The 144,179-nt window shown below is 39.3% G+C and overlaps 4 protein-coding genes across 7 annotated transcripts; 1 reads left to right on the top strand and 3 right to left on the bottom strand.

Annotated features, from left to right (window-relative positions):
* The first annotated feature begins 13,953 nt into the window (after positions 1 to 13,953).
* Positions 13,954 to 17,073, top strand: TMEM229A (transmembrane protein 229A). Its single transcript, XM_059171744.1, has one exon. It carries the CDS (start codon positions 14,064 to 14,066, stop codon positions 15,183 to 15,185), a length of 1,122 nt encoding a protein of 373 aa, XP_059027727.1. The 5' UTR covers positions 13,954 to 14,063; the 3' UTR covers positions 15,186 to 17,073.
* A 60,095-nt stretch (positions 17,074 to 77,168) lies between these two features.
* Positions 77,169 to 93,939, bottom strand: SPAM1 (sperm adhesion molecule 1). Of its 3 annotated transcripts, none has more exons than XM_059171736.1 (4): positions 93,700 to 93,939; positions 84,147 to 85,296; positions 83,387 to 83,476; positions 77,169 to 77,851 (listed from the first exon to the last, which is right to left on the bottom strand). In XM_059171736.1, exons 2-4 carry the CDS (start codon positions 85,176 to 85,178, stop codon positions 77,390 to 77,392), a joined length of 1,584 nt encoding a protein of 527 aa, XP_059027719.1. In that variant the 5' UTR covers positions 85,179 to 85,296; positions 93,700 to 93,939; the 3' UTR covers positions 77,169 to 77,389. The 3 variants fall into 3 exon arrangements, with proteins under 3 accessions (XP_059027719.1, XP_059027721.1, XP_059027720.1); XM_059171738.1 differs by having other exon boundaries at positions 93,706 to 93,939; XM_059171737.1 differs by having other exon boundaries at positions 93,832 to 93,939.
* A 13,793-nt stretch (positions 93,940 to 107,732) lies between these two features.
* LOC131829702 (hyaluronidase-4) lies at positions 107,733 to 118,369 on the bottom strand. Its single transcript, XM_059171743.1, has 3 exons — positions 117,416 to 118,369; positions 109,811 to 109,900; positions 107,733 to 108,197 (listed from the first exon to the last, which is right to left on the bottom strand). The coding sequence occupies exons 1-3, from the start codon at positions 118,367 to 118,369 to the stop codon at positions 107,796 to 107,798; spliced, it is 1,446 nt and encodes a 481-aa protein (XP_059027726.1). The 3' UTR covers positions 107,733 to 107,795.
* A 121-nt stretch (positions 118,370 to 118,490) lies between these two features.
* LOC131829701 (hyaluronidase-4-like) lies at positions 118,491 to 143,388 on the bottom strand. 2 transcript variants are annotated; one of them, XM_059171742.1, is made up of 6 exons: positions 143,181 to 143,388; positions 141,297 to 142,248; positions 137,680 to 137,769; positions 134,813 to 135,143; positions 129,655 to 129,724; positions 118,491 to 118,628 (listed from the first exon to the last, which is right to left on the bottom strand). In XM_059171742.1, exons 2-5 carry the CDS (start codon positions 142,215 to 142,217, stop codon positions 129,681 to 129,683), a joined length of 1,386 nt encoding a protein of 461 aa, XP_059027725.1. In that variant the 5' UTR covers positions 142,218 to 142,248; positions 143,181 to 143,388; the 3' UTR covers positions 118,491 to 118,628; positions 129,655 to 129,680. The 2 variants fall into 2 exon arrangements, with proteins under 2 accessions (XP_059027725.1, XP_059027724.1); XM_059171741.1 differs by lacking the exons at positions 118,491 to 118,628; positions 129,655 to 129,724 and having other exon boundaries at positions 134,604 to 135,143; positions 143,181 to 143,386.
* Positions 143,389 to 144,179: the final 791 nt, after the last annotated feature.

Raw genomic sequence — 144,179 nt, 5'->3', positions numbered from 1 at the left:
CCTTTATCTATACTAAGAGAACCCATGGTTTGTGGCTAGGTACATTGCTACTTGGAAAGAGACTATACATCCCAACCTTCCTTGGCCAGCTGTCATTATGCGACTAAATTCTGACCAATGCCCTGGAAATAGAAGTGTTCTCAAAAAAGCCCTTTCCCTATCCTTCTTGATGCGAGAATGCAGACAACTACATGGCTATGAGAGACAGATACTTAGCAAAGGAAGTCACCCATAGTACAGCAACCACATGAGCCAGTACCTGCATACCAGGAGCCTAGTGAGAACCAGCCCCAGGCACCTAGTGAGAATTATTCATGGACTACTAAGATTTGGATGTTTTGCCTTTTAAAACAAAACCAAATCATAACTAGGGCATGTACATTATCTCATATAATCCTCATATCAACACTATCATTATAACTAATTCAGAAGTGAGGAATGAGGTTAGGAGAAATGAGGAGAGAGGTTTGCCCAAGGTCATCCAAACAGGAAGAAGCAGAGCTGGGATTCAGTCCAGATAATCCAATGGCAGAGGCCATAATCATTATCAATAAGCGTTAGGAAACAATCTAGCTCTCTGACCATTCCAAAGGTACCCCACACAGATAAAAATCAGCTGTTTCTCTTTTGTAACTTCTTATTAAACTATAATATCTGTAGAGAAAAGAGCACATCCTTATTTTTTAAATGAGGAGCATATTCAGCCAAAGCATTATCTCGTTTCTAACCTAGATTCTTCCTCTTCATTCATGTGCTCATTTTCCTTCATCCCCAGATAAAGGCCACATAAGCATCATTCTTTCCGTGTTTATTTTATGACCCAGAAACACATTATTAAAGTACGCTAGAGACTTCTCTTTTGCAGGCTAAAAAGCCGTGGGTCCTTATGCCTTTCTTTATAGACTTAATTTCCTAACTACTTGAATTATTCCCACTGTAAATCTTTAAACATTCTTTAATTCCTCTCAATCTTTTACCTAAGTCCCACTCAGGGTAGCAAACCAAGCAGCATATAGGGCTTGAGAAGGAGTCTTTCCGGCACTTCCTTTGTGCCAGGCCCGCATTCACGCATTAGCCCACCCATCATATTGAGCAGATTTAAATACTTGGTGAGTTAAGAAGTACTTTCTGTTTTTCAGAGACAAAGAGAGCTTTGTGTTATTGCTGAAAAGCCACATAAATAACTTGAAAACAAAGAGTTTGTCAATTACAGTCTGTTCTTTATGTTTTCAGGATTTGTATTTGGCTAACCACAGTCCACTAAAATTCATCCGTGGACAGGAGGGCATGGGAAAAAGTGGTACAATAGTTTCTTTCCAGGACAGATCCAGTGGATAAGCGGACAGGGAGAGGTACACCATGATGGAGAGGTAGATTTATAAAGAGCAGGACAACTGCCATGGGTCAGGTGTGAAGAGAAATAGCTCAGGAAATACAACTTGCTATCACACACCCCCAGAAAAATCCAAGTGCCCAGATAGCTTAGATTCTGCAGAAAGATCTATGCCACTGTGAAATTCTAAAAATTAGAAGTTGTTTTCAGGTATTTGGGTAAAAAAAAAATTCAGAAAAGGGAAGTGGCTTTTGTTAAGAAGGAGTACTCAGAGGGAAGATTAAGATTTCAGAAAGTACCCTAAAGATGCTTCAGAAATAGGGAAAATTAGAGCACCTGGGTGGCTCAGTCATTAAGTGTCTGCCTTTGGCTCAGGTCATGATCCAAGGATCCTAGGATCCAGCCCCCTGACAGGCTCCCTGCACAGCAGGGAGTCTGCTTCTCTGTCTCTCACTCCCCCTGCTTGTGTTCTCTCTCTCACTGTCTCTCTCTCACTGTCAAATAAATAAGTAAAATCTTAAAAAAAAGGGGGGGGGGTAATACAGAAGATCAGAGGGAAGTTGAAATTCATTGACACTGTAAGGTAATTACAGAGATGAGATAGGAAAGAAACAATGGGAGTATCATTATATGCCCATAGATAAATAATCTGAAAGATTTGCAAGTTCTGAAATCACTATCATTAAAAATGATTTTTTATTTATTTGATATAATGGTAGGAACATGAAATTTAGATCCAAAGGTCTTATACATCACACAAAAAATGAATTTCCCTAATACATGAAAACTGTTGTTGATAAATAAAAAAAAGACCTATCACCTCAATGGAAAGGGATATGAAAAGATAGTTTATAGAAGGAGAAAGACAAATAGTTCATCTATGTTTGATATAATGCCCCACTGTACACAAAATATGACAATTAAAAATTAAAACTACCAATGAAATACTGAAGCATGAAAATATGTAACAAAATATTATTGGCAAGATTATGTGGGAATAGGCTCTTTCATAATCCTGGTGGGAATGCAAATTGATGCAATTTCTTAGGAGAACAATTTGGCAATATCTCTTAATTACAACGGTACACATCCTTTCACCTAATAGCCTTACTGCTATATCTTGAAGTCATTTATACTCCTACATTGTGAAATGACTTGTGTTTAAGGCTTTTCTATTGTAGCATTTTTTTTAAATTTGAGTATAGCTGTCACAGAGTGTCCCATTGGTTTCAGGTATACAACATAGTGATTAAAAAAAGTTTATACATTATGCTATGCTTGCCACAGATGCAATTACCATCTGTCACCATACAGTGCTATTACAGTATCATTGACTATATTCCTTATGCTGTGCCTTTTATTCCCATGACCTACTCAGTCCCTGACTGGAAGCCTGTATCTCCCATTCCCCTTGCCCCACTTTGCCCAGCCTCCCACCCCCTCCTCTCTGGCAACCATCAGTTTATTCTCTATATAGGCCTGATTTCTCCTTTTTATTTGTTTATTCCTTTGTTGTTGCTTTCTTTCAGATTCCACATATGAGTGAAAACATATTTGTCTTTCGCAGTCTGACTTACTTTACTCAGTGTAATACCCTGTAGGCCCATTCATTTTATCTGCAGAGGGGTACGATCTCATCCTCTTTATGGCTGACTAATATTCCTCTGTGTGTGGATGTGTGTGTAAGTCTCGCATCTTTCTTATTGATTTGTCTATCCCTGGACAATCAGGTTGCTTCCATATCTTGACTATTGTAAATAATGCTGTAGACATAGGGTTGCATATGTCTTTTCAAATTAGTGTTTTTCTTTTCATTTCTAGGGTAAATACCCAATACCCAATAGTGGAATTATTGGATTGTATAGTATTTCTATTTTAGTTTTTTGAGGAACCTCCATACTGCTTGCCACTGTGGCTGTACCAGTTTATATTCCCACCAACAATATACACGTGTTCTTTTTTATCCACATCCTTAGTGACAGTTGTTATTTCTTGTCTTTTTTATTTTAACCATTGTCTATTTTTATCTTAGCCATTCTGAGAGGTATAAGGTGATATCTCATTATGGTTTTGACTTACGTCTCCTTGATGATCAGTGATATTAAGCATCTTTTCAGGTGCCTATTGGTCATCTGTATGTTTGTATATATTGAAACATTTTTACCATGACAAAAGATTTAAAAACATTTAAATGCTCATCGGTAAGGGCCTGGTTAGACCCACAGTGATTCACTTGATCAATGCAATAATACTTCATTGTTTCAAATAAAAACTGAAGATGAGTTCTTTATGTATAGATCTGGAATGACTTCTGTGCAGAGTTACTAGGTGAAGAAAATAAGGTACAGAATAAAGTATACAGTTTATTAGCATTAGCATAAAAAATGGTAGAGAAAGCTTCTGTTCACTAGTATATACATAGAATATCTCTGCTTAGATAGCAAACTAACTAATACCAACCTAATAATATTGCCCCAAAAGGAAATGGGGACATATTTCAGAGGGAAATTTTCTCTGCATAACCTTTTGTACCTTATAAATACTGAAGATATGAAAGTATTGGATTTCTTAAATCAAAGTATAGTACATATAAAATGCTGTTTGTTTAAATTAAATAAAAGCTAAATTAAAAACACGTCTAGGCTTGGGTCTAGCCTCAGCCTCTCCAAGAGTTATTTTAACCCTTGATATACAACTTACTTATTTCGGAATTTCCCTAGCAGTAAATGGTACTTCTTGCCTCTCACACACTGTTTCAAGAAACCAATGAGAAAAGAAGTCTGAAAGCACTTTGTAGACTATAAAATACTCCACAAATACAAAAAAAAAAAAAAATCTGTCTATACATAACTGTACTGAATGAGCCTAGATCCCTGCCATAAAATAATATTCTAATAGTTTTGTTGAAACTCAATTTAAGAATGTTCTGCAAATTCTAACGCATTTATTTCTGAATTGTTGATTCTGGCTCCAAACAATGATTTTTTTAGCCTTAAACACAAAAAAGAACTCACCTCATGTCATGTAATATTAAAAAATAGTTGTGTGGAACTCAGAAAATAATATACTTAATGTACTAGCAAAGCTTGTGATCTCAAAAATTCTACTATGAGGATTTGCTTACCAGAGAGAGAACTTTTATAGAATAAACACTTATCCCAATCATGAGAGCATATGTGTATAAATGCAAATGACCATAAATCTAATTTACCCAAAAAGAGATAAATGCCCCATATACACTCTAGAATGGAAATGCCACATACAATTCATTTTTCTTAATTGATGATGTCTTCTTTTATCATTCCTTTGAATGTGATTCAAAGGCAAACTCTGGACTCAAACTGCTGCCATAATGATGTCTGCTGTGTACATGAGCTTAAGGAATGGTTGGATGGCCAGACACGATCATGCTTACTCTCTACATCTCTATATGTTTCTCCTTCCTTCTTCCTTTTGTCCTCCCCCACCATGATTTTCTACAAAAAGATTCCTAGGTAAGAGAATTCCATGATAGAAGGATTTATGCAGCCTGGTAGTGAGAAGGAAAGAGGTTCTCCTCTTCTTCCTTCTCTTCATCCTCTCCTTCTGCTAAGGATTTCTAGGAATAGAAATCCTTAGCAGAAGGAGAGGATGAAGAGAAGGAAGAAGACCTTGTTTGGAACTCAGTTAGATATTCTATGCTCTGGCTATTAAAATGTGGAAGGGTAGGAGAAATGTACATGACCTAGTTCATATCAATATTATTAGATTTTATCTACATATAATCTAATCAGAGAAGATTGAGAATGTCCAAACAGTAGCTCACTTAAATCAACATCAGAATCCACAGAAGTTGAATGACCTCTTCTCTGTGTAGATTTCTGTCCTAGGAGCTATAAGATGCTGACAGTGTTTGTGACTCAAATAAGTTTTCAATATAACAAAAAACAGATATGAGACATTCTGAAAAATTCAGAGTAACAATAAAAGCAGTACATGATGGGGACACCTGGGTCGGTTAAGCATCTAACTCTTGATTTCAGTTCAGATCATGATCTCAGGGTCGTGGAATCAAGACTTTTGTTGGGCTTCACACTGGGCACAGAGCCTGTTTGGGATTTGGGATTCTCTCTTTTCCTCTGCCCCTTCCTACACATGTTCCCTCTCCCTCTCTCTCTCAAAAAAATAAAAAAATTAAAAAAATAATAAAAGGCAGGACATAATAAAATTCATGATATATCAATTCATGATATATCATGATACCTCAGGCAGGTGAAGTCTGGCCCAGTTTTATGGAGGTATCGATATGAACAGACCTTGGCAAATGGATAGGATTTACTGAGGTAGGAGGGGGTCCGATGAAGATTATTAAAGATGAGTACAAGAGATAAGGCTGCAAAAGCTGATCATTACTTGGTCTTGATGAGCAAGAAAAAGAGCTTGCATTCTGGGCTATAAGTCAGAGAAACCTTTTGAAAGTATTTGATTAGGGTGATGAAATCTTCAAAGTCATGGTTGAGGGAGGTTACACTGATAGCAGTATCCAAGATAGACTGGAGGAAGATAAAGAAACTTGGGCTGGGTACATCAGCCTGTTATTGGAATAGTTCTGTCTGAGGTGACCGTGGTCTGAACAAGGGTGATAACATTGGAAATGGAAAGCAGACAATATATAAACTATATAAAATAAACTATAAAAATGTTTTAAAAGAGATTTTGGAGAGTAAAAGTACTATACAATAATTGCTAAATTATTATTTAGCAAAGTAGCAAATAAATAATTGCTAAATATGGGGGCTGAGAGATATTCAGGAGTCAAAGTTAGTATATTGGAAGGATAGAAAGATCCTATTTCTTATTTTTTTTTAAGATTTTATTTATTTATTTGTTTATTTGACACAGAGACAGCGAAAGAGGGAACACAAGCAGGGGGAGTGGGAGAGGGAGAAGCAGGTTTCCCGCTGAGCAGGGGGCCTGATAAGGTGCTTGAACTCAGGGCCCCAGGATCATGACCTGAGCCAAAGGCAGACATTTAATGACTGAGCCACCTAGGTGGCCTGGAAGATCCTATTCCTAATTAGAGTCTGGTCCCCTTTCCTGAGTGTGCAGACACACTCAGGCTTTTCTTCTGTCATACTTTGTATTATTTAGCTTTGTGGTCTATATTTATCCATCTCCCTCACTAGATGGTCAGATGCTTGAGCATAAATATCATGTTTTGGTTGTGGTATAACTGGCACAAAAAGGTGTGTATACAACCTGGACATAAAGGAGAGAGAATAGAAGAGAGGGCAGGAAGTACCTGTTAGAGGGAGAGATGAGCAATGGAATTTTATATGTGGAGAGATAGAAGTAACAGTATATTGTTCAAAATAATACACATATATAGATTTTTTCAAAGCTTACCTCTATTACCGTCCAATCAGTACCACACATCACATGGCACATCCCGAACGTATATTCTCAAGACTCTACCATAAGGCCAGCCTCCCACCAGCCATGACTTCCTAGTCCCATTCTACAGAACTTTTCAAAGGTGCCCGCAAGACTACTGGTGAGCTTTTTAGTAAAAGCCAAAGCCTTAAGATGTGCATAACTTTGATTCTCCATTTGAACTGTAAGGTATGTAGTCTACGTAAATAAACATGGCTACATGAAAAAAATAATTAAGGGAATGCTGTCACATAGACATTTATAACAGCAAAACTTTTTGAAAAAACCTAACTAGCCAAAAATTGGGGATTAGCTAAACAAATTATGGGCTGTCTCTACAAAGGAATCTTTTATCATCATAACCAATGATGTAGCAGATTACCCAATGGAAAGATGATCCCTAATTACCAATGTGACAACAGCAAATTACTAATTATAAAGAAATGCATAATATAATCTTCTTTGGTGATGCTGTAATATTGTTAAAAGACTACATACCAAAAGACTACATACCCACAGATAATAATAATATTATCTGTGGGTAATGGTATTATGGGGAATATGCACTTCTTTTACTTTCTACTTTTATATAGTTCCAATTTATTCAATAAACAAGTATATCTTTTATAGTAAGCTATACTTGAAACTTCAATATTCATTTTTTATGTACAAGGTATAACACAAAATATCGCACATACATGTTCCATAACTGTTCGTTGAATGAAGAAAAATATATGTAAATATACATTAAGTTCTTATAAATAAAATTTATATAGGATATAAATATAAGAAATACATATTCCCTAAAGCAAGAGTTGTAGCAGTCATCACCACAGAGGAAAGCAGTATGTCCCCAGCATGACTCACAGAAGAACACGGTCACACAGGTCAGGCCAAATAACTACAGTGAGAGGAAGAAAACCACCCAGTAGCCATCACCTGGCAGGAAACAGAACCAGCAGCTTAGCTAAGGAAGGCGAAGAGTACCCAGAATTTTAGGAATCGCATCCTCCCCACAGAGCCAAAGAAGGCCAGGCTGTTGGCCCGCGGGCCTGACTCAGGAATCCTTCACCTGTCTTCTGGAATTCAAGTGAAAATCACTCCTCTGTTCCGAGTGCTGATAGTGACCTTGTTTCGCACAGCCAGTGCGGCACTGAGAACCCTCCTGTGGGCAGGAGACATTTTGGAAGATGGGGAGTGTAGTCTGGAGGAAGGAGGTTTTGGAGTTTAGGTAAGAAACAACCCTGAGGTGCCTGGGTGCCTCATTCAGTTAAGCAGCTGCCTTCAGCTCAGGCCCTGATCCCTGGGTTGTGGGAGCGAGACCAGCATGGGGCTCTCTGCTCCTCAGGGAACCTGCTTCCCCATCTTTCTGCTCTTGCTCCCCGTTGCTTGTGCTCACTCGCTCTGTGTATGTGTGTGTGTGTGTGTGTGTGTGTGTGTCAAATAAATAAATTAGTAAATACCTGCCTTAGAATGAAAGAAAGAAAAGAAGAAAGAAAGAAACAACCTTGCCACTAACAGTGTGTGAGTTTTGGCAAGTTGCATTTTCTGGTTTTACGTGATGAAAATGAATTAGAAAAATACCTCTAGCTCTGTTGTCACAAGACAGGGCAAAATCAGATAATGACTGAAAAAAAAAATTAAGAAGTGCCATTGTTAAACTGTAAGATGCGTTACCTTTACTACTGGTTAGTTAAGTGATTTCATAACACTCTGACAGAAGAGGAAAGACCTTTCATGTGGTATTAGTGTAGTTGATCTGAAGCTGCCAACAAGTCGCACTTGCCCTACCAACCTTCCACCTACTTGCCTGCTTCTTGACTATGGAGATGGAAACAAGCGAGCAAGTGCTCTGTCCTTTATGTAGCAAGGAAGTGAGTAGTTAGGTTGTTGTTTGTAAGGATGGACCTGGCAGTCTAGCATACTGGCAGCTAATCAGATCTAGAACTTACCATCTTGCTCGTAATGATTATGAACAAACACCATAGCCTAAACTGTGATCTCAGTGAGGGGAAGTTCCATGTAGTGCTCAGCTTTACAGTGTCCGTTCATAGCTAAACACCTAGAATGCAGTAGACGCTCAATAAATAAGTGTGACAGAGTCTGAACATGAGTAAAACTTAATTTCTATTCCATAACCTGTTCTTTGACTGACGTATGTGCTCATTTAACTTTCATCTGCCTCTCATCACACCTCACTGCAAAATAAGCCTTTGAAAAACTGGATAGATTTTTCCTCCAAATCCCAGATTAGCAAACAATTGTGTTTGGCAACTTGTTTTTTTGTTTTGTTTTGTTTTTTCTATACTGAAGTACAGTATGCACTTAGGTGTTTGGATACCAGGTACAAATAGACTTTGTTAACTAGATGAACACATGCCAGTCTTTCAGTTAAATTTCTGTACTGAACCATACCTAGGTTTTTAGGTTATGGTAATCACAAATAGGGGCGTTAACTGGAACCACAGGACGTGACTTTGCTGAACTTCAGTATCTAGAGACACATCCTAGCAGGCCACAGGAATACATTTGCCTTCCAAACTTAACTTCCCTGTAATCTGACCTCTATCTTCTATTTCACAACAGACAGCAACCCCTTCTGTATAGCTCCATTTGTACAAATAAATAGCCACTTACTAATTTGTAAAGAAACCCAGAAGGTTGGGGGGCGGGGGATAAACAAGTAAAGCTACAGAACAAGTACAACAAAAATATGAGATGATTGTGTAGATTGATGATTAAAATAAAATGTATGATAGCCAAAGGTGTGGAGGAGCTGGGGGAGGGACTGGGGATTCTTAATGCCCACTATAAACTTAATGCCCACTATAAACTTAATGCCCACTATAAACAGAATGGATCTTTTTTTATTAAATCTGCAACTTCAACTCATTCAAGATGGCTTTAATATGAGAACGTAAGAAATAACAGTGTCTTGCAAATGAGCTTTGGTCTCAAGTGGAAATGACTTCATAGCTGGCTTTTGACTTATTAGCTAACACCTTGAACAAATAACTTTTCTGAGCTTCAGTTTCAGTATCTGTTAAAAATTAAGAGAACAGTTAGTTATATGAATTACTGATAAGCTCTGTGAAGTGCATAGCTGACAGGGAGACGCACATTAAGTAGTATCCATTACCGGTCATGACCTCTCTTACCAATAAAAGGGTTTACCAATGTACTCAAGTATTATTATTCAAAATAAGCTACTTCCTTTGAAAACATAATGGTATTAACTGGGGAGAGGGCAATCCTGGGCGTTCCAAGGTGAGGAGGCACTGGCAGGCTGGCAAAGGTTACACAAAGGGAGTTTGAATATTGCTCAAAGTCAAATTTTATTTTTTAAGCAAGATTTTCCAAAACAGCTTGTTACTGTTTTAGTTTTTCCTTAAGCTTTATAATTTAAAAGAATTTATTCAGTCTGTTCCTTAAGAGCCCCACTCAGTAAAATCTCAGGGATAATCCTTAACTGAGACAGTTTTCTGGTGAAAACTCAAGAGCTCCAAGACATTTCTGGAACAGAAAGAAAGGCTGAAATTTAAAATGACAATATAAAAGTACATAAAAAGCTACCAGGAGGAGTTACAAAAGGAAACTGTCCTGATATCATTGTGACTCCCCATTAATCAGATTATCAGAAAGAAGAGTAAAAGGAGTACACTTAAAAAGAAGGAGCTTTGTAAAGACATGCAGTAGAAACAGTAGGAAAGATTTTCAGGATGATCCCCTAACAATGTCATGTTCAAAAAAGTTTCCATGCTCCTATTTGATCTTTCTGCTTTTTTCAGTGAGCACTAATAATTTGCTTCCTAATGGTCCATTTGCTCTCACAGATGTTTAAGGAACATATAAAATAAATCTTTAATTTGGAACTTTAGCATATAACAAAAGAAAATTAAGAAAGAATAGTATAGGTAAAGCAAAACGATAGACACATGCTTACAAATATTTTACACAGCTGTGTTCTTGAACTATCTGTCAACCTCTCTCTCCCTTCCCCTGGGATGAGCATCATTTTAACTACACTCAATGTCAACCTTTCTTCTTTGTTACCTTTACCTGTCGTTACTCAAATTACTGTCCTCAGATTCCATGCTGGCCCTCACCCTTAGATTGTGTAAACCAAGATCATGCATCTACATCTCCAAAGCTTATTGTTTGTGCGGTCATGATGTTATTGTTTGGCTGTCTTCATTAACATGTACCGTCTTCATCAACACAACTTTCTTATTCTAGGAAGCTCTGGTCCAGTGAGATAAAAATTTATTAGTTATTCTCAACACCCTGAAACTCTCGCTTCAAAGCAGTGGTCTTGTGTCCACCAATCCTAAGCCATTATATCATAATCATTACCTAATTCTAATCAAGCCCTTGTATTGAAAGATCCATCTTAAACCAGAATCCAAAAGCCTCATAAATGGTACATTGTCCTTCCCACTACAAAATGCTATTAAAACTTTGTTGAGTAAGAAAGCTTCCTTAACCATGGTAAGCAAGAAACTCCGTTTTGCCTTAGCAACAAGTTATTTTGGTGGTATTTTTAGGGAGCCACCATTCAGCAGTTGCAAGCGTTCTTGGATGAATGTGCTCCTTCCTTAGTCTGATGATTATGACATATAAGAGGGGGGTGTGTGCACGTGTATGTAATTCAATCCATAATAAGAAAGGTTTTTATATCTACTGTTAATGTGGCTGCTGCCTTTTACTGTTTCTTCTGTCATTACATTCATTCCTTACTCTATTGAACTTCCCTTAAGCTTTCTCTTAAATGCTGTGCTTTCCAGTCACTGTCCTTTGTTTTCCTGGTCTGCAGTGGAAAGTCTCGGGCATTCCATATATCTAAAAGTCCTTTATTTTCCCAGGGTACTTAGCATCTTGTATATAGTAGGTGCTCATGAAAATGCTTGCAGTGTTTAAAAAAATAATACGGGGCGCAATAGGGAGTCACTTGCTCCAAGCCAGCAAACCAAGACTTACAGAAATGCAACTTAATTACCATCTGGAATTGTCTGATCAGCACTAGTGTATCTATGTGATAGACACCCATGCAAAGGAAGGTTACCTTGCCTAAAACAGTTCTTTCTTTTCTTTTACTAACAACTTTTGTGTCTTGCCTTGTCTCTGCCTATAAGTCTTCCTTTTTGTACAGCTCCTTGGAGCTTACTTCTCTTTATTAAATGGGATGCAGCCCAATTCATGAATCATTGATTAAAGCTGATTAGATCTTCAGAGTTACTCAGTTGAACTTAGTTTTTTAGCATTATTATTTCTCTTCATTGTACTTGCTCAGGCACTTGGGCAACTAACCGTCTCCTGTTTTGTGGCTGGTTTGACAAGCCTGTACCTGAGGCTTCTGTCCCTGGCATGATGTCCCTGGCAGTTTCCACCCACTGACTTTTGACAGTTGTCAAAGGAAGTCTGCAAATAAACCGCATGCTAACAAAGCTGAAAAAAAAATCATTATTTTGACCTTATACAAGTAATACTACTTTAACAATTTTTCTTCTCACCATACTTTTATTTCTCTCTTACCTAAATCACAGTTTAGCAACTGTAGACTAACATAAGGGTTTGAAATAAATAAGGAGAGAGAGCAGGGAAGAGAATGTTTTAAGAAATGAAGGTATGGGGCGCCTGGGTGGCTCAGTGGGTTAAAGCCTTTGCCTTGGGCTCAGGTCATGATCTCAGGTCCTGGGATCGGGCCCCACATCGGGCTCTCTGCTGAGCAGAGAGCCCGCTTCCCCCTCTCTCTCTGCCTGCCTCTCTGCCCACTTGTGATCTCTCTCTGTGTCAAATAAATAAATAAAATATTAAAAAAAAAAAAAAGAAATGAAGGTATGGCCTCAGAATATTTTTAGAAAATTAAAAATTAATTTTTAATTAATTAAAAAATCCCCAGAAAGCCTTCCATCCAAAAAAAAAAAAAAAAAAACCATCCCATCTCCTTACAGATCAGAACTGTTACCTAGTTTCTGCCTAGATATGATGGGGGCAGGGCGGGTATAAATCAGTATAATTTACCCCTAAGGTTCTTTTCAATCCTTTCATTTCTAAACCTGAGTTTTGGATTTAGAATCCAAAACTGGATTGGATTAAAAAGTGTAGCCCCCAACATACCAGAGTTCTACATTCCCCACCCTCTCTTCAAAATAAGTAAGTAAGTAAGTAAATATGTCACCCTCCATCTCTGCGATGACCTAGTTCTGCAAGGGGAAAAGCAGCACTGGGGGGTATGCCAGTGTGAGCAACCGTACTGTTCTTGATAGGAGGCTCTGGCAGCCAGAGCAGTGTCCAACCCAGCTGGCTTCACATCGTTTCATAATTCTGGGGGGGCTCTGAATTTCTGTCTTTGGCCCTCAGTAGACTAACCTAGGAAAGCAGACTGATAGGGGGAGAGAGTGAAAAAGTGAACCAGGCCCCGTGACAACATTTCAGATGCTGGGGCGTGCAGGCGTGGAGTCTCGTGTTTATTCTTTGTGGCTGGGACACAGCTGGCTTTGAATTAGAACATTAAATATACAGCACCACAGTTTGGTCTCTGGCCCGGCCTCTGGTTTGTGGCACTAGGCCAGTCGCCTCTGCCAGCCAGGCCCTGGCTCTGGTTCTTCTATACAGGGATTACCCCTCAGCTCGCAATCACACCTGTTAGGTGTTTCTCCTCCGCCCCAACAAACACCTCCCACACCGCGCGGAACCGAGGTGCAGAGCGGGGCGGGGGAAGGGGGGAGAAGGGGGCGGAGAAGCAGGACCCGGCCTTCGCCAGCGGACCCCCTTGGGAATGGGCTTCGGAGGTGGGTCGGGAGGGGACCCTGCGTAGGCGGGAGCGGTGGAGAAAGACGGAGAGGGACATGGGGAGGGCGGGGGAAAGGGGCGTCGCTGCTCGCTGTACGCTTCAAGAGCCCGCCGCCCTGGCGGCGGGGCTGAGCGGGAGAGATGGGGTTTGCAGCAGCCTCTGCACTCTTCTTCGCAGCCCCAGCACCACCACCCCTCGCCGGGCCGCGGCGCCGGTTAGGCCACGCAGAGTGAGCGGGGGCGCCGGCCGGCTGCTCCTCACCCAAGACTGGAGGGCAGGGCGCGGTGGGTCCGCGGCAGGGGGACTCCGCGAGCCGGGCGACCCGCGGTGTCCCGAGCACACCAGCTCCTGCTGCCATCCGGCAGCGGCCGGAACGGAGCTCCCTGCGCGCCCCCCCGGGGGCCGGCAGCGACCGGGAGGCTGCGCGGCGCGGCGCTCGGCCCCTCGGCCCCGCAGCTCCACGCACCCAGCGGCGGCGGCGGCGGCGGCGGCGCGGGCTCGGGTGCCCAGGCAGCCTCTGAGCCCATGGCGGGCAGCGATGCGGACCGCGAGGGTCGCGCGCGGAGGAGCAGCGCGCCCCGGAGTCCCGGGGAGCCCTGTGGGCCGGGAGGCGAGACTGCGGCCAGCGGCCCAGAGCTGCTGTCCACTGCTGAAGCGCCGGCCGACGGCGCTGCGCTGCCCGCCTGGATGCGCCTCTACTTCTACGGGATGCACGGGATCACCCTGGACGTGCTCCTGTCCTCGGCTCGGCGCTTCGCTAGCAGCCCAGACCTCCGGATGCTGGGCTTCTCCTCGCCCTATCGCTGCCTGCTGCACTCGCTCACCCACTTCGCCCTGGAGAAGGTCTACCTGCAGCAGCGGCGCTGCCCCAGCGCCTTCGTCTTCAATTTTCTCCTCTACCCCTCAGCGCACGTGGCACTGCAGACCCTGGCGGGCCAGGCGCCGCTGCTCGGCCTGTGCAGCGGGCCGGGAGGCGCGGCAGTGCCGGGGACACTGGACCTAGCGCTGCAGTACGTGCTGGCGCTCTACCACTGCCATGTGTTTCTGAACCGCTTCCTGCGCTTGCGGTACTGGCGGCCGCCAGGGCAGCAGCAGCAGCAGCGTTGGCCAGGCGCGCCCCCCGTCCCTCGGGGCGCCGGGACCCCTGTGGTTGCAGGTGGCCCGCGCCACCTACCCCGAGGCGGCAGGGGCGTCGGAGGAGCCCCCAGTCACGGGCTGCCGGGCCTGCTCCGCTTTCTTTTCTTCGGAATGCACGGCTTTTTGGATGAGATCTTCTTCACTTTCTTCTTTAATTTACTGGGGCAGGGAGATGGGGTAACCAGCGGCCACACGTCACTCTGGTCCTTCTTTATGTACGGCAGCTGCAGTTTCGTGGTGGAAAAGCTCTACTTCCATCTCCACTGGAGTCGTGGCTGGAGCACTTGGAAGCGGATACCCATCTACGTGATCTTCATCTATGTTTGGGAGTTGTCCTGGGGTCTGGGACTCCGCACGTGCGGCGCTTGTTCCTGGGACTATTCTCACTATCCGCTCAATTTCATGGGCCTCATCACCCTGATGTATTTACCTGGTTGGATATTCCTTAGTGTGTACCAGGACCTACTTTTCAACGTGTTGTGGCGGGTGCAGTACATACCAACTAACTAACTAAAAAAAAAAAAAAAAAAAAAAAAAGCCACTCGATTCCCACGCACCAATTCGATTTATTTTTACATGTTAAAATGGAGTGGGTTTTTTAGCCTTTTAATTTTTATACATTTTACTAAACTCTTTCAGTATGTTCTATTCGACATTTTAGTTTTTCTGACACTTTGGGACCTATGCATAATACAATATTTTGAAGTATTACTCACAACATAACTCAAAGTACTTGTCAATATTTTAAGACCCCTTACGAGCCCAGATAGCAAAACCATTATACCTTAACATCAGGAGCTGTAGTATATTCACTAGGTGGGTGATAACTACTAATCTTTTTTTAAGCAAAGAAGTTATTCAAATCAGAAATTACTGATCATTGCGAGATTTGGCGAAATTTTCTAATTTAACAATTTGTTTTCTTTTTAATACAATTTCATTTTAATTCCCTGCCATATTTACCAATCACTGCTGAAACTCGGTGTCTTGCACTGATAAAAGGACCATTAACAACTCTTAAAGTGCCTCCCTCTAGCACACAGGTGGAAAGAAACTGACAAATGTGAAAATACATCCTGTGGATCGATTTTTAAATAAGAAACCTTTTCTAGCAACTCAGACAGGCAACACTGTGTTAAGATACTTGATCTCCATCCTGGAAATGATTGTTTTTCCAATGTGGATTAGCCTTAAACGCCAAGTGTGTTAACTTTGATCAGATTCTGTGTTATCTATAGCTGTAAATTTTGTTCTAAAATGTTTACCTTATATGCCCAAAGGCAAAGCAAAATTATACCACCCTCAATAGAGTTCTAACTCTAAGGACTCTTTCTACATGAAGTTTCAAGGATAGAAGCAGTTCCTTAGAATAAAATGAACCTGAATCTGCATTATACTCGAATTAGGCCTAATTGTATACTGTTATGTGTTTTCAGTGTATTTCTGTCATGGCTCACTTGTAAACATCTTTCTTTTTCCTTCTGGACCCACAGAGTTCTTGGGCCAAACCTGATGTGCTAATGTGCATTATAAATCAATGATAGCATTTTGGTGACTCATTATTAATGTCTGGAAGCTCCAAAGTTAAATGAGATGATAAACATTTTAAGAAATTTTGTCTAATCAATTAATAATGTCCTTTAAGGTTGTTTGTTGTTTCATTATATTTAGAAAAGGCAAGTAGAATTGAGTATAGCTCAGCCAAGGATGACTAATACTTTCTCAGTTTTCATTACAAAGATAATTAGGAAAATTTAGAGGGTGTACAAATGAATAGTTTCTGCTTCAAATTATTAGCTTGTCTATGCTATGAAAGGGGACTTCGTTCTGTTTTCAAAAAATGCTTGCTGTGGCATTAGAAACGAATATGTCCTTAGGCGATTGTCAGGAATAATTTCGAGAAGGTTGTGAGCTAAATTGTTAGTAATGCAATATAATCAACCCTACTTGTGAGATGGATCATGTTAAGCTGATTATTAGCTGAGTAGCAACTAATAAAAGTAAGCCAAAGGTTTGTGGAAAGTAAAAGTGTCACTTTATGACACTTGGCCAGAGGTGAAGGATTTCTGAAAACCCTGGTAAGGGAAAAGGGTAAGTATAGACACGGAGTTAGGCAGATGCTACATAAAATATTTGTAATACAAATGTGACACGTGCGCAGGAATCTGAGTTAAGTTTGGTACTATTCCACACCACATATTCCTGTGAATTAACCAAATCCTTGACTTCTAGAATACCTGCTAAACATACATGTTTGCACTTCCGTCATCCTTCCCGTGCCGCTCCTCCGCCCTGCTCACCTGCTCACCGACGTTCTTAGGGTCAGAAATCTGTCAGAAGTGGGGAAGCCTCTTACTTTTTCTTTGTTTGTTTTGCTTTTAATGTTAATCCTATTTTTTTTTAAAAAAAGGTTGCAGTTTCCATTCATTCAAGAAACCGTTATTGTGCACCCACTCTTTGCAAGGTATTTGCCTGAAATCTGCAGATACAGCAATGACCCAATACAGACAAAATCTCTGTCCTTGTGAAGCTCAGGTATTAGTGCTCTGATTTATAGCAGGATATACCTACTTGGAAAGCTATCCTTTCAATACTAGGCAAAGAGAGGCAGTTGCCAGGAGGGTTCTCATCAGGGCTGTCGCTGGAATATTAATCTATCATCTCTAAAACAAAAGCCCATTAATAGCCCCTCTGCTCGTTCTACAAAGACTTCATTCATATGTAGTCAGGAAGTGATTATGCTGTCTATTAACTCAGCACCTTGCTGTAGGGCTTCTCATTCTGTTTATTCAGTTTCTTAAATGACATTTTGCTGTAACTGAAACTTTAAAGAAAAAAAGGGCAAGAACCATTAGATCAATTTTGTTAATTCACTAGCAGTTCAGATATAGAAGTGCTGAGTCAATATAATAATATTTAAGTAACACCACCTGCCAAAAAATGCTGCTGTGTTACATATATAAAATCTGAAGTAAATATATGTATGTCTCCATGTATATATCTTAAATATATATCATATATATATATCTTAAGTAGATACATATAATCTTAAGTAAATATATATCCATATATATTTTGAAGTAAATACATATAAAATATATATATTTCTTAACTACAAATATATACACACATACATATATATACATACAGAGACACATGAACATATTTATTTAAACCTCTAGCAACCCTCTTTTTACAGATGAAGACAGTGAAATTAAAGCCTGAAGAGGTTGACTTCTAGCTCAAGTCATACAGCTATTGAATATTATGATGTAGGAAAAGATATTAGGGTTCAAAGCCAATGGACAAGAACGAATTCCCAAGAAAACTTCGGTGCAAAAAGGTGGTTTTATTAAAGCAAGGGGACAGGTCCCCTGGGCAGAAAGAGCGACCCTGGAGTCATAAGGAGTTGGGAGAGGGTTAGGGATAGCTTCAGATAAAGGAATTTTAGAAGCAAGGTTTCCAGGACCTTGAGGGGGCTAGCTATAGTTGGGAAAAGGTCACTAATGACCATCTAATTAAACCTTAGGCATAAGACCCTTCAGATATATTTGTGGGCCATATACTTGGGGGATGATTGCCAACACACATCTTGGGGGGTTTAGAGATAAAGGAATTTTCTAAAGGTATTTTTATATGTTAAGATAGACTTATAGGATCCTGTGGGTTGGGTTAAGGTTGCCTTTTTGCCCTTAGTAAAGTACTAACATTGAGGCAGCTGAGTCCCCAGAGCAATGTCACTCTGCCTGTTTCAAGGACTTGTCAGTGGACTGTGGGTAGTAGGGAAATTTAATAATTGTTCTACTGCCTTCGTTTCCCACATCATTTAGACTTGAATTCAAGTACACTATACTCCAGGGTCTGTTCTTAACAGCAACACTGTCATAGCTCTGTCTACTGACATAGTGATTTTTGGATGTTCTGTGGATTTCACCTTGCAATTTGTATTACTCTTCCCTTTCAGTATCACAGATGCAAGGGTAGACATTTAAAAGCCAGGCACTAGGAACAAAAACATTCTATTCCATGGAAAATCACAAGAGAGCTAATACCAGGATCCATAACTGAAAACAGTCTAGCTCTAATCCTTAGATGATAGTCTTTATATTCAAGCAGGGTCTGAAAGGGAGTTCTTCATTTGAACTTTGACAATCTTTTTGATATAAGAAAAATACAACAAAAGGCATGATAACCTTATATCACAAGCTAGGGAAAATACATACAATTATTGCCACATGTTTAACATAGTACTTGGAATGAGCAACATTGTAAGAGCTAAACAGCCCCCAAATTAAAATTAAATTGTTTACAACAACATTTATTCTGAATTCAATTAAACACCTTAGAGTTAAAGACAGTCTTTACAGAAAATAATGGGGAAAAAGTAACAAGTATGAGTTTTGCTCCATTTTTAACTTATACACTGAAATTTTCTTATAAAAGTGTTTTAAATTTTAAATCAATTCTATCTGGGCACTGAATCTAGAGAAATATGACCTTTTCAGTTTCTCATGGCAACAATAAACATGAAAGTTTTTAGGTTCTACAGAGACTCCAATAAGGTTGATAATCCATTTTAATATTTCAGACATTTCAATGACTCACTGTACTTAACTTAGAATATTCTATCAATATTTGAAATTTCATGTTTCAACCCAGCAAAACACAGATTAGAAAGTATGACGTCCTTTGTTGTTTAAGAGACCTTTCTAATAGGTTAATCCTATCCTTCTGAAAAAATAATTTTTCTATACTGTTTTAAAATAGACTGTTGACGTAATGGACTTGGTTTTGTTTAAGAGAGATGGCGAAGAATTTTGGTAGACTGTTTTGGTTCTTTTTCCACTTCCAAAATACATTTAAAAATCAATATACTTGGAAAGGAAGTTATATTCATGCTACAGACTTGGAGTGACAAATAAATCATTGCATTCTAATATCTGAAAGCATTTTAATAAAATCAATTTTTGTTTATATTAAAAGGCATTAAAAACACTTTATATTTTAAATTAATTTTAAATATACTGTCTCCAGTATATTTTCCAACCTTGCTTAGTAGAACTAAGCTCCTTTACTAAGGGAAAATAAAAGAAATACTCTTCCCCTCCCTTGATCAAGCACATGCCTCAGTTTATGCTAAAGGGAAAGATGGCAGTAAAAGATCGTTCTGTTGTGTTGCCAGTTTTTTTTTTTCTTTCTATTCTTAGACTTGGTACCAGAGGAACCAACAAAATAGCAATTGTTTGTGCAGACTTCTGTTCACTAGAATTGGCCTCATTCTGATTTTTAACATTGAGGCATGAAACCATTACATAGGTAGTGACATCCAGATACTAGCAACCCAATTATAAATTAACTGGGATGAGTGTAGAGAATCTTTCCCCAGAGACTTTTTCTCTTAATATACAGGAGAATATAAATTTAGAGACTTTTCCCCTTAATTTGTAAATTCTCTTTGCAGTGATAGTCAATTCTTAGACAGTCTTCACAGAGAAAGAAAGAAAGAGAGAGAGAGAGAGTGTGGGAGTGAGGGACTAGCCTTTGACATAAAGACTTGATTTTCATCTTTTAATGATTCCATTAGAATCCAAATATCACATGGACCAACTTTCTCATTTGGAAAAAAATCTTTACCATGATTAAGGAGAGTCAGGGGTTGAAAGAAACCATAAAGGTTAACATCCAGCCTTCCATCCAAGGCAGGAATTTCTGAGAACATCTCTAACAGATGGTTTCTCAAGTCAGCTTGGACTGTTCAATGCAGTATTAATTATGTCTTTCATGCAAAGACTGAATGAGGGGAAAGCTGTCAGCAGCTGAACTGACAAACCCTACTGTCTATCAGTGAAGGAAGAAGGCTTTTCAAAGTTTTCAAGAGCTAATATATATCATTCATCCTGCTTGTGTAGTGCAAGGAAAATTTTAGGAAACTTCCCTTGTCACTAAAAAAACAACAACAACAACAACAAAAAACCAGTTCATTCTTTTTATCATGATACATATGGTCTTTAATCTTTTCAAATGATGCTTTATTCACTGAGTCTAAGCAGCAAGGCTCTGAGGACTTTGAGAGTAATTTGACATTTCTTCAGAAAAATAGAAAACAAGAAGCATTGGATCACCACAGTGTCAGGATGGCTGGACCCTGGAAGACCCTTTGGTTGCTGCTCAGGTCTACCTACAGAATGTCAACTGGGGGACTTTCCTGGTAGCTTCCTCTGGCAGACCTGAACAGCAGCATTAAGAAAGGACTTGAGGGCACCTGGGTGGGTCGGTCGGTTGGTTAAGCATCTGTCTTCAGCTCAGGTCATGATCCCAAGGGTCCTGGGATCATCGAGTCCCACATTGGGCTCCATCCTCAGTGGGGAGTCTGCTTCTCCCTCTCCCTCTGCCACTTCCCCTTGCTCCTGAGTGTAGTCTCTCTCACTTTTTCTCTCTATCAAATATATAAATCTTGAAAGAAAGAAAGAAGGAAAGGAAGAAGGAAAGGAATTGAGAGGCCACAGGTATCACAGAAGCCGATAGCTAGCCAGGAAGACAAAAGATGCCACAGATCAACTCTCCCAATCAAAAAAAGAGAATTATATAGAAAAAAGAGAACTAGCCCCACTTTTGATGGGATTCCAACAGGCATTTATATCACATTGGAGATGATAACCTATTATTAATATCCATGATGAAAATAAGATTAGTCTCACAGGATCACAGATTCAGAACTTTAAATATTTGAAAAACAGTTGTTGGAGAAAAACAGTATAGAGGGAATATGCAGAAAGTTTACATCACATCATTTTGATCATCCAATAACTTTAAGGAACTAAGGCGAAATTAAATATGCTTTTGTACATTTCTGAAGGAGAACTATTTTAGTCTTAACCTTTTATTAGAAACAATGAATGGACAGGAATATAAAATTAAAAAAAAGAGTTCCTTGGAGTCCATGAAAGTAGGTTCTTAAATCCCAAATACTTAAAAGCAAGCATTTAACAAAATTTACCATTGTACTTACTTGTAATGATGAAATTTTCAACAAACAAAACAGAAACAAAAGAATAATGCAGGCAGAAATAGAAGATATGGTGGAAGGGTTAGTATTCAATAACTTTAGAGAACCCATGGATTATTTTTCTATAGCTAAAATAATTCAGATTATGAATGTTATTCTAAGCCTTTATATCATGTAAGATTTGAATTGCAAAGGAAATGTTAAGTTTCTGAAATATTGTATACCCTACGTTTGGTGGGGTACCAAAATGTACACAAAATTATGTTAATATTTATTCAACAAAATTTCTGAGTAATTTTTTCCATGTGTAATGATGTTACTGAACATAAAAGTATTAATATAGCTATAAATGCTATAAAAGTTTTAATAATGTGCCTTTGAAATGTCTACAAAATGCACAGGTAAAGAGTACACAGCTTACTAAAATCTAAAATCATAGTCGTTCAGGGGTGCCCAGCTGGTTCAGCCAGTAGAGTTTGTGACTCTTCATTTTGGGGTTGTAAGTTTGGGCCCCATGTTGGATGTAGAGATGACTTTAAAAAAATGAAGATCTTAAAAAAATAAAAATAAATAAAATCATGGAACTTTAGAACTTGAGGAGAGAACTAAAGATCATCTAATTCAATTCACAGACAACAGAATAATAGGTGTACTTCCACTCTCTTCTTGATCACATCCAATGAGAGAGATTATGGCACTTACTCCGCTCTCCCAGGCCAACCCATTTCTTTGTTCTGTTGTTTGAATTGCTAGAAAGTTCTTAACGGTAAAACACACCGGTAATTTTCACACATTTTCCCAAGTTTTCACACATAGAAAGAAGACCAAAGGTTCGAAGAAAGTTTCCAAGTGTGTCTTAATTATTTTACTCCAGGTGAAATATCCAAGATCTTTCAGCAATAGCTAATAAAATGTGCAACTGGGAAATTATTTCCTACTATGATCAGGGAACTTTATTTCTGCAAATGGGAACAACATTAAGCACTGTTTGCTTTTTTAGTAGCTCAGACCAATTAATTGTTCCTTTCTTGTTATTTTTAAAGATTGATTTATTTTTGAGAGAGAGAGAGAGAAGGTGCACTTGGGAGGTAGGGGGAGAGGGAGAGATAGTCTTAAGCAGACTCTGGGCTGAGCATAGAGCCAGACTCAAGGCTGTTTTTCAAGACCCTGACGTCACAACCTGAACTGAAACCAAGAGTCCGATGTTCAACTGACTATGCCAACCAGGCACCCCCACTTTATTATTTCAATTGAATTTTCATTTCTTTCAGTACTCTAAGTCTCTGCCCCATAAACTGCCATTGAGCTGGTGATCCCTTTGTGCACCTGCACATTTGTGTAAAAATAAGTGGCACGGGTCTGTGCTTTTCCCATACTCCATGAGTTGGCTTGAAGGTGAGTGAGAGAGAAATGTAGGCAAATAGAGTGAAGAACAGAAAATCTGCCATTGAATTCACTTTTTATTTCCTTCATTCCTCTGATTTTCCTGCTCTTGTTTTGAGAGCAGGCATATGTCATTCTCCACATTTAGCAAGGAACCTAGCACAGAGCAGGTACTCAAATTTTATTGTTGGTGGTGATGAACTTATCTGAATTCTCATATCAGACAATTCAGTAGTGGAAACAGGAATTAGGAATGTGCCATGTGGCTGCATGGGATTTCAGTAGGACATTAATTTATGGAACACACAGAAGACTCATCATGTGCTTAGATAAAAGGTGGGAATTGCTTAATCTTTCCTCTTCCTTCCTCTTCTGTTCAGCAATCTTTTTTGTCATGTGCAGCACTCAGGTGGTTCTCTGTAAGAGACTTTTTTTTTTCAGTGTTCCAAGATTCATTGTTTATGCACCACAGCCAGTGCTCCATACAATATGTACCCTCCTTAGTACCCACCACCAGGCTCACCACCCCCCCGCAACTTCCCTCCAGAACCCTCAGTTTGTTTCTCAGAGTCCACAGTCTCTCATGGTTTATCTCCCCCTCTGGTATCCCCCAACTCACTCCTCCTCTCCAACTCTCAATATCCTCTGTGTTATTCCTTATGCTCCACAAATAAGTGAAACCATATGATAATTGACTCTCTGGTTGACTTATTTCACTCAGCATAATCTTCTCCAGTCCCATCCATGTTGATACAGAAGTTAGGTATTCATCCTTTCTGATAGAGGCATCTTGGTTCTTTCCACAGTTTGGCGACTGTGGCCATTGGTGCTATGAACATTGGCATACAGATGGCCCATCTTTTCACTACATCTGTCTTTGGGGTAACTACCTAGTAGTGCAATTGTAGGGTTATAGGGTAGCTCTATTTTTAATTTCTTAAGGAATCTCCACACTGTTTTTCAAAGTGGCTGCATCAACTTGCATTCCCACCAACAGTGTAAGAGGGTTCCCCTTCTTCACATCCTCTCCAACACATGTTGTTTACTGTCTTGTTAGTTTTGGTCATTCTAACTGATATAAAATGGTATCTCAATGTAGTTTTGATTCTAATCTCCCTGATGGCTAATGATGATGAACATTTTTTATGCGTCTGTTAGCCATTTGTCTCTCTTCTTTGTAAAAGTGTCTGTTCATGTCTGCTGCGCATTTCTTGATTGGATTATTTGTTCTTTGGGTGTTGAGTTTGATAAATTCCTTATAGATTTTGGATATTAGCCCTTTATCTGATATGTCATTTGTGAATATCTTCTCCCATTCTGTCAGTTGTCTTTTGGTTTTGTTGACTATTTCCTTTGCTGTACAAAAGCTTTTGATCTTGTTGAAGTCCCTAGTTCATTTTTGCCCTTGCTTCCCTGGCCTTTGGCAATGTTTCTAGGAAGAAGTTGCTATGGCTGAGGTCGAAGAGGTTGCCCTCTGTGTTCTCCTCAAGGATTTTGATGGATTCCTGTCTTACATTTCTGTCTTATATTTTTAGTTTACTTTTGTGTATAGTATAAGGAAGTAGTCCAGTTTCATTCTTCTGCATGCAGCTGTCCAATTTTCCCAACATCATTTGTTGAAGAGACTGTCTTTTTTCCATTGGACATTATTTCCTGCCTGCCTTTTTTTTTTTTTTTGTACAGAAAAATTTATCCTCACTTTTTGTTACAACACTGTAAGACAGTCTGTAACATTATTAAATTTTAATCCTAAATTTTTTCAGGTTGCAAATCTACGATATGATGAAATAGGAGGGGAAGATATTTTCATCTACATTTTGGCAATTAGGTATATACATTTTTACATATTTTTCTTTTTTCTTTTGTTTCTTTTATTTTTTCAGTGTTCTAAGATTCATTGTTTATGCACCACACCCAGTGCTCCATTCAATACGTGTCCTCCTTAATATCCACCACCAGACCTTCCAAACCCCTTACCCCCCTCCCCTTCAAAACCCTCAGTTTGTTTCTCAGGGTTCACAGTCTCTCATGGTTTGTCACCCCCTCCATTTCCCCCCAACTCACTTCTGTTCTCCTTCACCTAATGTCCTCTGTGTTATTCCTTATGCTCCACAAGTAAGTGAAACCATATGATGGTCTTTCTGCTTTGTCGAAGATTAGTTGACCATAGAGTTGAGGGTCCATTTCTGGGCTCTCTACCCTGTTCCATTGATCTATGTGTCTGTTTTTGTGGCACATAAACCTTTTGTAAGAAGTATCTTTTTTTTTTTTTTTAAGATTTTATTTATTTATTTGACAGACAAAGATCACAAGTAGGCAGAGAGGCAGGCAGAAAGTGAGAGGCAAGCATGCTCCCCGCTGAGCAGAGAGCCCGATGTGGGGCTCAATTCCAGGACCCTGAGATTATGACCTGAGCCGAAGGCAGAGGCTTTAACCCACTGAGCCACCCAGGTGCCCCAGAAGTATCTTTTAAATACAATGAGATAGCAGTTTTTCACAGGAAGCCTAATTCTTAGTAGTAAAGGAGGGAACGAGCCAATTCCAGCTTAAGCATTAGCAAGTTGTTGATTTTGGATTAGTTACTTTCCTTTTCTGACTTTGTTTCCCCAACTGTGAAAGGCCAATTTTTGAGAAGACTAGAGAAAGTAAACAAAAGTCAGCTAGTGCAGTGCTTGTCATAAGAATGGGAGGCACATAGAGATCATTACTTAAAATTTGTAAACTCTTCAGAGAACCCAATACCCTTTGAAATATGAATTTTAAAAAACTGACATGCACATGAAATAGTTGGCAATATACATATTACTACATGACAGTTCCCTAAAGACTGACTTACTCAGTTTGCAGCTTATTGATTCCTCTTGATTTTAATTGTTTTTTACTGATGATCCTCTGGGTTTTGCCAATTTTTGAATAAAAAGTAAGAATAAAATTCAAAATTCATTATATTTAGAAAATTGCTGCTAGTGGCAGGTGGTAAACATTTATGTTTTACTATCTGTGTATCTGATCACTTCTTGCTGTATTTCCAACTCCAGATATTATTGGCAGATTGTATTAGTCAGGGTTCTTCAGAGAAACAGAACCAATAGGAGATACATATCTATAGGTAGACAGATGTAGTGATAGATAGATGTAGAAATAGAGTTACACAGCAAGAAAGAGATTTATTATAAGGAAATGGCTTACACAGTTTTGGATGCTGACAAGTGCTGAGAACTGCAGGCTGAGTCTAAAAGCTGGAGACCCAGGAGAGTAAGTGGTGCAGGTTCTAGTCTGAGCCCAAAGGCCTGAGAACAGTGAGAACCAATAGCGTAGCTTCAGTTCAAGACTGGCAGTGTTAAGACCCAGGATGAACCGATGCTTCAGTTGGACTCTGAAGACAGGAAAACACCAATATACCAGCTAGAAGGCAGTGAGGCAGGAAGGATTTCCTCTTATTCAGAGAAGTTCAGTCTTTTTGTTCTATTCACGCCTTCTGCTAATTGGATGAGGCTCACCCACATTAGGAAGAACAATCTGCTTCACCTCATTTATTGATTTAAATATTAAACTTGGGACACCTGGGTGGCTCAGTCAGTTAAGCATCTGCCTTTAGCTCAGGTCATGATCCCAAGGTCCTGGGATCAAGTCCCACATTGGGGTCCTTGCTCTACAGGGAGACTGCTTCTCCTTCTCCCTCTTCCTGCTGCTCCCCCTCCTTGTGCATGCTCCCACTCTCTGACAAATAAATAAATATATCTTTTTTAAAAAATAGAAAATTAAAAATAAATAAATAGTAAACTCATCCAGAAATATCCTCACCAACATACTCAGAATATTTGTTGAAATATTCAAGCATCCTTGGCTCAGTCAAGTTAACACATAAAATTAGCCACCATACAGATCAAAGCATTTGAACCAAAAGATTAAAAATGAGCATAAGAAAAATTGGGGAGAGTTCATTCATTCACCTGTTCAATAAATATCTAAACATGTACTGTGTGTTAAAAAGCAAATAAGATATAGATAATTCTTTTTCTCATGGAGCAAAGGATACAGATTTTAAAACCAAAGTTTATGCTGGAGAAAGATGCTATTGCAGGAAATAACGGGCCAGCCACCTAGACTGGAGACCATGGTGGCGAAAATCTAGAACGAGGGTCCAGGATGTTCAAAGTCCTGGCAAGAGTGAATATCAGAACAGTGGGTAACTCAGAGCCCTTGGAGTCAGAATTAGGAGAGTAGCAGAGGGATGAGTGAGAGCTAAACCCAGAAAGGTAGGCAAAAGGCAGGTCTTGAAGCCTTGCGGACACATTAGAGGAGGGGGATCTTTCCTAAGGGTGTTGACAAGTTACAAGGGTTTGAGCAGACAAAGGACTGATCCATTTGGCATTCTTGAAGGAAAACTGAAAGAAGACAAGATGAAAGAAAAAGCCAGTTTTGAGGCTGTGATACAAAGTGAAGTGAGAGATAGGAGCACCTGGGTGGCTCAGTTGGTTAAGCCTTTGGACCTGGTTTCAGCTTGGGTCCTGATCTCCTGGTAGGGGAAGGTCAGGAGATCAAGCCCCACATGAGGCTCTGTACTCAGCGGGGAGTCTGCCTCCCCTCTCCATAGCCCCTCCCCCTCTCCCCTCCCCACCCATGCACTGTTTCTCTCTCTCTCAAATAAATAAATAAATCTTTTTTTAAAAACGGGCGCCTGGGTGGCTCAGTGGTTTAAACCTCTGCCTTCGGCTCGGGTCATGACCTCAGGATCCTGGGATCTAGCCCCACATCGGGCTCTCTGCTCAGCGGGGAGTCTGCTTCCCCCACTCTCTCTCTGTCTGCCTCTCTGCCTACTTCTGTTCTCTGTCAAATAAATAAATAAAATCTAAGAAAAAAAAAAAGTGGCTATAAAGTAGAGGGAAAGTACTGCCCTATAGGCAAAGGGGGGTAGGAGGTCAAGGAAGAATTTTTTATCTTCTGAATTGGGAGATGTGTGCATATATAATGTTGCTGGGAAGGAGCCAGTACAGAGGTTGAAGGTACAAAAGAGGAAGGGATAGAAGGTCTTTGGCTAAAGCCTGATTCAAAATAATTGATAACTACTAACCTTGATGAGAGCTCACTGTTTGTTTTTGAAGCATGTCATGTATCAGTTTAATTCCCAGAGCAGCCTGATCATGGGTACTATAATTATCCCCATTTTTACGTATCCACATTTTATATACTGACACGCTGGGGAGTTAACCCTCTTGCCCAAAGCCACAAGTGGTAGAGCCAGGACTTGGACCCAGGCAGTCTGGATCCCAAGCTGCGTTCTCTAAACACCTACACAGTCAAGTGGAGGAAAATGGGAAAGGGACAAATAGAGAAGGGAAAAGAACCCGTGCTGCCCCATTTATGCAATAATAAGGAACCTAGAGAAAGCATCTGAAACCAGTTCTATGCAAAGAGAATTTAGATGCATATCTGTTGACTAACTTTTCTGTTTTTGATTCAATTATGGGTTCATTCATTCATTCAGTAAAGATTTATTGAGTATCTACTATGTAACAGGCACTGTGAATGCTCTGGGATTAAAAAATGGACAAATCTGAGGGCGCCCACATGGCTCAGTCAGTTAAGCATCTGCCTTTGGCTTGTGTCATGATCCCAAGGTCCTAGGAGTGAGCCCCACATGGTGCTTCCTGCTCAGCAGAGAGTCTGCATCTCCCTAATTTACTCCCTGCTCATGCTCTCTCTCTCTCTCTCTCTCTCTCTCCTCCTCTTTCTCTCAAATGAATGGATAAAAGATCTTTAAAAAAGAAAACAGTAAGAGCAAGTCTGACAGGACCCTACCCTTGATACCCTTGATACCCTACCTTATTGTATTAGTCAGTTCAGGCTGCCGTAACAAAATACCACAGACTGGGTGGCTTAAGTAACAGAAATTTATTTTCTTAGTTCTGGAGGCTAGAAGTCCAAGATAAGGGTACAGCAGGACCGGTTTCTAGTGAAAGCTCTCCTCCTGGCTTGCAGATGGCCTCCTTCTCACTGTGTCCTCACATGGCCAAGGGACAGCAGGTCTCCAGTGTCTCTTCTTATAAAGACACTAATCCTATCAAGGTCAGGGTCCTATCCTTCTGACCAGTCAAACTTAATTACCTCCATAAAGGTCCTGTCTCCAGATACATTCGCATTGGCGGTTAGTGTTTCAATGTATTAATTTGGGGGGGATAAAATGCAGTCCATAGCATATGTTCTCCCTTAATTGCCACAGTGACCTTGTATGGTGGTGGTTATTATTATTATTATTAATACACAGTTCATAGATGAAGTCACTGAAACCCATCTGCTGCACAGCTAGTAAGGGACATGAATGAGACCACATGTCAGTATTCTTTTTAGGCAACATATCAGCCTCTCAGAAAGTCCAGGGCGGTATTATTAATCCAGGGGGAAAGACTCTAGAAAAGAAGGAGCATCCTTGTAGTTTTATCCGTCTCTAGTTACATAAACCAATCATCATTGGTTTTTATTCTCTCTAGAGATAAGTTCTATTTTGTCCATGTCTAATTTTACCCTTTCTTAGTATTTATACACAGATTTCTAAGTGAGCCCCTCCCCATTTTCATTTTTTTTTTTCCCCCGCAGAGTCTGTTTGTTACCCAGCAAATTAGCTCTCTGGAAACATCTGATTGCAGACACTGTGTCTCCAGGACTCTCTACAAGCTGACACAGAGGCTTTAAAGGGCAACTATACTCAGAGCCAATTCGCTTAATTTCATACAATATATTTTGGGATTAAGGTTTAAAATAGTTGGCCAGTGACATTCAAGAGTACAAAATCAATTTTCAATGTATTATAACTTTTACTGGGTAATCACACTTCCATTAAGTTTATAGGGTGTTTATTTCCATTTCAGAGACATGAATTCCTAATATTATTTCTAGATGATCTATAAATAACTCTAGATATGCTTGCCAGTGCGTTGCTTTGCTTTTGATGGCATAAGATGGAAAACATAAATAACAAAGTATTCCATTTTCTTAGCCAAAGGAAAGAATTCTTTTTTTAATCCAGAAAATTGTGTATTACTTTGGAAGCTACATGCAAATCAGGTCATTTAGATACAATATCAAAAGGAAAGGTGGTCTCCTAGGGAACTGTTTGCAGTTTAAATGTTCCGGTATGTTCCTTCTTCAATTAAAGTGCAGTACAGTAAAGGGACACATCCCTTGAGTCACCCCTGGTGTTAGAAGTCATTAGCTTTCCCAAAACCCTAGAAACAGTCTGAGTGAAAATTTTTTGTTGAGGCAGGTAAAATCTTGGAGGGTAAATAAATTTCAGATTTTAAGATTCACCATACAAATCACATTTGGGTGGTAATATGTTTAATTTAATGGTAAGGAATTCTGTCAAGGGTCAACTTGCTGCCCCAAAATGATTTAAGGAAGTCAATGGAAACTTTAGAATGAAAAGGTCAGTGATTGAAGTTAGCTATTCCAAATGGCCTTTCTACAAAAACACTTTCTTTTCCAATACCAAACTTTCTTGAATAGGCCCATTCACTAAACTAAATAAATGTTGATAAATAATTTGATAGTCAACTTAACTTTACACCAGTACGATCCAATAGAACATTTGTTTTGCTTTGTGTTTTGGCCTCTCACAAAATACACTTGGGAAAAGGTTGCCCTAAATGTATCAGCTAACATTCAGCCTATGCCATGACTCACTCTGATCTTACTGTTGGTAACTCTACAACAAAAGCACTCCTTTCCTCAGGATTTAAATGTATTTTTAAAAAAGTTCCTCAAAATTTAAGAGTAGTTTGGAGTTCCTTTTTGGATACCTTATATGCAGTCAGGAACCCAGAATTACCTCTGAAATGATTATATATATTAACTTCTCTCCATTCTCTCAGCCTCCAGAGCAAACAGAAATGGCTCTAACAGTCTCATGCTTCATCTCCCTACCCCTGTTTCTGTACAGCTCAATGTCTAAACTAATCTTAGAGGACACTAGCAGGAGCTACATCTTCGCATTGTATACCTTATACCGGCAGTGTACTTTCAGCAAAGCAGCATCATCCACTGTTTTAAATTAACAGTTTATTTTTATGTTATTGTTTTATGATTTGCTTTATATTAACATACAGACGCGTGTCCATTTTGTATTTGTGTAGAGCTACAAATACAAAAAGTTTCATCCCTGTTTTTGTTTATTCATTATTTAATATCCATGATAATTTTTTTTTAATCTTTCATGGAAGTTTCTGGAAGTATCTTTCATGTAAATGCCAGAAACACACTTGGGCAATATCTGGCTTTCATATACTGTTTTGTGGAAGACCTTGGTACTTAAAATTGTGGCTTTATCTAAACAAAACTTTCAAACAATAGTTTTGGATGGAGATTCACCTGCATGTCTGACCTTCCCTGAGCACTAGAGAAGCTCTTCTTCACACCACTGCATTTCTTACGCTCCTTATGAAATGGGGTGGGCAGCGGGGGGGGGGGGCAGATGGGAAAGTAAAGAATAAAGGAATGAAAAAAATAACATATAAGCTTGACATTAAAGCAAAATCCTCTGTATCCACTTATAGTAAATATCTTAGGAGATCACATTTTGAAATTCAAATATAAGATTTTGTGTATTAGAAGGAAATAAGTCTAAGTACAAATTTCACTTATCAATGGGTATATGGGACAGGAGTGGAAGGGAAGATATAAAGAAAGCCCATCATTATTCAGAAACAATAGGATGTCCTCTGCACACGGATGGTGCTTTTTAAGAGTCCCATGGTCTGTTAATCTCTTTCTTTTTAGAACCTTTCCTTCACTGCCCCTTCCTCCCTGGTAGGTATTGTCGGTGGAATTCATTCAGCTAGATGTGGTACTAAACACTTGGCCCCACCGTGATCAGTTACTATTGGATTAATGAATGACTCTCTCCTCTGGGACCAGTCCCACGGGAAAAAATCAGGTTTAAATTAATCTTATCTTTTTGTATTCAGTCTACCTTGAATTCTTTCTTTATTGACCAAATATATGGGGATATAAAATTTTCACGGGAAGATTAAATAGGTAAATTTTAAGTTGGGGTATGTAACTGTGTAAACTGATACTTCAATTCACTTCCTTTTAAAAACTGGCTTCAAGGGGTGCCTGGGTGGCTCAGTGGGTTAAGGCCCCTGCCTTCAGCTCAGGTCATGATCCCAGGGTCCTGGGATAGAGCCCCACGAGCCCCACATCGGGCTCTCTGCTCGGCAGGGAGCCTGCTTCCTCCTTTCTCTCTGCCTGCCTCTCTGCCTACTCGTTATCTCTGTCAAATAAATAAATAAAATCTTAAAAAAAAAAAAAAACTGGCTTCAAATTAGAAAGGAAGATTTGGCTATGGTTTATCAGGGATGGAAAATTATCCCATAAACCACACCAACCAAGGCATTAGCCTTTGCTGTGTGTTTTCTCTATTGTATATGAGATAGCACTTTTCCTCCTTTCTCCCAGTTTTCCCCTCCACCCATGGGCCACATCTCAATTCCAATACCAAGAGACACTTTTTTTTTTTAATTTATTTATTTGAGAGAGACAGTGAGAAAGAGCATGAGTGAGGAGAAAGTCAGAGGGAGAAGCAGACTCCCCATGGAGCTGGGCGCCTGATGCGGGACTCGATCCCGGGATTCTGGGATCATGACCTGAGCCGAAGGCAGTCGTCCAACCAACTGAGCCACCCAGGCGTCCCTTTTTTTTTTTTTTTTTTTAATTTATTTATTTGAGAGAGACAGTGAGAAAGAGCATGAGTGAGGAGAAAGTCAGAGGGAGAAGCAGACTTTTTTTTTTTTTTTTAAGATTTTATTTATTTACTTGAGAGAGAGAGTGTGAGAAGGGGGAGGGCCAGAAGGAAAAACAGACACCCTAATGAGCGGGGAGCCCGACCCAGGACTCAGTCCTGGAACTCTGGAATCATGACCTGAGCCAAAAGTAGTCACTTAACCTACTGAGCCACCCAGGCGCCCCCAGGAGTCACTTCTTAATAGATATTTTTAAGTACATCTTTACTTATTGGGGTTAGGTTTAAAAAAAAACCCTGCATAAGTGATACATTTTTTATCTCAAAATTCCACACCTTAAAGACTTCCTTTAAAGTCTGACTGGAATTACACTGTACTTCCAAGTTCATTGATGAGAGTAGGTGTTAAGAACCCTTTTTCTGTAACCACAAGGAAATAGGTGGCTACATCCTTCATAGACAAATTCTGCTCTTAATCAAGCATGTGGGTCAACACTTAGCTGGGGTGAGAGATGGAGATCCTAGACTCTCCGGTCAGAGGTGGAAAGTCAGGGACTCAAGGTAGGAGTGGCTGCAGGATGAGGCTGGAAAAGGGGACAGGCTCTTTAGAGATGTGTCTTCTATGACAGGGTGGATTTATCCTGTGGATATTGGGCATTAATTGAAACAGGAGAGTGAACTGTCTGTAAGCAGATACAGATTTTAGAGGGATTAGTCCGATCAGCAGGGCGGGAGTGGTAAATGACAGAGAAACCAGAAGGTCACTGTGATAGTCCAAGTAAGAAATACTGAGGTCTGAGTAAGGCTGTGGCAGAATAGACAAGGCAAAGTTATTTGGAAAGTAGGTTCTGGAGATTAACTGGATGGGGGCGGGCATGGGATTGAAGGGACTGGGAGGCCAAAATTTTTAGTCTTAAGCCTGTGCCAGATGAAACCCAACTCATTCTCCTCCTTCTATTTCTCTCTCTCTCTCTCTCTTTCTCTTTATGACATACAGCATTTTATTAGTTTCAGCCATACAACATAATGATTGAATATTTGTATATATTGCAAAGTGACCACCACAGTAAGCCTGGTTAACATCTGTCTTCATATGTAGTTAACATCCTGTGATGAGGACTTTTAAGGTTTAGTCTCTTAGCAGCTTTGAAGAGTGCAATACAGTATTAATAACTGTAGTCCCCATGCTGCACCTTATATCCCCATGACTTTCTTTATATTTTTGTCTTAAAATGTAGCAGTGTCAGACTGACAGAATCACCACTTGTAACAGCTCCCTGTGACTTTAATGTGTTCTATCTAAAACAGGTAGCTCACCTAATTTCTTTTTCTTGTTTTAATTTTAATATCCATTCATTTTGCCTGATGCTGGCTTGCTTCCTCTTTTAAAGTGCTTTATATATATGGTGTGATATTTAAAGGCCAAAGATGCCTAACAACTTTGTAAGGAAGTGCTTCAGGGTCGGATGAAGTTGGAGAAGCACCTCAAAGTATCATTGAATGGAAACGGACTCATGTTGGGCCATCACAGACCTGCTCCCTGGAGGGGCACTGACACACCCAGGGGTCTTTCCTTGGCCCACTCCCCAGAAAGTGCAGCTGTCAAAAAATACTTTCATTAGCACAACAGTCCTAATATTTTCACACCAATTGAGAGGCACAAAGCAACTACTGACAGTTGTAAATTAAATGGCTTTATCAGTAATCTCAAAGCAGCACAGGTCTGGGCAACTTCAGTCTGTTCCCAGGAAGAAATCAGAAATGAAAGACTGGTGCTGACAAGTTCCAGGACCTGGGCTCAGCAGATAATCTGAAGCAGGATTTCCAACCAAGGTACACTGTTTGCTCCCCATCCTCTGTCCTCTCTTATCCTCCCTGAGGCTGCTGTAGGCTGGGTTTTAGAGTGTGTATTTTTGGGAGGAGAGGTAAGACAGCCCTCTTGATTGCAGCTTGCAAGAAAGCACTATGAGCAGAGCTATGTTTTAAGGACTGTTCTCTGGGAGGGCACAGGTCTAATGGCTACGAATCCTCCATTGGGTCCCTCTTTTTCTACCCCCAAAAGTATGTGTATGATCTGGTTCTAAGCCTATTTACAGACCAACCCATTCTATAATTTACTGACCTACATGGGAGTTCTAACAAGGGAAAGTCCTGGTACCTGACCCATTTCCACATAGTCTAAACAAAAAGTGAAAAATCTGTTTAGCCGTAGGCTATAGCTGTACCAATAAGAAAGAAGGAAGGATTTAGTAGTAGAATCTCTCTGACTGGATTTATGGTTTATATAAAAACACTTTGTTTTTCTATTTGTCTTTCTTACCTGTTTTCTCAAAGTTGAAAGATACCCACATTAAAACAAATACAACATCATAGAAAAATAACATTATTATAATATTACCTGATAAATGATGAATATAAACATAATACATAGATATATTAATAACTCTCTTGTATTAGTCTGGGGGCTCTTTTGATTACTTTGCATGGTACATTAAGTAATGTAAACCCCAGTTGAGCTCTTTTACATTTTTTAATAGACAAGCATATCTTAAGGTAATTTGCTTAGCATTTTCAAACAGAAATTTGCAAGTCTTAAGTCTTTTAAAATGTCCTTGCCCTTGCTTTCTTTTTGAATATTTATCATTCAGTGGCTCATAAGGAATGGTTACATTAGCACATTATAGTAGCATATTTTAAAAATATGGTGTTATAAATTTGTAGGGTATGGTTATGGTTAACTCTGGGAATATTAACTAGGGATAAAATTGATTTGTGTATTTTCGTCCTTCAAATATTAATGCAGTCTAAGAGCAAGATACTTTAGTGCTCTACTTTAAAGTTCAAATAAGTTCAATTTCATTGTTTATAACATTTTATTTTCAAATGGATATGTGCATTTATATGGCACAACAAAAGAGAGCAAGAAAGCAAATAAAATCAGATGGAACTATTTTGATACATCTAATACTGCACTGCAGTATGATTTTAATGCTTACATATTCTCTATAATAATTCATCGTAAAGGGGCACCTGGGTGGCTCAGTATTGAGCATCTGTCTTCAGCTCTGGTCGTGATCCCATAGTCCTGGGATCAAGCCCTGAGTTGGGCTCCCTTCCCAGCAGGAAGCCTGCTTCTCCGTCTCCCACTCCCCCTGCTTGTGTTCCCTCTCTCTCTGTGTCTCTCTCTGTCAAATAAATAAATAAAATCTTAAAAAAAAAAAAAAAAGTTCATGGTAAAAACTAAGGAAATTGCTTGAGTCTAGCAAAAAAGCAACTAATTGAGACATCTCAAGGTAACTGATTTATGTATTTTCATCATTAGATTTTTTTGAAGATTGATTTATTTTATACAGAAGGTTGGAGTGGGAAGGAGCAGAGGGAGAGGGAGAGAGACTAACTCAGGCAGACTCCCCACTGACCCACGAGATCACAACCTGAACCGAAGCCAAGAGTCTAGCACCCAACTGACAATGCCACCCAGGTGCCCCAATCATTAGATATGTTGATAAGAGTTTCTTGTCATTTACACATATTACTACTTTGTCAAGGTGCTAGATACAACTTCTGTTGATTAATATTTGCTATCCTCCACCCTACCCCACACCCGTGGGTGTACTGAACTTTCCTGACCCTTGAATTTGGGTTTGGCTGGGTGATTTGCTTTGATCCATGGGAGATTAGGACGATGTGGTAATCAGAGGCCAGAAAGCACTTGCACAGTTGAGTTTGTTTTCCTGTACTTTTGCCATCCCAAAGAGAACATGCCTGGGCCAGCTCATAGGTTAATGGAGCCCATCTGCCTGTGATGAGCTGTCCCAGCCAAGCCCAGCCAACCCCAGACACATGAGAAACAATACATGATTGCTTCTTGAGGCACTGAGTTTTGGGGTGGTTGGTGACACACCATTACTTTGTCAATGGATAATGTAGAGTTCGCTTTTAGGCCACCAGCTTGAACAACATCAGTCTGAGTAAGGTAGAAGTCCCACAGCACCAACCGAGCTGCAAGCAAACACGGTCTTAAGTGACACACCCGGAAATAGCCTCAGACCTAATTGACTAATTACAACCAGGCACAGTTCCTAAGATTACCAAAAAAGGGAAAATTCCACACCTTCCCATCCTCTCTCACTCTGCCCTGTAAATGTGGCCCCTCGCTCCCACACCCTCTATACCCTCCACCCTCCACACCCCTGCCTCATCACAGTCTGTCTTTTACTGTCCTGCCGGTTTCTCCCTTGCCATGTATTCAGTACACTTCTCTTTCACTCTGCCTTAGGTGATTACTTTCACCACTGGAGGAACTGGCCTCCACCCAGTAAGGAGGGCCCCACAGGTCATCAATGCAGACACCAGCAAGAAATTCAAGGGACAAGGGCCTGCCTGGGTTTGAGTTCCAGCTTTGCCATAGATTCCTGTGTGACCTTGGCACATTTAACCTCTTTGAACCTGTTTTGTAGCCTTTTCCAACTCGGAACATAAAGACAGAGGACTCTGGGGACGCCTGGGTAGCTCATTCGGTTAAGCCACTGCCTTCGGCTCAGGTCAGAATCCCAGGATCCTGGGATGGAGTTGCACATCGAGCCCCTTGCTCAGCAGGGAGCCTGCTTCTCTCTCTGCCTCTGTCTGCTTGTGCGCCCTCACTCTGGCTCTCTCTCTCTCTGACAAATAAATAGATAAAATCTTTAAAAAAAAAAAAAAGAAGAAGAAGAAGGCTTCGGAAAAGCATCTTCTCCAGGAGAAAAAGAACTTTGTACTAATTGGCAAGTTTGACAATGTGGAGATTATATTGAGAGACTAATTGAGGATGTAGGAGGATTTAATGGTAGTTACACAGAAAAGTATGTAAACGAAAAGAAAAATGAGTCAATGATTATCTTCATGAGAAGCAAGTTACAGAAAAAGGAAACATAATCATGGTACATGACTTGGCTCAACAGTAAATAATTGTAATAATTTAAATGCTGAATATCGATATAAACAAAAATCATGCTGTACCTAAGTTGAAGGAGTGATGAGAATATCATGATGCTATATTTGCATTTACCCCTCAGGTTTCTCAACCTTAGCATTTTGAGCCACATAAGTCCTGTGCATTGTCGATGTTTAACCCTGGTCTCTACCTACTAGAAGCTGGTAGCACACTCCCTAACTGAAAACCACTGGTGTGCACAGGAGAGGTATCTGTAATGTCCAGCACTACTGAGGCTTTTTTTTTTTTTAAGATTTTATTTATTTAGTTGTCAGACAGAGAGAGAAAGCACAAGCAGCGGAGAGGGGCAGAAGCAGAGGCAGAGGCAGAGGGAGAAGCAGGCTCCCTTCTGAACAGGAAGCTGGATGTAGATGGGGCTCGACCCCAGGACCCTGGGATCATGACCTGAGCCGAAGGCAGACGCTGAACTGACTCAGCTACCCAGATGTCCTACTATTGAGTCTTTTAAGATATTAAAGTCTGTTTCGGGGTCCCTGGCTGGCTCAGTCAAAAGAGCAGGTGACTCTTGATTTCAGGGTTGTGAGTTCAAGCCCCATGTTGGGTATAGAGATTACTAAAAAGAAAGAAAAGAAAACTTAAAGATACAAAAGTGTATTTCTTTTTTTTTTTTTTAAGTGTATTTCAGTTACTGGTTTTGCATTATCTGTTACTGATTTGTGAAGTCCATTGTCTCTGAATAATAAATTCTCCTGAAGCCTGCAGCACAAGAGATGCCCACGTTCAACTGTGCTCTATAATAAAATTTAGAATAACTTATCATTTAGGCTAGAAAAGAATCCTCAGATTAATAATAATGTGACTACATTAGTTTCCTAGAGCTACTGTAAGGAATCGCCATAAACTTGGTGGCTTAGAACAGCAGAAATGTGTTTTCTTACTGAAGTGATCCAAGTGCGGGGCCCCTGGGTGGCTCAGTGCGGGTTGGGCATCTGCCTTCAGCTCGGGTCTTGATCTTGGGGTCCAGGGATCGAGTCCTGCACTGGGCTCCCTCTTCAGCAGGGGATCTGCTGCTCTCTCTCCCTCCCCAATGCTTGTTCTCTCTCTCAAATAAATAAATAAAATCTTAAAAAAAAAAAAAAAAAAAAAAAAAAAGACCTGAGTGAGAAGCTTTTACACCTTGTAGACAAAGAAAACAAGTTTGTGAAGAACTGATAAAGTGAAGAGGTTTGGAAAGAAGTAACTAGAGAGATAAGCGTTTGCTTAACTAGGTTTATTTACAGATTTCTCTGGTCTCTGGGTTGGTAAGAGTCTGCCTCCAACAAAAGGAGAATGTCTTTTCTGCCTTTCAGTAGAAAAGGGGGAGCTTTTTCTGCATTTACTACTTTTTAATTATCTTCAGCCTGAAAAAAAAGTTCTGTCAAAGAAGAATATTTTGAGGTGACATACTCTGATTTCCTTGCGCGCGCCCGCACGCACATCTTTCTAGAACTCCAAACCTGGAAAAATCTGCTCTGTTCCAGGTCTTCACTCAAGCAGCAGATGATGGCGAGAAAGGAGCCAGAAGAACTTATATTATTAAGTTTAGAACTCAAAATCCAAGTGCACCCCAACGCTGACAGGCAACACAAATACTTTTCCCTAGACAAATAGTTATTTTACTATTTTATAGTCTTTAGTGTTTCAGGACTTTAATTCCAACATGTGGGGTGGATAGGGATACCTTCTCCACAACAACGAGCATTTCTTAGACACCAGCAGGGGGTCTGAGAATTCAATTTAATTTAATTCTGAAACTCTCTACCCAAAGAGAGTATTAGAGTCCATAGGTTCGGGGCTCAGTCCTACAAGATTGCTCCTACTACCCGCCCTCCGCCTCCCCGCCCACCCCACCACTGCTGTAGATGCCTGTCACAAGCCCAGACTGTCACCTGTACTTCCCTAACTGGCTGTAAGATCACAGGTTCCAATGACCTCCTCCTTGGGTTTGATTAATTTGCTAGAGCAGCTCACAGAACCCTGAGGAACATTTTACTTACTATATCATTGGTTTATTATAAAGGATATAACTCAGATGGAAGAGACGGATAAGGCAGGGTATGGAGAAATTCCATGCCCTCTCCAAGCACATCACTCTCCCCTAATCCTCACCTGTTCACCAACCTGGAAGCTCTCTGAATCTTGATCATTAAATAGGCTTCATTAAATAGTCACAGCTGATTAAATCACTGACCATCGATTGGATCTTCAGCCCGTCTCCCTCAACCTTCTAATCACAGGGTGGGTTCTCCTGGCAACCAGCCCCCATTCCCTGATTTCCAAAAGTCGCTTCATTAACATAACAAGAGACACCTTGGTTGCTCTCAACATTTGGGAAATTCTAAGGATTTTAGGAACTTTGTTCCAGAAATGGGACAAAGACCAAATATATCTTATTATAAATCACAATTTCACACATAGCTTCTCCTTTTTCCTCAAAATTCTGATATTCCTCTCCCATTTTCACATGAGATCCTGACCTTGCTTCTTTTTTTTTTTTTTTTTTAAGATTTTATTTATTTATTTGAGAGAGAGAGAGTGAAAGAGAGCATGAGAGGGGAGAAAGTCAGAGGGAGAAGCAGACTCTCCAAGGAGCAGGGAGCCTGATGTAGGACTCGATCCCAGGACTCTGGGATCATGACCTGAGCTGAAGGCAGTCGCCTAAGCAACTGAGCCACCCCGGCGCTCCTGACCTTGCTTCTTAAGCACTGAGAAAATAGAGTCAGTCGGAAGACAGTGTTCTGATCCCTGCTATCAACCAAACTATCAACCTCCCTGCATTTAAAATCCATATATTCTGGCTTTTCTCTAGTTTTAAGAGTAAACATCTATGCTCCGATTTAAGGCCAGCTCCTTCACTGGTGCACTGCCTCTGACCACTTCTTACCAATGTCAAGACTTTTGTACCTGCAGCAATCACATTACCTCTTGTAGCATCAAATTTTCTCTCTGTTAGATCATTCTCATCAGCTGACATACTTTAATGGCACCCTTCTTTTAAAAAAAAAAAATTTAAAGGGGCACCTGGGGGGCTTAGTTGGGTGAACATCCGACTCTTGATTTCTGCTCAGGTCATGATCTCAGGGTTGTGGGATTGAGCCCCAAGTTGGGCTCCGCACTGGGAATGGAGTCTGCTCCATTCCCACACACTCTCTCTCTCCCTGCCATGCCCCCTTTCATCTCTCTTAAAAAACAGAAACCAAACAAACAATAACGACAACAAAAAAAGCAGAATAAAATGTGCCCTGACTTCACAGCTCTCCACCTACTGGCCATTCCTGCTGCCCTTCATAGCACAACTGTGAAGATTTCTACCCTGCAGTCTCTAACTTTCTCACTCCAACAAGGTTTTATCTCCACCACTGAGAGAAATTGCTCTTGTGAGGCCACCAGTTACCTCCAAGGGGCCAAACTGGTGGCCAGCCAGTCTCATCTTCCCTGACCTCCCCACAGCAGGGGCGGCCATGGCACCAGCTCTGAGCTCGCCCTGTTCCTTCTTTGCACACCTTCACGACAGTGTGTACTTGATTCCAGTCTCCTATATCCCCCCCTCAGTCTATCCTCAACAATTTCAGGGCTTTTTTTTTTCTTTTGAAAGTGCATATCTTCCTCCTTTATTTGAAAATTTCCAACAGCTCCCTTTTCCTTTGGCTCACCTAAAATTTCTTTGTTTGAGGCCTTATTTCCACATGGGGCTAATGTCTAAACCTCTACCTCCGTAACAGTCTAGTCTGAAGAGAAAAAGACAAAATGTGGAGACAGGAATTCCTTCTTCAGCTTTTCCAAGGCCAGACTCCCTAATCCCAGCCCCCTACCCAAACCCCTGTCTCTTCTTCAGGGACTGGCACTAATCGTCGCCTCTTTGAAAAAGACCTCTACTTTCTAAGCATGGGAGCGTGGCTTTACACTCTGCCTTCCTCAGGGCATCTAGGTCAGAACAGAGGCCTTGGAGACAAATCCTGTGTTCCAGTCCCCACCCAGCTGAGTACCAGCTTTGTGACATTGAGCAGGTGAAGAAATCCCTCTCTGCCCCTGTTCCCGCCTTTGTAGGATAGGGACAATCATCATACTTCCTTCAGGCGGTGGATGTAAGGATGAGGTAAGCTAATAGATGTCGAATCCTGCAAACAGGGCTCAAGACATAGCAAGGACTAGTCACGTTAACTAGCTGTAACGCTGAGCCATGCCTACCACCCATTCATAGGATACACACAGGTAACCAGGAGAAATGTTCTCTGGCCAAGAATACTGATCCTGGAGGACTTAGTCAGAGTAGCTTTGTGAGGCTGAAAAGAAATATGAAACCAGAGTGTGGCAGAACCTTGACCAGCACACAGTCATCCCCCTGCTCTGCAAAAGCTCATAGAGGAATGACAGTTTCCATTTCCCTCTTCCCAAGTCCCCTGGCCTCATCCCCATTTAGAATTCAAAGCTATTGACCTTCCCTTCTTCACCAGGATCCTTTGAAGTGCACATTTTACTCCAATCTTTAGCAGAGCCTCAGGGCCTCCATAATTCATCTGCTCCTTTTATTATCCCACAGTGTTTCTGATCAAACAGAATTTGAGTAGGAGTTCTGTCCAACAGTAAACAAAGAAATGCTCCTAATAACACAGGGCTCTCACAGGGCCCCCAGCCATGGGTGTTCTGGGATGCTCTGCCTCCTTAGTAAGCCATGCTACTGGCTTGACTATAGAAAAGGGAGAAGTCTGGTGTAAGGAGGGTTTGGATGTTAAATGTACCTGTGTTGTGATTATACTGATGGTTAAGTGTTCAGAAATGCTTTAGAAGGATAGCTTGGTTGGTAGAAAGGTCAGTAAATTATTATCTGTCAAAGGCTACATAGTAAATATTTTTGTCTTTTGGGCTACACTGTCTTGGTCTTAACCACCCAGGTCGGCAGGTGTAAGGGAAGGCAGCCACAGGCCAAAAATAAGCAAACAGGTGTGAATGTGCTCCAGTCATATGCTGTTCACAAAAGTCTAATGGACTTGGCCTGAGGGCGGTAATTTACCAAACACAGATCTACAAGAGTGTTTCTCAATCTGAGGCATGTTCATACCATGTTCATGGTTTTTTTTCTAAACCTATGCGTATCTATAATGATATAACATTATTAAAACTCACTCTATTTTTTTTAAAGATTTATTGAAGAGTGTCCGGGTGACTAAGTTGGTGAAACAACTGCCTTTAGCTCAGGTCATGATCCCGGCCTCCCCCTGCTCTGCAGGCTAGCCTGCTTCTCCCTCTCCCTCTGCCTATTGGGTCCCCAGTGTTGGGTCCCCCAGTAATGGGTCCATGGTCAAAGGAGAGAGACTGATACAAAGCGAAGGTCAAGCAAAGCTTTATTTCGCGCCAAGCATCAAGAATCAAACCCACCGTCAAACAGACGGGTCGGGGCCGCCCCTTACAAAGAGGACGACCCCTCCCTGCCTCACAGACTAACTTTTATAGAGCAAAGGCCATGGTTGGGCCTGGCCACACACCAGTGGCCAATAAGATTGCAGTACACGAGAAAGCTGCACAGTCATGCTAGGTCACACACGGGTGGCCAGTTGAACTACAATTCACCCCATAGTAGACATTTGCACTAGCCTATCACCTTAGTGAGAATTGGCGCCCAAAAGGCGGGTACCACACTCCTGGGTAGCTAGGAGACAGTATGTGTGCTTTACTGATTGAATACCTCCACTTGGCCTGACCCACCCATGTATTTGGACTGTTACCTGGGCCTAGTTTCCCAGAATTGCTTTTAAATAAGTTGGCGGGGAGAGGTCAATTTAAATTTTACTGCATAAACAACAAAATGGCTGTTCAACCGAGGTGGGGCTGCTCTGGCTAAACAGGCCCTTACATGCCTGTCACCACCTTCCTCCCCAACTTGTGTGTGCACCCGTGCTCACTCGCTCTCTCTCTCTCTCTCTGTCAAATAAATAAAATCTTAAAAAAAAAAAAATAAAGATTTATTTATTTATCTTAGAAAAAGAAGGGTAATGTGTGTGGGGTAGAGAGAAAGGGCGATAAAATCTTAAGGAGACTCCCTGCTGAGCACAGAGTCTGATGACAATGCGGGACTTGACCCTGAGGTCACCTCCTGAGCCTGAGCCAACCCAGAGTTGGATGCTTAATCTACTGTGCCATGTAGGCACCACAATTTTTAAATAAATTGATTAGCATCACTATTTTCTTGATTATAAAATGAAAATAATATTACTAGATTAAAAGGAAAATGACTATTGCTAGTACCAAAAAAAGTAACCTGAAAAAAATTAAGTACCATGAAAACAAAACTTTGCAATTAAAATGCTAATTAAAATGCCTGGGTGGCTGAGTGGGTTAAAGCCTCTGCCTTCATCTCAGGGTCCTGGGATCAAGCCCCACACTGGGCTCTCTGCTCAGCAATGAGCCTGCTTCCCCCTCTCTCCCTCTCTGCCTGCTTCTCTGCCCACTTACGATCTCTGTCTGTCAAATAAATAAATAAAATCTTTAAAAAAATGCTAATTGAAATTTAAAGAGTAAGTTTTACCACTGGGGGTGAAGTTTCTTAGCAAAGCTAGTCTCATTGTGTGCCTCCTCACTGTAGCTGCTCTGTCCACCTTAGCCACAGTGGTCTTCTTAAAGTCCGTTCTTGCATTATCCTTACCACCACAGGGTGTTTGCACAAGCTATTTTGTGTGTGTATAGTATGGGTGCACATGCTGTCTGCCTACTTGTCCCTGCTTGTCCCTGCTTCTTTTCCTTGTTAACTCTAACTTGGCAGGGCATCTTTCCCCCTGAATAAGCCAGACCTCCTATTACAGCTGCTCATAGACCAGCAGGCCAGTCCTTGGACGTACATGTCTCAAATTGCTATTTTATATTGGCTGGGAAATTATTGGATTGTTTTCGACTCCCCTGATATCCTGTCTTCTTTTTAAAGTCAAGGGATCAGGAATTAACACTGTAAGTTACCATAGCAGCTTCTAAGAAATAACTATTACACTGAATGAGTAAATTAAAGAACTAAGATTTTTAAACATCTAAATTAGTCTCTTCTCGTCACTTTTCTTTCTTATAATCTAAATCTACATTTTATCTGTGAGGCTCTATAATAAACTCATATTCTTATAACTAGTCAAAAGCCAACACCTTCTTAATAAGGGAAATGTTTAGCCATTTCCAGCAAAGCCAGAGATCAGAATTACTCCCTCAAAATAGGGAAGAGGAAAGTTGAGTGATTCTGGGCCATTTTGAGGTTTCATTTTCTCCAAATATTCCCAGATGTCACCCTTTCAATGTCAGCATTCCTGTCTTTCTTGGTCCATACCCTCCTGTCTCAGCAGACCTACTAAGGATGTCAATTTAGTGCTTTAAATTAAGTACACAGTTCCTTTTTTTTTTAATAAAGATTTTTATTTACAAATTTTAGAGAGAGGAAAAGAGTGAGCATAAGCAAGGGGAATGGCAGAGGCAGAAGGAGAAGCAGATTCCCTGCTGAGCAGGGAGCCTGATGCAGGACTTGATCCCAGGGTTGGGATCATGACCTCAGCTAAAGGCAGATGCTTAACCGACTGAAGCACCCAGGCATCCCATAAGTACACAATTCTTATAACAAAAAGTGTTCCTGCCTATACCATTCAAAATGATCTTACATTCTACAACTTGTGCTGTACATACTAGGGAACAGTGGCAAGTTAAACAGCAAAATTTTGGTATTCTAGTTCTGCTGTTTACTAACTTCCGGGATCCCTTTTTCCTAACCTGTGACATGGGGATAACAAGGCTATCTCACAGGAATTCGATAAAAAAAATTCACCCAAGTAGAATTTGAAAATCCCACTGGCTTTATTAATCAGTTTGTGAATCAGGCAGCACTGAGCAAGTAGAGGGGAGTTCTAGAAGACCATAGGAAGGAAAACATTTTTAAAGGCAGGAAAAGGAAATCATAAACAGAAAAAAGGATTCTCTCAGGTGAGATCACCTTCTTTTGGGGAAAAAAGGTCTTATGATGTAGATTACCTCATCTCTTTTTGGGTGATAGAGAGGGTCCATGTGACAGACTATCTTATTGATGCCGACCAGCAAATTAATTCCCGACTGACCTGTTTTAAGACTACATTTTGGGTGGAGGCTGAAACTGTAATTAGGTTAGATGTTAAGTGCTGGTTTGGTGCCACGGCCTAGCATAAGTGACAACATTTGGGCCTCTTGTTTTTTTGTTGTTTTTTTTTTTTTTTTTTTTTAAGATTTTGTCTGTCAGATTGAGAGACAGAGAGACAGACAGAGGGAGGAACAGAATCCGTGCTGAACAAGGAGCCTGATACAGGACTTAATCCCAGGACCCTGGGATCATGATCTGAGCCAAAGGCAGAGGCTTAACCAACTGAACCACCCAGGTGTTCTTGTGATTTCTGTTTTAACACAGAACTAATCTAGGGATTTTGTTGGGATAATAATGTAGAGTAAAGTACTAAGCCCAAGATCTTACTAGTATATGATAAGCAGTAAATAAATACTCATTATTGCTGCTACTGTTACTTAGATAATTTACATGCTATGTTCTTTTAAATGTAACCCTAACTCCATTTCATATTTAAGCAACATCGGTGCAGATGAAAAAGAACAGAAATGCAAATCTGCTAACCTGTAGATCAAGGGTTGATACCAAAAAGGTTAGGTACAGGGAAATTTTATGGCACTCTCAGTATTTTTTATAAGTGTTGTTTTAGGGGTAGCTGGGTAGCTCAGTCTGTTAAGCCCCTGCTTTGGTCTCAAGTCATGACCCCAGGATGATCAGGCTCCCTGCTCCCCAGGAAGTCTGCTTTTCCGTGTGCCACTCACCCTGCTCAACCTCTCTCTCACTCCCACTTGCTCTCAAATAAATAAATAAAATATTATAAATAAAAAGATGCAAATTTTTAAATGAAAGTGTTGTTTTAATAAAAAGCATGTTTCTGTTAAATAAAAGCTTCTTCAGCACTTTCAAGTCTTTGCTCAGATGTCAGTTCTCAGTGACATCCACCCTGACTGTCATGTTTATAATTGTAACCTGCCCCACACCACCTTCTCCTCCAGAAACCCCTGGTCTCCCTTACCCTCATCCTTTTCCTGTTTTATGTGGCACTTATTGTCTTGCACCCTTCTATTTAATTTGTTTATTATAGTTTATCGTTTATCTCTCCATTAGAATCTTCACGGGAAAGGAATCTTTGTCTCTTTTCTTCTCAGATGCCTGCCCTCTGTTTAGAACAGTGCCTGGCCATTATTGGAACTCGATAAATACATCTTAAATAAAAGAATTAAGGAAGACAGAGACTACAGAATACCTTCTTATAGAAGAGTTATGTCCTCCAAATATTTAACAAAATCCTAAGCAAAAAGCAGGGGGAAATGGCAAGTCTAAAAGATATTATCTTAGTAACATACGTGAGTCCATACTTTAGGCAATGAAAAGAGCTAGGTTATGGCACCAGGAAGTGAGCTGGGATTATGTTAATTAAGTGGAATTGAAATAAAAACCTGAGGTATGGTTGACTTCTTGGTGTATGTCTTAGGACTAATCCTGCAAAGGAACAAATCATTGTCTCATTCCAGTTCCCAGAATGATTTGCATGGAATTAGCAAGTCTCTGGTTCGATAAGAGATGTTCACGTAGAAATCAATTTCTTGTCTTCCTAGGGCACATTTTGGGAATGAAGCTTAAGCAATCACCCTTTTCCTGCAGAGACCACATCAGTTACTTAGTGTTATCACTTGACTTGATTAAACCAGTGTCAAAATTAATAGGAAGTAGAAATCTAATATATGAATAATATCATTATATGGTCTCCAGATATGTCTAGAAACTAGACACTACAATACATATAAACCATTCTTAGTGTACCTATGTATTACTTTTTTTAAATGTCGTAGGTTCTCTTCCATCTGTGTATACTTATTTCTTTTTAGAAATTGGACATAAATAATTATCCTTGTTTTATAAAATAGATTGTTCCAGGCACAACATTTTTAAAGTGATCTAGAGCCAATTCTATCCTATTTTAAATGCTCAAGAAACATTATTCAAATGAACTCTGGAGTGGAAAAAGAATTGCCTTAAACAGCTGTTTTTCTGTTAATTTCAAACTTACTAGGGATATAATACACTAATTTTGCTTCTTTCCTGTTCTCAGAGCAATAGAAAAATCCTTTCACAGTAGGATTTAAGCACACAGTAGACAATACAGTAGAAAAAGCAAATCATCAATGGGAATGAAAAATAGGAAATCCCTTCAAGCAATGACAACTTCCATGTTTTATTTAGACATAAAAAACTTTTCCTTACTCCATACATAGATATATTTTCTTCTTCATTGTGTGGTTTTTATAAAGAATATTCCAAATCTGTACCTTGTGCTCACTCTTACTTAAAAAGGCAAGCCTTCTTTGTTGCTTAATACCAAGCAGCTAACATCCCAACTGGGTTCAGGCTCAGAGTTTGAAGAACTGGTTTTCTGAGACCTTCATTTTCGGTGCTGCTCTGGTGGAGGTTGTTGGTAATGACAGTGGCTGTGCACGTGTGTGGTGCAGGTGGGGTGTGTGGGAAATCTCTGTACCTTCCCCTCAATTCTGCTGTGAACCTGAAACTGCTCTAAAAAATTGTCTTAATTTTTTTTAAAAAAGGAAACTATAAATCAGCATATGAGTATGATTCCATTTTGGGGGTAAACTAATTAAAATTATATTATGTTTATTTATAAGCCTAAAAACTAGTCTGGAGAAAAATTTTATTTACTTATGCAATTCTGCAATGCTTATATTGTTTTAGAATTTACTATTCTTGTACTTAATTTTTTTTCTTAATGCTAAACCAAATATAACTTAAAGGCACCAAATTATAAATTGTTTTTTTAAGAACATAAACTTACTTATTTTTTATCTGTTGCATATTTCTACTAAATGGGCATTTAAATCATAGCACACAACCAAATAAGCCCATCCACCCAAGCATTTGCCCTGCTGAGTATCATATTAATGGATTCTTTCTTACCTGTAAAGAATGTCAGAAACATTGAAAATGGCTAAGGTTAGAATCACAGAATAAGGAACAAATAAAATCCAAAAATTACTGTGCTTAATATTTACCTTCCATTGTTCTCAAATTTTTTCAACTATAATCAGTTTTATCCCCCTAGCAACCTTATTTTTATTTGCATGATACAGCAAAATAAATTGAGAAATCTCTAGAGAGTTTGAGTAACATGCCCAGGGTCACTGGTAGTCAGTGGATCTAGGATTTGAAGTTAGGAATTCAGCAGCAGATCCTGAACTATTTACCTACCACTCAGTAACCAGCTCTCCTTCCAGGGGAATTCTTTAGTTTTAACAACAACCAGGACACATCATAGGATAGTTGTTTGTTTGTTTGTTTTGATGGGGCAGTTCTAGGTATATGAGAGTTTTTGTTTTTAATCACATTGAACCAAAGTCGGCTTCCCTGTATCTTATACCCAGTGGTCTCAGTACTACTGTCTAGAACAATATAACACAAGTCAGAGAATCAGAGTTCTTTGAGCGGAAGTTAACCTTAAGTTCAGACATCCGTCAGGTGCTGCTTCATGGAAACTAAAGAAAGCTAGCACATCTGCCTGTATTACTGTGCAAGCTTCACTCCTCCAATTTCTTCACCCTGAGGTGCTGCTTTGGGAAACATGGCAGTGTGTCAAATTTTCTCTTTTTGACAAGCAGAATTGACTTTAACCTTCAAGATTTGGCATATTGCAAAGTCAGAGACATTATTTCTTCATGCGGATAATGCTATAATTTGAGAGAAAGGACATCCCTGCCCTGCCTATATGTGTGTATCTTGTGCTAATGTTAGACTCTTAGGACACAGTTGTCCTGCTGAGGCCAAAGTGTACTCTCATGCCGATCACAAGAATAGAAACCAGCATCTCATTGTGTTGAAGTAGACATTCCCAGTGTCAGTTGTCCATGGAAAAGACACATCCTGGGAATAGAATTAATACCTGGAAGGGGGTCTACAATGTGAAAGAGATGGATCATTTTCCTCACTCCACTCAGGGTCTTCAGAAGGGTTTGGAGGACTCTCAGTTGCTGGGGAAATTAGACGCTGCACACGGAAGCAACTGAATGGTCAGCAAGGAAACATAATGCCATAGTTGGGCAAGCGATCACACCCATAGCAGGTCCTGAGACAAGCCTGCTGTTTGAGAAGAGCCGTTCCTAGAAGCCAATTGTGTACAGTAGTCTTTGTGTGGAAATTGCCTCATTTCCTGGCACCTTTTGTTAAGTTATAGCTTGTGCCAGAGTAAGGATATATAGAATTCAGCTGTTGGTGCCTGTGTGATCTATTAAAGGATAAGAGTAAAGCTGTGATGTCCAGCTGCTCATCTCTATCTGGAGACTCTCTGTCCACTGCCAAGCCCTGAAGAATTAGTTATTCTGTTAAGGGAGCTGGTGAGCTTCCTTGTAGCATGCTAATACTTTTAGCTTTTCAACAATTACATTATACTTTATAATTATGATAGATTTCCAAATAAAGTGCACAAGATGTGCAGACATCTCTACTATGCATGTACCATACTTGTTTGAATTATATTTTTTAATCAAAATATGAAAGATCACAGTTTTTCAATTAAGGTGGTTTTTTTTTTTTTTTTTTTTTTTTTTTCCCCTCCTGATGTCCCAGCATGGCAGGATCATACAGCCAATCTCTGATCGATTGTAGTATTAGTGAGCCCTCTCTTAGCTCTGGTCACATTCAGATTGGACAAATGTGTTGTTATGCCTTCAATCAAATCATTTGTAAAAAAAGATAAATAAGATAGGGTCAAGAGTAGAACCTTGCTTTATTTATTTGACCCGCCTTGAAATGAACTCACTTAATATCATCTGGTACATAATTCATGATCAAGTCCTCAAGGAGATCCTAGGAGGCTTATCAAATGGCTTACTGCATTGACAGTACACTGTGTTTATGTCATTCCCTGAGAACCTAGAGATAGTTATTAAAAATCAGAAAGAAGAAATAATAGGTTAATTTAGCTATCAAAGCTATCATATGGTTCTTTTGATCAACTTATTCCTTCTAAAAACCAAAGTATCTGCTTAATAATTATTTTTAACTTTTTGCCAAGAATTGATTTCAGTACTAATTGAATTTACATCTCCATTTTTTGACAAGAGCATTAGTCTAGCAATCCATTTTCCTTTTACAGAAGAGAGGAAAATTCAGCAACATAGTAGGTAGCTCTTCCACTGACGTCACCTATTACTGGTTCTTGAAATTTGGCAACAGCAGCAGAGTAATAGTGAGAAAAAGCCAACGATCGGAAATAGGCTTCCTCTGTTCCAGTAGTACCCAAATCTAAGTGACCAGCAGAGCCAAATGAGGAGTGTTTGCTAACCAGTTGGCTGATTTTTTTTAATATATATTCCTTGGACCCACTCCGTGCCCCGTCACCCACTGCTGCGATTCAGCAGGCAAGAGAAGGGATCCAGAAGTCCCCTCATGGCTCAAAACAGACAGCCGAGTTTGAGGGCTACCAGGTTCATACCTCTATTTTTTTGTTGTTGTTGGATATGATGCAGTAAATCATTTAATTAGAGAACTAATATGATTACTGTATTTCATAGATTCTGAGACATTTTTCTGTACTTCAATATTTTTTATTGGGATATATCTTACAATAGATCATTCTTGGTTTAATTGAGAACTTTTTTTCTTTCTTAGTGCAGCTCAAAATGATGCTGTGTCTTATAATGGATGCAGTATTAGATTCAATGAAATAATGTTACAAGTTGAAAGTTAATTTCACTGTTTCAGAGTCACAATTTTATCTTTTCCCTTTAAGTTCTTGGTGAATAAATATAAGCCTTTTGGATATAAGGTGCAATTAGCTAACAACATGAAGAGGAACTATACATTTCCTTAGGACTGATGGAAAAAATCAGCACTCTTTGTATTGCAAGAAAAGCTAATAGTGTCTAGGATTTGGGTGACAGAAATTGAGAAAATAATAAAGAAGTAGGGTCCGTGAGGAATTATAGGCTATTCCAACTTCTCAGCTTCATGAGGTGACCAGTGAATTTTTAACAATAGTCACTTGGAAATTATGTTTAATAAGTTACATAGGATAAAGTTTATTTCTTTTGTTTTCTTGCCTTTAGGAAAGCTTCCTGAATAGGGGGTAATGAAAGTAATAATCTGAGGCCAAGCAGTGACATAGTGACAGGCATACGTATTGGTGTCGGCTGCACAATGAAAAACATGTGGCACAGTCACAGCAGGGGTAAAAGAACTACTGACCAGAAACACTTAAATGTATGAAAGAAGAAAATGAAGAGTAGAAAAAATACCTAGTGACAGAGAAGGAACGGGAAACCAGGAGCATGGCTCTGAGTCCAGTCTCCCTCAACCCTTCACTCTATCAGGATACTTCTCGTGGCACCTAAGCAAAGTATGTGATTTTCTTTAACCTTGAAAATCAAGACTATTTTTAGAAATCAGAAATTTTCCATAACCTAAGAAGCAAACGTCCTCCAGTTACATGATGCTAACTACATTTCAGTGAAAAGTCTGCTTGCTTATTCTTTTTGTGGAAGTACAGATTTTTTTCAGCAAAAATATTTTATCCTGGGAAAGAATTTTGACCTCAATCATTATCCCTTTCATTTCCTGACAAATACTTAAAAAGACACAAAAACAGAACAAAAACCACTTTAAGTTGCTTTCTCAAGACTATGGCAAAAACCCAAGGCCGTGGTGGAATTTTGTGGTGGTCTTGGTTTAAGGATCATTAAAATGCATCTAAAAAAGTCTGCTTTAACAACAGCGACAACAACAACAGGAAGAAAAATTAGAGAAATCTTTTATCAAGGATTTCAGGTATAGAACAAAAGGATGTATAGGTGATAGAAAAGAGAACATTCTTCTCAGGTTTTACTCTATTTGATTAGCACTATCTAATACCAGTTGGATAAGGTGGCACTGAAGAGTGATGGTCTTAACAAATGGTACTGGTAAAATTCGACATCTAAAACAGATAACCTTACCTTTCACCGTAGAAAATAATAAGTTCTAGGTAGATGGCAGGGTGAAATCTGAGAGGTAAAACAAAGTTTCTAGAGGAGGATTTTTTTTTTTTTTTTTTTTTTTTTTTTTTTTTGAGAGAGAGAGCATGGAGGGGAGGGTCAGAGGGAGAAGGAGAGAGAGAATCCCAAGCAGACTCCACACTCAGCGTGGAGCCCAACACAAGGCTCCATCTCACAACCCCAAGATCACCACCAGAGCCAAAATTGAGCTACCCAGGTACCCCTAGAATAATGAGGAATTTATTAATGACTTTGGTCTAGGCAAAGAGTTTTTAAGCAGAACAGAAAAAGCACTACCCTTAGAGAAAAAGAAAAGATAAATCAGGCTACATTACAGTTAGGAACTTCTGATATTTAAAAGAAACCATTAAGGGAGGAAAAGTGTAAGCCCCAGTGTTGGAAGAAAATATGCTGATAGGCATTAAGGCTGGATTAATGCTGCTATGGGCATTCTTGAACCTGTCCTTTGGTGGACATTCTATACATTTCTCCTAGGTATAACATAGGACTGGTTTACATATAAATTAGTGAGATTATATTATATTCTATCATATTTATTATATAATAGTGAATATGACATTCAAACCACAAAACGTTATGCAACAATGAAATTGAACAAACTACCATCAAAACAGTATGAATGAATCTCAAAAAATAAGGTTCAAGGGAAAGAAAGGCAGCTACAAAAGGGTATATTTTATTTTTATAAAATTATAAAATAGAAAAACAAATCTATGATGGTAACAGCCAGACAGTGATTACCTTTGATGAAAGGGACAGTGACTGGGGAAAAAAAACACAAAGATGTTTCCATGTGAAAATGCTTCGAACTGTAGATGTGTGATCTGTATCCCTTTCTGAATGTATGGTATACTTCAATAAAACAACTATTATAAAAAGGAAAAAATAAAACAATTACAGTAATAATCATCAGTTGTGGAATTGATTAGGAACTGATAAAGCGGTAAGCTAGAGGTAATTCAAAAGAATCACTGAATTTCAGCTCTACATATGACACAACTCTACATATTTCTGATTAAGGAGGATGTTTATTAGTATACCAGTCTTATTCCAGATAAAATTTGTTGTTGTTGTTTTTTAGGTAATTCCGATTACTTCATCTATCAGATGTCATTTAATTTTTTAAATTTATCATGCTAAAATTTTTATGTACCTTCTATAACCTAAAGAAATCCTATGCAATTTGATGAATTACAGTTTTTCTTCAGAGTTGGTTTTGCCTGCTTCATTTTCTAGCATTGCACTTTTTAGTAGGAATTCTATTCAATGGCCTGCTTTGACTATAAAATGAAAAATTTAGTAGTTCACATGTTCAACAGACTCTGGAACTTACTGTTTTGATCTCCTCTCTCTAAGGAATATGTATTACTGCATCCTCTTTTGAGTTTGATGGAAAAACACAGGCTTCACAAGTACATTGGCCAATAACAAAAGCATTCCTTGTTCAAATGCTACTCTTCAGAAGCCCCTCAGTGGTGTAAGGATGGGCTGTGGGGACATCTATAAGGAACCTACTTTACAGAGTGTCATTATTGTCAGATCATTGGAGGGACAACTAGCTAGTTGTCCTAACTAGACAACTAATTAGCTATCGAGATAGAAATGATCTCTGAAAAAGAAATCTGATATTGAGAATGTATCATTTTCTCAGAGATTGGAATGTGACTGAGCAGATTCCTGGTGTGGATGACATCCTCATCAACATTTAGGGGATGGCTGACAGCGCTTCCTGCCCTCTAGTTGCTGATGCTTAGGGAGAATGAGTAATCTTGCCATTGTCACAGTCAACGATAATTTTGAGATCTCTTACTCATCCTGAAATACACATCTTTAATCCCAAACACTCAATATATATTAAATGAGAATAACAAACCTCATATAATTTGAGGAAATTATTAGCACTGATAAAGCAGAAATGAAATACAAACTCAGAAATAACCCTAGTAATAATGATAAATCAGCTGAGTTAACTTATTGTTATTATTAATATTATTATAATCAAGAAGTACTTCCTCTAGCCATGTACTGTACTAAATTCTTTCATGCTTCATCTCGTGTAATCCTCATCACAATTTCCTGGAAGCAAAGAGGCTTAGAGAGGAATTAACATTTACCCAGGGTCCATGGCTCAGAAGTATGCATCCAGATCTTAATTAAACCCATATTTGCCTGATTGACAATCCGTGCTAGCTAGCTATGCGGCGAGTACGATGAAGTTAGACATAGGTCTCCGTCTTTTCTTCACATTTTGCTCCATTTTGATATATATCTTCATCTAATGGACTTGTGAGTTGTCATAACACATCTCAAGGTAGATGGCACTGGTGTGGGTCATGGTGGTCGCTTTCCCAGATGTCATGTGTGATGGCTACGAACGGGCTCTGTTGCCTCGAGCGGAGCCTCCTGACAACAGCATGGAATGGAGGAGGGAGACTTCCTGGAAGACCCTGACATCTTAAGTCAAAACATGAGGGTTTTCTCATCTATTATCCATTACCTTATTTTGTTCTCATGATAATCCTGTGTGTCACATAAGACATTTATTAACATTCTTATATTGGAGAAGAAATTCTTGCCATAAATACTAAGTAATTCCTGCCTGACAAATCCAAGGTAATGGTATAGTAATCATGTTTTTTTAAATGTTCTGTATATTACCATGTTCTGACAACTTAAAACACCTTTCTGGCTAAGGAGAGGCTGCTCTTCCTGGGGCTAGCTAATTCTTAGAGACAGCAAAGATCATGCTATTTGATGACCAAAGGAACCAATCCAGAGCCCTATCTATCTGCTCTGTACACCCCAGGAGGCAGTTTTCATCTGTCTTTATCATCTCAGGGCCAGGTACCAGGCAACGAGAACCTACCCCAAGCCTATCAAAAGTATTCAAACTAGCCAATCCCAAACTGTTTACCCAGCCCTGCCTTGCCTTTTCCACAGAAACCCTAAAGGCCATGACCTAAGTGCTCTCCACCATTACCTCTGTTTCCTAACCCAAACCTGCTGTTCCTCATGTGTCTACCTGCGGTGGTGAGCTGTGCCTCTTGTTTTCTGTCAGTGATATTTTGTCTCCCTGTAGTCACTCAGTCACGTGCATAAGCGAAGGCCCAGTCACAAAACAAACCTTTCCCTGCCTTTTTTCCTACTTGGCATCCCCTATCCCCATCCCTTTACATTCAGCCCTGTGTCTCCACCTGCCCTGTACCCTGCCTGGGGAGATCTTGCTTTCTGTCTGTATCCCCACACGGCTCCTGGCTCCTTCCTCATCCCTCCCCAACCTCTGATTCCTCCTCAATCCAAGGCAAGGCGCGTGGCGTACTTGGTGCATCCCTGTCCCATGAATTGCAGGGATGACACACTGTGATGTCCAGCCTGGCTGCATCCCACCTGTGCTCCCCTCCTTGACTTTGTGGGGATAATACAGATGGTTTCAAGATGCAGCTCAGTTCTTTCTGTCTGAGTCTGGCTCTCTCTGCCTCTTTCTTTCTCTGTGACCTTAAGCAAGTCAAACAAATGTTTTACCTCCTGCTTGGAGGAAGACGAAAAATGTTCCCCTTCACAGGGGATTTGGGAGGACTCATTAAAAGCTCCTGAAGGGTTTGGAGAACCTGCCTGGTCTCAGGCAGAGGAAGCAGCCTTGACAGCATGGCTGCACATTTTCATTATAAACATGGCAGCTTCGGAACAAGCTCTCATGACTGGGCTTTGGAAACAACTTCCTTGAGGTAGGAATAAACTGAAATGAAACTGCGGTGTGATCCACTGTCACTTCAGATGCAGCCACAATGCAAGGAGCTTTTAGTACTTGGCTCCTTGCTGTGTCCACGGTGCTTTGAATATAAATGTAGCATCTTCTTTACTCTGATTTCCTTATTTAGAGGTTTTCATGGAGGAGACCCAACAATTAATATGTGCAGGACTGTGTAAAATATTTTTTACAGGATAAAGAAGTAATCAGTGAGATTTCAGACAAAAGTTTCTCTCGGGTTATTTGGTTGAAGGAAATCACTGCTAATTTGTATCTGTAAATATGCCTGTGACATACAGCTCAAAATATATTGTCTAATCAAAATGTGGACACTAGGGGCGCCTGGGTGGTTCAGTCATTAAGCATCTGCCTTCAGCTCAGGTCGTGGGTCCTGGGATCAACCCCATTTCAGCCTTTCTACTCAGCAGGAGGCCTGCTTCTCCCTCTCCTACTCCCTCTGCTTTGTTTCCTCTCTTGCTGTGTCTCTCTGTCAAATAAATAAATAAATCTTTTATTTTTTTTTTTAAAGATTTCATTTATTTATTTGACAGACAGAGATCACAAGTAGGCAGAGAGGCAGGCAGAGAGAGAGAGAGAGAGAGGGAAGCAGGCTTCACGCGGAGCAGGGAGCCTGACGCGGGGCTCGATCCCAGGACCCTGAGATCATGACCCGAGCCGAAGGCAGCAGCCCAAACCACTGAGCCACCCAGGCGCCCCAATAAATCTTTTATTTTTAAAAAAAAGGGGACACAAAGAAAAAGCAGATGATACTACCCAGAAGGCCCATTTGGGTGACTTGCCACATACTATCTTAAGCAGGAGGAAAGATTACATCCACTGTGGCTGAGAGCATGAGACACTGTTTTCAAATTGGAATCAGAAAAGAATCTGGGAGTTAATGGGGCTGTGGATGATGGCACCCTTAGCCCAAATCTTGAGAGTGGTAGGTTGGTCAGGAAGTTGAAATAAGCAAGCCCCAAGATTTATCTTCTGCTTCTGTGCCATATCACTCTTTACTGTATTACTTCACAGAATCAACCTAAGTAAACAAAATTGGCAGAAACTAACTGCCTTGCTTTGAATGTTTGTGTTCCCCTCAAATTCAGATGAAGAAATCATAATTCCCACAGATGATGGTATTAGGAACTGGAGTCTTTGGGAGTTGTTTAGGTCATAAGGGTGGAGACCTCATGAATGAAATTCATGTTCTTATAAAAGAGGCTCCAGAGGGGTTCCCTAGCCCGTCCACCATATGAAGACAGTGAGAAGGTGGCAGGTGTGAGTCGGAAAGAGGTTCTCACCGGAACGTGACCATGCTAGTACGCTGATCTTGGACTTCCCAGCCTCCAGAGCTGTGGGCATTAAATTTCTGTTGTTTATAAGCTACCCAGTCTGTGGAATTTTATTATAGCAGCCCAAGCAGACTAAAATATCAACGAAGATTCTTCCTATAACCTTGATTTGGGTGGATAAGCTTATTTTACTGAGGAAGATATGAGGGAGGAAATTCAGAAATGTAAATAGTTAAATCAAGCTAGATCCAGCTGGAGTCATTTCCCTCAGACAGAGCAAGCTCCGTGGTTGATTATAACCTGACAAAATTCCTTCGAAGAAACAAAAAGAAACCCAACGTGTGTTTTGCACAGACTCCAGAGAAGCACCTAGCCTCCACTCCGTGAGCACCATTTTAGAAAGTCTGTTTTACTTATTGGTGTTCCTTTTTCTTCCCCTTGTTCTCTGTCCTCCCTGTGCTTAGTTTTCTGAACAAAAAGTGAGACTCAGGGAAGCTTCTGCTTAATACAATTTTATGTTATTTAGGGGCACTCCTTTCTAGCATATTCCAGGAGAAAGTATTTAACTTGGGCCTGACAGCAGCTTAGCAGTGCATGGTCTTTGAATGATTTACACACAGTACCGGAAGTTCCCTGGTTTTGGCATCTCCTGTTTCCATTTCTGTCTGGAATGCCCTTTGTCCTCTGAACCTAAAGATCTTCTAGTCAGTCTTCAAGTTGTAGCTCCATTGTTATTAGAAACTTTTTTAAGAATACCAGGAAAGTGGGTCTTTCTCACCAAGAGGATCACATCCTTCTGTCACCACACTGGATTCTGGATTTCACTCAAGATACTGTCCACTCATTTATCCCAGTGTTCTTATCCTGATGTCTGTGGGAGGGCATCAGTGGGCTGTCTGTGAATCAGGTGAATGGATATGCGTGTGAACACACACGGGGACAGAAATGCACACACACATACACATCAGTAATTTTTTATGTGATTTTTTTCCAAAATATCTTGGTGTGTACATTATTTCAGTGTCTATTGTGGCTATACCCATAGACATGCATTGTAGACTCATCAGTGTTGTCATATGTCAGAACAGCTTTCTAGTGCTAAGAACTAAAAAATATGTGTCCTGCCATCATGATGATGAGCATCTGTCTTTGTTTACTTCAGGATTGGCTTAAGTTAGAAAATGTCAAAGAAAATAATAAGGAAGAGATGTCAAATAGCTTTTGGCTTTGGTTCCCACTGTGTGTGATAGAACACCAAAGCCTTAGTCCTTTTTGCATGACAACATTCTTGTCAGCGAAAGAAGCATGAAGCCAAAAATGCTGAAGAAGTATTTCGTAATTTTTGTTCCAAAAATTTACTTGTGTAGCTCTTTTCTAAGAAAAGAAGACTAGAGTTGAAAAGGCAAGACTTAACCAAAATTTAATCTGCCTTGATTAATCAGCCTACTCTTGATACAGCAACAAAGTAAGTGGTAAAAACTGGGTACCCCAGAAGTGGTCAAGTTAGTGTGTGGTTTGGGGCAGAGGAGACAGACTAAAGCAGTGCCTCCAAAAAAGTGAAATTATTCCATGATGGTTGACTTTTTAAAAATAATATTTTGAGGCATATGATGGAGGAATTGGAAGCTTCTTTATGCAGCCAGCTGATGCCTTCAAAAATAAATTCCTATTTAGCAAGTCCCTTCAGAAATTTGAAATCCATTGATATCTTTGAAATGCTGAAAAGTTTATTCAGCAAAAACAACTCATGGGCACTTTGTGAACAGACAGAACACCTGTGGTGCTCAGTAACCCAGCTTAGAGGATGTATTTTTATGCAGCAAGCCCTACACCCATTGCTTTCCCTGGTTCTGCTGTCTACCACAAGGTGTCAACTTGGTTTATGCTGGTGCCTTGAATCGTTGCCTTTTCAAAATGTTTTCTCATGAAACAAAAGCAGAATATGAACGTCTCTTTTACAAATCCGTGATACAGAAATATTCAGACAACTTGAAACTCCACAACTCTTTCAAGTACTTCTGATAAGACAGCCTGAAAATTGAAACATGAATTCTTAATCCTCCCTTTGCTGACATCAACAGCATCCCCTTGCTCAAGATGAAACTCAGTGAGGTGAAGCCAACAGAAATTAAACGACGTAAATCCACTATCCACGTCAGATCATCTTGGAATATCTTGGTGTTCTCTTGTCATAAGCCCATTGTGTCATCTCTCATGAACTGATTCTATTTGCTACCACATGCTGTTGTAAGCCTGGCTTTTTTTTTTTTTTTTAAGATTTTATTTATTTATTTGACAGACAGAAATCACAAGTAGGCAGAGAAGCAGGTAGAGAGAGAGGGGAAAGCAGGCTCCCCACTGAGCAGAGAGCCCAATGCGGGGCTCGATCCTAGGACCCTGGGATCATGACCTGAGCTGAAGGCAGAGGCTTTAACCCACTGAGCCACCCAGGTGCCCGTAAGCTTGGCTTTTTAGCATGTGTTGCCATCAAAACAAAGTGTACAGGGAAGTATATGTGTTGTCATACCAGAGACCACTCAGTAATTTCAACTTCTCATCAAGGCAAGGGAGAGATGCCTTCTCATTGGAATTTTTTTTTAAGCAAAGGCAATGTTTATGATTTAATTTTATTTGCATTCATTGCATTTCTTTCTTTCCTGCTTCCTATTTTTTGAAATGTTGCCTGAAATTAATTTGGCATGTAAAGAAGGATGGAAAAAGCGCAATTCTGTATAAAAGCATTTTGATCTAGTGCAACAAAATTAGCCGTGCACATAATTTTACTTATCATCATATGTAAATATCACCTAGAAGAGAAACTCTAGCTTTGACCAGATTCCCAAGACTCTATGATGCAAAAAGGATTCAGAATAATAGCATGAAATTATAAATATCTAGGGGTCATAAAATCTTTGTAACCTGCTTCCCTTTCCGCAGTAGTTGGGAGAGTGACTGCACTTAATACCCAGGAGGTTGGTCATGGTAGTCATGGCTTTCCCATTGCCTAAAGGATGTTAACTCTAAGCAACAGAATTGGCTGAATGAGCAGGTAAGCTCATGATTTTTAATTTTAAAGTGAGTATAAATCTTCTTCCTTAACAAGAGAAGGGAGAAATCTGCTTTTTTTTTTTAAAGATTTTATTTATTTATTTGATAGACAGAGATCACAAGTAGGCAGAGAGGCAGGCAGAGAGAGAGGGGGAAGCAGGCTCCCCGCTGAGCAGAGAGCCCGATGCGGGGCTCGATCCCAGGATGCTGGGATCACGACCCGAGCCAAAGGCAGAGGCCTTAACCCACTGAGCCACCCAGGCGCCCCAGAAATCTGCTTTTTTAAGAAAATATTTATTTATTTATTTTGAGAGAGAGAGAGCACAGGCAGGGAAGGGCAGAGGGGGAGAGATTCTTAAGCAGACTCCTTGCTGAGCATAGAGTATGACGCGGGTCTCCATCTCAGGACCCTGAGATCACGACCTGAGCCAAGACCAAGAGTCCAAGGCTTAACCTACTGTACCCTCAGGTGCTCCAAAAGCTTCTTTATTAAATATCTTTTTTAGAAAGCTTTTATTTATTTACTTGAGAGCCCAAGCAAGAGAGAGCACATGATGAGGGAGAAGGCAGAGGGGGAGAGAGAACCAGACTCCCTGCTGAGCATCAAGCCTGACGCAGGGCTCGATCCCAGGACCCCAGCACCTGAAAGCAGATGCTTAACTGACTGACAGGTGCCCCCTCTTGATTAAAAATCTTATGAGTTGGAAGAAGATGACTGGGAGGAGGTAAAATGAAAATTTATTTCCTTTGGTTGATACCACAAAATGGTGGGGCAGAATATATTTCTTGTATTGCATTTCCATACTGGATTCAAAGTCAAAGTCTTTAACAATTGAAATAAACATCATTAGGATATTGATAGTGTTATGGGACAAATTAGGTCCCTTCAAAATTCATATATTGAAATTCTACCCCCAGTACCTTTAGAATGTGACTTTATTTGTAGACAAGATTTTTACAGAGGTAATTAACTTAAAATGAGGTCATGAAGGTGGCTTCTAATCCAATATTACTAGTATCCTTATACAAAGGGGAAATCTGGACATATACAGGGACCGATGGAAAACATGAAGAAGGGACGGCCATCCACAAGCCAAGGAGAGAGACCTGGAACAGACTCGTCGCTTAATGCCCTTGGAAGGAACCAACTCTGCTGACACCTTGACCTTGAACTTCTATCCTTCAGAACTATGATTTTAAAAATTTCTATTGTTTAAACCACCCAAGTCAGGGTACTTTGTTAGGGTAACTCTAGCCAACTAGTACATTCAGAACAAGTCCCAGGAACTTAGGCGAAAGCAATGAATAGCTAGGGGGACGCCGGATGTTAACACTAAACTGGGACAGAAAGGCGGATCCGATTACTAATCCCTGAAGCCACTGCCTTGGGAAGGAGACAGCTCTTAGGACCAAGTAGATCAGCAGCTCTGAGCTTCAAAATTTTAAGTACCTCCATCATACATTAAGTCTGTTCGATAATGCCCCTGGTATTGGAGTCAAGATTCCTGTGTCTAGTTAGTAATTTTTTTTTTCACACCCAGAAGTGTAAAATGTAAAAATCTAATGTTAGGGGTAGAGGCTGAGCAGGAATTAAAAGAGCATCGTGGAAAGTCAGTCCTTAGCTCCCCCGGCTTCAGCTACACTCGACTTGGCTAACGGCTGCCGTGCACGTCTGCAGTAGTTTTTCTCTGCCTTTACCCCCATCTGTGGAGGCCCCTGGTGTTTCCTGGCTCCTCTCCCTTCCCACTCTTTCAGGGTTTCAGGTATCATCTTAATGGGCTTGGACTCCTGTTGTCCTTCAGGCTGGAGTTTGCATCCTGGCTTTGCCCTTATTTCCCAGTGGGTTGCTTTGGGCACTCTCATCAGCCTCCCCGAGGGCTGAGTTTCTTTAGATTCTAACAGTATCGGCAATGCAGGGTGTTACAGAAAAGAAGTCAGAAATTGCCTGTAAGGTCTTAACACAGGTGGGGCCCAGAACCCGTGTCCCATAAATGAGAGCTGAGATACTAATAACAATAATACAACAAGCCAGTATATGGTGCTTACCATGTTCCAAGTACTGATGTGAAAGCTTTACATGGATCAAACTCACTTAATTCTCATGGCATATGAGGAAACTAAGGCAGAGAGAAGTTATGCAACTTGCTCAAACTCACACATCGTCAGCAAATGATGGACCTGGAGCTCAAACTCAAGTAGTCTCATTCCAGACGCTCTCTTCTCAAACTATTAGGCGTACTGTATCTCTCAGACTATTATTTTTCATTATTAATGACTCAGCCCTACTTTCTCTTGAGCTTCCAGATCACACGGTTTAAAAACAAAAGACAAATAACAACAGAAAATTATCTGGGTACCCCACAGTCACCTCAGATACAACACGCTCGAAGGAGCCCCCACACCTGCTCCCCACCCCTGTTCCTTTCTCAGGAGTAGATGCCAGCGTCCAGGGAGAAACCTGATGTCACATTAGGTTCCTTGTTTTACCTAACCCTCCCACACCCAAGTGATCTCCTGATTTCTGTTTCCATCGTCTTCTCTCTTTCCCTCAGACTTCGCTCATTCAGAATGTCATCGTGTCTGCTCTGGAGAACAGCAGCAGCCCCGTAGTTAGTTTTCATGCCTTCGTGCTCATCTCCTCACCTCTTCTCCACAGATTTAAAATACAAATCTGATTGTTTCGGTCCTTTGGGTGTTCATGATAGCCCTGAAGACCCTCATATCTGAGTCCTTTCTACCTCTCCAGCCTCAAAACCAGCTCCCTTACCCTCCCATACTTCCTTGCTCTTGAGTAAACCCATGGTTCTCTCTTCACCTCCCCATCCTTCCATCTCTACTTCTCTCTCTCTTTTTCTCTATCTGTGTGTCTCAGTCTCTCTCATACCATGTTGTTTCACAACTAGTATATCGGAGTCTACATTTAAAAAGGGGTGCCTCCGTGGCTCAGTTGGCTAAGTGGCTGTCTTGGGCTCAGGTCATGATACCAGGGTCCTGAGATCAAGTCCCACGTTGGGCTCCCTGCTCCTCGGGGAACCTGTTTCTCCCTCTCTCTCTCCCTCTGCCTGCTGCCCCCCCGCCCCCCGCCTGTACTCATTCTCTGTCAAATAGATAAAAAATAAGATCCTTTTTAAAAAAGAAGAATTACTCAGCTTATCTACTAAGAATACATAAAACAATCACAGGAAAAATATAATCACTTACTTTCCCACCCACCATTCCCCTCACTGCCAAAATGCCCATCAAATTAAATTTGTTACTTGCAGGGGGAAAAAATTGCTTTTAAATCAGTTTTATAAGTAAGCAAAATTTTTTTTTAATCATCTCTCAAAGACATAAAAATTCTAAAGTAACCACAAACCAGCAATTATTTATATTCTGTTTTTAGCATCTAAATACCCCATGTTCTATCTGACGGATTTTCTTCTGGTGACATAATGGGCTAGCATGTGACCATTACCATTTCTGTTTCCTGAAACCGAAAGGCTTCAAGGACAGAGATGGTTTTGTTGAAAACCCCTTGTGTTTGACACTGTTACCCTACTGCCCCCTGCTGCTGCAAATGGAAAGTTTATCACTGTGTGCCTGACATCCAGACTTCCTCTTTCATTTTTTAAAATTTTATTTATTTGACAGAGAGATAGATAGCGCAAGTAGGCAGAGTGGCAGGCAAAGGGAAGGGAAGAAGCAGGCCCTACACCGAGCAGGGAGCCCAATGCAGGACTCAATCCCACGACCCCAGGACCATGACCCAACTGAAGGCAGGTGCATAGCTGACTGTGCCAACAAGATTTCCTCTTTCTTGGAAGGCCAGTTTCTCTTTTAACCCACAAAAGTTACATATTGGAAAATGAAATTAAGTGCAAGCCCTTGGTCACCTGCGCCATGGGCCTAGCACACAGAAAAGTTCTCAGTAGTTGGCAGATATTCATGGTCAGATGCTGCTGTGGAGTAATATGAAGAAATCTGAAGTAGTTCTAAGTTCTGTGTGCCATGTTATTTCATCTCATAACCCGATGGGAGGGCAAGTATTTTGTAATGGTGGAATGCACAGGCTGGGAAGTCAAAGCCATCAGGGCCTTCTTTGCGGTTGTACCTATGTGACCTTGGGGAGTCACTAAATCTAAGTCTCAATTTCTTCATCTGAAAAATAAAAATTAAATGGGAAATTGTCTGTAAAACACATAATTAAGTGTCAGGAACAAATGGAAGCTCTTCTTATGAAGAGTTATAAGGCGGTGATTGAAGATTTCAGCAATGGTAGCTCTCAACGTCATAATGGGGACAAGACATCACTAAAATTATTAGTCACTGAAATAGACTCTCACTGTTCAAGGATTCAAGTTTTCTATATGATGCAAAAAGTACACTTTTGCCTGCTTGCCTTTCAAAAATATTTGCATGTTACTTATTATAATCTTCATGATTGTTTCTACTTTTATAAAAGGATTTAATCCAGAAATCTCTTTTACCTCTGATCTTCAATTAAAACCTATAAGGGGAAAGTGAAATAATCCATAATGATTTGTTCTCCAAAACTTGCATAATAGTAAATAAAAGTCCATCTTTGTCCATATATATATATATATATAATTTAGGTTTAGCAAGTTTGTGTGGGGAAAGAAATACATTTCAGTTAAAATTGTATGTGTTACCTCCTACTCTGACATTTGTTATTAAAAATGTGCTGTAATGCATGCACCCAAATGTTTATAGCAGCAATGTCCACAATAGCCAAACTATAGAAAGAACCTAGATGTCCATCAACAAATGAATGAATAAAGAAGATGTGGTATATATATACAGTGGAATACTATGCAGCCATCAAAATAAATGAGATCTTGCCATTTGCAATGACGTGGATGGAACTAGAGGGTATTATGCTTAGCGAAATAAGTCAATTGGAGAAAGACAACTATCATATGATCTCCCTGATATGAGAAAGTAGAGATGCAATGTGGTGGGTTTGGAGGATAGGAAAAGAATACATGAGGGGCACCTGGGTGGCTCAGTGGGTTAAATCCTCTGCCTGTGGCTCGGGTCATGATCCCAGAGTCCTGGGATCAAGCCCCGCATCGGGCTCTCTGCTCAGCAGGGAGCCTGCTTCCTCCTGCCTCTCTGCCTCCTTGTGATTTCTGTCTGTCAAATGAACAAATAAATCTAAAAAAAAAAAAAGAATAAATGAAACAAGGTGGAATCGGGAGGGAGACAAACCATAAGAGATTCCTAATCTCACAAAACAAAGAGTTGCTGGGGGTAGGGGGGTAGGGAGAGGGTGGTGGGGTTATGGACACTGGGGAGGGTATGTGCTATAGTGAGTGCTGTGAAGTGTGTAAACCTGGCACTTCACAGACTTGTACCCCTGGGGCTAATAATACATTATATGTTTATAAAAAATTTTAAAAACTATAAAAAAATAAAAAGACATACAAATGTCTTCTTAAATTTTAAAAAAAGTGCTATAATGAAATAATTGGGAACCAAGTACATGAATAAAGTTGTATTAACACAATGTGTTAAAATTTTATAAGGTCTAATTAGAAACATGACACATCAGGCATAAGACAGAAACTCCTAGAGGTATTAATTTTATTTTTATAATATTTGCACATCGGTATAATAACACATTATGCCAGAATTAGGTCATTTGTTTTCAATCACACTAAACGTACTTATCCTTTTACATAAAGGACAATTATAAATAAATCTTACTGAATATCCATTCCTCAAATTGAAATTTTTAAGGCCAGTTTTTTACTTCAAATGTAAACTCTAAATCATCTAATAGAGGGAAAAGTCTGGAATGTATATGAAGCCTTAAAATAATAACAATAAATAATGATCTAAGTGCCTACCATTCTTATGACAAGCACTGCACTAGCTTACTTTTGTTTACTTTCTCCAGTCTTATAAAAAATTGGCCTTTCACAATTGGGGAAACAAAGTCAGAGAAGGAAAGTGACTAACCCAAAGTCAACAACTTGCTAATGCTTAAACTGGGATTGACTTGTTCTTTCCTTTACTACTAAGGATTAGGCTTCCTATGAAAAACTATCTCATTGTATTCAAAAGATACTTCTTACAAAAGGCTTATATGCCACAAAAGCAGACACATAGATCAGTGGAACAGTATGGAGGGCCCAGAAATGGACCCTTAACTCTGTAATCAACTAATCTTCAACAAAGCAGGAAAGAATGTCCAATGGGAAAAAAAGATAGTCTCTTCAACAAATGGTGTTGGGAAAATTGGACAGCCACATGCAGAAGAATGACACTGGACCATTTCCTTACAACACATAAAAAAATAGACTCAAAATGGATGAAAGACCTCAATGTGAGACAGGAATCCATCAAAATCCTTGAGGAGAACACAGGCAGCAACCTCTTCGACCTCAACCACAGCAGCTTCTTCCTAGAAACTTCGCCAAAGGCAAGGGAAGGAAGGGCAAAAATGAAATATCAGGACTTCATCAAGATCAAAACTTTTGCACAGCGAAATAGTATTCACAAATGACATATCCAAAATTTAAAAAGAATTTATTAAACTCAACACCAAAAGAACAAATAACCTAATCAAGAAATGGGCAGAAGACATGAACAGACATTTCTGCAAAGAAGACATCTAGATGGCCAACAGACACATGAAAAAGTGCTCAACATCACTCGGCACCAGGGAAGTACAAATCAAAACCACAGTGAGATACCACCTCAGACCAGTCAGAATGGCTAAAATTAACAAGTTAGGAAACAACAGATGTCGGCAAGGATGTGGAGAAAATGGAACCCTCCTACATTGTTGGTGGGAATGCAAGCTGGTGCAGCCACTCTAGAGAACAGTATGGAGGTTCCTCAAAAAGTTGAAAATAGAGCTACCCTACAAACCAGCAATTGCACTACTGGGTATTTACCCTAAAGATACAAATGTAGTGATCCAACGGGGCAGATGCACCCAAATGTTTATAGCAGCAATGCCTGCAATAGCCAAACTATGGAAAGAACCTAGATGTCCATTAACAGATGAATGGATAAAGATAAAGAAGATCTATCTATCTAGATAGATCTTCTATTATATATAGATATTCTTCTACTTTATATATATAATATGTTTATATATGTATATTATATTGTATATATATGTTGTATATATACATATATGTATATATAGTATGTATATTGTATATATGTGTATTATAATTATACATTATATTATACATGATATATATGTGTACTTGTCGGACTCCGGTAGGTTTTGCGGGCCGACAGGCACGAGGAGAGCGTTTGGGCCAGCCGGTAGCTCCCCTTGGGGCTGAGCGGGATGGCGAGTGTCGCGAGTCCAGGTGCATTAACAAACCACACCAGACTCGGGGGATCTGTCGAAGCAGGATCTCACTTTATTGAGTGGGGTTGCAGCTTATATTGGGTAGGGGATGGGAAATGAGGTCAGCGGGGAGAGAGCCTATGGGGTTTGGTTACGTAGTCAGTAACTGGGTAGGGTGTGTTGGGCGAGAGGAGGAAATATCAGAGATATGCGGAACCGAAACCGCCACGTTGGGGCCAATACCACCACGGTGGCGCCTTTTCTAGCCGGAAGAGAAGGCAGGCCAGCGCCATCTTTGCTGTGCCCAACATTTCCCCCTTTTGTTTTTGTAGGCATGACTTCTGTCTTAGGTTGCCAGTGGTGAGGTAACAGACTTACCCGTCATTGAGGGTCATACAGCAAAGGTATGTCCTCTGTCTTAGGTTGTTCTGTCCCTCCCATTAGTCTTACCCGTCATTGAATATCATGCAGCTACAAGGGGAACTTTCCTCTAAGGCCTGTCTTAGGTTGCCCCGGTCTTCATGGGGTCTTACCCGTCATTGGCCAATAAAGGTCGTTGGCGCTATTAGTAGGTGTCTTCATCATGGGCGGCCAATCTCTGATAATGTACTTGGACATTCATTAATTGAATGGCTTCCATCCTCTTTTGCACGAATTGGGCCAACTTGTTTATAATGCAGGGGCCAAAGGAAACTAGGAGGAGTAGGGTTAAGATGGGTCCCAGGAAGGGGAGGACGAAGGGGAGTAGACCATTAAAGCCTGTCCAAAAACACTGCCTTTTTAAGCTCCTTAAGGTCCCCAGGCTCCCATGGGTACCATGGAGCTGGACGGTTACCCCCTGGGTTAACATTAGTGGAGGGGGGTCGCACAGGGGGGCTCTTACTTCGAGGTTTGGGTTGGAGATCTGGGGGCCAAGGGGCTTCATCAAAAGGGTTTAGAGGGGGATAGAGTTTTTTGGGTCTAGTGGAGGGGCCGTCAGGAATGTTTGAGGCGGGAGTGGGAGACTTCTCTTGTGGCTTGTCTGATATAGTCGGAGTGGGCGTCCCAGAAGGGAGTTTGGTTGCCTCGGATTGGGAAGGGGGAGGGGTGCAAGATTTCGGGGGGCAAGGTGACTCCTTAAGCCCCTTTGGGGGTCTGGGTGGAAAGCAACTCTTTAGTGCCGCCAGAGTAGGATATGTACCCAAAGGGGGTATCTCCCCCCTGTTTACGTGGGCTTTATGGATTAGCTGTTCAATACGATCCCACGTGTCCCAATCAAAAAGGTTACCTTCCGGAAGCCAAGGAGCCACCTTAACAAAGGCTTCCCATGTCTTAAGGGCTTGGGAATCGGTGAGGGAAAGACCGCGGCTTCTCAAAAGGAAACGCAGGGATTCGAGGGCAGGGTCACTTTTGGAAGATGACTGCCCCATAATTTATGGGGGTACACTCACCCGAAGACCGATTGGCCCATCAGCGAGAAGAACGAGGAGAGGGTCCTCACACGGGGCACCAGTTGTCGGATTCCGGTAGGTTTTGCGGGCCGACAGGCACGAGGAGAGCGTCCGGGCCAGCCGGTAGCTCCCCTTGGGGCTGAGCGGGATGGCGAGTGTCGCGAGTCCAGGCGCATTAACGAACCACACCAGACTCGGGGGATCTGTCGAAGCAGGATCTCACTTTATTGAGCGGGGTTGCAGCTTATATTGGGTAGGGGATGGGAAATGAGGTCAGCGGGGAGAGAGCCTATGGGGTTTGGTTACATAGTCAGTAACTGGGTAGGGTGTGTTGGGCGAGAGGAGGAAATATCAGAGATATGCGGAACCGAAACCGCCACGTTGGCGCCAATACTGCCACGGTGGCGCCTTTTCTAGCCGGAAGAGAAGGCAGGCCAGCGCCATCTTTGCTGTGCCCAACATGTACTATATATTCTTCTATTATATATAATATGTTTATATATAAGTATATTATATGTTTATATATATAGTTTATATATATAATGGAATACTGTGCAGCCATCAAAAGAAATCTTGCCATTTGCTATGATGTGGATGGAACTAGAAGGTATGCTGAGCAAAAGAAGTCAATCAGAGAAAAAGAATTACCATATGATCTCTCTGATACAAGGAATTTGAGCTGCAGGGTGGGGGGGTATCGGGGGGTGGGTAGGGAAGGAAATAATGAAACAAGGTGGGATCAGGAGGAAGACAAACCATAAGAGACTCTTAATCTAATGAAACAAACAGGGTTTCTGGAGGAGAATGGGGTAGGATGATGGGGTAACTGGGTGATGGACATTGGGGAGGGTATGTGTTGTAATGAACACTGGGTATTATACAAGACTAATGAATCACTGGTGTGTACCCCTGAAACAAGTAATACATTATATGTTAATTAGTTGTTAATTGGTTGAATTTAAATTTTAAAAATATCTTTTGTTCTTATAAAGTCATTGCTGCTCTTGGTGAAATAATGCAAAGTTACACAGTGAAAAACTCAAAGCCCTCCTCCCTCCTCCCTCTACCAGTGATAACTCCTGGCTATAGTTTCTTGTATGTAATTCCAGAAATTTCCTAGAAACTTGGAAGCAAATGTGTGTGTGTGTCTGTATTGTTAAAAGATAAACTGAGGTATATTAAAAAGTTTAAGAGCTTATTCGAGCAAAAACGGATTCAAATTCGGTAGCACCAAACCAGGAGTGGTTAGGAGCACTCCACAGGCACCAGGGAAAAGACATACAGAAAAAGAAGGGAAGCAAAAAAAGGAAATTATTGATTGACTAAAGCTTTAAGCCTAGTTGGTTGTTTGGCATTGGTGATCCTTAGTGTTTTAATTTCTGACTTTGAGGCATTTATAGGTTTAGATTTTGGTTTGCCTGTCTAGGCTACCATAACCATAGAGCCGCATCAGTCTCAGGGCCGCTTTAATTAGTTTAATAGCATGTTGAACACAGATAGGGCTATGGTGTGTGATATGGTGTGTATAAGATGTTTGTCTATAGCTTGCTTTTCCCACATGACAATATTTTTGGAATCTCTGTAGCAACCACATTGTACTCCACTGTGCCCTCTATGACAATATTTTAAAAATTTGTTCCATTTTTGTGAAAAAAGTTGATGGTATTTTGATAGGGGTTGCATTAAATGTATAGATTGCTCTGGGTAGCATAGACATTTTAACAATGTTTGTTCTTCCAGTCCATCAGCATGGAACATTTTTCCATTTCGTTGTGTCTTCCTTGATTTCTTTCATGAGTATTCTATAGTTTTCCAAGTACAGATCCTTTGCCTCTTTTTTGTTGTTGTTGTTGTTTTCTTAAGACTTTATCTGTCAGAGAGAGAGAGGGCGAGAGTGTGAAAACAAGCAGAGAGAGCAGCATGCAGAGGGAGAGGCAGGCTTGCCACTGAGCAAGGAGCTCGATGCGGAACTAGATCCCAGGACCCAGAGATCATGACCCAATCCAAAGACAGACACTTAACTGACTGAACCACCCAGGCGTCCCTCCTTTGTCTCTTTGGTTAGGTTTATTCCTAGGTATCTTATGGTTTTGGGTGCAGTTGTAAATGGGATCGACTCCTTAATTTCTCTTTCTTCTGTCTCATTGTTGTTGTATAGAAATGCAACTGATTTCTGTGTACTAAATTTATATCCTTCCACTACTGAATTCCTATATGAGTTCTAGCAATTTTGGGGTGGAGTCTTTGGGGTTTTCAACATAGAATATAAAATAGATTTTAAACCAACATAGTATAAAAGACTGTGCAAGTGTCTCCATTTAAAAAAATTATTGGAGTCACAGGAAGTGGGGCCCCACCCCTAACATCAGGGGCAGGGAGTGAGTGTCGCTGGGCTGGATGTGGGGAGAAAGCGATTGTGGGAGCAACATGTCTCCATGGAGTACTTGGATTCAGCTCCTTCCTTTCCAACAAGTAAGAAATTTACATGAATTCCCTGGACCTTGAAAAGCTATTACAATGCCCCTATGATAAAAACTACCAGTTCACTGCTGGCAGGTTTCCTTATCATCTTATCAAGTGCAGAAAGAACCATCCTGATGTGGAAAGGGAAATGATTACTTGTCCCTTCAGTGCTTGCCCCCAGGCTTCTCTGCCCAAAATCAGTCATCCTATCTCAAGCTGTGATGATAAAAGTTGTGCTGAGCAGGATGTTGCCAACTGAACCAGGAACCTTGGACAAGAGACGTGACTAAGAGCACATGGCACATGAGTGAACATGGCAGAAGAATTCATGGTGAGAAACAAGATACGAACAAAGAGAAAAGCATTTCTACTTTCCCATTTGTTCTGTGCTGGAGTCTTATTTTATAAAGGTGACACAGAGGACCATATGAGGAACACCAGGTTTTGGACAGGAAGCAGATCAGGAGCAAGGGGGAAACCTTTATTGGAGTTTCCTTGAGAACCGCGAGGCAGGGTAGGTTGAACGGTTTAGGACTGGCTAGTTTGAATAATTTCAACAGGCCTTGGGTTGCAGAGAGGAAAAAGTTTTTCTCTTCTCTCTTAGGGTTCTTGACTGGATCTGAAAATTAGACAGGAGAAAAGCATACAAATTTATTTAAGATTTATGTGACACAAGGGCCTTCATAAGGAAAAGACCCAAAGAAACAGTTAGAGCTGTGTATTTTTATGATAGGTTTGATGAAGAGTAAGAAGTAGTGTGGAACTAAGATAGGATAAAGAATATGAGGTAATTATAGTAAACTGGGGGAGACTTAGCAAAGCCTGTTCCTTTGGATTCTTCTTGGCATCTCTTTGTCTTTGGCAACAAGGATGATCCTTTCCTCCAGATGTATGGAGGACACCTTTCACATGATGGTTTTATGGCCTGTTGCAGGTAAGAAGTTGAAGTGAGAGGAGACCAGAGTGAACTTTCTGCTTCTGCTGTTTTCTCAAAATCCTGTAGTTTAAAATATTCAGTATGATAGGTGCCATATTTTGGAGTAATATGTCCTGAACCCCATCAGTGCTATCAAGGTGGTCTCTAGTTGCTTAGTCCGTAGCTCTGAGATGATAAAGACAAAGGAATACTGCCTTCTTGGATGTACAGAGCAAATAGAAGAGGTAGGGCTCTGGCTTGGTTAATTTGCTTATCAAATAGCAATGCCCTTTGCTGTGTCTAAAAATTAACTAGCCCCAGGAGGGGCAGTGTCTCCTCTGACAAAAGGAGTGTTAAGATGTCAAAACATCCTAATATACAGAAAATAAAAGCCATGATTAATACACCATTATCTTGGACTTACCAGGCAGAAATTTAGGAGTAAGATCGTTGTTGAAGTATACCCCTCTGCCACTCCCCCCCAAAAAAAACAGAGGAAAGTGGTGGGGAGCATTCCGAAAGTCAAAAATAATTTCAAGTAAAACATTTCAAAATAAATATTTTCCAGCAAAGGAAAAAAAAAATGCATTCACTCATGGTAGCTACCCAGCTGAATTAGGAGTTTATCAAATTCACTTTCAATCAATAGCAATTATACTCAATAGTCATTGCAACATTTTTTCAACTTTTTTGAGCACCTACTTTGTGCCAAGATTTGCGCTATGTCATAGAATCCTAAGCACATATTTGTGCCTTCACTGAGCTTATCTGGGAGTGTGGTGGAAAGAATATTAGCCAGAAATCACTCTCCATTGTTGTATGAAGTTACATGGCAAGTAAATGTCCTCAGAGTCCTCAAATATCTAGTCACAGAATATGTACCTGATTTTCCTCTTGCTTGGGAGGAGGTCAGACACCATCTAAAGGTCACTATTATTTTGCCAGCAGCCAATTTATAGAAGAGCTTAAAAAATTAATATCTTTAACTATACTTCAATACCAAATAAAAGTCAGCATTTTGGAAATATTTCTTCTTTTGTGAACTTTTACTCTTCATTTTGTCCTATGCACTCCTACGGGCTATCATTTTCCTATTAGTCACTTTTGTGTCAGCATAATGTTTGCTATATTAAGAATCCAACAATTAATTTTCCTGAATGCATGTATTTATCCAAAGTTCGCTGCCAAGAGCTTTTTTTTAAACACTGTCTCATGTCTTTATTTCCATTCAGTAAGTGCCCTGACATGATTACTAATGATCTCTTAGTAAACATCTGCTTTCTTCCAACAATATTGAATATCTATATCATAAACTCAAAAGTCTACTTTCTATCTATACTCCTTTCAAATTCACTTTCAAAACTAAAAGCCAATATCTTCTTTTATACCTTTGGAACTGAGATCTCTGCTATACCAGGGAAATGGGTTTTGTATGACACTTGAAAGTTTAGGGATGCAGTCTGTATCTAACAAATGAATTCCATATCTTTTGAAGCTAAATTGCTCAATTCCTTTAGTACATTGTGTTAACAGGATGAAACTGTGTTTCCTATAGCCCTTCATTTTTCACAATTTCTGTAGATGCCACATTCTGTGGACAGTTTGGGATGATATATTTATCATTTCTATCAGTGTGCAGGCTTCTGAAGAGCAGGGGTATCAAATTATTCTCTTTGTGTCTCAGATACAAACATGATCCCTGGTGGAAATACTGGATCTAAGTGGAAATCCACGTTTCCTTCTATAAACCTGATCACATGAAAGATGTGTATTATGTAAATTTTTCCTGCCAACTCTCTTTTTTCTATTTAGTGGTCTCTTTCCCTAACTGGGTTCTTGGCCAAATCTGCCATGGCAGAAATCTACCGTTTTGACATTGTACCCAAGGACAGCAATACAGGTATCTCCCCACACCCAATAAAAACATATCCATCTCCTTCCTCCTAGAAACTTCTACAGAGTTACTTCTGTGGCCAGATGCTTTCCATGTATTATATTAATCAATCCTCTCAAGAACCCTAAAAGGTATGTATCATTGCCATTATATGGAACGGAAGGTTAACTCTCTTAAGCTTGTGTAGCTACTAGTCGCTGGAGGCTGGGATTTGCCCTTATAACTGTCCAACTGCAGAATCCATGCCTTTTCCAGTTTGTCTTGCAGCCTCCATTCTTTCCAAGTCCTAGTCACCTGACAGCCATTTATGTATTCTAAATAAACTAAACTGGTCCATATACAGTATCCTTGCCAGATCATTATCAAATTGTCTCTTCTCATGGCTTACTTATGAAAACTGGTTTTGGCACAGGATTGTAATTGGAGCAGAGAATAAAGGACAGAGCTAAGGAAAAGGGCAGCCTTGATCCAAGAGGATCCAGACAGTGAAAAGTGGCCATGACAACTGCCACACTTAAAATCTTTAGTGGCTCCCCCTTGGCTTTTATTTGTTTAATAAATAATTAGCGGGCTCCCGCTAAGTCCCAGATACTGTTCATCACATTGTGGTATAGCAGCAAGTCAAATAGACCAAAAAACTTGCCCTCATGATGCTTACATCATAGGGAGGTGGCAGGGAGTAAAAAGAGAGAAATGTGTCCTGGCGTGACAGGTACACATGGGCAAACACGGCAGATCAAGAAGTTTGGGAGTGTCTTCCTTATAAACACCAAACTTCTTAGTGTGGTGGACAAAAGATTTCACCCATTTGACCCATCTGTTGCATACCATGGTCAAAACCACACTCAATGGTCCATCTTCCTGAAGTTCCTCTGTCTTGTGTCTCCACACTAACTGCCTTTCTGTCTTCTTGAGCAGTAGACACATCCTCTTTCATGACAGCCTTGAAATTTTCTGACACCTCCAAATTCTTATTTGTATGCCAGAGCATGCCAGACTTCTCTAATAGCATTTATATCACAGACTATGTTGTTATTTTCCACTTTCAAATATTTATCTTCTTCAGATGTATAACAAACTCCCTGAGGCAAGACCATGCTACTTCACCTTGAATCTGAGACACTGAATACTGAGCCTGGCAGAGAGTAAACGCTCAATAAATACTTCATGAAAGATGTGAATGGATGCTCAGATGAAATAAGGCCATTTAAGTACACAGAATTGTCAAAGACCATCAAGAGTGAAAGGAAACGGGGCTGTTTTTTGTATTTATTCTGAATACCTATTAAACCATGTACAGAGCTGACAGGATAATCACTTTTTAAAGGTTACCTTTTTATAACATAACTTGAAGAAATTATCAAGATGAAATACCTAAAATCCATAGTTACATGCTCAAGGCAGACAGGGTACACTTGGGATATTACATTTTAAAAGATAAGGTTTATTACCATAACAATTTGACATTTTTATTGCAAATTACAAACTACTTGGAAAGACATTCATTTGCAGTAAATTAGCATTATTTAAATCTTTAATTTTTTAAAAAATATATATATTATTTATTTGACAGAGAGAGAGATCATAAGTAGGCAGAGAGGCAGGCAGAGGGAGAGGGAGAAGCAGGCTCCCCACTGAGCAGAGAGCCCAATGCAGTGCTCAATCCCAGGACCCTGAGATCATGACCTGAGCCAAAGGCAGAGGCTTAACCTGCTGAGCCACCTAGGCGCCCCTAAATCTTTACTTTTATCAGAAGAACACTAGGCTCTAAGTGTATAGACCTTACAATCAGTTTTTGATAAATTGAACCAAGAATATAGCAGATACCTGTTAGTTCTTGTATATACACATCATGGTATGTGAGATATTTGCTATAGGCTCATGGCAATTAGAAAATACAAAGTTGGATATCCTCTCACAAAACAAATTCTATGAAATATTAATAATTAACATTCTACTCTGATTTTCAAAAGCAAAATGTAGTATCAATGGATACTACTACAGTAACACTGCCCTGACCACAATTTTGAAAATTGAAAGTGCTAGCCAACATCCTTTGTTCATCAATTAATAATGATCTCTGGTTCAATTTGATTGCGAAAAAGCAATCTTTGCTCAAAAAAAAAAATACTATCTTGCCCATAAGTTTTGATGAACTTTTCAAATATAAATCTTTAAGTGTATAGGAACTGTCATTTGCCTAGTAAGTAAGCTAGCTAAACTGTTGTATATAGATGTGTAAAGGATATTAAAGCAATGTATGTAGGCAGAAAATTTAATAAACACTGAACTTATACTTGAATGGGTTTATTGTTTCTTATTTTGAATATGTACACTTTGAGAGCCTACTCGAGGGTTTTTGGAGTCCTCTTCTGCTATCTGGCTTTGACGCACCTACTAAGATCTTTCGCAGGATCATGGAGACCCTGTGGCAGGTGGCATGGCAGATAAGATACTGCTCGAAGTGGCTGATTTCTCCTTCCAGCTAGAAGGCTGACCACTGGGTCCTGAGTTTAGAAAGGTGTCTATACAAACATCTCCAGGCACACATACTTTAATAGTATGGACTTCAGACATATCAACTCTCTCCATACAATGGACATTGGCATAACAAGCGCAGTAAAAGTTTTGGGAAAATTGTTGTAGATCTTCAAGTGTGGGTACCCCTTGTACTGTGTATTTTCCATTACTCTCAAGTTGAATAACAAAATTATCTGGGTTCAGGTGAAGATAGTCACTTGAATTCCAGTGTTTCCTTACACACACTCCTTGGTCCTGGCAGAGCGCTTGACTGCACATTTTGGCTGCGAGGGTGACATTGATTATGTAAGGATTCAGTGTATTCTTCATGTAGTTGTCGAGCTCTGTGCAAGATTGCTGTAAAATTATAAGAAGGTTAGAATATTAAGGGACAAGTTAGCTCATCTGTGAATTAATTCACTATGATAGGCGGTTTCTAAGGAAGCAAGATAAAACAAGACCCAGCAAGAGGTAGGAAGTAGTTTACCATTTTTACTTTATCAAACAAGATTATTCCAACTGTTTTGTAACATTTTTTGTAAGTAAGTTTCACATGCCATTTGATTTAACTGAATAATTGACCAGTTAAACCTTAACTTCAGCCTAGCCTTGGACTTCTTCCATAATTCCTAAAATAGGGCAGGATGGTAGAGCAGTTACAGAATGGTCTCTGGGGCCCATCTTCCCAGATTGGTCACAGTTCCATGAATGACTAGCTCTGTGACCTTGGAAATCTTGCAAGTTTTCTAAGTCTTAGTGTCCTAAGGGCAAATCAGTTAACCCCGTTATGCTTCAGCTTCATAGTTTGTAAAATAAGGATTGTTATAGCACTTACCTCCTAGGGTTGTTGTGAAGATGACAAGATACAATGTATATAAAAGTGCTTAGAATTAAGATCCAGCATATCATTGGTTAGCCCTCATGAAATTATAAATAAAATTAATAAGAATCATCTTTGTGAGGACAAGTTTAAACAGCATGAGGAAGATTTCTCAACTGCTAGCTCAAAACAACTAAACAGGTTCAACTGAGTATACTTTATGTTAAATGTTATGTATAGTTCAAGTTATGGGTGAATTATGACAGCTCTTTTACAAATACACTTATTTGGCAGAGCACGAGTGATGAGTAAGTAAAATGATTCATCTTGAGACTGATGCATTCTAAAACTGGGATGCTGTCTTTTCAAAAACATGGAAGATAGTCACTTGCTTTCTTTCATAATCTATAGTTCCACTGAGAAAGCTGGCCATGCTAGTTCTCCAGCAGACCAAAGGAAATGGTGGTGTTAGATCAGAAGGCAAGTCAAGGAATCTTGGAAGCTTCCACTTGACTCTATCTCGTTATATGCCTTGAGATGATGCCAGCAATGGTAGGAAGAATAGGGCCTTCCAAGAATGTCCATATTCTAATGCCCTGGAACTTGTGACCTTGTTACCTTGCATGGCAAAAGGAACGTTATACATAAGATTACAGAGAAGAATGTAGTCCTTGAGATGGAGAGATTATCCCAGGTTATCTGGATGGACTCAATTTAATCACATGAGTCCTTTAAAAATGTAGAAACTTTTCCAGCTTGGATTTTTAAAAAAATGAGATGGAAGAAAGAGAACAAATTAAAGATCAAGGAGACTCAACCCAGCATGGCTGGCTTTGAGATAGAGGAGAGAGCCAAGAGCTGGAGAGTGCCGTGAACTCTAGAAGCTGGAAATAACCCTTAGCCGTCATATCCAGCCAGAAAATAGACATCTGATTGCTACAGCCAGGAGGAAATGAATTCTACCAACAACCCAAATGAGCAAGTAAGGGTCCTCCCTTGGACAGGAATGCAACCCTATCAACATCTTGATTTGAGTCCGTTAAGATCCATGCTGGACTACTGAACTCCAAAGTATAAGATAATAATTCTCTCTTGTTTAAACTAAGTGTGTTGTCATTATTATAGCAGCAGTAGAAAACCTCTTCTTAATCCTAGTTTTGCATGGTGTCTAGAATAAAATTCAACTTCGCCTGACTTATATACAACCTGATGTGAGGTAATTCTTCCTTACTCTTCAGTACCACTCCCTTACCTACTCTGCCTTAAGCATGCTAGTTGTTTCATAAGAATGGCAAGTTTATTTCAAACTGCACTTACTTCTTCCCTCTGCTTGGAATGCTCTTTCCTCTAATTTTTTTTTTAAGATTTTATTTATTTACTTGACAGAGATTACAAGTAGGCAGAGAGGCAGGCAGAGAGAAAGGAAGGGAAGCAGGCCTCCGGCTGAGCAGAGAGCCCGATGCGGCGCTCGATGCCAGGACCCTGGGATCATGACCTGAGCTGAAGGCAGAGGCTTTAACCCACTGAGCCACCCAGGCGTCCCTCTTTCCTCTAATTTTTAACACGGTCACTTTATCGCGCCATTCAGATTGCAGCTTTAATTAAACCTCAGACACCTTTCCTATCTACTTTCTCACATCTGTTTTAATTCTCTATATATTACTTATCACATCAAATATTTTTCTTAATCCCTCCAACGTTAATATCCGCTGCCTGAGTGCCGAGACTTCGTCAGTGTTCTTTAATACTGTATCCCCAGGGGCCAAGATATATGAGAATTGATACGAAGTTCAGATGACAGTCTGGGTGACCACAGAGACAAGAGCTGGGCAAAAAGAGGAGTGAAGGATAAGAATGGTTTGAGAATCGTTAGCCCACACAAGATGTAGTCTTTGGAAGGATCTGAAACTGACTTTCTAAAAGATAAGGTCTGGTTTATAGCATTTGTCAATATACCACGGGGTATAAGTACATCTGCTGTGGCCAGTTTTAAGCTATCAACCTGCTATCACTGAGTGATTGGAAATCAAGCCCCTGTTGGGGTAATATGGTGTGGAGAAGCACATCATTACGTACTATTTCCACTTATGCAGATATAATAGATGTCAAGTTCCTCAAGAGTATAGATAATAGTAAAGTGAAGTATATAACTGATACATTTTAAGTATTTATTACTTCTTTTTTTTTAGGTTTTATTTATTTATTTGACAGAGCACAAGCAGGGGAAGCAAGAAAGGGAGAAAGAGGCCCTTCACTGAGCAGGGAGCCCGACGCGGGGCTCAATCCCAGCACCTGAGCCAAAGGCTGCTGCTTAACAGACTGAGCCACCCAGGTGCCCCGAGTATGTATTGCTTTGGTTTTAACACTACTTATTTCATTCTAAGTTTTTGTAATTTAATTTTTAATAATGGTTGTGTTAACAACCAGTTCACAAAATTTCTAAATATTTAATAATCAAGTCTGAGAGTCATGCAATAATAAGAGAAAAAAACTAGGTGTGACTTATAATAATATGTCATGCCGTACTACTAATTGGAGAAAGCCTGATTCACTCCTCATCAGAGTAAGGGTGGAGTTCTCAGTTCTTTAAAAAAAAAAAAAGAAGGAATGTAGTATGGGGAATATTTATAAATGATTCCATCAGATAATTTATAAGACCCTTGAGAAAGGTGTTTACAGATTTGAGACACAGTGAATGAAAATTAGGAATATATTTAGGAGAATTAGAATTTTTTTAATGATTTTCTGACATGGAAGATTTTGCACCAGGGACATACACCTTTCTCCATACTTTTATTTTATATTATTTCTCCTTATTGGTGATCAAGCCAGAGACAATAGAGTTCTACCAAAAAGTGGAAGGGCTCAGATGACCTTGAAAGAATCTCATAATGGGGAACTACTGTTAGGTACTTTTGTAAATGAATTAATAATATAGTGAGGCTATCTGAAGGACAAGAGACAAAAGGCCTCTTCTGGTCTTAGATTGCTGTATAAAGTCTCTTCTCTATAGGTCCTAAGAGAAGTCTACCTGGCCATGAGCTCTATGAGATATTCTCTGTGGCACCTAAGTCTCTCATATTTCCCATCTATTAGAGAAAGAAAAGTTGAGCTCCAGTTTAGCAGTGTCCATGTGATAGCTTTACTCTTGAGTCAAGAGGATTGAAGAGGTTGGGAAGACAGATCTGACACAGAAAAATAGACAAGGATGAAAATACAGGAAGAGAGAAAAGGATTAGGTGGTAATAGTTAAAGGCCTTTTGAACTGAAGAAACTGCATTAGGAGAAAAATGAAAAGAAGTCACCCATACAGAAAAAAGTGGACATTTTTTCCCTAATAAAACAAGTTTTACTCAAAATTTTACTTAAAATAGACAACAGTAAATATAACTTGTGGAAAATAAGGAAGTATTCCTTTTCCTCTCCCTCAGAGAAGGTTTGAACAATTTAGTAATATTTTGAAAAAAGTAATTCCCAATTGCTTATGCACCTCTTCCCCACTCCCGGCTCCTTTGTCTTCCTCCCAACCCAGCCCCCACCAAACCATTCCTCCTTAAGTGTCTCCCATCTCAGAGGCCAATACCTTCAAACCAGAAGCCTTCGAGTAATCTTAACCACTTCTCTTATCCATCCTACTCATCCAGTCCCTCAGTCCAACCTCTCAGTTCTACTGTTGGGTTATATTCAAACCACACGCCAGCACCTATGGTCCAGGCCATCAACAGCTTCCTCTCCCTGTTCCCGCTCTTGCCAGTCCACCGTGGATCCTCAGCTCAGCTAAGTAAGAAATGTTGGTCAGAGACTGCAGCTCTTCTGCTCAAGTCTCTTCGTGGCCTTCCATATCAGAGACAAAGCCCCATGGTGGCCTGCGAAGCCCTCCATAAGACCCTCTGTCTTCTCGCTTACCACAAGTCTTCCTTGCTCCCTGCACTCCAGTCACACTGACCTCCTCTGTCTTTCTTTGGCGAGCACATTCCAGCCGGAAGGCTCTTGCACTCACCATCCCCGCTTGGTGTCTTAGAGACTTGGTGCCTGGTTTTCATCAGGTCTCTGCTCCAACAGCACCTCGTCAGAGAGGCCTTCTGTGACTGCCCCATCTTAAGTACCACCATTTTATCTCTCTTTATCCTGCCTACACTGCTTCATTGCTCTTTATTGCTATCTATTGCTCTCTATTGCTATCACTACCTGACATATCGTATCTGCATAAGTTGCATTTCCACTTGTAAGGATGCAGCTTCATGGTGAAGGGACTTCTCTTCATTCAGTTCAAAATTCATTCAAATCCCTTCAAAAATTCATTTTTAGCACCTAGGATTATCTGGCACTTAATCACAGTAGATGTTCAATAAACCAAGAGTCAGCACACGTTTTCTGTATAGAGGCAGACAGTAAATATTTCAGGGTGACTGCCATAACTATTCAGATTATTTCTTTGTACTGCAAAAGCAGCCATAGACATCTAAACTAAGAAACATGCCTGTATTCCACTAAATAAAACGTAACCAGTAGACACTAAAATTTAAATATTACCTAATTTTCACTGAGTATAAATGCTATTCTTTGGGAGTTTTTCCCCATCCATTTAAAAGGAGAAAATTCATTCTTGGCCCCTGGCCGTCATTTGCTGACCCGTGTAACAAACTGCCATTGAATGACTAAAAGAAGTGCTTAATAAACAGTAATTGAATGAATGAATGAATGGACTATTATTTCATTGACTACTTCATGGGTTTTTTGAGAGGAGACCTATCACAGTACAATACAAAAAGCCAAACACCATGTCAGAAAACTGAGTTTGTAGTCCTCTTTTTGCTACTTGCTAGCCCTATAGCCTAGAGAATTTTGGTCAGTTTCAATGAATTTCTGTTTCCTTGCTGGAAAAGAGGTACAATTTTTTCTGCCTTATAACATAACCACACAAATGAAGGACAGCTTGATGCAACCAGTATTAACTGAGCACATACTACTATGTGCCAAACATAGTACTTACTTTTATTATTCAGTACAACCATCCTCAAAAACATTAAAAGTAGAAATCTTTTCATCTATTTCCTGTCAATTCAACTTACCACATTTTGGCTTATATTGAGGCTTCCCCACATTACCATTCCAGAAGCACCTAGAGAAACTGTTTCACCGATTGTGTTCACAAGGTCCTCCTGGTGAATGTGACAGAAAGAGTTAACAGAAATAAAATAGAAATGCTATGCATAAGACAGTAACACCAAAGCTAAGAATTCTGACAACAATAATAATTCAAATATTTCCCCACTATTTCTGTTGCCACCACATCCTTACTATCACAAATATATAGATTTTTCTGTTATTATTTTAATTACTTCTATTGACAAACCCCATGAAAGGGAAAAAAGGGAACTGAGTTAATACATTGAATGTGCTACCTAGTTTTTTCATTGTTGCTAAGATATTATATGATCACATTTAAAAGAAATATATTCTTGAGATGCCTGGGTGGCCCAATCAGTTAAACTGGTCTCTTCAGCTCAGGTCATGATCCTGGGGTCCTGGGATTGAGTCCCTCATCAGGCTCCTTGCACAGTGGGGGACCTGCTTCTCCCTCTGTCTGCCTCTCTCTCTGCTGTGCATGCGTGCTCTATCTCGCTCTCTCAAGTGAATAAATGAAATCTTAAATAAATAAACAAATGAAATATACTCTTATTTTGCATTCACATTAAAATGGAGTACTTATCTGTGTGCATATTTGTAAAGGATGTTAAAAGCCAAATCTCACTCCCTTCAAAAATGATGTTGAATTCCACTAAACACCTTTTGTGGTTGCTAGTTCATAGGTCTCACACCTTGACTTACCTGAGAAAGATATTTCAAATCTATGTCAACAAAAACTGGACGGGTATATACAAAAACTGGAAGTGGATGTTTAACACTGTGTACTGCAGAAAGCCGAATGGCTTCCAAAACACGATTGCGGACATAGAGAGCAGCTTTTAAAGTAGATTTGAATTTGCTGTTCAAATAAATGGATGGGAAAAGGGCCGTGCTTTCCTTCCATAACCAGTCGAGTCTATCGTTTCTCTTCTTTTCTATATCAGGGCAACTTCCATTGTAATTGGTATCTTTAAAACCATTGTAACAATCAGGAAAAAGATAAAAGCCCCATAAATAATTTGGCCGAAGGTCTTTCACCAGTTTTAAGGTCGTTTCCATGAAACACCTTCCTGCGCTTTCAAAATCTTCTTTGGCTTTCTTGGTGGCCTCTGTGTCATTAAGTTCTGCATGTTGTTGGTGAACCAACTCAATAGAAAGGTTCTTGTAAATATCTTTAGGTTTCCAGTTTCTTATCCAGATAGGCCTCCAGTTTTCCCAGTCAATGACACCCAGGCCCGTCGTGTCTACGTCTATGTAATAGTCAATATCTTTCCTGACTTTCGCCAAGTGCTTTATCATGTTTCCAGTCTGGGGGATTTCTCCATTCATACCTTTGCCAGTCTTGTCATCTATGTAAGGATAGTAGCCAAGTCTGCTATTATAAAATATTGTAATATTTTGTCCCTTGGCAGTTTTTCGAGGGCTTCCTACTAGAGAGAAAAGGTTCAGATCTAGATGCACGTTAAAATTTATAGCACACCTTTCACTTGGGATATTCCAGACCCAGAGGAAAGATATGTTTGGAATAAAAGGGGGTGCTCTGTACTCCTGAGTCGAGCAACATATAATAAAAAGGAGGGTGAGCGCGGCTTGCGTGAGTCCACTGGATCCCACAGAACTCCTAAAGAGGATACGCTGGAACCTGAGCACACCCATTGCAAAGACGAATGGCTGAAAATTTTCTCCCAAGCACTTCAGCTTGTCCGATCTTTCAAAAATGCAAGATCTGAGCATAGAAGAGAGGTAGTGGAATGAAGCCACTTTGATGGATAAAGAGGTATAATGATCACACGACGTTTAAATGTTATTCTTCTTGCTTCATATTTCAAGAATGTTTTGCAAGTTGCTTCATCTATAAATGGAAGAAAATAAATAGAGAATACATGGTTAATGTTACGTTTCTGTATCAAGACTGTCAACTTTACCAAGTTCTCAACTTGAAGGGCAGGAGTTTAATTCTGTTCTAGAAACTGGAGAACTCCTGTTTGAACCAATAAAATTACATTCTCTTCTGCATGATACAAATCCTGTAATAGCTAACATTTGTCTCATCTTTCCAAATCATTACTGCGCCTACAGGGAGACGAATGTACCTGTTTTTCCTTTTGCCTTCCCACTTGTGTAGAATGCTATGCCAAGCATTGCCTTAGCAAAGCCTTGTTAAATAGCATTTCAGTTGAATCTCTCATTTTTGTTTGTTATTTCTTGAAAGACCACCTTATAGTGGCATGCCAAAAATTGAAAAAAACCTCTCATAAAATTATGAGATTTCATCTTATTTCTTTAAGGGGGGCAAGTAGGGGAGGAGGCAAAATTCATTTCTCCCAGAAGTAGTGTATCAAAAATGTGCTAGAAACTATTGAGTCAACCAAAATCTCCTACTGAGGAACAAGTTGAAGTGTTATTTGGAATAGTGCTCCATCATATCTCAAAGTGAACTGAGTAAAAGATTAAGTAAAAGATGCGCTACATTTGTAGATATCTGTGTGTCTATATGTATATAGACACACATACCTACACACACAAAATTTATGTATAGATATAAAAATAGGTAACTTTTTTTATGAAACGATGTATCTCTTCTTTATACATTTTTGGACAAAGCCTTGGGTCACAGAATTGGGGACAGACACAGGTTAGTATCTAGAAATGCATCTCTTTAGAAGATCTACTAGAGACTTTACACAAGAATTTCATCTTCCAGGAGAACTTGGGTGGCTCAACCAGTTGAGTGGCTGCCTTCCGCTCGGATCATAATACCAGGGTCAGAATTTGAGGCTAGAATTTTGTTTGTCAGAACAGATTTGAAGCTCACCTTCTCCTTAGTGGGAAGAGGAAAATAACCATCCACTTTCTTACTGTTTATTCACTGGGTTCTCGTTTTACCTTTTTTTTTTTTTTTAAGAGAGAGAAAGAGCACGCGTGGGCATGCAAATGTGGTAGGAGGCGCAGAGGGAGAGAGAGAGAATCCCAATCAGACTCCAGATGAGTGGAGCCCAACATGGGACTTGGGCTCCATCTCATGACCAAAAGATGATGGCCTGAACCAAAATCATGAGTCAGACACTTACCTGACTGAGCCACCCAGGTGGCCCTCATGTCATGTTTTGAAGGAGTTGGTAGTTGGGATTTTTGAGGTAAGGAGAAGACAGTCACAGACAGAAAAAGCCAAACAAAACAGCTAAATTTCTTGGTTCAATGCTAAGCTCTTCTTTTCTACAACAAATGCTTTCTTTCTAGAAAATCATAATTAACAGGTGTAGAAGTCAGTCACAGGACTGTCTTCAGAAACCACTCTTCTGATAGTCTTACTTCCTATAAGGAGTCTATGTATATATTATCTCAGTGGAATTAAGAACTGAATTTAGATAAAATTCTCTTACTGTTAAAATTGTTATAGATTTCTAATATAAATTATTATATTTATATAATATATAAATTATTATATTATATATTTATATCATATATTATATTTATATAATATACAGATATAGATTAAATATAAATATATAGATTTTTAATATAAATTATTATATTTATATAATATATAAATTATTATATATTATATAATATATAAATATTATATAAATATATTATATAAATATATAATATATAAATTATATAAAGGTGAACATTCAGAAATGTGGACAAATAGTGATAAAGCCAAGATTATAACTTTGGTAAAAGCTCAGTGAAGACTGAAAGGAAGGACAGAGTGGAGAGTCCCAAGGTTTAAGGTGTCTTTCCAAAGCACCTCTGAGGTCCCCATTACCCTACTAACCCCCAGAACAAATGCACATGAGAAAAGTATTGTTACAATACTTAATCAAATAGCCCCAAGCCTCAGGTTGCTGAAGATAACTTTAATGTATCTAAATTACCTCCGTAAATACTTCAGGAATCATTCTTTAATATGAAAAATAAAAGGCAAAACTTCAAGTGAGCAGCTGGCCCCAAATTTGCTGCCTTGGTAGCCCTTGTAAACTAATTACATTTGGTAGGCTGTGTGTCATTTCTGAAGTACTGCTTGGTCTCTAATTTCAACTCAAAGGCTAACTTCTACCTCCAGTTACAAGTCATTCTCGATCTAAGCCAAGTTCTGAGCAAACTTAAGAGACCAGCATAATACCCCCAAGGCAGAAAAATCCATGTGCCATTTTCTTCTCTCTCTTTTTTTTAAAGATTTTATTTATTTATTTGACAGAGATCTCAAGGAGGCAGAGAGGCAGGCAGAGAGAGAGGAGGAAGCAGGCTCCCTGCTGAGCAGAGAGCCTGATGCGGGACTCCATCCCAGGACCCTGGGATCATGACCTGAGCCAAAGGCAGAGGCTTTAACCCACTGAGCCACCCAGGTGCCCTTGTTGTTGTTCTTTTTATGCGATAAAAGTTTTTCCTGTTCGGCCATGATATAAATAGAAGGTAATACATCTAAGAAGCTAGAAAACCACCACATGATTAAACATGAATTCTAAATACTGAAGCCTTAAGCAAATTATATTGATAAGGTATAAAAGAACTAATATTTCATCTTTTGAAAATGTAAGATAGTTCAATAGCAAGAGTGTTTAATTGAAAATAAAAAAGTAATTCATCTAAATCTTAGAAGGAAATTCCTTTGGAAAGACAGTAAAGGTGCCTATAATAACATTCTGTGTCCATAATGTCTTTGTAGACCCGAGAGTCCTTATAACAGAAGGTACATAATATATCCTTAATTGTAGGATTAGGTGGTTGTTCGAATTTCCAAGCCACTTACTTGATATTCAGTAGATACATATATGAGTTAATTATTTAACTAAATGAATAAGTTTGATATACTTTGAATTTCAGTAAACTCAAAATTACAGCCAAGGTGATACCTTAAAATGAAGGTGTTCAAACAGAAATCAAAACAAATCACCAGGAATCCACAGAGCTGTCAAAGGAAAAGCAGTGGGGATAGAACTGGACTCAGTTCCCAAAAGCAGTAAGAGAATTTGGGACTTTATAGCCAAAGAGCAAAGTGAGGGGGGAGGGGTGTCTGTGGATGGAAAATTAACTAAGAGGGAACATCAAGGGTGAGGGGAGACTTTGGCTAAACTGACCTAACAGTCAGGCCAGGGTGATCAGGCAAAACCAGGGGGGATAGTAGAAGATAGGAAACCTAATCAGATATCCAAGGTGACCAGGTAGGGAGGATGGGAATTCTTACTAAACTGACTTAACAGGATTCTTGCTAGAACTAAATTCTACAAGGAAGAATACAGAAGCCCAGCGTCTGAGGCTTAGTCAGAAAGAGTTCAATGAGCCTGATTAGCGTGGTCAGTAGGGGATGTTTTGTCAGTCCCCACTGTGGTACATGCTGGGTGAGTTCATCGTTTAATTAAGTAAATGAACTTCATGTACTCTGAATTCCAGTAAACTCAAAATGATGGCTCAGGGTACCACTTTAAGATGAAAATGTTCAAATAAAAAATGAACTAGAAGCATCCAGAAGCCATAGAGTTCAAACATTACTCAGAAGACAATTATGTCTTCTATAGCTTTGCGTGAAGCACTGTCACACCCAGATATGACTGAAACTAAGTACTTGAATAATTGAATCAAGTCTCTAAAATTCTAGAGGCTACTTGAAAACACAGTAGCTTCACTAGGCCTCCCCTCTGCAATGCTATTTGTCAAGCCTCAGATGGAGCTTAGTGATGCCTGACTTACAGCCAACCCAACATCCCACCACCAAAAACCTGGGGCCAGTCCTAGTTCTTCTGTAATTACAGTGTCTCAGCTGCCTTGCACAAATAGGCAAAAAGCCTTAGTATCACTGACGTCAAAGTTTAGGAGGAACAAGCGCCTCCGTGATAACCAGTGCCTTGGGCAATGACGGTCACAAAGGTATACCAGCTTTGATATGGGCTATGAGTTTACAATTGGTCTTCTGTTAGCAATAACTAATATTTCTCTTTCCTTGACCAGTCAGGTGACTTTTGGGTTTTGTTTCTCCGAATTGTCAAAGTCATAGTAACTAAATCTGCATGTGGGATTATAGCAAAGATCCCAATGGCCACTATAGTCTAATTCAGACAGAAAACACCTATTTGCTCATAAATGTCCTGTTTCAAAGGCAGTAGGGACCCAATTGCATCCAATGTGATTAAACACATTTGCCAATGCTGAAGGTAAATACCATGGAAGAAAAACATATGAGCTCAGTTTCAAAAGATAATACAACAGATGTTTTCCTTCTTATCAATTTATTCGGTGCCTGTAGAGATACCAGGCTACTCAATGCTGCACATAGGATGCAGATGGTTTTTTTTTCTTCTTAGGAATGAGGACTGGTTCAAAAATCTTGTCAATGTTCTAAATAATTTAATATTTATTTTCCTAAAAATGCATGTTCCACAGTCCACCTTAAGAATGCACATTTTGTGAAAGCAAAACTATGACTGAACTCTCAAGCAAGCAGTTGTCCTCCCCACCTATTCATCTCTTTCTCCACTTTTTTTTTTAAAGATTTTATTTATTTATTAGACAGACAGAGATCTCAAATAAGCGGAGAGGCAGGCAGAGAGAGAGAGGAAGAAGCAGGCTCCCTGCTGAGCCGAGAACCCAATGTGGGGCCAGATCCCAGCACCCCGGGACCATGCCTGAGCCAAAGGTAAAGGCTTTAACCCACTGAGCCACCCAGGAGCCCCTCTTTCTCCACTTCTGAGGAATGTGTGGCAACTCAGTTTAGTCTAGCTTTTGGCCAGGATGTAAAGTAAAATGAAACTCAAATCTTTCATTAGCCACATGAAAGTCCCTCTTTCTTTGAGGAAGAAGAGTTTTGTGGTGACAGATGCCTGTGGACTATATGAATTCCATATGAGAATTATATATGTTTCATTCCAATGGGATCCTGCCTTGCACATCTTGTATAAATCTTTGCCCTGAATCTGTAAAAATCTGTTCTGAGCCTAGAGATAGATCTCTCAATGACTGCTCCCACTGTGTAGCCTTTCCAGACACATCTGATTATTAAAGTATTCATTTCTGATTGCCACCAAGGCGAATTTAAATGTGTCAAGACTGTCATAAAAATTGTATTTATTTCTTAGTACCAGTCGTAGTTTGTGTTCCCATTTGAAATAAGTCTATCTTTCTTCACTAAACTGTGAACTCACTACTGTGTCCCCAATTCCCTGTACTATGCCTGGTACACAGTAGAAGGTCCATAAGTACTTAATTGTATGGATGAATGAGTGAATCTATCTATCAGTTAATTCTTTGATCAGATTACTTTTTCCTTTCCCCAGTTTCACTAAATTATTTTTCATTTCCTACCATTCTCCCAAAGCACAAGTTCACCTATTGGTTAAAATATAATTTGTTATATCTGAAACATTGAGAAGATAAGGAGTTAAGAGAGTTGAAGAAGTAACAGTAGGTAGCTACTTTGACCTTGCATTGTGGTATGGAAAGTAAGATTTATCTTAGTGATTATAATTAGCAGGGATTTTTAAGATTACTAATTCAAATCTAACCTGTTCTCTCAGGACAGTCCCTAACTGCCACCAGTTGGGGTGTGTTATAGCTCAAGATCAAAACAACTGTGCCATAGATCATAGCTAGTAACATTTATTGGAGTCTCCCTTTACAAAGACTCTTCTCTCCTCTTCATACATCTACTTTTTTTTGTTGTTTGATTTTTACATCTATATATATACATCTACTTTTAATTTTTTTTCTTCCTATCTTAACTGAGTCTTCTACCTGCCAATGGGACCTGAAGGCTGGTGGGACCTTTAACCCACAGCTAAAGGGATTAAGGAGCCCAGACCAAAAAAGATTGAGATGTTATTTCCATTTTTAGTTATATCATGCAAGAACTGGAAGATTCAATTACTCAATCTTTAGGTATTAACTTTTTAAAAATATATTGGTGATACCCCGATCAGTCTCACACTGAGGGATGCTGGGATGATGTGTGAAATGATACCTATGAAGTATTTTTTACAAGAAGCTATGCAAATCTGGAGTGCAGTATTGTTACCCATGGACTACCTATATTATGAAATCTTGCTTATTATGGTTCATTTGCGTTTCCTCCAAACCATAAGAAAGACAACTGTAGTAAGGTATGGAGATAGTGGTTTTTGACGTACAGCAACCAGAAAAGTCAATATATGTAATTAGAATAAGGATATCTCTGGAAAAATTTAGGGGTTGTGAATTCCTAGTCCAAGAAGGCCAAAGAAGTGTTTACTGGGGATGCTGAAATTTTTAGATGCTACAGAGAAGTTTGGGGGTTATATCAGGACTCTAATTTCTTTAAAAAGCATGGTCAGTGAAAAAGGCAAAAGGGAAGAGAACGAGTCATAGCTGCAAAATTTACTTCAAATTGTACAAACTCAGTAAAAAATTGTATTTCTTTGCAATTAAATTGCCCCCTTACTTCACCTAGAGGTTGGGAGGTTGCTGCTGTTTGGCCTCGACAGAGATCACATGCTTCCAGCTCAAGGAAATAGAAGAGTTCGGATAATGCTTCCACACTGAGATCACCTCTGGTCTAAATGTAATTACAAAGAGCATTGCAGAGCAAGGGCTAAATGTTGCCTAAGCATTTTAGGGGCATCTTAGGCAAAAATGGAGAGGAGTTATGAGCACGATTATCCAATCCAAGAAAGTGATGTTGGGGAGGCCTATTTCTAGAATTTTTTCTCCAAAGTTCAGTCCACCAACTATTAGCGGGCCATACAACTGATTTAATTGGTGGTAATGACCATTTAAAAAAAAAAAGAAGTGAAATTGACTCTGATAGAGTGGAACGGTTAGATTAGGAGAGAACAGGGCAGAACAGAATTGGAAGCGTGAGAATACCATCATCACTTGCAGTAAGAAAATTATTTTATGGACCTTTTCTGTCTGTTTTATGCTTCTAAGTGTGTGCACTGGGTCACAACGTAAATTTTTTTTTTTTTTTTAAACTGAGGAACAAATGGATCAAGCCACTCTGATAGCAAAAGTTCTGGAGTCTGACGTATCTGGGTTTTGAGTACTGAGAACAGGCCCTTTCTTATTTGGTGGCCTCCACAGAATTCTCAAACCTCATTCATTTAATTTCTTCGCAACCAGAATAGAATTCTGATCTGTCTGAAGATTCTTTAATGTCTGTAAATGACTGAACTACTATAAAGGCTCCCACGTGCATATAAAAATATTAAAGTTTGTATGTTTTTCTCCCTTTAATCTGTCTTTTGTCAGTTCAACTCACAGGCTCCAGGTGCAGAACCTAACAGGGTAAAGGCAAGTTCTTTTTTCTCCCATACACCTGATCCAGAGTAAATACCAAATAAACGTAAGTTGTTCCTGTTATTATTAATAATATTATCCCTTGCCTCCACCCCCTTGTATGAAAGGCAGGGAAAAGCATGACAAAAGTAGACAAAATCCAAGACTATTTCATGATTCATAGACCTGGTAGCATTAAAGCTTCCCTAGGAAATTTAAAAAAAAAATTTTTTTTTTTCACTCTAAATGTATGAGCGTTCTGGAATTGTTCTGGTAGAAGTGAGATAGTCAACTAATTCATACCACCATGGAGCCAGATCTGATGATGGCCTTCATCAGCAATGGCATTCTTCAGCTCACAGCATGGTCTTCATGAATCAGACTCTATCAGCAGATCAGACTGGCTCTAGCTTTCGTGTGCCTTGCATTAATTCAGTTATGACTGCTTCTTCACATCTTATGGAGGAGTCCACTAAGAAAGCAACCTTTTCAAGCTCAGACTTCAAACTCTTCACTCAGCCTGATGGAAATATTTCTCTAACTTATCAAATGTGATTTATCTGGACAGTTTTCAGCCTTGATATTGGATTAGGGGAATAAGTAAGTAGCATATAAATAAGTGATATTTAAAATGAATAGTAACAAAAATTATTAATATAGAATTCAGATATCTCTACAGTGTTTGGCGATTATTTATCAGTTTGGCTGAACGAACTGGCTCTGCTTCCATTTCACAAAAGAGGAGGAAGAGCCGTTACCAAAACTCAAAGAAGCAATAGTTAACAAAATTATCTCTCGGTATCAAATTTCCTTTGGCTGTTAGCATGTTTATTACCTGTACAAGATACGAGTACTCATTCATAATCATTACTGTTGTTGTTATTAAAATAAACAATACATCTAACACATCATATATATCAAAATGTGGGACAAATGCTATCCAAAAAGAAAAATTAGCTACAAAGTCAACCTTCTAATGCCATTATAAAGATCCATTAGTACTTACAGTTACCTCTGCTCCTCTGTGCTAGTCCATGAAAACCTTAGCACATTTACCCTTGTCAATGAGAAGAGCCAGCATTTGGACTTGTGTCTTCACCAAGAACGGAGGAGAACAGAAGGACCCTGTGATTCTCACCTGAGACAAGGAAAACAGGAACTCAGTGTGGACGGGCAACTAAGGATCTGGCTTATTTATGATGGGATGGGAGTGTCCCTAAGACTCACCTACTGGGAGACGGCTCAAGGAAAAAAAGGAATTCTGAGAGAATGGGGAAATCAGAATTTCTGCAGCAGAAATTCTGCTTTAGAATTTTTGAAGAGTTTGGACCAACTATGAAGTTGGGGGATGGACCAAGTTTGAGGGTGGGGGTTGGGGACAATTTCTTTATAAGACCCACAATTTTTCTAGAAACAAACAAACAAACAAACAAGTGCAAAACAGAATAGACAGATGATAAGATAACTTCAAAGATTTAAAAAGAAACTTCCAAGGCACGTGTTCACTTGTCAACGTAATTATAGGGTAGTGAGTCTCTCGAGGTTGAATCTAATTAGTACTTTAGTTACTTAATGAATGTTTATAATTTTGAGAAAAAAATATTGTTTTTATTCACTTGTGTATGGTTCATTTGCTTTTAATTCTTAACATGCAATGGCTATAGTTTTAAAAATCCAAGATATAGGTAATATTTATTGGTCACCTAAACTGCTTTAAACAAATGTGCAATGTTTATTACATTTTAAATGTTAATGTGAGTACAGAAAGCCTTTCATTAAAATGTCATTGAAAGAGTGTTTACATGAAAGCAGCAGTTTCAACCAATCTTTAAAATCAGACAATCAACAACTAATTAGCAAGTCATCTAAGAGTTTTCAGTTAACAATTAGTTATGATATTTGAACGTCTCCTTAACACTCTGGGGTAAGAATTATCATCTGCATTTTCTAAATGAGGAAGTAAGCATTAGCAAAAACCAAGTAACTTGCCCGCCAACCCAGTTCTAGCTAATTCTGAAGATCTTGCTCTTCACAACGTCCTCTACTGGACAGGTCACTATCATTACAGATATGAAAATATAAAACAGGATATTTTCTGAGAAGGAAGACTGAGTATTTTAACTGTCTAGGACAGCATGTAGATAAGGACATATTGCCACTGGCATAAATTAATCATCATACTTTGCTATTAGAATCAAGTCACTGGAGAAAAAGGAATGAAAGCCCGATCTAAATATCTTCAGAAGTGTGCAGTTAGACCGCATTTGCAGTGTGCCTGCCTGCTTTTGGTTTCAATAACTTTAACAGAGTGCTTACCCTTTCTATTAGTTTTTTGGTGCAACTCTTGCTTTTTGTTCATTTACTCCAAATGATTAGTGGTATTAATGTGGCAATCGTGTTTTATGTTTTGACTTCATTTATTCGGTTTTGAACAGGAAAATGGAAATGCTGTATTCATAGTTACTAACTTTGCACATCACAGGACCAAAGAAGCTAGCCTAAGAAGTCCTTTAAACTAAAAGTCCAACCTTGACCAAATTAGAAGTAAATTTGCATTATTTATTTATTATTTTATTATATTTTATTATTATTATTTTATTTCCTGGTTAATGCTTATTACCTTCTAACTTTGCCAACAGTGATAAACAAGCACAGCCTTGTCATGTAACTTTCTCGGGAAAATACAGTGTTGGGCGTGGGAAGTCCTCCCCTATCAGCACCAAGCCTATACACTTTTGTCATATATTTGAGGAAACAGAGGACAAAGGGCACTGGCTTGAGTCTAGCCTCAGTCCCAACTCTGAGAAGAGAGTTGAATAGTCACTAACATTTTAATTTTCTTCCTTTCCTTCCCTCCCTTTCCCTTCTGCCCTTCTCTCTCTCAGACACTGTACAGTATTAACACGTTTCTTCCCAATAATAATCCTAAGTAGGCACAAATGTTGTCCCTGTTTTACAGATGCTACTCAACTTCCCCCCCACACACCTCAGGCAAGCAAGTTTCAGTTGAATCCCTTAACTTCAGATTTCAGAACCATATTGACTCAATTGCCAAAGTCCTAGAGGGTGGTAGCTCAGCAGTTCAGATGAGGAAAATAAACCAGTTGCTATGAGGCCAGGTGGGTTCTTCAGTTCAAGAGATCTGTTTCATCAAAAAGCTAACTTGGGTCATATGTGAGATGTTTCTGGCTATCTTCACAAATTCAGCCTCGAATTTTAAAATCTCAAGGATAGAATCCCAGAAAGAGCCCAGAGATGTGTGGCTGGACCCAAGGTCCCAAATCAGAGGGTTGGCTAAAATTAGACTGTGTCCAGAAACGCTGTTATAGCGTTGGTGTCTGTAGTCATGTATAGGTTACTGCCCAAAGGACAGTGTTTTTCCACACCTCAACCTTGCCCCTTTCCATATTCCTACTAGTGACAAAAGTGGGAGTCTCCATTACTTTTGTCAAAATCTGCCTAAATTGGCTGACACTTCTAATATCTCTCTCTTCATCCAGAAGTAATGTCATGGATCCCCTTAATTCCTCTGTGCCTGTTCTCAGGGGCTTTGCTCTGTAGGCTCTGGCTGTAACCCACTACTTCTCCCTGCTTGATCTGTTCTGAAGCCTGAAGAATATTCCCCTATGCCCTGGTTTTTCGCTTCTCTGCTTAGAACATTCTGGTAAACACTGTAGTATCTGCCTGCTTTGGTTTTAATTCTGGTTTCTCCTCTGTACTTTATCTTAAAACTTCTTGTAGCTATAATCTCTACAACCCAAGTAAGGCTCCCCACACTGTTGTCAAGGTCTGCCATCTACTTGTTTGCAATTAACTAAGATCTACTTCATGATTCTGATCTTACCTGGCCCACAACCTCAGTTACAACTTACTTATCTCTTGCTCCAGTTCCTAAGCTAATTTACGTCTGTTCAGATTTTCATGATGTAATCATTCAAGGAGCTCCCTTAGTGTCTTCCTTATTTGCCTAAGTGAGAATTTCAGACATTGAGGAAGAATATTGAGATGTTCTAGAGTCATTGGGGCATCTCAGACTATATCATAGGTGCTGATTTCTTAATTTGTTGATTCAACTAATTTATTTTTTTTAAGATTTTATTTTTAAGTAATCTCCACACCCAATGTGCAGCTCGAACTTTCAACCCCGAGACAAGAATCATGTGCTCCACCAACTGAGCCAGTCAGGCTCCCTGACTGAACTATTTTGAATGGTGCATTTATAACAAGTCAAGCATAGGCATGGAGGATACCACATAGACTAGTCTCTGCTCTATGGAGCTTACACTTAGTGTGAGGAGACAATAAGCAAGTAAATAAGCAAATAATTTCAGAATGATAATGCTGTTTTAATCCATTTGGGTTGCTGTAACAAAATACCACAGACTAAATAGCTTGTATACAACAGAAATTTATTTCTTACAGTTGTCAAGGCTAGGAAGTGTAAGGTCAAGGTGCCAGCATAGTTGGGTATTGGCCCTCTTTCAGGTATCCTCAGATAGCAGAAGAAGGCTAGCAAATTCTGTGGGTTGTTTTTTTTTTTTTTTTAAGATTTTATTTATTTATTTGACAGAAAGATATCACAAGCAGATGGAGAGGCAGGCAGAGAGAGAGAGAGAGAGAGAGAGAAGCAGGCTCCCTGCTGAGCAGAGAGCCCGAATCGGGACTTGATCCCAGGACCCTGAGATCATGACCTGAGCCGAAGGCAGCAGCTTAACCCACTGAGCCACCCAGGTGCCCCTGTGGGGGCTTTTTCATAAGGACATTAATCCCATTCATGTGGAATCCACTCTCATGACCTATGCACCTCCCAAAAACCCCACCTCCTAATACCATCACACTGCATATTAGGATTTCAACATGGGAATTTTGAGGGGACACAAATATTGAGACTATAGCAAATGCTTTTACAAAACTTGAAAAAAAAAGAGAAAGACCAGAATCAAGGTTGAAAAGGTAAGTCCTGTCCACTTCAAGGTTTAATGTATAATGTTGACTGTTTTAAGATTTTATTTATTTATTTGACAGAGAGAGGCACAGCAAGAGAGAAAACACAAGCAGGGGGAGTGGGAGAAGGAGAAGCAGCCTTCCCAATGAGCAGGGAACCCAATGTGGGCTCAGTCCCAGAACTCTGGGATCATCATGACCCTAGCGGAAGGCTGATGCTTAATGACTGAGCCACCCAGGTGTCCCTATAATGTTGACTCTTAAAGAGATTGTATTGGTTAACACTACTTCCAAAAATTAAAAAGGCTGACTTCCCCATACCCAAACTAACACTTTATCATTATACTTTATAAAGAAGTTGCCTATCTAGGTAATGTAAAAATGGTATCTTATTGTCATCTTAATTACAATTTCTTTTATTTTGAGAAATTGAGCCATTTCATTGTTTCTTTGCTGTGATTTTCTGTCTGTGTCCTTTTCCCATGTTAGATCTGCGTTGTTTTGAACTGATTTAAGAGCTCTTTACATAGAGCATTTAGCACTTTGTCACGTGTTCTAAATGTGTTTTCCAATTTATGTTTTAACATGTCTGTGATAATTGTTTCCATGTAAAAGGCAAGCTTCCTTTTGTTTATGCTTGTCTCTAAATATTTGGAGAACGAGGATTTTGAGTCAGATTCCCTAGCAACTAACTTAAGATACGGTTTTATGTGCAGCGATTTATTAAAGAAGTTTTCTCTGGAAAAAAACACTTAGGAGAATGAAAGCAGCAGAGACTTAGCCAAGGAATGATGCAGTTTCAATAAGGTCCTGAGGAGGGCAGCATAAGCCTGCTCACCCAAGGGATCCAATTAAGGGCTACAGGAAGCAAAACCACACTGAACTGGAAGGAAGGTGGGGTTGGGGGAAGCACCGTGAATATGGGCAATTGGATGCACAACAAATTATATAAGGAACCTTGGGGGATCTGTGTGGGCACTGCAAGTGTCTCTTAATAATATGTGTGTTAAGGATCAATGAAAGGAAAGAATAGGGAAGTTCAAACCCAACATTTGATTTCAATGTGGAAATCTCTTTATTTACTTGTTAATTATTAAACTAGGCAACAGAAGGAATCTACCCAGTCAGGACAATTTAGTCCACCCTGACCTAGTCACTAATGATTACTCATGTATAATTTGTTTTCTCTTCTCCCTCACACCTTCCTGGAGTTTGACAATCAATCCCAATGGTGCCAAAATTGTGGAGAAAATCAATTTTGAATAACTTGAAGGCCAAGTAAATAACTGTAGGTTAGATCTTAGGAGTCTATGAAAAGAGGTAATGCATTGAAAAGGGGAGGTTTGATCTCAGTTAAGGAACACAGAATTTAGCCTTGTACAAATGCTGATAAGGATCACCTTTGCTGTATTTCTGGAGCAACTGGAAAATAGCCCCTGTTACTGACTCACATTAGCATCTCAGACTGTTTTTTCTTAGGCTCCACTAAGGAAGTAACTTTTTTTTTCTCTTCTTTTCTCTTTTTTCTTAAGATTTTATTTATTTGTTTGAGAAAGAGAGAGCACAAGCAGGGGGAAATGTCATACTTAATCCTCTTGTGAAGTAAAAAAATTTTTTAATAGATTGCATTTTAAAGATTTTGTTTATTTATTTGACAGAAATCACAAGTAGATGGAGAGGCAGGCAGAGAGAGAGAGAGGGAAGCAGGCTCCCTGCTGAGCAGAGAGCCCGATGTGGGGCTCGATCCCAGGACCCTGAGATCATGACCTGAGCCGAAGGCAGCGGCTTAACCCACTGAGCCACCCAGGCGCCCCTGAAGTAAAATTTTATCTTGTAAATATCAAGCTGAGAGCATTGGGAAGATTCCTATTACTCCTAATGACAAACACTTTTCTAGCACAGAGCATTAACCAATTTAGGGCTGTCGTCTTCCACTGGTCACTTTCTGGCATGTCATGTAAGTAGATTAGTGGTTTTCCAGGCTTAGAGGGGAGGATTGGGAAAAAAATGAATAGTGCTACTAATGGGCTTATGGGGTCTGGGGGGGCTGATAAAAATGTTCTAAAATTTAATGGGGTGATGAATGCACAACTCTGTGAATATAGTAAAAAACCACTGAAATGAATACTTCAAATTGACGAATTCTGTAAAACATGAATTGTGTCTCAGTTAAGTTGTATAATTTTTTTTAAATCCTCTCTATGAAGAAAACCCAAATTTTGACACCTAGAATTCGCACAGACTAAAATCAAGAAAATATTAACTCATTATTAAAAATTGCCAAACACACAAATAAATAAGCTATCATTACTGAAGTTAGCAAGAATAAAAAACAAATATAGGATCTCATATAGATTTCTATATGAATCTATTAGATAGAATCTATATGAATCTATTAGAATCTCTATAGATTTCATAATGTTCAAGGAATTATAAAATATTAAAATCAATTTATAAAATACTAAAAAGGAAAATATGGGATCATAAAAAAATGATTAAGCCAAATGATACGCAGGATAAGCAGAAAAAACCCACTTACACCCTACACCAAAACTATAGAACTCCAAAACCAGACAGAATGTTGCAAAATGAGCCAGATTATTTACAAAGGAAAGCAGTTAAATAGAAAGCAGTTTTATCAACAAAAACAATAGAAAACTAGGATAAGGTTCTACAAAATGCTAAGGGAAAATAAGTATCAATCTATACTTTTATACCCGTTTAGACTATCTTTCTGTATTAAGGGTAAAATTATGATCAAATTAAAAACATAAAGAGTTCTCCCCCAGCTGACTTTCACTAATGGAACTATAAAAAAATGATCATCAGTAAAAAGAAAAGTGATCCTAGACAGAAATTTGATATATAAAAATGTAAGATGAAGGAATAAAAGGTAAATATGTAAGGAAATCTAAACAAACTGGGTCTATCTATCATAAAAGTAATAATGATGTTTAATTTGGGAAATTGAAATGAACTAAAATAGTGGACAGAAATGCAATTTAACTGGAAGGAAGGAGAAAAGAAAGAAGAAAGAAGGGAGAAGGAGGAAGGAAGGAGGTAGAGGCAAGCTTCCCCATTTTATGGCTCTCACAATTCCTAGAACAATCTATTTTCTGTTACTACAGCTTAGGATGTGAAGCAGAACTCCAACTAATGGTTTTTTTAAAAGATTATATTACTTGTTCTTCCCTTATTATTTAGTTGAATGTTATTCTCACTAGGACTACACATTATAGTGGACTGAGGAACTTTTTCAGAATATGTATGTAAGCTCAGGACATCTGACTCCACAGTAGGTGGTAGGCCCAGGAGTGCTTGTTTTGGGATGGTTACCCAAGTGATTTTAATATGCATCTCTGGCTAGCAAGTTATTATGCTCTGTTTTAACAAACACTTTCCAAGTACCTCCTAAGTGGGTCTGAGCTTGACCTCGAGATACAGTGCCAAAAAAGATAACCCCACTTTTCAGGAAATGTTAGTGAGTAGGGGGAGGAAAAAATGAAATGAAAAAAGTGTCCATTGTACAGGATATAGAGTGGCATAGAATGTTCATTACTCCTCAATCTCTTGTTCCCTTTTTTAAAAAATGTTTTATTTATTCATTTGAGAGAGAGCACAAGCAGGGGAGAGACAGAGGGAGAGGGAGAAGCAGACCCTCTGCTGAGCAGGGAGTCCGATGTGGGACTTGATCCCAGGACCCTGGGATCATGACCTGAGCCGAAGGCAGAGGCTTAACAATCTGAGCTACCCAGGCATCCCTCTCCTGTTCCTTTTTTTTTTTTTTTAATTTGACAGAGATCACAAGTAGGGAGAAAGGCAGGCAGAGAGAGAGGGGGAAGCAGGCTCCCCGGTGAGCAGAGAGTCTGATGCGGGACTTGATCCCAGGACCCTGGGATCATCACCCAAGCTGAAGGCAGAAGCTTTAACCCACTGAGCCACCCAGGCACTCCCCTTTGTTAATAGTAATAGATGTTAATGTAGCCAAATGGCTATCAGAAATAATAAAGACCGCTTTTACCAGTCTTCCTTGTAGCTAGATGGGGTCAGTGATCAAATTCTGCCAAAGGATATAAACTGGTGCAGTATTTCCCCAGACAGGTTCTGGGAAATATTCTAAAGAGATGTATTGTGTTGCTTTATTTCTTCTTTGGACTTCCCTCCATTGTGCTGCGTGGAATTCATATGTGATAGCTAGAATGTCATACACCATCTTGAGATGATCAAGTAGTGAGTCTGATGATTCTTAGTCCCTGTCTTCTTTGTAGAGTCTTACATTGTCTGCCTCCAAAGGACAAAATCATTTAATATGTTTTAATGGAGAGTAAGTTTAGATTTCATATGCCCAGAGGATAATATAGATTGTAAGAATACACACAAATTAAAATCAGTAAATGCTCCTAAATGAAAGATTATAGCACCACGTTACACTTAGGTGTACAAACACAGTCCAATAGATAATACAGTAGATATAAAATATGTATGATCTATTTTTCCTTGACAAAGGAATGAAGTTATTTGAGGGTAGCAGTAAATTTGATTGCAGAATAGTACTTCTCTTAGTATATTAATAGAACAGAATGCCATAAGCAGTCTTAATGATGACCTAAGACTTTTACTTTACAAACACAAAGAATGGAGTACTCTTTCTGTTTTCATAATAAAAGGGATATTTGAAGTGAAAAGTTGATGGTTCCTGGATCTGCAGAGAATAAACTGTCAAGTTAATAAGCGAATGTTCAGCAACATTAAAAATTTTCCAAGTTGTTAAAGTTAACATTAAAGACAAAGGAAGCAGTAAGTTTATACATTTAGTTCTCTAGTAGAAACAAAAGAGTACAATATTAACATTCCCTTTGACATAACAGTTATTTTCTCATTATTAAATTTTATTTCATCATTTTAAGTTATAATCACAAAATAGAGCTGCTGCTCAAGATTTAGGATAAGCAAATTTCTAAAAAATTTTGAACTACATATTACTTTGTATTTGAGGTACATGACTTAGTAATGGCCTATTCTGGTTCCCTTTTCTGTATGATATTATCATTTCCTTGAGTTTGGTTGGTCTGTTGTGGCTTTGGTATCTGTATCCCTTTAGAGTTCCATTCCCACTAGATCTAAGAAACTTTTTGACTAGTTTAGCTGTATCCAGGAAGTGTTTTCTAAAATGTAATTGGAAATACATTCCTAATATATAAGATCGTAGGTTGCCTCTAGTGTGATTAGTTAGAAGTGAAAATAAAGCTTAAACAAGACAGTGATATTTTAGAGATCTTTTTGACATTGGCATACAGGGAACTTCCTCATTCCCTTTTAAAGCTGAATGTTATCCTATTGTATAGATCTATTATAATTCATTTAACAGGCCCCACATTTATATACACATAGGTTCATTCTCCTCCACCCTCTTTTTTTTTTTTTTTTTGCCATTTATTTGTTGATAAAACCAGATTACTTGACCTATAGAGCTCCTGAGGAGCTGAATTTTCATCATTATATCCCTGTGATGTTGTTCTGCATTTTCCTTTGTTCCCGTGAATTTGTAGAAGCCTGATCAGATTTCTGGAAGGATTTATTCTCAGCTGGTGTTACATACTTCAGTTAGGTAGTATGTAATGTCTGGCTTTACCTCTTTTCATGATGTTAGCAGCCATTGATAATCTGTGCCTGATTCATTAATTCATTAAGAATTGCAGAATGTATTCTAATTTTATCATACCTTCTTCATTTGTTGCCTTGAATAAGAAAATTTCCCTTCTCCACTATTTGGTTACCCAGAAATTATATATACAATTCATATAGGAAATGTTCTTGATTTTTCCCTTGAATTTACCAGTTTTCAGAGTAATAAAGTTTGTCCCTTAACATTCTTCAAAAGTGGTCAATGAAGATTTTTTTTTTAATATCATTTTGACCTCATAAATTTAAATGCATTTGATGCATTTCAACCCACTGCGATTATTTCTTTAGTGATTCTTGAATTTTCCCACCTTTGGCAGCAGAAGACTCTTTAAGTTGGCTAGTGGGTATTTTTGATACAATTCTAATAATCTTTGATAGCATCCTTGCTTAATGGTATAACAAGATATTTCTGATTCATTGTGTACATTTCCTACTTAAACCTAGAGTTGGACATTTTCTTAAGAGACCCTGGTTTCTTTTATAGGTAAATATTATTTAGAGTATGCAAGCTAAGGGTACATTGCTAGTAGATTGGTTAATCTTACAGGGGGTCAAAAAAAAATCACTGATTACCTGATACCAGAATCAATATACTTGTAGGTTATATATCTCTATAAGTCAGTAAAAAGAAATTTGGTACAAATAAGACTCCTGTATTCTGCTGACATCTGATGAAAAGATAACTAGTTTAAGTTTCCCAAAAAAGGAGGTGCCTGGGTTGCTCAGTCAGTTAAGCATCTGCCTTTGGCTCAGGTCATGATCCCAAGGTCCTGGGGAGCTCAGTGGGGAGTCTGTTTTTCCCTCTTACCCTCTCCCTCTTACCCTCTTCCTGCTTGCACTCTCCTTCATGTGTGTGTGCTCTCTCTCAAATTAATAAATTAAAAAATATTTTTTAAAAAGTTCCTCCAAAAAGGGTTCAAAGGCTGGGTACTTCTTTGTGGTATTAAGTTAGTCATTTCAATATTCTGAATCATATATAACTTCTACTTCAAAATAGAGATAATATTGCCTATCACAGCTTTTATGGAGACCAATATTGAAGTACGTGATAATAATAGCTAATATTTGCTAGGTATTTTTTATGTGCCAGGTTTTATGCTAAGTATTTTACCTACTTTTTTCATTAAATCAGTATAAAAGGACAAAAGAAACCATTATTATCTCCCTTTTGTAAAGGAGACTATTCAGATTAGAGAGGCTAGAACCTTGCTGTTTCCATGAAGGGAAGGTAGGATGATCCAAAGAAGCTATTGTCATTCAGCAGCTCAGAAGGTAAATTTCCTTTCCAGGAGAAATGAGCCAAATTAAATAGAGAATCTACAACTGGACTATTTAGAGTTTGATTGAGCATAAGTAGTAATAGTAGCCCAAATTAATTTTTTAAAATGCATTAAATTCATGGCCAAAAGATGAAAGAATATATTTGGATTCCATTACAACCAGTTATGGTGGAAGAAAACTCGGCAACTCAGATTCCAGAAGGGGCTTTCTTCTTTTGTGGGCTGTGGCGGTGGGGGGTGGGGAGGTGGTGAGGATGGAGGAGTATTCTTAGCTTTTTATTTTAATTCCACTATAGTTAAAATAGTTTTTTACTAATTTCAGGTGTACAATATAGTGATTCAGCAATTCTATACATTACTCAGTGCTCATCATTGTAAGAGTACTCTTTCTTTAATCCCCATCACCTGTTTCGCCCATCCCCCACCCCCAGGTTGGGCTCTTTTACAAACTGGCTTTTTGACCTTGCCAAGTGATTTGTTCTCTTTAGGCCTGAGTTCTTCAACAGAGGAGCTAAATACGTATTTCAGAAGCTAACGTGCTAGGACTAGAGTAGAACACTAATGTTTGAGTGTGGCATACTTTTACTTGAGTATGGCTTACTATTCATGTGAAGAATTAAAAAAAAAAAAAAACACAAAAAAAACCCTTACAACAACTATATAGCTTCCATAGATTCAGGTTTCTGAATCATTGAATGATTGACTCATTTAACATACTTATTGGACACATACTATGTGCTAGGTACTGTAGCAAGTAGTATTCTAGCAAATGCTGAACAAAATGAAGTCTTCATTTTTCTAGGTTACATTCTAGTAAAGGACTTATGAATGCTTAATAAACTGATGAATGTAAAAACTGGTTATTAGGTGAATGAATGAATTAGGAGGGGGATCTGGAAAGTACTCTCTGATAGGTGACCTAATGTTAGAAGCTTGACATTTAAAAATGAAAATTTATGGGGGGCACCTGTGTGGCTCAGTCAGTCGAGCGTCCCAATCCTGATTTTGGCTCAGGTCTTGGTCGGGGGTCATGAAATGGAGACCTGCATCAGGCTCCCTGGTCATTAGGGGATCTGCTTGGGATTCTCGTTCCCTCTGCCCCTCCCCTCCACTCTCTGTCTCTCTCTTTCTCTCAAATAAATAAGTATAAATAAATAAAACTTAGGGAAAATTGTTGATTAAATTTTGCTCCATCTATTATGTGGCTTTAAGGATGACATTCAAATGGCATGAGAATTATGAAATAGTATGGAAACTGCTTATAACATGGTTAAGTGAAAAACAGAGGACACAAAATTATGCACATATTTTTATTACAATCATTTTTTAAAAAAGTCATTAGAAGAAAGGCTAAGAAGAAATACATCAAAAGTTACCAGTATATGTTAATAGTGATTATTGGTGACTTCCCTTATTATTTTTTCTATTTTCCAAATTTTCTATAATGTGATTATATCATCTTTGATATGAAAATAAATTTAATTTTTAAAAAGCTAGTCTATGTAATAATACCTCTCATTCTTAGCATTATAAAAGTTTTTTGTTTCGTTTGTATTTCACATTTAGAAATTAGACCTTAACCATTTCCTTAATTTGGACAAGTTGGACCCAGAGTTGAAAACAGCACACCTGGATTGCAAATGTTTCCTAAAGAGAGAAAAGAGGCTGCGGATGAGGTTGAGTCAAGTCTCATGCCTTCTGTTATAGCATCATACCTATATGGAGTTAGCCTTCCAAGTGGATTTTCTCCAGGGATAGGAAATCCTATCAACTGAACATCCCTCTCAATAAAACACAATGCCCAAGTGATTTATAAATAGAACATAACATCAGAAAGAGGAAATTGCCCAAGACCCTGTTTTATCCTAAGTGTGTCCGTTACTTTGGTGATCAAAGGAGGATAACTGAAGATTAGCAACATGTATTAAGAGCCAAAGCATGGGGGCACCTGGGTGGTTCAGTGGGTTAAAACCTCTGCCTTCAGCTCAGGTCATGATCCCAGAGTCCTGGGATCAAGCCCAGCATCGGGCTTTCTGCTCAGTGGGGAGCCTGCTTCCCCTCCATCTCTCTGCCTGCCTCTCTGCCTACTTGTGATCTCTCTCACTGTCAAATAAATAAATAAAATCTTTTTTAAAAAGCCAAAGTATGCATGGGATATGCTATTCTATGTACTCTTTAGAATAATTCACAGAGGAGAGAACTGTATAACCAAATTTTGGATGAGAAAATGGGAAATATAAATACCTGGAGTCCCACATACAGACGAGCAAGGAAACTGTGATTCAAATTAGATGCAAACTGACTTGAAAACCACTGCTTAAAAGCTTACATATGGGGACCACAATATCAAATATTTCTTGGTAGAACCCCTTCCCAGTAGCACTTCTGGGTCCCTTAAGTGTTTATTAAATATTCTTTAGTGATGATTTTGCTTGCAAAAGACACCAACCACCTTTTTAGTAGCATGACATCAGTTTCTGGACCTAGAGCGATGTCAGCCTAGGCAAGTGTGAATACTATCCTACAGCTGTTCATAGAGTTTAAATTGCCAGGGTCTGTGAGAGAAGGACTCGTAGTGGGTGAGAGAAGCGCCATATTGGAATAGATGGCTTTGCAATGAGTTGGGAACAGTTCCCCTTGCCTCAGTCTCTGCACCTCCATGAGAAGCCACATCAGGACCTGGTTCTGCAGTCAGTGTGCTCAGGTGAGGAACAGAAGCCCAGAGTGAACCTCAGGCTGGAACAAGGAACGTTGCCTTTGGTTCCTTTCAGTAGATCGAGTGACCAGCTCATACCCTGAGGTGACCTCTTCTAAGGAATCAGATGATTACTTAGTCATCTGTTCATAATACATTGCTGACCAGAAAAACCAGACTTTGAAATCAATAATTTAATATGTATATGTACACACACACAGATTCATATAAAGACGAAAATAAACTAGGTCTGGTTTAAATACAACTTAACATTCCAGAGTAATGAAGACTGTACTGATTTTATTCATGGATCTGGTTTCTTAGCCAAATCAGAGCCAAATAAAGCAACATGTTCGTGTTTATGTTAAGGGACATACATAATGTCTACTTAGGATACCTCTCAGTGGCTTTCAGAAGGAAAAAAACCCCTCCTAAGTTTCATCCCTTCTCTAGGTGACTACGCTATAAGCTGTAAATCTCCCTTTAAATTCAACTGTCTCACAACCAAGCTCTCTGAGAACCTGCTAAAACCAGCAGGCACAGTGTCATCAGTGAGCCAGGAAAAGAGAAAACCCTGGAGCCCCCATCAGCCATCTTGGTCCCTCTGCAATCGGCTCCTTCGTAACCCCGATAGCAATGACAGGAAAATTTCTTCTCCATCACTTCCAGGTCTGTATCCGATGCTTTTCCTTTCACAATAAACTCTCCATCCTCGGAGGCCTCTATGCGGTAACTTGCAGGGTTCAGGTGAAGATAATCCGGGGCTTTCCATACTCTCCTTCTGCATCTCCCATTCCCCCTGCAGAGGTGAAGGCTGCACACCTCAGCTGCTCGCGTCACGTTGACTATGTAGCTCCCTAAATCAGAACTCACGTACTGCTTCACCTTTGTACAGTTGCCCTAGAAATGTGGAAACAAATGGGCTTTAGTGGGTTTGGGCACTGATAGGGTTTGAGCATCTAGGCCCCCAAGGCAGTTCTTTGGCCTTGAGTGAAACCTAACATCTTGGCTCCAGCTGGTTGATCTCTGAGGCTCAGGTGCTAAAACACAGGGGAGCTGATCAGAAAGGATGAAAGGTCCCAGGGGCAGGAGATGGAGAATAGGGTACAAGGGAGCTAAGCCACTGAATTTGCAAATGGGTCCCAGAGTCATCGTATAAGGACCCTGCCTTCTTCCAATTTACCTCCTTTTTTCCTCCTTCTAGCCCCCAACTTAATGGGTGTGAAAAAAAAAGAACAAACCCAGATTAGAAATCATGCCAGAGATGCTGTCTTCTGGCTGATTTTTGGGGTGTTCTGTACCTTTCATACTTGTGTAGAAACCTGAATCCTCATAGTCTAACTGATTTATTCTTAACAGTTGACCAGTAGGTTCCTGGATTTTCCTGTCAATTACACTCAAATATCAACTACCCTGGGTTCTGGACTTCCGTATACAATTCAAACACGAGAAAGCCTGTCTAGGTCTTTTTTTTTTTTTTTTTTTTTAATGGTTCCTATTATGTGTTCTAAACGGAGGCCACCAGGTTTGTGCCCTCTGCTTCCTCTCATCAGCCGCACAGGCTGGAGAGGAAATATTAACACCTAGAGAGTTAAGAATTGATTCTTCCCACTTCTACCTAATTCTTATGTTAGACAGGGGAGACTTTTAAGCTGATATTGTCAGCTTAAAAGTCAGGTTAAAACAAACAGTTTCATGAAAGAGATCTTGACAGCAACAAATTGAACCGGTGCACTTCTGAGAATAGTATCAGATCATCATGAACTTGCAAAAACTTCAATTTAACAAAAAATGTTGAGGATACAAGTATTACAATTCCAGGCAAATGTATCATACTGTAGAGATATAAACAAATAGCATCTGGAAATACAGAAGAGATTGTGACTAATATGGATTGGGAAAAACTAGAAAGACTTATTAGAGTAAATAATATCTGAGCTGGGAGAAATTTGAAGAGAGCTATACATCTCACTTTAAATGCTATTAATTTTCAGCTAATTTCCCCAAAGAGGAAAAATAGATTCAATGCAGAGATTAAAAACTTACCATCTGTTTCTTCTTCTCCAAATAGGATATAACACATTTAATGTTGTAGTTAAATGCAAGTTCTCCAGAGTCAAACTGTGGTTAATGCCAGCTTCACCAGTTAAGTAGCCTAACTAGCTGTTAACCTAGTTGGATTTCCTGTCTTGTTTCTTCATCAATAAAGGAGGATGGCAGACCCTATCTCATAAGGGTTATTATGGCCAGTAAGTGTGCAAATCCAAAACAAAAAGCATTTAGCACAATCTGAGCACATAATAAGTAGCCAACAAATGTTAGTATTGTGATTACTGTCTTAACAAAAGGTAATAATACTATTGAGCTCCTTCAATTATTAGGCATTGATTTAGACTTTAATTCTAAAGCTAGTTTATTGTGGGAGCCATGAGAGCTCTGATTGGAGTTAACTATCCCAGGAAAGAGCAAATACTTTAAATAATTTTAACTATACCTTCAAGGTTCCGCCTTACCTCAGATGAAGTTAAATTCATGTCTCCCCAGATGACAATGCCTGCCGCTCCCAAGGCAGCACTTTCTCCAATGGTACTGATTAGATCTTGCTAGATTGAAGAGATCAGAGTTCATTATTCATGTTATAAAAACAGTACTCCAGGGATTAGGATTAGAGGCTGAGTGCAATATAATATAATAGGAGGATTCTCCACGTTCTTAGAGTAACACAAATGTTGAATAAACCAACGCTCAAAAATCACACTCCATAATCGTATGGAAAAACATACTAAATATTTTTTTTTAAAGATTTTATTTATTTATTCGACAGAGAGAGATCACAAGTAAGCAGAGAGGCAGGCAGAGAGAGAGAAAGGAGGAAGCAGGCTCCATGCTAAGCACAGAGCCCGATGCGGGACTCGATCCCAGGACCCTGAGATCATCACCTGAGCCGAAGGCAGCGGCTTAACCCACTGAGCCACCCAGGCGCCCCGGAAAAACATACTAAATATTTTTAAAGAAAAACTTGCATTTTGCCAAATAGGATGTCATTTTGATGACAGCCTAGAAATAGCCACCAGAAGCTGTCTAATCAAAGTCAACTGGGGCTAATACACACAAACCAGCCATATGTACATGACCCAGAAACAAAATCTGAAAGTTTTTTTTCAAATGTGGAGAATACCTCACATTCCTCTTAGCTAAATTCTCTTCCCAATTTGCAACACTCCCGGGAGGACTTCGCCTCTGCAAGGACCCATAGGGGTTTTGTGTCCTTTGGATCCCAAGGCCAGACAAAGCGACTCAGTGTTAAGGACCTATAGGCTCTGATTTGGTCCACCCTTATGTTTGATCTCTGAAGCTATTTGTGTCTGATTTCAATGTACCTGACTTCATGGGCTTTATTTATGACTCATCCAGTCATGATAGAGGTGCCGACTTTTTCTCTGTATGTTAAGTAAATGAAAACAAAACTTCAGTAGGGGATTTTTGGTTTTGTCATCCTAAAGGATTTAAGTGTTTAAGGATTAACATGGATTGAGGCCATTTAAGAAGGAAATTAGGAGTTGAATGTATGCAGTTGGTTTCCTAATTTAAGGTCCCGTGGTAGGTTTCCTAGATAAGTTTATTAAATTATAGTATATTCTCTGATGGTTTAAGATCCTAAGCATTCACCTTTTACTCCAAGGATGAATTTCCATCAGTTACATGCTGGGAAATGTAACTGGGTGATTTGCTGGGAAATAAAAGCAGAACTTTATAATTATATTTTGCCTGGGACCTTTTCTATTAAAATCAACACTTGAGGGATACATCTTCTTATCTGTTCACTTTTATGGTCCACTCAAAGGTTTTACAGTCTCCATGTCTTAAGTTTTATTCTTCTGGATGTTTTCAAGAAGAGTGGAGATTTTGGGTTAAATGACTTTCAGGTTCAGATCCATTTCCATTTCTGTGACCACGGAGTTTGCTGACTAGGTCAGAGCTGACATAACAAGAAAGGAAGTTTTCATGAGGCTCTCGTGAGATAGGGGAAGTGAAATGTTTTTGAAAATTATCTATGATATGGTGAATATGGGAGGCGCCAGCCGTGTAATGCCCAGAATGAGGACTCTGCTGGGTCTACACCTATTGCCTCTTTTGGCAAAGATACAAGGAGCAGGGAACCTTCCTTCACTCACTTTGAAGTTAGTGAAGCCATGATCACATCATGTGACCAGAGAGGCCAAATCCCCCAGTGGCCTTCCATGAATTACTATTACATGTATGTTACACCTTTTTCAGCTGCCCCATAGTTCTTGAATATTCTGTTCTGGGGTTTGTTTTGTTTTGTTTTGTTTTCCCAGCCTTTGTTCTCTTTGCTTTTCAGTTTCAGCGGTTTCTATTGAGACATCCTGAGGCTCTGGAAATCTTGCCCCAGCCCTGTGCAGTCTAAAGCCCATCAAAGACACTCTTCATTTCTGCTATAGTGTTTTTCATCTGTAACATTCCTTTTTGATTCTTTTGTAGCATTTCCAGCTCTGTGCTTACATTGCCCATCTGTTTTTGCATGCCTGTCTACTTTATCTATTAGAGCCCTTTGAATATTCACTAAAGTTGTTTTAAATTTCCGGTCTGATAATTCCAGCATCCCTACCATATCTGCGTCTGCTTGTGATGCTTGCTCTATATCTTCAAATTCTGTTTTTGCCTTTTAGTATGTCTTGTAGTTTTTTTTCTTAATAGCTAGACATGATTTAATTTTTTATTGATGGGCAAATAGCTCATACTAGGTAAAAGGAACTGCTATAGATAGGCACTCAGCATTGTGCTAGTAAGATGTAGAAGAAATGGAAGTGTTCTATAGTCCTATGATTAGTTCTTGGTCTTTTAGTGAGTCTTTGCCTCTGGACTGTGAAATTCACAGGTTGATCAGTTGTGTTTCCCACTTCTTAGGTGGGATAGTCAGGCTAGATGGGGTTAGAGCCGGGCATTTCCCTTCTTGCAAGTGGAAGACTAGAGCCAGCTGGAGTTGGGTATTTCCCTTCTCCCAGTTCACCTAGGCTCTGATGAGTCCCCAGTAGGTTTGGTACTGGTTAGTGTCTCCTGAGGGCAGACCTTGTTAAGAAGAACAGAATGTTCTTCAAAACAGTATTCAAAACAGTTCTTTTTCTTCTGCCCCTGCCAGATGCATTAGAAGATTTTTCTCTGATATTCACTGTGAGTATCTGATAAGCTTTTGGAGAGAAAACTCACAAAATTATATCCCTACCCATGACTGAGTCCCCTGGAGTTTTTATCTCTCAGATTGGTCCTCACTGAGTCTCCAGCAATTTGTCAATTATAGTTCAAGTTACCCTACTCTGGCTGTGGTTCCCACAGAGGTTTGTGTTCTGGTAAGTTGTCATTCTCTATATTCACCTGTTTTCCTCTTGAATTTTTAGGGCAGCAATTTGCCCATGTCTTCCCTTCTCATGAGTCTAAGAAAAGCTGATCTTTCTTTCTTTCTTTCTTTTTTTAAAGAAGACTTGATTTTTCAGTCTGTTTAGCTTTTTTTTTTTTTTTAATTTATTCATTTGACAGAAAGATCACAGGTAGGCAGAGAGGCAGGCAGAGAGAGAGGGGGAAGCAGGCTCCCTGCTGAGCAGAGAGCCAGATGCAGGGCTTGATCCCAGGACCCTGAGATCATTACCCGATACCCGAGCCGAAAGCAGAGGCTCAACCCACTGAGCCACCCAGGCGCCCCCAGTCAGTTTAGCTTTTTACTTGTTAGGATGGTATGGTAACTTCCAAGCTTCTTACCATGCTGAACTGGAAACCCCAAATCTCCCATGAATTCCTTTGGGCTAAAGCAGTGTCACCAGAGGGAAGTGGGAGACACAGCATTTACAGGTTATAAGTAAGGAAGCTATAGATGTTTGCCGTGAAACCCACACCTTCTGAAGCTAATTATCAGAAAGGAATGCTGGGGACATCTGATTGGCCCAGTCAGTTAAGCATCTGCCTTCAGTTCAGGTCATGATCCCAGGGACTGTGATTGAGTCCCACATCAGGCTCCTTGCTCAATGGGGAGTCTTCTGCCTTTCTCTCTCCCTCTGTCTCTCCCCCTGCATGTGTGCTTAAGCTGTCTCTCTCTCTCTCTCTCAAATAAATAAATAAATAAAATCTTAAAATAAAAAAAAAAAGGAATGTTAAGTTTCTTCCCAATGTGTCCTTTAGAGTTTACTGGAACTGATTCAACATGGTGAGTCTTCATGCACATGTTGACTACAGGTAAGGAGTCAATAGCAGATATTAATGCAAATTTCTCTACCAGATTAGCTCAGTGTCACCTAGCTGAGAGCAGGGTGCTGAATGAATCACAGAGCAGCTATGTTTTGGGGACCAAAAGAGCAAGGCTCTATTCAGTGAGGGAAGTGACAGGTAAGATGCCTCTGGGAATAGATAAGGACCACATGAGAGTGTCAGCTACGTGAGTGATGTCACATGAAAGAAGAAATAAGGAACAACACATGCTGTAACAGCAACAAATATTCCAAGTCCTAGCATTTTCTCCGGCTCTCCCCCATCTCTCCACAGTGCATGTAAGTAAGGTGCCCACTGTGGGGAGCTGGGGCATCACCAATGAGCTCCTTGCGTGTTACCAGAAGAAATACTAATTAATTAGAAAGACATTTTTAAATCTACAGTCAAGAAAACTCCTTTCATTATTTTAAAAAACATAACATCAAGTTTTATTTAGGTTGTGTATATGTAAGTGGTGTAGGCAATCTTTTGTGTGAAATGAGGTGTTACTGCCCCTATATTGTCCCACTACGGCTGCTGATTATGATTCTATTCTTAGATATTCCTTTCCAAGTTTAAGGCTTTGGTACTTGGTAAAAAGTGACAGCTGCACCACATATATTTTTAAGTGTCTCAAATTTTCGTATGTATTTTCTTATTTGATTTTCATACTACTTCTGCTCGGTAGATAGGGCAGGTAATACTGTCTCATTTTATTTATTAAGATAATGAGGCACTGAGGTTGGACAGGTGAGGAAATCTGCTACTTTTTGGTAAATCATTTCTCTAATCCTAACTATATATGTATGTGTACACATGCACAAACATGCACATACAAAAGCACACTATAAACTGCAGATACCATGGCACTGGCTGGCTCAGACAGTGGATCATGTGACTCTTGATCTCAGGGTTGTAAGTTTGAGCCTCACATTGGGTGTAGAGATTACTTAAAAATAAAAAGTCAGGGCATCTGGGATGGCTCAGTCGGTTGAGCATCTGCCTTCAGCTCAGGTCATGATCCCAGGGTTCTGGGATCAAGCCCTGCATAGGGCTCCTTGCTCAGTGGGAAGTCTATTTCTCCCTCTCCCACTCCCCCTGTTTGTGTTCCCTCTCTCGCTGTGTCTCTCTCTGTCAAATAAATAAATCTTTTTAAAAAATAAAATTAAAACTAAAAACCTTTTTTTAAAGATTTTATTTATTTTTTTTTGACAGAGAGCAAGCAGAAGTAAGCAGAGTGGTAGGCAGTGGCAGAGAGAGAAGCAGGCTCCCTGCTGAGCAAGGAGCCTGATGTAGGACTCGATCCCAGGACCTCGGGATCATGACCCGAGCTGAAGGCAGCCACTTAAACAACTGAGCCACCCTGGTGTCCCCCAAAATTTAAAATCTTAAATAAATAAATAAATAAATAAATAAATAAATAAATTGCTGCTATCTTTTGGAAGATTAGAAATGGACACAAGCCATTATTAGTCGTTAATGATTTGGTACAAATGAATGTCAGGTTTTTTAATTTTTGTGGGCAGATTTTAATGGAGGATAGAATAAAATGGTGGGTACACTAATGGTATAAAACATTTGGAAGTACTTTACCATTCAGAAATTTTCAGAATGATACCGAATGATTCTTGGGACTGCAAAAGAAAACTGTTTCTTGATGAGACCCTAACTGTTGTTCCTTCTTTTCTTAAAACAAATATTTCTGAGGCTGTAGCTACTCAAGGAAGCTAATCTAGGTTTATCAAATGTGCAGAATGTACCAGTAGTGTAAGCTAATCTTTCAAAATGAACACTTTTCCCTTAAAGTTTATTGTTTCTTCTAAAAGTAAATTTATTACCATCAAAGACAGAAACTTGTTTAAGTGAAATATAAAAAAGGAAAGAAGTTTCACAGAAGAAAGTAATATTTAACTTTCAGTTCCAGGATCAAGAAGATCTAGAGGACTTTTTAAGCCTCCCAGGTGATACTAATTCCTATCATTCTTAATCATTTGTTGATGCCTTTTCTGGGAAGTACAAATAGAAGTTCACAGTGGAGACTTTTCTCTTCTTACTCAACTCATTGATGATGTCCAAGGAATAGCATTTACCAAATCCTGATACATCTGTGCCTTTTCTACTTCTGAGGATTAGGCTGTATTCGCTATATGCTCTGTAGATACCTACCAGTCATGCCAAAGCCCTCATCTGGGTTTCCTGAGCCTCACTCTTTGGAGGCTTCACAGTCAGAACATCTCTAAGCATAAGTGTATTAAAATATACTCTGGTGATTTGAAACTTGCAATGGTGGAGAAGGAGGAAATGTGATAAACTGATGGTATCCAGTAATATCTAAAAATATCACTGCACCACCCATGTGAAGGCCTGAATAAGTTCACACAGGGGCATGTGGGTGGCTCAGTGGGTTAAGCCTCTGCCTTCAGCTCAGGTCATGATATCCCAGGGTCCTGGGATCGAGCCCCACATCAGGCTCTCTGCTCAGTCAGGAGCCTGCTTCCCCCTCTCTGCCTGCTGCTCTGCCTACTTGTTCTCGCTCTCTGTCAAATAAATAAATAAGTAAATCTTAAAAAAGAAATTAAAAAGAAAGTTTACACATACTTATTGAAGTCTGGCCGTTAGAGCAGCATCTACGTTTAAGTGTTTATCTCCAGAAGGTTCCATTTGAGTTACCAGAGTAGCAAAGGGAGAAGAAGGGAGAGAAAACTGAGCTGAAAGTTCATCTATTTTAAAAGTTACCCTTATGGTTTGTGGGAAGCCTTTGGCTATAATAGCAAAATAAACAATAAAACTTGTATTTGTAAGTTTTACCCTAGGGTTGCAAAACCATCTTCTAGTGATGAATTTATGATTGAATTTTTTTTATTTTTAAAAAATTTTTAATTGTGGTAAGAAGACACATAAAATTTACTCCCTTCACCATTTCTGAGTTCAGTAGGACTACATATATTCACATTACTGTGCCTCCCTTATACCTTTTATCAAAACTGGTATTATGCATTAAAAAGAAAACATTTTTTTTCTTGACATTAGATGGTAAGGCCAGAAGCAAGAATGCTTCCAATTACACTTCCAAATATGAGGGCAAACTACTCCGTTTTAAAATACCCTCTCTGATTTTCCAGCCTGTGCACCACCAACTGCTTCAATAAAGGCCAGTCATGAGGGAGCACCATCAAAGCTGGGGAGGAAGTGGGGAGGAGTTGATTTCATTGCCTTTTAACCTTCCCTCCATAACATGTTCCTTAAAAGAATAATAAATAATTAAAATTCAGTTGGCATAAATGAAGAGTCTAAAAGGTTGGCTAATCAAAGGAACAATTATGGAGGTGTCTGGGTGGCTCAGGGGGTTAAGCCTCGGCCTTCAGGTCAGGTCATGATCTCAAGAGTCCTGGGATCGATCCCTGCATTGGGCTCTCTGCTCAGTGGGAGCCTGCTTCCTCCTCTCTCTGCCTACCTCTCTGCCTACTTGTGATCTCTGTCAAATAAATAAATAAAATCTTTGAAAAAAAAAAAACTGAAGGAACAATTATTCTGCTTTCTAAAAGACCACTAATTGGGAATTTCTCAAAGAACACAATTAACAAAGAAATGTCTCTTTGAGGGGGCACCCTGGGTGGCTCAGTCTGTTAAGCATCTGCCTCTGGCTAAGGTCATGGCCTGAGGGTCCTGGGATCCTCCTGGCAGGCTCCCTGCTCAGTGAGGAGTCTACTTTTCCCTCTTCCTTTGCTCCTCCCCCTGCTCATGCTCTCACTCTCAAATAAATAGATGAAATCTTAAAAAAAAAAAAAAAAAAAAAAAAAAGTCTCTTTTAAAGACAGGGAGGAAACCACCACCCCCATCTTTGGCAAGAGGTATCTTACCTTAGAAAGAAAAAATAGAGGTTCATTTCTGTAGCCTAATCTTGTGTAGACGAATACAGGCAGAGCATAATCGTGGGATGTCATGGTGGAGATCCTCAGGGATTCATGCACTCGAAATTGCGAGAAAAGCAAAATGTTTTCATTGTCGCCAAGAGATTTTCTGACACCAATAGAAGGATATAAAGCAGCACTGCTATTCCAGAGCCAAGAGAGCTCATTGTTTCTCAAAACTTCCTCTTCTGGGCATGACCCAGTATAATTCGGGGCATAAACATTATAATTGTGGCAATCCGGATATAAATAATAACCCCAGAGGCCCTTGGGTCTACTCCTCATTCCCAGTTCAATGGTTTCCTTCATGAAAGCTTTTGCACTTTCTTCAAATGTTGCTTTGGCTAAGTATTCAATATCAGTAGCTGATATGTTCTCTTGCATATCAGAAATAAGCTTTCTTGACTTCTGTCTGTAAACATCTTTTGTGTTCCAGTTACGGGCCCACTGGGGTCGCCAGTATTCCCAGTCTATAACAGCAAGGCCACTGAAATCTTCAGCAGGGATGTAATAATTAATATCTTGGTCAGCTTTTTCTAGATGCACTTGCAAGCTTATGTTCTGGGGGAGACCCCCATTAATGGGAACCCCCTGGGATGTATACCATGGATAGTATCCCAGTCTGTTGACATAAAATATAGTGACATTTTGCCCCCTGGCCTTGGCCAGTGGACTTCCAATCACCTGAAACATTTTCAAATTTAGTCCTATATTGTATTTTACCAAACACTGATCCGTTGGAGCATTCCAAGCAGCTATAAAAGGTTTCCTTTGATAAATTGGAAGTCGGGCAGGTTTCAGAGAAGAGATAGACTTCAGAATGAAGAGTATGAGCAGCCATGATGTGAGATGTATTGGTTGAACAGCACAAAACCTTAATTGTCCTTCAGATAATACTTTCATGATAAGATAAAACCTTATCTTCTGCTTTAATATACTGTGGAAGACCTGTAGGGAGATGTATTTTTCTATTAGTGATATTTGGAGGAAAAAAGACTCAAATACTGGATGATATATTGTTGTTCCATATTTCTATTTTAAAGTGCTTTTTATTTAAAGGTTTGAATATAAATAAACTGAGATACAGAAGCAAGGATAGTGACGGAGCTTCTCTTCAGAGGCAAGCAGTGCAATTCGGTAAACATTCACGGAACTTCAGGCCCTGTGTGCAGAATACAGAATGAACAAGATGTGGTCCTTGCCCTCAAAAAAAAAAAGCTCATGATCGAATTTTAAAAAATGTAAAATTGTATCAACTCTCATTTTGGAAAACTCATCAAATCCTGGGCACCATGCTTAAGTACTTTATAAAATATTCATCTCATTTAATCTTACAATAACTTTTAAGTAAGCCCAGATGTCCAGATGCTTTCCCAGGCTCTCTTGCAGCTAGGGTACTAATATGTGTTTGTAGCCAGGATCCATCCTGCTCTAGATCTGTGTGTGTGTGTGTGTGTGTGTGTGTTTCCTACTCCAGACTCTGAATTGAGATTTTAGGAATCAAAGAGCCTGAATGGTGGTGGTGCCAGACGTTCCCATATCCAGGAGTGGCAGTGCCTGTAGAGGTATCCAGAACCAGATAGCCATGGTTGGTGTTAAGTGGCAGCATCGTTATGGGACAGCACTTTTCTGCTCAAGTTAGTGAGATTTCGTTTTGGTTGGTTACAACCAGGAACTCCAACTGACACTGGTTTCTTCCATGGAATTTGAGGCTTGTGAATAATCAGCAAAACTGAGTGCATCATGTTGTATGTAATTATCATTTTAACCACTAGATGTCACCAGCTATACTATATAATTTTTGATAGGCATTGGACACTATGTAAATCAATATTTAAAATACTTTATGAAAAAAATAAAATAATTTATGAGAAACAGAAAATCTGAACAGCTGAATTACCAAAATAATGTGTAAAACTTTATTGAAAGACATTTAAGAAGTACTAAGTAAACGGATATATACATACATATAGACATGTATATAGACATAAACACACACCACACACACACACATATAATATCAGTTTTTAAGAACTATGGAGGTAGATATTTTCTTCATCCTTGAATTGAATAAATACATGTATTTCTCTGCAACACAAACATGGATAAGATTACTTCACTTAGTAACATGAAATATGTTATACTGGAGTATAAATTAAGATTTGAAGAGAACAGTATTTTCAAGGGAATATAATTTTGTGAATACAATAAGAGTCATGGCTCTTAAAAGTATTCCTTATCTTTGTTTTTTTATTATGTTCTGCCTCAGGATAAGAAAAATGGATTTATCTGCATATGTGTTCAATAATAGGGGAGAAAAGAGCTTTTATTTAAAGTTAAGATTCAGTTCATGTTCGAGAAGGTTATATATGTATACAAAAACAAAAATCTAACCTATCAGAGCACTTCCAGCTTTGGATTTTATTCAAAACGTTGCTTTCCACTGATAATTGTTTCCCCTTTGGTCAGCCCCCACATTACTGCTTCAGAAATCCTCACCTGTTCATTACAAAGTTATCAAGTGATTCTTTCCTCCTTATCCTGGAACATTATTATTCCCCTTATTCTGGTGAATGGAAGGTACACATTCCGTGGCAGATGGCAGGCAGAACACCTAATAAAGTGTGAGGATTATATAACCAATACAGGCAAAATAAATAAGGAAAATTCAGTGCCTCTTTCTTCTGTTTGCTGATGTCTCAGCTCTCTGCTTCCCACCCAGGCAGGACAGGATGCTGACGTAAGCGCTGTCACTCACCTAATTAAACGTGGCTGGCTGAGAGAAGTTCCCTTCCTTCTCTTGGCACGTCCTAGAAACTTTTCTGGTCCCCTACCCGCACTATGCAGTCGTTGGCTGTCTGTTTCTCCCACCCTCTTTCCCTCACCTCCCCACACCTGCCCTTCCAAACGTACCCTTGGCTTCAGAACTCTTCTGGACCCCTTTTGCTCATCCCACCCCTGCCACCCAACTCCCCATGGCCTAGAGCTTTCCCCGTCTCTTGACTGGTTGTTACAGCATAGCAGTCTGTGTAGTTACCTACACTTAACCACAAATCACAGAAGAAACACCTCCCTTTTCTTTCTCCCCTCCCCCCCTTACAGTCTACCCAGGAAGGTTTGCTTCTTTACGCAAGTCTTTAATTGATGGAATTTTAGGAAGAGTTGGCAAGACATTTGGGGTGGGGATAAGTGAGGAGTTTAACGTGGACTTCTCCCCTAGATTTTATCTCCCAGTTTTTTCTTTGTAGGAGTAGGATTTGTTCTGGGAACCTATGTGAGGAACTAATTCCCTTCCTTCAACAGGGAAACTTCTGTGAAGGCATTTTTGAAGGCCCCTGAATGGATTATTCCCAGCAAAACCACAGCTCCCTGAAAATCCGAAGGTCAAGGGAGGTAGCTTTCTCCTTAGACCCTTCCCCTGGTAGAAAGAGGAGCCACAGTGTGGAACTTGGCTTAGCCCACTAGAGGGGAAGGTGACAAAAAAAAAAAAAAAAGTCTTAATCCGCAGGCCTCAGCCCTCACCCCATCCTGACGTGAAGGATGGTGAAGAAGGGGGAGTCCCCTGAAGGGAGACAGACCTGCCACATGCACATACAAGAGTCTGCAGAGAACAGAAATGTCTCTATCTTCTGCTTACTCCTATTTCTCCTCTCACTCCTTTCCCATAGAAGTATAGCTGCTTGTGATACACTTAAGGGGGAAAAAAGCAACATCCAGATGTCAGAAGCTGGAGGCGCTTAAAGTTAGGGCCGTGTTATTCTCCTATTAGACAAACAATTTCACAGAATACCAACGTCAACCAAGTTTAATCTCAGACTATGATAAAATGAGACAAAGCAAGGCCACTTTTTCATTTTGTGCAAACACAAATATAAACAAGGTCAGTGTGCCACTTGTAAAATACCAAATATCCCTCTCTCTTGCTGAATGAGTGACTGCTATTCTTTACCCAATTATAAATATGCACCTCCTTTCTGACAACATCCAATATGGAGCATACTTCCATGTTCTTAGGCCCTCTGTCAGATGACCCGACTAAAACCAGTTAAAAAAAATTCTATCACAGGCTCTTCCTGATACCGTCTTACCGTCCCAGTTCCTCGTGCTGAACATTTCCCCCTGCTGTAAAGTGTAATAAACCCAACCCATTTAACTGGAGGTGTGTTCCTGGTGATCTTAGGGGCATTGACACTGTGTGAAAGCAGTACTTAGTGCTGAGGAAATATTTATTGAGCACCTTCTGTATACAAGGCCCACCCCAAGTACTAACAAATAATAGTGAACAAAGTTAACAAAAACCCCTGCCCTCACAAGGCTTAAATCTTTGCAGGGAAGGAGATAATAAACAAGATGAGTATATAAAATATATAGTACATTGGAAGGTGGTAATGGCAAAGAAAAAAATAATGCAGGGATCACTTTAGATGGGAAGGCCTCACTGATCTGAAAGAGAAAAGGAGTAAGCCTGAAGGATGTCTGGGAAAGCATCCTGGGATGGGATGGGAAGAACACAGGTGCAAAGGCCCTGAGGCAGGAGGATGCCTGCCATGTTTGAAGAACTTCAAAGAAACAGAAGAGACAGAGAGGTAAAAGAGAGGGTCTTGTAGGGCCTTGCTGGGACTCTGGCTTTCACTCTGAGATGGGAAAGTAATTAAAAAGTTTTGAGAGAAGAATGACCTGGTCTGAATTAGGTTTCCTGGATTCCTCTGGCTGCTGTGTTTAGGCAAGCCCAAAAAGGAGAGGGCACAAGAGAGAAGCAGCAGGAAGCCTATCAGGAGGCTCTTGCAATAATCCAGGACAGAGATGAGAGTTCTGCAACCCACATATTCAGAACTTCACAATATTTTTAACACACAAGAGAAAAATAGTAATATTATAGATCTATAAATTAATCCTGCTACTTTTGTTTTAATTTTGATTGCAACTCTAAATTCTAAATAGAGGGAAGACTCTGGGAAGGCTTTTAAAAACATACACACCCATCTGTTTCTTTTTTTTAAGATTATTTATTTATTTATTTGACAGACAGCAATCACAAGTAGGCAGAGAGGCAGGCAGAGAGAGAGGAAGGGAAGCAGGCTCCCTGCTGAGCAGAGAGTCTGATGTGGGGCTCGATCCCAGGACCCTGAGACCAGGGCCCATGCCGAAGGCAGAGGCTTTAACCCACTGAGCCACCCAGGCACCCCATACACCTATCTCCTAATGTATTGGTAGAAGGAATTAATTTTCTAAATCTATAATTCTTCTGTTTCATTTTTTCATGATACTGAGATTTTGCTATCAAAACGTTTAAGATGCCAAGTGTCTACCCCAAAATCCATAAGATTTGAAAAGATATCCTGAAGTTCATGAACCCTAAATGGGGATCCCAAAGAGGTCCATTTTGGGGGACATTTTAAAAGGCTATGTTTTATCTCCAAACCTATAAGGAAAGTGTTGACCAAAGTGATACTTTGTTACTAACAATAAAAATATATGCATAAATATTTATCAGAATGGAAGCTACAGCAGAGGCACTGAGTTCGAAGCCATACTCTCAGCTCTGCAGAACTAATCGCTAAACTACTTTCTCATAAAAGCTCTTTAAAGCAAACACCAATAATGGGCTTCCGTTTTTTCCTTTGAAGGATGTTACTGCCTTAGTCTGATTGTCAATCAGTGTCTTATCTTGATGGTTTGTAAGTTCTTCTCTCACGAACTATCAATATTGTGAAAGCTGTGTGTTCCAGCAGAAGAAAAAATATACTTTAATGGATAGAAGTTTCTCAATTAAGTTTTTCCCATACATTTTTATTAAATACTTAGTGCCCATTGGTTTTTAACATTATCCACTAGATGATAATATCCCTTTAAGTCCCAAAATTCATCATTAGGTATTGAGTTTTGTTATAACTCTTTTTCATGCCATTGTCAAAGAAAACTGATGTCTCTCCTTCTGAACAAATTTTAAAACTACTGGATTATCTTGATTGTATAAAACTGCTTCCCTTCCCATCTTACTAAAAAATGAGCTTCAGTTTTGTTAAGTATATAAAAATGACTATATCTGTGTCGCTCCTGCTAATGGAAAATTCACTTTTCAGTGGGAAAGGCCAGGTTTTTTATGAAACAAGAACAATTTCCGTTTTAAGGAATGTGATCCGAAAGAGAATATCATTGTCCTTATGCAAGAGTATATACTTAGTCTTTGTCAAAAAGTATGACTTTCCTTTAGGACTTGCAATTTCTTGCAGCCAAGATCAACAGCTTTCTTGGAAAAGCACCCAAAGTCTTAGGGACCACATTTTGAATAAAATGTTCCCTCTGTCAACCTGTTTTTAACTAAGCTCCTTAAAATAACATTAGGTTGATTTGAATCTTCAGGTTTCTAATTAAGGTTGTTGAACTGAAAGCAATCGAGTGGTTTGTGAAATGTTACTTAGGTCCTTTCAATGGCCACAGTAAAGATAATAACTGAAAACACCCCCTTCCTCCAGGAGATGAGCCAAGCTGTTGGCTGGAAGAGCTGGGATCCGAGGCAGGGTGAATAGACGGAAACCAGGATGGGGAGCGAGGCCGAACCGCAGGCCTGAGGGCCGCAACCATATTTAACCAGGAGACTTGGATCTGGATTCTCTGGATACTAGGTAGGTCCGTCAGGGTGCGAGATGGGAGCGGAAGGGCAGGCACGTGAAAGGCCGAAAGTTGTAGCCAGATCACAATGTTTTAATAGAATGTAATGGCTTAACTTCATTTTCTGCCCGAGTCCTGACGGGAATACCTTGGGAGAAACTGGGGTTGGCCTAGTTTTCCAGCTGGCGCCCATCTCTGTACAGCAGACATATTCTAGCAACGCAAACTTCTGAGCGAGGTGACATGCACAGGCACAGACTCCAGATTGTTTGTAATGAGGAGAGAGTAAAGGGCGCATTCCCGACAGAAAAGGAAAACTGGACACTTCTATCCGAATTACAAACGCATACAGCTTTTCACCTGGAAATTCTGCTTCTGTGCTATTCACCGCAGCATTGCCTGTAAGTATTAAGTTTGGAGACAAATGGCCATTACCAAAGAAGTGGTTCAGCTGTGGACTTCACACAGTGGGGTCTATCCAATGACAGCAGGGGTGAGGCTGTCTCCGCACACTGATGTGGCCATTCACCAGACACCGCAATTATTCTTTAAGGTATATATATATGTTTTATCACACATATTCGTATGCATATTTAACATTTTTTAAAAAGCAAGATGTGTATAGGAAGCTGCCATTATTTTTTGAGGAGATAGATTTATATTTGTGTTTATATTTATGTGCGCATTATATGTATGTAACTTGGTGAGGAATATAAATAAATAAATATAAGTATAAACAAACTAAGGAATATGTCCGGAGTCCGGAGGGACACTCAAGAATTGATGATGTTGCTTTTTCCTCCAGGAAGGAGAGCTGGTGGCTGAGGGAAAGAAGTGGGTGAAATTTCTTTGAGTGGCAACTTCTGTTGGGGATTTTGTCCTATGTTGACATAGCAGTTATTCAAAATGATTATTTGAATTAGAAAACGAATGGAGGGGCGCCTGGGTGGCTCAGTGGATTAAGCCTCTGCCTTCAGCTCAGGTCATGGTCCCAGGGTCCTGGGATCGAGCCCCATATCGGGCTCTCTGCTCAACAGGGAGCCTGCTTCTCCCCGCCCCCCAGCCTGCCTCTCTGCCTACTGGTGATCTCTCTCTGTCAAATAAGTAAATAAAATCTTTAGAAAACGAATCGAGTTCTCTCAAAACAAAAAAAGAAGATCCAATTTGATCTGACCATTAGGAATCAGTCATGGCTTCCTGAAAAGGTGACGTCTGAGATGTTATTACAAACATCACTTTTTAAATTAAGCTAGTTGAGAAAATGCTATGCTTTTCCAAAATCTGGCAAGAAAAGCCCTCTTCAAGAAATAAGACGCCCCTCCTTTTTTTTATTTTTTTATTTTTTTGTAGCTGACATGAACACCAGCAGCCAGAGCTTTAAGTTACCACTCTATTCTGACATGTGGGTATTAAGAGCTAATTATAGGTTGGTTAATTATCTGTGGTAAAGAAGAACTAATAGTGGTTAATGGTTTTGTAGATGTTCAGTAGAAACACAGAAGATAGGCTTGAAGAAATTGATTAGTATTATTACGTACCATAAAATGTGGTGCACGATATGAGTGTGTTATTTATTACAAGTGGAAAGATATGCTGTAGAGCAATAGGCCTTCTCTGGTTGCAAACAATGCAAAACTCTAATTAGAACAATAAAAGTTCTTGGAGGGATCAAATACGAAAAAGATGCTTTGGTTCTTCTTATTTCCTTGACTATATATTAGTTTTGGTGATTTATCCAACCTAATTTTAAATAACTCAGGTAGCTGCATTTTACCTTTTCAACTTGATCATTTTTCCTTGAATTTTCTTTTTTTTTTTAAGATTTTATTTCTTTATTTGACAGACAGAGATCACAAGTAGGCAGAGAGGCAGGCAGAGAGAGAGAGAGAGAGAGGGGAGGAAGCAGGCTCCCTGCTGAGCAGAGAGCCCGATGTGGGACTCGATCCCGGGACCCCGAGATCATGACCTGAGCTGAAGGCAGCGGCTTAACCCACTGAGCCACCCAGGCGCCCCTCCTTGAATTTTCTTAAGCACTTCAGTTCCATTCTATTTTAGCCAATTATCTTGCTGACAAAGCTGGAATTCTGACGTTTGTTTTTTAATTCTTCAAATGTTCCTGGCATTACTTTTACTTTCTATTCTTCCTCTCACTTTCCTCTAATAAATCCTTTCTCAACTTTTACTGCTCTTTTAAAAATTCTGTCCAACTATCCTTCTGTGTTATTATACAAGACAAAATAAGGAAATTTCAACATAAGAGAAGGCCGTATAAAGCCAAGGTTAAAATCTTCGACTCCATGGCTAGTTACTATTTAACACACTAGAAGAAGTTCCATGCTCTCACCCATTCGGTTTTTATTTTTATTGTTTCAAGTGGCCTTTCCTGTGTGTCACGATGCTGTCTCTTTGGGGGTGATGATGATAAACAATGATAGCATTTTATAAATCCAAACAGTATAGACGTCTATTCTCTGCCTATGAGCTGAAGTCTTGGTTGTTGAAAATTAAAATTTAGTTGTGATCTTTAAAATGTATGAATATGGGATGGAAACTTGCCCACGAGCTCTTCCCCCCCACCTCTCTGCAGCTCTGTAGTCCTCCTGCTGACACTTTTCACACAGGACAGATTTTCTACCCAAGATGTCCATCTTTCTGAATTGGACTGCTCTCTGAACATCTCACCGCTATGGTCTGATCTCCTGGTGCTCAACTGAATCACACCCGAGTTTACAATGCCCTTTGGCTTTGCAACTAATGTTTCCTACCTGAAATCTTGCTTTCAACCATTGCTAAACTTGATGATAAACTGCCAAATTCATCAAAATTAAGTTATCTGAAAAGATTATGGCACATGAAGAAAGTAAGAGCTGGTGAAATTGTTTGCGTGTATTTTTCTTCAGTCTTTAGGTGTGGCTCTTGTATAATGAGCTACAGGACTATCTCATACCTCCTTCTAAGGCACTAGGCTTTCACTCCGGGTACACCTGCTGAATGAATGATGAGCTCTTGATTGCAACTAACTGTGCCAGTTAGGCTGATTTCCATCAGGTTTGAATAACAAATAGTATATATTATTGTGCAACCAAGTGGATTATGCTTTCTTTTTTTTTAAGGTTTTATTTATTTATTTGATAGAGCACAAGCAGGGGGGAGTGGCAGGCAGAGGGAGAGGGAGAAGCAGGCCCCCCAGTGAGCAGGGAGCTATTGCAGGGCTCTATCTCAGGACCCTGAGGTCATGACCTGAGCCAAAGGCGGAGGCTTACCGGACTGAGCCACCCAGGCACCCTTATGCTTTGTTTCTTAATAAAATAATAATAAACTGTTGAAACACCACATATATAACTAATTAGTAATTTGCATGCGTTTGAAACAGATCATTAAAAAAAGCGTTCTCTACTTTGGTTGCCCATTCACAAGAAATGAGAACTGTATTACATTTGGATATTAGTAAAGAAAGTTGAGTTTCTGCATTAATGATCATCAGCAATAAATATGGCATAAATACTTCTTTATACGAAGACTTTTTAATTTCTTAAAAATAAGTGTATTTATTCACAGCCATTAATTGCATGCAGTCTAATTATACAAACCATGTAAATTGAAAATATTAGGAAATAGTCTTTAGTTTCCAAATATAACCCTGAGAGGGTCCCCTATCACAATGAGGAAATTCAGAAATGTTCCAATGGCAGGTTCTGAGTTGAACTAAAGATGCAGCAGGGTTGTCCTGGAATGCCTGTGACAGAGACAGAGCAGTCCCTGCCTAGAATGATAGCCAGTTCTTGAGCCATCCAATAGAATATGTCTAAGAAATAGTGCTCCTTTAAAGCATAGTATTTTTCAAATATACTTGATAAGAGGGAACATGGAATTTATTCATTTGGATTTGTTATGAACACTGGCCCTGTGCTCAGGTGAAAGGCTTCATTCTGTCAAAAAGACAACTGGAGACTGTCCCTGTTAGAAATTCACAGCATCTACACTTCTGTTTTACATAGAAAAAGTCAAGGAATGTGCTAAACTAAGGAGACTAACATTTCAACAAACAAGTAATTATAGATGATGATGTACGTATAAATAGAACTTCACTGAACTTGATAAAGCTTTTTCGGACAAAGAATCAGGCTCACAAAGAAGTCTATTGCTAAGAAAATATGGTATGCATTTTAATTCTCAAAATTCATGAAGAATATGAACCCTGAGTCTCTACACATGAATTTTTTATAACTTAGTTTCTGATTTTTCTTAACTTTCTCTCTTTCACACCATTTCAACTCTTTGCTGGTGACTCCACTTATATGTTAAGAATCTGTGAATACCTCAGCAATGTATCTTCCTTCCAGCATCGAACTGGGTCCTAATTTATAGACCAGGCTGACATAAATCATATGACTAAACTTTCTTAGCTGTTACTACATCAGTATCTATCAGTAAGATAAGTATCCCAATTAGCTATGGTTCTAGATTAAAGTTAGTTATTCAGGAGCTGGCAAAGAAAGGGGTTTAGAGACCCCAAGTTTTATTGCCTACACTACTTTACTCTACTCATAATTTTTCAGATCTTTCACCTTAACTTTGATATATGTAACCACTGAAGTAGATTTTTTTCTCCATCATTTGGACATTTTCTGACTCCAGATTAAATGGTTTTAGATTTATCTTTCTTATATTATTGTGGTACTTGCTCTTTCTTTTCTGGAAAATCTAAATCTATCTACCTATGTATATATCTTCTTCCCAATTACTGAGAGATTTTCTTATTTGAAGTGACTGTTGATTGTCATCTCTAAGTATTCAGTCCCATTATTAGCGTTTGGAAAGAAAATTCAAAATCTATTTATATGACCAAAAAAATCCATTTTCTGAACCCTTTTAAATGTCCTATATTTCCCAAAAACTGAATTTCCTTTTCTGAATAACAGTCTTCTAATACTGCCCGTCACTGTAGATACGATAACAATGGAACATATCTTTAAAACTATCCTTCACTAAAAATTAAGCAAAAATAAGATACTTATCCAATAAAGAAATGCAGTTACATTCTAAAGATAACTATTTAGGTGTATAAAGTTAGCTTGAAGAATTCCTCACAGCTATGTTACAAAAAATATCAAAGTTGTGGTGCTCTCTCTCCTGTGGCTTGTTTACAGTTAGTTTTCTAATCTACTCTGGGAAATAACATTCTGATGTTATTATAAAGTACGTATAAGGTTTTGATAACCAACGTACTGCAAAAAGCTACTTTTCAAAGAAACTGTGCTTGTAGAGGAGAAATGGAACAAACCTCGAAGGAGAATCAGTTTCAAATATCAATTTACAAAAAATAAAAAGCTAAATGAAACTTAACTTATCACTATCAGTGACAAATATATTTTGTAGAGTGTTAGGTTCATAAAAGCAAGCGCACATTTTGAAAGGTAAACTATTTGCAAAGTAAATAAAGCTAGTCCAGAAAAGAAATTGGGGTATTCCAAGAAATAAAACAAATTACTTTTTCTTTTAACTCCCCTAAGAAAACATATTTCTAAAAAACAGTCCTTACATTTTTTTCCAACAGAACAAAAAATATATTTTACCTTTGCTTTTGTTTGCTCCTGGCCCTTTAGTCACCTGATGCCAAACAGAGGTTGAGCGGCAAAGGATGCCCTGTGGTGGTTCAGAGAAACATGTCATTACAGGGGTGACTCAGTCCTCCAAGTTAAACTAGAGGCTTGCATTAAATCTCTTTATAACCAAACTCAGACTCTTTTAAAAGCATATTGGTAGAAGTGACCATTGCTTTCTGAAAATACTCAACTTAAATTCACTGACTTAAGAAAGACAACTTTGATTGAGACTTTAGTTGGAAAATAGAGAGGTAAAGAAAACTATATTTAAAAGATTTCCAGATTAAAGAAAAAAAAAGGGAGGTCAAATGTTATGTGTACAACAATATATATTATTTGAAAAATAGATTCTAATGGCTGTCTTTGATGGTAATGGAATAATTAACTCTTAGCAAGGCATTAGCTATCATCCTGAGGAAATACAACATTCATTTACTGGAATCAATGGTTCAAGACGATGCACTAAGCACATGTATTTACTGCATTGTTTTTGGCATATGCCCTTAGAAAAAATATGATACAAACCTGAAAATAAGACGTGGTGACATAACTTAAGAACTGAAACCAGGGGCACCTGGGTGGCTCAGGTCATGATCTCAGGGTCCTGGGATGGAGCCCCGTATCGGGCTCTCTGCTCAGCGGGGAGCCTGTTTCTTTTCCTCTCTCTCTGCCTACCTCTCTGCCTACTTCTGATCTCTGTCTGTCAAATAAATAAATAAAAATCTATATATAAAATAAAACTGAAACCAGATGAAATTGAATCAGAAATTTAAATTAAAAAAAAAATAGTAGAAAGTTATTGCAGAGGTATGAGCTATTCCTTCCTTTGGAAAGAGAAACCCTAAGTGTAGAGACAAGGTACCCGAAAGATCAAGTGTGTTGAGGATTAATTATCAGAGCAATCAATTAAATATTTCTTCCAGTATAGCTAAACCAGTCAGACCACTTAACTCCCCAGAGTATATAAAATGAGAAGTAGCAAAGACGTTTTACCCCAGGACATTTTTTTTAAGTTCATTTATTTACTTATTTATTTTAGTGATCTCTACACCCAATGTGAGGCTTGAACTCACAACCCTGAGATCAAGAGTCACATGTTCTTCTGACTAAGCCAAGTGCCCCATGACCCCAGTACATTTAAATACAAAGATCTTCCTAGGTAGAGTTCAGAGTTTGGCTACTAGAACTATAAAAGATGAACTGGTCTCCCTAGTAGTCATGGGAATATAAAAAAGTAAAGCCTTCTCAGCCCATGAAGAATTACACTCTTCTTCTATGGTAAGTTCCTCCTTACTTTGATCATTGTGAGGGTTCCTACTAGACTTGCCTGCTTTCTGTTCACATGCTCCACATGGAATCTGACTTGCCAACTTGCCCCAACCCTTTTCACTCTCTACATACAGTCCATCCTACTGTTCCACATAAGAATCCTGTTGAGTAAATATGCCCAAAGAAATGTGGGGAGGAGAAATCCCTAGGACAGTTTTTCCAGTCACATAGGTCCTTCATGAATGTAAAGAGATGGCCGAGGATCACCAAACATTTGATACACATGGACAGTATGAAAGAGCAGAAATCAATAACGTGAACAGCTGATCTTAGAGAAAGTGGGAAGAATAAACTGTCTAGCAGCAGCTGCAATTTAAAAAATCTAATTGATATTCTCAAAGAGATTCAAGAAGCTATCAAATCCACAAACCAAAACAAGCCTATTATAAAAAAGGAGCAATTTCTTACACACAGTAAAAGAGTTCTTTGGAATTAAAAATATGATGAAGACTAAACGAGTATTCTAGAAGAAAAGGTGGGCAAAACTGTTACAAATAAAACACAAAGACTTAGAATCATGGAAAGGAAAGCAACATCGTACAGATCTGGAACTAAGACCCATTTAATAGTAATTTCGTAAGTGGATAGAGAAAATGGAAGAAAGGAAACCAATGAGAAATAATGAAAGAATATTGTCCTGAGCTAAAGACAAGAGTCTAAATTAAAAGGAAATGCTACAAGGCTTTGTAAAGACTATCTCTAATTTAAAATAAAGATGACAGGAATTTAGTAAGGACCAGAAAGTATGATTATGACATTCTGTTTCTGAGATGAAGACATACATTCCATCTGATTATGGTGTGAAACAGTTAAGAGACTGGAAAAAAACAAGAATCTGATCAAAAAGTTTGTGTCCAAATAAAAGGTATTATAATTTTTGAACAATGGGTGATAAACAACAGTGCTTTGAAGAGACAATGCCATTGTTCAGGCAACTCAGGAGAGAAACGGGTGCTTTTGGGGTTTCTAACAAGGAGTACCTATCATCTTGGAAAGTCTGTTTCATTTTTAAAGTGATCTCTACTATTTAAAAGCTATTTTTCGGGGCGCCTGGGTGGCTCAGTGGGTTAAGCCTCTGCCTTCGGCTCAGGGTCCTTGGATCAAGCCCCGCATTAGGCTCTCTGCTCAGCGGGGAGCCTGCTTCCCCCTCTCTCTCTGTGCCTGCCTCTCTGCCTACTTATGATCTCTCCCTCTCTGTGTCAAATAAATAAATAAATAAATTTTTAAAAAGCTATTTTTCTTACAGACGTATCCTTTATTAATGTCTCCTAAAGAATTAATGCATAGGAATAGAGTATAAATTTTGATTTTTTAAAAAAGATTTTTTATTTATTTGACAGAGACAGCGAGAGAGGGAACACAAGCAAGGGGAGTGGGAAAGGGAGAAGCAGGCTTCCCACGGAGCAGGGAGCCTGATGTGGGGCTCGATCCCAGCAGCAAGATTTTTTTTATAAGAGAAATAGAAGGGTGCATTTTTTTGTCTTTGGATTGGACATAATTGATGACTTCCCATTTTTAAGAGATAGTGTACTAAGTATTACAGTCTGGAAACCCAAAATTATGCAAGTCAAAATAAATTTACAACAAAATTAAATGTTTTTCATAATCTATTTTTAATGAGATTTTTTTAAAAAACAAAGTTTTGAAGAATCAGTTTTTGAAATGTGGTAGTTCCTTGGGTTTTAGTTTTAGTTTGCTCTTAAATTTAAGTGACATAAAATTTAACATTTTTTATTTAGAAAAAAATGATTATCTGTGAATTATAGAATTGGGGATATTTCCTATTTTCTTCTATGTATCTTCTCTATGTATTCTCCTTTTTCTTTCATCTACCTTAATTCTTATTATTCTTGATTATTTTGGATGTGCTGTAAGTTTAAACAGTAGAGAGCAGTGATGTGTATCCTATACTTGATGTATTCATTGATAAGTGGATAAAATTGCCTATACCTTTCATTCTCTCCATATCTTACTTTCTTCATCTTCAAAATGGTGGTAATACTTATTAATATGTGCCTTTTCCTGCTTTAGTGGAGTTCATTACATGTCAAAACCTTGATAGAATAAAGTTGAAAACATCCCTGTAAGGATAAGAGCCATTCCTTTTCACTTATTATGGCTTAGTGCCAACTTTGATAGTTGTAAAAACAGTTCTTGTTTGGGCAAAAGCATTCAATGACTGTAATTTCAGCCTTGGTGCAACAGAATATCAACAAAATAGGGGAATTTGGCGAAGAGCCCTCCATCTGAATTATTCTATTCCACTGCCTCCTTAACTTTCACTCCTCTTGAAAATGAATGAATGAATGGACAAATGAAAAAATGAAGTCCGAATCTGAGTGTGATCTACGTATCCACACTCTATATGTGGACCAAGATAAAGTCCGTATGAAAGTGCAATATTTGGAAAGTGTCAGACAGTATCCTCCCTAAGCTGAGGGAAATAGTATTTAGGATACTATTAATCTGTTTTGAGATTAATCTCTGTTTATGAAAGACATTGACCTGAATTATAACTAGGTCAGCCCAAGTGACCAAATGAATTTTTCAAATGACTTAACATGCATCGAGAATTGAAAGAAAATGAGTTGCTTAGATACAGTATACTTTAATAAGCCAGCAAATATCAAAGAATTTTTTATATAAATTCCATTTTAAAGGGGTCTAGTAGGACTCACCATCTGATGAGTATGATTGCCAAATCAATTTCTAAGAGCCCTAGAGATGCTCCTGATAGAAACTGAACCCGACAGAATTCAGAATCGATTCCTCTTGCCTTATGACTTGGTATCCTGGGATCACTTGAATTATTTAGGAATTCCCAATTCCTGGAACACAAATAGCTAGAACATAATGTTCGCCTTTTTTGGCTCCGTGTTATTGTGTGCTCCATATTCCATATGACTTAACTACAAATTTCCCGATTTGTTATAAATGATTGGAGTCTCAAGAACATTGTAGCAATATCAATCCAAACCTAGTAGATGCTATTGTTTCTATCCAATTTGAGTGTGTATTTATTTTTTAAATGTAGATATTATATCTTATTTGACTGGCTTTCCTCCAGAAATTTCTATTTAATTATTAAAAAAAAATAAATACCTTTGCTGAGACTAAGAGTCTGTTACAAAGTTAATGAATGACCTGGTTCTCCACGCCCCCTCCTCTCCCTCCTGCATGAGCCATACTGGCCACCTTGATGTCCTGAAACACTTCACGTCTGCTCCCACTTAAAGGTTTTTGCCTTGGCTCTTCCTTATTCCCCATTCCAAGAATGTGGGTGTAACTGGGCTGTGCTTCCGCCTTCAGGTCATTGCATTAGTGGGCTTATTTGTCTACCTTTATGCAATCTCCTGTTCTCCGCCACACCCCCTGGTCCCTTCACCCTCCTTTATTATTTTCCACAGCCCTTATCTTCATTTGCTATATATGTATTTATTTATCATTTACTTATTATTGTTCAGTTTCTCACAAGAATCTAAGCTCCACAAGGGCAGGGACTTCTGGGTGTTCACTTCCTCATCCCCAGCGCCTAGCGCGAAGGAGGCGTCCCATAAAATAATCACTCTGGCAAGGACTAGAGCCAATGATCACTTTGGAAAAATGTTTTACTTTAAAGCCAATAACTATTTCAGAAGTAGCTTAAATGAAAGGGGTGGGGGGAACCCAGCATTTTCTACTCTTCAGTATTTCAAAGAAAATTTGACCTTGAAAGAGGAGGTGAGAGAATCCCACAGAATTGTAGATAAGGTCACGCTGAGAAAAACTGATAAATTAAAGTTAGTCATGAGAGCCTTACTATTCCCTCTCAAGAGATCTGAAGAGTGTTGCTGGCAAGATTCTCCGTGCCAGCCAGGATAGCAGTGACACATGAATCCATTCTTCATGGCCTTTATTGTCTTCAGTTTCCTGGTTGGAGAAATGATGAATCTGAAACTCTTACTTAGGATGTATTTCTTAGTGCTGCTTCCAGGCATGTGCAGATAGGAGGAGGATTCAGGGACTTTTCGGATACATCTTCCATTATTGTGACACAGACTTTGACTGCAGAATTTAGCCGCTGATGTCACGTTAACAGCGTAATGGCCCAATGACCCTTGGATAGACTTTTGCACAGATAAGCAGGTCTCCTGTAGGAAAAGTAGAGATCTGTTTAGTTCCCTTTTCAAAATGTGATTCTGTTATTATACAGGTGGTATTAATACCTGAAGATTTGCATTTGGTAAAGCTGAGGAGGAAGATCTATGTTTTTAATTAGGAATTCACATAAAGAGATATTTGTAGTAGCATCTTAAAAAGATCAGCATTAATATGGTATGGTTATTTTATAAATTTAACTTTCATTGTGAAACATCCTCAACATCCTCAACATCCATATTAAATATACACTAATATTACAGGTCAGATAAATTTCTGCCTTGACCCATATAGGAGGAACCATGGGAAAATCCTAGGAGATTCATTAATAACATACACTGAATTCTCCATTAGCACTTCAGTGATTTTGATCAGTATTAACACCGGTCCATAATTAAACTCCAATTAAATTAAAGAGGTGGGGTATTTTCTCAGTGAGAAGAGGCATCAATGCTGTGAACCCATCTAGTAAGGACGGGGAGGGTTCAAATGGAAAGTTACAAGACAGAATAAACTCCTAATGACAGGCAGTTTAACAAGGTGTCGCTTCAGATGGTAACAAGGGCTGAAAATCTCATGTGTCATGTTTTGGTCCAGGGACATCCGTCTAAGCTAGCCTCATGCTATATTTAGGAACAGATGCTATTTTTCGTCCTTATCTGAGAGGAGGTTCTAGAACCAATGGAATAAAATAAAAACAAGCAAACCATTGAACAAGAAAGAGAGAGATTGGGGGAAGACTATAATCAAAGAGAGCACAGAACCCAGGTAAGTACAATCAAGTTCAACTTGGGCATCTCCCATTCTGCCCTCTTTCTTGACATACGTTCTTCACTTAGCTTCCAGGACATCACCCCCTCCTGGGTTTTTTCTGCCTCGCTGGATGTTCCTTCATAGTGTCCTTTGCTAGGTTCTGCTCATATTTCCTACCTCTGAACACTGGAGAACTTCACGCTTAATTCTTAGACCTCTTCTCTTCTCCAGCTATAGTCTCTGGATACACTCACCCCATCTCCTTGCTCTAAATAGAACTCCCAAATGTGTACTTCCCAGACTTTGCCTGGGTGACATCTCCACCTGCAAGTCTCACAAGCATTTCCAACCTAACACACTCCAGTGCGAGCTCCTTATCCTCTTGCCAGCCTACAGCTCTGGCAGCGGTCCCCACCTGAGCATTTGACAGTTTCCTCTTACCAAGGCCTCAGGAGCAAAGCCTTGGGGATGTGCTTGAGTTGCAGGCTGTGTGGGAGTGTCTCTAACCAAATCTCAGTGACCCCTCATGCAAAAAAAAGAGCCAGTTCCTATGTGGCGGTTGTGTGGGAAGAACTTCAAAAAACAAAAATAATTATAAATGTCCCAAATAAATAAAAATTACATTGCCTACTTAGTCTCCTCCCAACCCAGTTTCCCCCACGGTTCCTTAAAGCAAATGAACAAAGAAATTGCACCACGATCCTCTTCCCCATACCTAAGACTTAAGCAAGGGAACAAAGGGCAGGAAATGTTTACTGGAATAATAGCCAACGCGTACATTTCACATCCCGCATCCCAGGCACTGTTTTAAGCGCTTTATGCATGCTATGATGCAGTTCGCATAAGAGCCCAGTGAGAAGATACTATTATTTTCCCCATTTTACAGATAGAGGAATTGTAGAGTCAATGAGCTGCTCAAGGTCACATGGTTAGTGGGTGACAAAAAGCACGCAGTGGACCCCAGACAACCCAACTTCTGGCCTCCTGCTCTTAACAGCTCTTCCGTGCCACACTGAATGAGAAAGAGATGGCCCTTTTTATGTGTTAGGAGACTGGATGTTTTAATACCTGGAAATGAGACTATCTGTTCATACCTGCAAGTGAAGAAAAGCTGCAGTTCAGAATTTTCACTTAGGCAGTGTGACCAGCGACCAATAGAACATGTTCAAATTCAGTTGTGAAAAATAACAGTTAAATTTTGTGGGGGCACTACTGCTATCAAGAGCAGATTGTTAATAAAACCTTATATACATATATTTTTTTCCTCCCACGAGCATTTCTATCTTTGTTGATCAGGCAATAAAGAGCCATTTTTAGAAAACCGATCCCCCTTAATGTGGATGAAATAATACTTGTTTTTAAAATTTACTATTCTTTTTCTTTGTCACATATACATTATATCATTGCATCTACTGAAATCCCTGCAGAATAGGTTTTTTCGGTACCTTTTTCTTTTTCTTTTCTTTTTTTTTTTTTTTTAGATGGAGAAACTGAGACTCAGAGAGGTTAATTAACTAGCCTAAGATTACACTTCCAGAATATGAAAATTGAATTCTCCCTTAGGGCTGTCTGATTGGAAAACCTGTGCTCTTTCCAGGCTACACTAGCCACAGTGGCGGGTACAGAGTAGGTGCTCAAACAATGTTAGTCCCTGTACTGTTTGAGCTTCATTAAAGTCATGGGAACAGATAACCATTTGTCCCTGATATGGAAAAGTAAAACAGAAAGCAGTATCGGGAATATATTCAAGATGCTGACAGAGAAATCACTGCTTACCTTCGAATCAGAGTATTCGTATCCTCCCCACAATATTATCCCTGCCGCCCCCAACGCGGCACTCTCGCCAATTGTATGTACTAAATCTTCCTAGAAAAGAGAAGTATCACAAGTAGTTTCTGCCAAACTCAATTTAGTCATTGACATTTCAGTGATAAGACTCAACCCATCAATTGTGGTAAAAACAGACACACACACACACACTGATAATGTTATCTGTGTTTCTCAAACAAAATACTGTAGAGCAGAATTAGGAAAGGTAATTCTGCCTTGGATGCTCAGCTTTTGTCTGATAAATATTTATGATGTTCCAGGCATATTCTAGACACTGAGAGTATAAAAATGAAATAGATTCCAGTTCCTGTCCTCAAGGGAGCTCTTTTTAGTGTGATGGCTGAGACAAACATATAAACAAGTAATTATAATTTGCTGGAACTCTTAACTTTGATGTTATACTACCTGTAACCACTGAACAATAATCATCATCATCATCATAAAAAGAACAAAGCTTGCTGTGATTAAAAAAAAACAAATTAATAAATAAAAAGCTTTAAAAAAAGTGATTATAGTATAACAAATTTAGTTCCATATTGTCCCACTAGACATATAGATCAGAGGTACTGCTTAATTCTACATGGAAGAGTCTGGGAAATCTTCCTTCAGAAAGCTTCAGGAGGTGAGATTTTACATGTGTCTTTGGAAATGAGTGCGAATTCATAAGCCCGATTAAAGAGGGCGGAATTCCGAGTACAGTAGGAAGAATAAGGGCAGAGGTTCCTACGTAGAAGAAAACCAGTCCCCCCAGAGAACTGCCAGGAGCTCTTGTGGTAAAATACAGTGGACTGGGGAAGAAGTGACGGCATCTGAATCTTTGTATATAGGGAGGATCCAAATGCAGAGAATCTTTTATGCTATTTTAAATTATTCAGACTAAAGTACAAAAGAAGTTTTTAGTACTGGAAAACCCCCAATTTGCAACTTGGATAGATGTTTTTGGCTATCACATAAAACATGTATTGGAGGAGGAGGTCAGGCTGGGTAGGGAGGGACACCAGTTGGGAGGTGATGCATGCTGCTGAATGAGAAATGATGAGGGTCTCAACGAAGGCAATGTCAGTCCTTGTAAGACAGAGGAAGAGTGACTTGGAAACGAAGATGGATATCTCTTGGATAATGGAAAGAGCGGGGAGGGTACAAGTGACACAAGCTGGGCGACTAAGTAGATTATAATTTACCAAGACAAGAAACTGTGAAGGTTATGTTCACGATTATAGAGCAAGAACAAAGATGCAGGGCATAAGGGGATGGAACCGAGATGGAACAGAGAAATGAAGCAATTTTCATTCTTTCCTTCCTTCCAAGGTGTGGAGAACCAAATATCCAGTGCAAAGACACAGTGTTCAATACTAGGATGAGAAAATGGCTGTGCCACGGCACAGTGTCCCTGCATTATGGGAAGCCTCCAATAACACTAGTGCTTCCGTTCCACAATTTGCGTAGGTAACATAACAAGAAAGGAAATTTTCCTTCTATTTTACTAGCCAGTATCATAATCCTTAAATGTAAATCAAGTCTTTCACTTAAATTGGGAAACTTCTGAAAGAAAATATCAAACAGAGTTGGTATTTTAAATTATTTCCTTGTAAAGTTATGGTATTTAGACAATAGGTAAAAAAGATCCATATCATTCATTGATGGTGAAGGCCAATAGGATGTATTAAAATGCTTCACTATAATAATACTCAGATTAATTCTGTAGTTTTTGGTAAGTAGAGTATGTGGTCTATTGATTTCTGAAGTAGAGCTCAGAGGTGTTATGTAGCCCATAATTTATGTCAGAAGTCTAATAACACAAAAAATAGGAAAGTTATGATTAAGACTTTCATTAAAATGTGACTCATCTCATTCTCTCATTTTCTTTCAAGACAAAGTATCTAGCTATATGGACTATTATTAGTTTCTACCATTGTAATTATTAATAATAATAATATAATTATTAATAATATAATATATATTATTAATTAATTATTAATAATATTATATATATTATTAATAATATAATATATAATAATTATAGTGGTAGGAACTAATGATATTATTAATATTAATATTATTGATTAATATTAATTGATTAATATTGTTAATACTGATAATTATTAATATTACTGTTGTTATTATTATTACAACACATTATAGGCACTCAGTAAATAATTGTGGACTGAATAAATGTAACCTAGTCTTTTTCCCAAAAGGATCTGAGAAAGTGACATGATTTGAGAGATCTGTTGAGGAATGATTTATGAGAAGACTTTGGTAGGTATAACTGATGTATTCAAATACCTGGAGACCTGACTTCTGAAAGAAGGATTTGATTTATTCTAGGTTGCACAAGAAGGTTGAATTAAAATTAATGGTATGAAGTTATCCAGGGGCAGAGTAGACTCAACATACTCAAGAACTTTCTGGGAATTAACACTGTCCGCAAGTGTCAGTGTTTCTTCTGGACTAGGGAGAGTGCCACGGAAAAGTGCTGAAGCAGAGCCAGATAAGTAAGAATCCATGTTTGGGTGAGAAGTGGATTAGACACCTCTGAGATCCTCCAGCTTTTTGTCAAGATGTTATGATTCTTTTCCTCCTAAACTTATTGAATGAGCATCCCATTAATGAGTAATCCTTAATGATACAATGTCAAGTCTACTCAACAGCATTTTTGTCAGTAGATGTTTATTCTGAAAAGTTTGAGGAAGAATTGACACTGCTTTTAAATGTCCTCATCTCAAACATAAGCAGTCTAATAAAGTGACCGGTGTAGTCTTTCCAGTGGCCCTGTGTCTGTGTTGGGTAGTGGAGTAACAGCACTGTGGGCTCACAGGTATGGATGGGGATTTAAGGGTTTTCTTAGCTAGCTATCCATCCAACCATTGAAGCCCTCTAATGATGTCCTATCTAAATGACAGTCTAGCTAAATCTTGAATACTTGCACATGTCGGCAAACTCATTATCTTCCAAACAAGCTCCTTCCCACCTCTTTGTGGCTCCTACTTTGTGTTAAGTCAAAGGACAGTATCCATCTACATAAACTGTTTTTAAAGTATTGACACTAGCCACTAGATCACATTGTAGACTCTTCAATATAAAATCCATGGAATTTATGGTATTTTTCAATGAACTTAGTAAAAACACAATGATGCAGTATAACAAAAACTGTAACTGCTTAATAATTTACCCAAGCTTTGTTCTGTATGTTTTAGATTTGAAAAATTGCTATTACTCTTCCCTATTAAAAAGCGGATTCTGAAATTTCTCCAGGGTTAAAATTAATCTGTTGCATCATTTAACTCGAGGTTCATCTGTTGTATCATTTAACTCAAGGGGTTTCAGGAAGCCCCTAAAAATGCTAAGCTGATAAGAATCATCATCTTAAAACCAAGTAAACATCTAATTGTCAGTGATACTGTTTCAGAATTGACTTAACATTTGAGAAAATATGTACCTTTAATAATAAAATAGTATTCTATTATTAAGGGAAAATAATTATACTAAAACATTTTTTTCACAGATTTTGTATAGTCATTGTACTAAATTTCCATTTTTAGATGAGTGTACTTTTTCCTTACCTGTGACAATTCTTCAATACTATGCAAATAAAATGGTCTGGAAAAAATAAAAACTGGCAAAATGTAGTCATGTCTAGCCATTTCAGCAATCCTCATGGCTTCCCTAACTCGATAATGAACAAATTTCAAAGCATTTAAACTTGACTTCAATATTTTATCCAGATATATTGAAGTATAAAGTGCTGTGCTTTTTTCCCATAGCCACTGGAGTTGGTCATTGCGGAAAATTTCATCATTGGGGCATTTACCTGTGTACGTCTGTGGGTTTATTTTATAATCATAATTGTAGCAGTCTGGGTAGAGATAAAAGCCCCATAAACACTTTGGTCTCATTTCTAAAGCCAGTGTGAGAGTAGTGTGCATAAAACTCCTTCCGGCACTTTCAAATTCCTGTTGGGCAACTGTATTCACTTTCATTTCTGACCAGTCAGGGTGGTGGTTTCTGGTGAAGGCTAAGGAGTAGTTTTTATATATTAGTCTATGACCCCAATTTCTATCCCATTCGGGTTTCCAGCTTTCCCAGTCAATGACAACAAGACCTTCTGATCTCCACCAAGAGACAACACGTGCAATGTCATCAGCTGTCTTCTTGAGGTGTTTAGAAAGATTCATATTCTGTGGTATCCCTCCATTAAAGGGTTTTCCATCTTGAGAGAAATAAGGATAATACCCTAATTCATTTGGATAAAATATGGCAATTGTTGATCCCCTCTGAGTCTCTAAGGGATTTGATATAATATTAAATAACTGAAGATTCAAATCCACATTGAAGAAATGTTGACACTGCATTGTTGGGGCAGCCCAGAAGATGTTGAAAGGTCGATTCTTGATCACTGGAGGCAGTGCTGGTTTGAGGACTGAATGAGTGAACTTGATCAAGGGCAGTAGCACTCCTAACCATGCCATCCATGGGTTACACATGGCTTATGGTTTCCACCGTCACAGCAGTCTCCTTAAAAATAAGAAGAGGGGCAAAAAATTAGACACGATGGAGTCAAATGTCCTTTTCGTTTCATACTGCACCGAGAATAGCAAATGAAGTAAACTCAGTGCTGTTCAAGCAGTTCTTTAAATAGTAGACCAGTTGGAGGGGGTTAGATTTATGGGGTTTATTGATATCTCGGCTAATTTATAATCTCATTTGAACAAAGAAAGAAAAATGAGGCTTTCAAAAAAAAAACAAAAAACAAAAACCCCACTGGAAATGTGAAAACAAAATCCTATGAATAAGAACTAAAGTTTTCGGGGCACCTGGGTGGCTCAGTGGGTTGGGCCGCTGCCTTCGGCTCAGGTCATGATCTCTCGTCCCGGGATCGAGTCCCGCATGGGGCTCTCTGCTCAGCAGGGAGCCTGCTTCCTCCTCTCTCTCTCTCTGCCTGCCTCTCTGCCTACTTGTGATCTCTCTCTGTCAAATAAATAAATAAAATCTTTAAAAAAAAAAAAAAAAAAAAGAACTAAAGTTTTCACACAAATTCTCATCTATGCCAAGTCTACCTGCAAGATGTTCTGGTTTTAATTTCCAATTATTCTGACTGCATTGATCTAAACCGTGCTGTACAGACAAAACTTTAGTTTTAAGGGAAACTAGGAAAAAAAGAACACAAATGGATTGCCATATCTCCTTCTTGATGATTGGAAAAGTGACCGAGAACATGGCCTGTTGAAAATTAACAAACAATGGCATGTTAACAACTTTTAACCGGGGGGGGGGGGGGGGGGGGGGGAGTAATACCAGCAGTAAGCAATACTTTGCTCGCTATTTCAGATGCGCTGTCCTCAAAGGTTTGCTTGTCCTCTTGTTTATCTGTTTTGTTTATTTGTAAAGGACAGCAATCACCCTTGGAATTAGCACAGGTTAAAATAGGAAACAGACATGGCGTTTACCTGCTGTTTATTATGGATTTGGTCCTGTCTTCTCTCACGTACATAAATAAGCCTAAAAACCTGCTAGTTTTTTAACTAAATGGTTTTCTCATCAAGAAATTAGACTGTATTTTTACCACTTAAATTCCAAATGAAACTTGGCTCTTTAAATCCTTTCTAAATCGTCAGTTGACCAAAAACTGCCAAAGAATCTTCCAGAATACCAGGACTGCCTGCAAATGATACGTTCCAGTTAGTGACTCTCACTCAGGAAGCAGTCGAGTTGAAGTTATATATCAAAAGTATTTTGTCATGTACATATTTTTTCATATAAAGAAATCAGAGATTTTTCTCTCATGTAACTAAGTTCAGGATCTTTTTGTGTAGTTCTTGCTACACATTAAATGCAAGAAATGATACCAACCAAAATCATTTGTTAATTCTGGCAAAATAACACCCTAAGTTTATAAAGACCTCAGCATTCTCTTGGTTCCCAGTATGCATTTTACAATTACGTTGTATTACAGAAAGAAAATTATGTGTCACTAAACACTATGGATTTTTAAATAGAATTAATTCTTTCCCCATAATGCTTACTGAGATTTTATTCCATGTTCTAGCCATTGGTATTACTCAGAATATAAAACTAGATCTAAGTTTTCTGGTGTATAACCTGTATCCATACCTGTTTACACATATATACATTTTGGGTTTTGCTCGACAAATCTGTAGGAGTGCTGACGACACGGACTCGTCTTTGGCTCTCCCTCTTGTTCATGCCCACTGAGCGACCTCCATGGAGGCTGGTGTTCCAGGCCCCATGGAAGTTAATGTAAGCCCTGGCTAGAATGTGGGAGACTTGTTTTGATCTCCCCTAAAGTGGTACACAGAAGGCCCCACTTTAGATAACTCGTAGAGAGCCTGTGATGCCCAGGTGGTGCCACTTTAGAAAACTGCTCTTTGACGTCACCTGCATGCCCCTGGCTGTGGGTTAAGGTTTGGGCTTGGCAGAGACTAGCT

The sequence above is a fragment of the Mustela lutreola genome, chromosome 4 (assembly GCF_030435805.1).
Source record: "Mustela lutreola isolate mMusLut2 chromosome 4, mMusLut2.pri, whole genome shotgun sequence".
Classification (NCBI taxonomy): domain Eukaryota; kingdom Metazoa; phylum Chordata; class Mammalia; order Carnivora; family Mustelidae; genus Mustela; species Mustela lutreola.
Note: the sequence above shows the minus strand (reverse complement) of the source record. Positions and strands in the feature narration are given on the sequence as shown.

Bases quoted from the DNA above. Each gene is read 5' to 3' on its own strand.
- TMEM229A (XM_059171744.1), top strand. From the start codon at position 14,064: ATGGCGGGCAGCGATGCGGACCGCGAGGGTCGCGCGCGGAGGAGCAGC.
- SPAM1 (XM_059171736.1), bottom strand. From the start codon at position 85,178: ATGCTCAGATCTTGCATTTTTGAAAGATCGGACAAGCTGAAGTGCTTG. The intron at 83,477-84,146 runs GTAAGTCAAGGT...CACATTCACCAG, and splicing joins ATTTGAAATATCTTTCTCAG to GAGGACCTTGTGAACACAAT. The intron at 77,852-83,386 runs GTAAGTTGAATT...ATAATTTTACAG, and splicing joins TCAATATAAGCCAAAATGTG to CAATCTTGCACAGAGCTCGA.
- LOC131829702 (XM_059171743.1), bottom strand. From the start codon at position 118,369: ATGAAAGTATTATCTGAAGGACAATTAAGGTTTTGTGCTGTTCAACCA. The intron at 109,901-117,415 runs GTAAGATACCTC...TCTTCAATCTAG, and splicing joins CTCTATTTTTTCTTTCTAAG to CAAGATCTAATCAGTACCAT. The intron at 108,198-109,810 runs GTAAGGCGGAAC...CCACATTTCTAG, and splicing joins TGAATTTAACTTCATCTGAG to GGCAACTGTACAAAGGTGAA.
- LOC131829701 (XM_059171741.1), bottom strand. From the start codon at position 142,217: ATGTGTAACCCATGGATGGCATGGTTAGGAGTGCTACTGCCCTTGATC. The intron at 137,770-141,296 runs GTAAGGAAAAAG...TCTCTTTTCTAG, and splicing joins GTATTGAAGAATTGTCACAG to GAAGATTTAGTACATACAAT. The intron at 135,144-137,679 runs GTAAGCAGTGAT...CTTTTCCTACAG, and splicing joins ACGAATACTCTGATTCGAAG to GAGACCTGCTTATCTGTGCA.